General features: G+C 37.6%; 1 protein-coding gene across 6 annotated transcripts; it reads left to right on the forward strand.

The window, feature by feature from the left end:
• The first annotated feature begins 21,059 nt into the window (after window positions 1-21,059).
• LOC106883273 (protein KRI1 homolog) lies at window positions 21,060-120,862 on the forward strand. 6 transcript variants are annotated; one of them, XM_089366648.1, is made up of 18 exons: window positions 21,060-21,180; window positions 68,242-68,315; window positions 74,195-74,300; window positions 79,079-79,163; window positions 79,727-79,822; window positions 85,145-85,220; window positions 85,362-85,442; window positions 87,648-87,745; window positions 89,176-89,299; window positions 91,366-91,461; window positions 93,322-93,492; window positions 97,496-97,586; window positions 99,345-99,427; window positions 107,517-107,613; window positions 113,992-114,122; window positions 116,384-116,448; window positions 119,988-120,086; window positions 120,325-120,862. In XM_089366648.1, exons 3-18 carry the CDS (start codon window positions 74,225-74,227, stop codon window positions 120,842-120,844), a joined length of 1,989 nt encoding a protein of 662 aa, XP_089222774.1. In that variant the 5' UTR covers window positions 21,060-21,180; window positions 68,242-68,315; window positions 74,195-74,224; the 3' UTR covers window positions 120,845-120,862. The 6 variants fall into 6 exon arrangements, with proteins under 6 accessions (XP_089222774.1, XP_014789708.1, XP_014789709.1 ...); XM_014934222.3 differs by lacking the exon at window positions 21,060-21,180 and adding an exon at window positions 63,284-63,322; XM_014934223.3 differs by lacking the exon at window positions 21,060-21,180 and adding an exon at window positions 63,940-63,985.
• Window positions 120,863-144,179: the final 23,317 nt, after the last annotated feature.

Below are 144,179 nucleotides of genomic sequence, written 5' to 3' on the forward strand. Positions count from 1 at the left end.
GGGTCCGTGCAGGCAATCCTAACGTTTTAATTGAACATGTAGCGGACTTCCATCACTTCCCAAAGATGAAAATATAGCTCAAATATTGCCGTTGTAACACCGTTGTCGAGATCCAGAGTGAATCGCAGAAGGTTCTCGATCCGCTTACGGAAAACGACTTTCAGACTGGATTCCAAAAGTGGGAGGAAAGTTGGGACCGGTGTATTGTTGCGCAAGTAACTATTTCGAAGGAGAGGATGTTAAAACTTAAGTAAATTATTAAACATATCTAATCCGGGAACTTTTTGATACTACTTCGTATGTAAGTGTTGTTGATGTTGCTACTGTTATTGTACAAGTGTCAACTAGAATAAAAACGCCGGAAAAATATTGCAGAAAAGCCGGTAAATGCTGTAAAAAATTTAGCCTAGAAATTAGCATAAATTACAACAGGGGCTTTATAGCATTTAGCTACGTTTGGGTGCTAACGTTTCTGCCAGTTCGCCGCCTTTCTCAGTACTCGCTATTCTTTTCTTCTCTAGGCACAAGGCCCGAAATTTTGGGGGAGAGGGTCAGTCGATTAGATCGACCCAGTACGCAACTGATACTTAATTTATCGACCCCGAAAGGATGAAAGGCAAAGTTGACCTCGGTGGAGTTTGAACTCAGAACATAAAGACAGACGAAATACCGCTAAGCATTACGCCCGGCGTGCTAACGTTTTTGCCAGCTCAAACAATGAACCTCCTCTAACTTCCAGTTTTTTTTTATTATTATCAAAAAAAGTAAATCTGTTCAAAGTATTGTAGGTCGAAACTATATACAACAATAAAAGTTTATATTTTTAAAGTTATTTCGTGTTAAAGTTGTCGTATTTCGGTAATTTCAACCAATCAATGACGTGTATTCAGCTGAATAAAATTACTGCCGTTGTTTGTCGACAACAACTATCGGCGGTGTATATTTCGTTTGTTACTGTTATTTATGACATCGTTCGCGCGTTTGTACTGGTTTTAGCTTTAGGGTTCAGGTTTTAGAGTTAGGGTTAGGGTTTTAGGATTAGGGTTAGGGTTAAGGTTTTAGGGTTGGGGTTTTAGGGTTGGGATATTAGGGTTAGAGTTACGGGAAAATGTGAAAAATGAAGAAATTGGAGGGGGAGGGGGTCAAAAATGTCTTTCCGAAAATAGTAGCTGAAAAACAGGGAAAAAAACTAAAAGCAGTAGAAATGCACGAACAATTGTGGTGGTGCCATGAAGTAAATACGCTTCAGATACACACGTTTATTCATACGAACCTAACTGAGATGAAATATGTCATAAATAACTGAGAAACGAAATATACACCGCCGGAAGTTGTTGTTGACAAACAACAGCAGTAATTGTTTTCACCTCAATAGACGTCATTGATTGGTTGAAATTACCGAAATACGACAACTTTAACACAAAATAACTTCGAAAATACACAATTTTCTCAAAAACGCCAAGAGTAAATGATGTTGTAGTGACGTCATTTGGCGCCAAGGTACAGTCGCCATTACTGCGTTTTTATCCACGTATGCGTGGAATTCAAAATCTAAACGTTCCCGCTCTTTTTATTCTCTTTTCTCGCCGGCCGGCGAAGAGGACAGACGGCCAACAGCGAAGTTCTCTCACATGGCTGCCTGTTTCCTCGGTAAATAAATATTGTTGTGTTGATAGTTCAGAGTCAGCGTTTCATTGTTATTTAGAATTTAATATAGGAAAGCAGGTGTACACCTAATGGTGTATAACCACTTTCCTAAAAGTGGTGACCCTCCGACGTTGATTCAAACACGCAGCCCAACGTGAAATGTTCACATTACTTTCCTAAAAGTGGTGACCCCGAATGAAGAACATCCGCAGCCACGGATTCTGATCTACCGACCGATAATACTACACTGCCGCAGCTGACATAAGTAAATACGGCATTTCGAACAGCTACCCGACTCAAGAACAAACGCAGCCCAGAGATTTCCTATAACTGGTGACACGACTAAAAGAACAACCGCAGCCACGAAAATCTGAACTGCGACCGATAATACTACAATTGGTACCTCGAGCTAAAAGATCTACGGACCTCATTTCAACAGCCATTGAATTCGTATGTTTCGAAACGTTCAACATCAGGATTGCCTCTACATTCTCATCAAACACAAGTGAAAAGCTAAGAAAATTTTTTCTACCTTAAAGTTTTTCCTTTTGTCAATGACTTCCAGAGCCTATAACCGAAAACTTCTTTGCGGCTGAGACCTTTGTGGTTTTTCACACAAAAAACTTCACGGTTATTTCATCCTAACAACTTTTTGAGCAATTTCCTACATGTTTCACGCGACGTCAATTCATTCTTATACAGCGTCCTCTACTTGCTGAAAATAGCAGTAAAAATGCACAGTTACATTTCAGTGAATACATAACATTTATTGATGCTTACTTGTTCCCAGTTCAGCATATTTCACACCTCTCCGTTTCTCTCGGCCGGAGAATGGAAGAGTTACTGGCTTATCTTCATTTGCACGGGATTTTGTTTGGTCATTTTACTCGCAGCTCCGAATTCATGACGGCATTTTCCAGCAATGCCACTCAACGGTACCTCTCAAATAGACGCCCTGTCCAATTTCTCTCTCCTGATACGCACCAACAGCTACCATCCCGCTTCTAATGGAATGGTTGAGCGTTTTTCATAGGCAATTTAAGGCTGCCTTACACGCCTCGCCCAACCCGCAGTCTTGGGTTGAATTTCTTCAAGGTCGACGCTAATGGTCGTACAGAGATTGTATCTGTCGACCGTCTGAAAAAGCGTGCCTTTTCAAACACCACTGTCAACATCATTACCACTACACATACAGAACACAGCCAGTTTACAGCGACTCCATCAACAGCTTCGTCCAGCCAAGATTACCACCGCCGTCGCCATCAGCAACACGAGTCTACGACTACTACCAAGCATCGTCTTCGCCACCAGCGTCAACATGACTTTCTATGTACACCAATCCAAACCACCGCGGCACATCTCTCTCTCTCTCTCTTTGATTCTGTTAGGCGTTTCATATTCACCACGATTAATAATAGACAAGAGAATTCAGCCAGCGACGAACATCTGTATAACAAGAACCCGGCCCGGCATCGAAGCCACCACATCACAACTAGTGATCGCTCTGCCACACATACGCCTCAACTTCTTTCACATACAGACTCTTCCAATTGTGTACTCAACGAACTGGTATAAATGCTCATCACGTGTTACTGACTCTTTTTTTTATCTGCTGTATATAACGCATACACATACATGTATCACTCACACACACTCTTTTCTTTATACGACGGCCTGTCTTTTATTATGTTTTTTATATGTCGCATTCACACTCACGATCAACAGACCAGTTAAAATGTTCAGCACCAGGTAACAGGTCCCAACTAGCATCCGACGCTCAACTACAGCTCTGCTCACTGACCACAACTTCCTGAGTACAGACATTCAACTTGTGTAACTCTTATACAAACTGGTATTTCTCTATCTCTATGTGTTCCGACACTTATCGTCAATATACAGACACTCTTTCAATGCTCTGTATTCCTCATTGACACATACACTCATATATTTTCTTTCCTTTCAGATTGCATGCATGTATCTCACAAGTGTACATTAATTTCTTTAATTTTCTTTGTGTGTGTTTGTGCCACATCTTGTGGGTGGTTTCAGTGGCCATCTTGCCTCAGACGTCCCTCCAAAATTTCTATTTTCGTGCTTCCACACTCGAGGGGGAGCCATTGTAGTGACGTCATTTGGCGCCAAGGTACAGTCGCCATTACTGCGTTTTTATCCACGCATGCGTGGAATTCAACATCTAAACGTTCCCGCTCTTTTCATTCTCTTTTCTCGCCGGCCGACGAAGAGGACAGACGTCCAACAGCGGAGCTCTCTCACATGGCTGCCTGTTTCCTCGGTAAATAAATATTGTTGTGTTGATAGTTCAGAGTCAGCGTTTCGTTGTTATTTAGAATTTAATATAGGAAAGCAGGTGTACACCTTAATGGTGTATAACCACTTTCCTAAAATGTTTTATGTGACACATTCTACCAGTATACGAATTTTGAAAGTGTTTAGTTACAAAAAATTATTTTTTAAATGTGCCGGCCAAAAGGAAAAGATCTAAAAGTGTTTTCCTTCGTATTTTTCTGGGCAGATAGTTAAAGTTTTACTTATTTTTTAATAAGTCGAGTGATTACATTTAGACATGATTTCGGACAGTTTTTCCTCGTTTTTTTTTTTTTCTTTTTTTTAAAAACAAGGAGTCCACATTTTCATCATTTTGTTTTATATATATTGTTCATATTACATTTAATATTTTTTCCCTGAAATTTTCAAACTTTGCATGTTCCACCACGGGTGGCATTGCATTATACAACACCGGCCCGTCAATCATAGTCACCAATTCACCGTAAGAATCCATGAACGCCTCGTATCTTTCGTCGTTCAATAGAACACATCTTTCATACTCCTCGAAATTCTCCCTGGGCAGCTCCACCCCCATTAAACCCCTCCACTTCCACACTCTTCACATAGTGAACCATGAATCCCTTATGCTTGCATTCTTCCTCTCTTAGTTCCGTCTCCATTGCATGCGTACGCCAAGTCTAGGCGGCTCCCCACCTCCCTTGGGCATCCTCTCCGCTTCTGCCGACAGTTCCCGCGAGTGCCCCCTTGACCGCGACCTCCTGCTTTTGGGGGACACAAACCCGTCACTCCCCTTCCCTACCTCCTCTGTTCCGTCTTCCCTCGTTCCTTTGCCTCCTCCGTCCCTCTCCACTTCGATCCCTTCCTCCATCTCCACTTCCGGCTCCCCTTCCACAGCCCTCCCACTCTGAGGATACTCGCGCTTGGGGCACAGCGTCCACATGCGACATCTCACTCCACATTGGTAACAATTGGGTCGACGACCCTCCACAACTACTTTAAGAGAACTCCCCCCCTCCACCGCAATCTCCACCTGGTAGGGGACTCCTTCCATGTCCTCGAATGCGGCAAAAAGCCACATCTCGATGCCACACCCCCACCACTTCAACACGTTCACTCCTCCCACTGGTCCCAACTCTGGATCGTCCCCGGTGGAAGCCAAAATAGCTGCCACCAACCACTCTGTCTCTATTTCTGGTGGCACCCCTCCCACTCGAACACGGCGCCCTCCCCCACACATGGGCAGCAGCGTTACCTTGTCCGAACGCAGAATAGTGGTGGAATGTGAGGCCGCCTCCTCCCTGGTGGAAAACCTCTATCGCGCCGCACCATCCGCTCACAAATGTTGCCTCCTTTACTAGGACTCCCAGACACTCCTCGACATCATCCTCTGACAGGACCTTCACCTTGTTGGTGGCGACCGCCTGCGTGCGACACACCACCCATCACTCCTGTCGCTGACTGTTTTCTCTGGAGGGACCAGCCCTACAGTGTCTCCCTCCCCCTGCACAAACTGCTCGCCTCATACTACCTCTTCCATGTCCACTTTTAACTGCTTTGCCTCCAGTGGCACAGCCTCTCCCACCGCAGCGACTCCTGCGCAGCTCTCCATAATAAAAGCCAACCCCTTCACCCCCACAATGGGGAGAAAAGCAGCAAAAAAAAACCACGCGCAAATCGCTTCAACAATTCTTAGCAATAACAAAAACAATATATTCAACGGACAGTCTAAAAAAGACAACCCTCCTCAATTAAACTGTGGTCTCAAATGACTAACTGAAACAACATGTTGAAACACTAACGTCATTATTGAGCACATGGCTTTTGTACAGAGGGGACACACAAAACAATACAATGGGTACACAAAAACACATATCGTATGAAATTATGGATACAATGAAAAATGAGGATAGAATAACTTACCTGCCCCCCACCCATGAGCAGGCAGTTTCATTTTACTGTTTTTATATAACGTTTTACTAACAGTTCAATATTCTGTCTTGTATCTGTTGGTTTTCCCTTTTTGTTTTTTCCTTTTCAAAAAAAAATTGCACAAAGTCACTAATTATTCAGTTCTTAAATTTCTTCCCTCGTTTACACCAAATACTCCTTTAAATTTTCGAATGCCACCACCGGCGGCAATTCATCAAAACGATACTGTACCGGTGTCACTTCTAACTTTTCACCAAACAATTCCTTTAACCTTTCTCCTCTCTCTCTTTCCAACAGAACAGCTTTCAAATATACATTGGTCTCGTTGGGTGACAATTTAATTCTAATTACATTCTTCATTTTCGCAATCTTTTTTTCTATCTCTACACTTTTTGTGTATTGTATCATATTTCTTAATTGTTTTCCTTTCGGTGTCTCTCTCTGTTTTTCTTCACCAATCTCTTCTACTGTTGCTGGTATTTCTATCTCTGTATGTCTCTCATTCTTTATTGTTATCATTTCTCTTTCATCTTCCTTTTTCTTCTGTACTTTCTCTTCCGTGCTGGTTGTTGGTAACGGTCTATGTTTTTGCTCTTCGACTTTGTCACTCACTTTTGTTGGCCCTTCAATTTTTCTCTGCTCGTTCGCTTTTCCTTGTTTCACGCTCTGCGTCTCTTCTCCATTTCCTTTTCTTTTCTTCCTAGGACTTTTTGGTGGTGAGTCCGCGTTACACTTCTTCCTCTCCACCACTGTGTACTGTTCTTCCATAGTTTGCTTTTCTGCTGTTGAAACCTCTTCTTGTTCTTTCTCTATCCCCTTCTCTTCGTCTTTCTGGAGACACTTAGCTTTCATGTGTCCCCGTACTCCATATTGATAGCATACGGGAGGTCTTCCTTCCACCACGACTCTTGACTTCGTTTCATCGGGTAAAACTAGTTATTCTGTGATTTTATGAAGGTCTGGCAAACTGATGTGAACCGTCACCTCAAGGCCGTTTCCCCATCAATTTACCTCCGTAGTCCTTGTGATTTTAAGTATTTTAGTTTCCTCTTCTGTATTATAGAGGATGGCTACCACCAGCTACGCCTCGTTAATTTCTGGGGGCACTCTACCAATCCTAACTCTGGCCGCATGTTTGCCACAGTTGGTTGGTAGCAGTACCCACTCAGTTGATCTCAAAGGCACAGTGGAGTGTTTTATCGCTTCTTGTTCACTCGCGAAGCGTACCTCCTCTGTGCCATATTTCTTTCCTCTGGTTTAGTACGTAGTTAGGCTTTTGATTTCTTTCAAGCATTCTTCGACTGCCTCTACTGCAGCTATTTCAACTCTTTTTGTATCGATAGACAGTGTTTTGTATATTTCTGTCCTTTTTTCTGTGTTTTCCATAATTTCCTTGGGCGGCGTCAGCCTCGAGCTGTCTCCTTCCTTTCGTAACAATTCATTATATTTCTTAAAATTCGTGTCGTTCAGTCGAATTTCTCTTTCAGGATATCTGCTGTTAGACTATTCCCAGTTAATGCAACATAACTGCCTGATGGAACTGGTTGACTTTCCATAATGTTGTTATTCACAACTTCACCCATAAATGGGGAAGAAAATAAAAGTTCACAGTGCAGGACTGGCTGTGTGGTAAAGTAGCTTGCTTACCAACCACATGGTTCCGGGTTCAGTCCCACTGCATGGCACCTTGGGCAAGTGTCTTCTACTATAGCCTCGGGCCGACCAAAGCCTTGTGAGTGGATTTGGTAGACGGAAACTGAAAGAAGTCCGTCGTATATATGTATGTATATATATATATATATATAATTGCTGACCAAACACCATTCAATTTTTTTTCTCCGTGTTTTCTCCGTATTCTTTCTGTTGAAGAGCGTAGCTCGAAACGTTAAAGACTTTTTGTATTCCCGAGCGTCAAACTAATACATCCTTTTGTTGTTTACACCACCTGTCCTCGTCTGTTGTTTTTTTTTTCGTACATTCTCCCATATATATATATATATATATATATATATATATATATATATATGTGTGTGTGTGTGTGTCTGTGTTTGTCCCCCCCCCCAACATCGCTTGACAACCGATGCTGGTGTGTTTACGTCCCCGTAACTTAGCGGTTCGGCAAAAGAGACCGATAGAATAAGTACTAGGCTTACAAAGAATAAGTCCTGGGGTCGATTTGCTCGACTAAAGGCTGTGCTCCAGCATGGCCGCAGTCAAATGACTGAAACAAGTAAAAGAGTAACAATAAATTTAACAATTCAGTAATACAACAATGAGGTGTGGTAGACCTTCAACAATTTAAAAAACAACAAGACTCACGTGAAGTGAACACACATCAAATGCAACAGGGAGTCAAATGACTCGACTATAACACCAACATCCTGATTTCTTTTATTAAGCACAAGGCCTCTTATAAAGATGTGACAATACAAAGACAGACAAAACAATACAGAGGGGTACACAAAACATATAACGGATGAAATTATGCATAAATGATAAATGAGATGAAATGGCTTACCTGCCCCCCCCCCCCCCCCAGCAGGCAGTTCCGTTTTACTGTTTATGCATCACACAGTTCATTATTCTTTTTTTCCCATCATTTTTTAAAAAGTCCTTATTTTGAAATTTTAAAAATTTCACTTACTTTCCATTTATATTAAATATTCCATTATGTCCTCGAATGCCACCACCGGTGACAACTTATTAAATCGAAACTGCAACAGTAATATCTCTATCATTTCCTCGAAATGTTCCTTCAACCTTTCACACCTCTCTTTTACAAGCAAGACTGCATTAACTCCTTCATTGCACTCCCTGGGCTCCAACTTCACCCTAATTAAATTTTTCATTTTCGTTATCTTTTTTTCAATTTCCACATTTTTTCTGTACTGTATCATTGTTCTTAATTGTTTTCCCTTCAGTGTTACTTTCTGGTTTCCATCACTAATCTCTTCTGCTGTTGTTGGTATTTCCATCTCTTTCTTCTCTGCTTGTCTTTCGCGTGATGTTCTTATCATTTCTCTTCTGTCTTCATTTTCCCCTGTCCTTGCTGGTATTGCTCTCTGTTTTCTCTCTCCGTCTTTCTCGCTTAATTTTGCCGACATCTCGTTTCTTTTCTGCTCGTTCGCTTTTCTTCCTTTTGGTAACCCTTGTCTCTCCTCTACACTTCCTTTTCTTTTCTTCATGGGACTCTTTGGTGGTGAGTCCACGTTTTCTTGTCTTTTCTTCCTCTTCACCACTGTCTATCTTTCTTCCATATTTTCCACTGGCCTCTGCTCCTCTGTGCTCTGCATACCTATCTTTTCTTGCTGTTCCATCTCCGTCACCTTCTCTTCATGTTTCTGGTGACACTTAGCTTTCATGTGTCCCCTTACTCCACATAGAAAACATACAGACGGTCTTCCTTCCACCACAATTTTTAACTCTGTTTCGTCTGGCAGTACCAGTTCTTCCGCAATCTTGTGGAGGTCTGGCAAGCTTATATGGACCGATACCGCTATTCCATACCCCAACCAGCCAGGCCTCATCATTTTCTGGGGGGCATTCTACCTATTCTTACTCTGGCTGCACATTTGCCGCAGTAAGTCGGTAGTAGTGCCAACTCAGCTGATTTCAAAGGCACAGTGGAGTATTTTCTCACTTCTTCTCCACTCACAAAGCGTACCTCCACTGTGCCGTATTTCCTTCTTCTGGTGTAGTATGTCGATACATTCTTAACTTCTCTCAGGCATTCCTCGACCACCTCCACTGCTGCTATTTCCACATTTTTCGTTGCAATATTAAACTTTCTGTATACAATTGTTTTCTTCTCCGTTTTTTTTCTATCACTTCCTTGGGAGGCGTCAACCTCAGGCTATCTCCCTCCTTTCTCAAACAATCATTATATTTCTTGAAGTTTTTCTCCTTCAATTCAACTTCTCTAACTTGCAGCACCTCTGCTGACAGGCTTTTGCCAGTCACCGCAGCATAACTGCCCGCTTGCACTGGTGTACCTTCCATAACAATATTGTTCACAATTTCACCTATAAATGGGGAAGAAAATTAAAAAAAACAGGTAATAACAAGTTCAACAATTTCAAGTAACAACAATCCAACAATTCAGTAAATAACAGTTTAACAATAACAGTACTCACATGGAGCGTGTACACTTCAAACTCAACTGATTCAAATACAACACTAACGATAACACCAACGTTCTCTCAACGATTAGCCAGAGATGATTTTTAAAATGAGAATATCTAAAACAAACTCAACTGCTCTCACAAACTCATAAACGAGAATACTAAAAATGAACCCGACCGCTCTCAAAAATTAAGTAAAAAAAAAAAAACGGAAAAGTAATCCAGAATCCTTGTCCAGTACCAATCAATCCTAAAATCGAATCAGCGCGTGCCAGTTGTAATTTTGTGTTGGTGATTTTTGAATAATTTTTTGTGCTGTGCAGCGGTTTGGGTGTTTACATGTGTTTTGTTTGTGCTTTCTCTTCTCGTCAGAGAACAGACAGCTGGTTAAAGGATGTCTGAAGACAGTTATTCAGACATATCATCGTCCGAGGAGGAGTTGCTGGAGGCTGTTAAAACAATGGACCAGAAACTGAGAACAGAGAAGAGGAATTTTGCTGTGCAGCAAGGTGCAAGGAGACAGAAGTGAATATCGAGGAATTAGGAAGACACGAAGGAGAAATGATCCGAGATGGGTTTGAAGTGAAGCTGTCGCCCCCCGCAAGAGGTTAAAAACGGAATAAGAGAGTAAAACTATAAACTATCGAACCTTTTTGATAAATAAGGGAGAAATAGATGTCGTCATGACAGAACAAGTAGAAAAGGCGTTAAAGCAGATTTGGGATTATATAATATACCTGACTAGAGGTTCAACATTTGCAACAGTAGAAGTGAGGTTTCGTAATGCAGCAGCAGCAAGGAAACATGCAGCGTCGACAATTCGGAGCGAAGAAGTGATGCTGTTACCCACGTATAGAGGCATGAGAGCAACAAGGGTCACGGTTGAAGGAATCCCACCGGAGATTGATGTGACCTGGGTGGCAGATGCAGTCCTCTGTGGTAATGAGGACAACATAGTAGTGCTCCAGGCCAAGAAAAAAGAGTGCGTCAACTGGAGAGGTCAACAACTGGAGATGATAGTTCAAGGTTCAAAAGAAATGATAGAAAAGATTACAGAAACCATAATTATGGAAGAAACAATTATGACTGTCATGGTGGAAGGAAGAGTTCCACGCTGCTTTAAATGTGGCCTGAAGGGACACATAAGAGCAGTGTGTATGTCAAAAACCAAGAAAACCAGAAGAAAAGCGACCAGAGAATATGGAAGAGGAGATAGAAGAGTCCCGCAGAAAGGAAGTAATCGAAAAAGAAAAGGAAGTAGCGGAAATAGAGAAAAATAAATGGGAAAATGTGACAGGAAGAAAAAGAAAAAAGGCAAGTGAACTAAACTGTAAACCCCATTCCCCACCCATCCCACCCACACCCTCTCAGACCCACCCACTCCCTGCAGACACTTGGCCTATCCATTCCCATCCGACACAAAAACAAGAGGCAAACACATACAAAGAAACACAAAACCCCTCCCCCAAGTCAAAAAAAGAGAAGGAAAAAGTGTAGGATTTACATGTTGCCTAGCGATGAACTGTTAAGGGATTCGGTGGAATGGAACATAAAGTGTATTGGAACTGCGGGGTATGATAAGGTGGAGGGGCATCACAGGTGTGTAATACCAGATAAGTAGCAAGAGGAAAAAATACAAGAGTATATGGTTGGATTTTGTTTTGGGGAGGTGGACTGCATTCCCAGGCTTTACAACATATGATAGGTGGTTGGAGGAAACAGATATCGATGTGTTAGAGGGTTCAGGATTTAAAAGGTAGAAAATGGGGCCACTCGTGGGTGGGGTGAGTGGTTCCATTTCCATTTTATCATATTCATGTCTTCATACATTCATTTCTGTTTTTTTTATATATGTTTTATGTCCCACGTTTTGTTTTGTCACTTCTATGTTAGCCCGCATGGGCATCAAATGCAACAACCATATCAACATAGATGTCCTAAACCCATTTTCTGCGTGTACTTAATAACACTACAATGCCAAATTTTGTCTATTTTCAAGAGAAGTCACTACTAGTCACTTTTGAAGTCTTCTTTGAACAGCCAGGTGTCAGTTTACCGGGAAAGAAACAATCCAGTTATTAATAAAAAGGGTTGGAATTAATGCATGCAAGATTTCACAGCTCTAGTATCACTCCTTCATAATTAGCCTATGAACTTTTCAGCCCACCCTCATGTAACACAGCATGGCTATTACATGAGTACAACCAGCATTGTCATCGGACACAAACAGGACTAAACAAATCTTTGATTATAATTTTACAACTTAAATGTAGTTGTAAAGGATTTATGTTCATTTTAAAGAGAAGTGGAGATTCACGTACTACCTAGTGAACTACTGAGATGCAGATATTTAAAAATATCTCTTGTTACAGGGACTTATAAAGTCTGTATTTAGAACTAGATTCAGTAGTTTTAATCTGAAAATATATTGATCCCTCTTTGGATTGGGACTATTTTCAGTTGACTCAGAAAGCTGGTAGCTATTTCCAGTAGAATTTAATCTTTATTGGAAGACACAATGAAACCCTCTGAACCGAGAGAACGTCCATTTTTTTTTTTTTTCATTTTAACTAATGATATATGTTTCTAATCATATTTAACGCTTCCAACAGCAATCAATTTGTGGTGAATGTTTAAAATTATACATTTTCCACAAAAGCAATAAATCTAAAAGTAGCTTCATTCAGGTATTGTTATAGGTTTGATTAAATCCACAAAGATCTGCAGTGTATACACACACACACACACACACACACACACACATACATATATGTATCCACACACACACATATATACATATCAATATATACATATATATAGACATAAATATGTATGTGTGTGTATATATATATATCTATATATATATATATATATATATTATAATTTATATTAGGGCATTACTATATAATAATGCCTCACGCTTAGAGGGACTAAATAAGTCAAAAACTACTTATTTTTGGTAGTTTTTGACTTATTTAGTCCCTCTAAGCGTGAGGCATTATTATATAGTAATGCCCTTATATAAATTATTATATATATTTACGGAAAAAAACGATGGCTTTTTTTTCCTTTTTCCTTATGGGTTTTTTCACGCTGACTACTTGATAAATTCTTAGAAAGATTTTATCCTATATTATATTATATTATATATATATATATATATATATATATATATATATATATATATATATATATGTATTCATGTATGTATGTATGTATATGTGTATGTATGTATACATGCATCTTTTATCTTCTATCTTTTACTTGTAACAGTCATTAGACAGTGGCCATGCTGGGACACTGCTTTGAAGAATTTTTAGTCGAATGAATCAATTCCAGTACTTTTTTTTAAGCCAAGTAATTTTCCTGCTAGGTTACAGGAATGTAAACACACGGACACCAGTTGACATGTGGTAGTGGGGGACAAACATAGACTCAAAGACACTCACACAGATATATATATGATGGGCTTCTTTCAGTTTCCATCTACCAAATCCACTCACAAGGTTTTTGGTCAGCCTGAGGCTAAAGCAGAAACCAATAAATCAAGGCATGTACATTAAAATAGATATTCTATATATCCTTGGAACCATGTTTATAAAATCATGTGGACACTTCTCTTCATCATCAGCAAGTGATAAACATCAACAATATGGCTGAGGGAAGAAAATATTTCAATGAAGTAGCTGCATACTAAATACAAATTACACTCCCACTACTGTATTTTCTATATTTTCCTAAACTTCCAATTGTTTTATTGGAATCATCATATATGTGTGTGTATACACAATTAAGGATAAAATCATTATAAAAATAACGATCTTATCAGTGACCAGTATGTAATAAAAACATACAGGTAAGAATTAATATAGATATATAATTATATAGATATAATTATAATTAAGGGTACCGAGAAACAGCACCTATATACTAGAAATAGACATCAAATGACTCTAAAACCACTTCATTTTTTTACACTCCATTAGTGTAGGTGCCAAATTTTTTTTATTCATTTATCTCACTTTCAACCTGTGCTAATGGAGTGTAAAAAAAAATGATGTGGATTTAGAGCCATTTCACATCTATTTCTAGCGTGTATGTGCTATTTTCTCAGTACCCTTAATTATAATTATATCTATATAATTATATATCTATATATATATTTACATATATATATAACATAGGCGCAGGAGTGGCTGTGTGGTAAGTAGCTTGCTTACCAACCACATGGTTCCAGGTTCAGTCCCACTGCGTGGCACCTTGGGTAAGTGTCTTCTACTATAGCCTCGGGCCGACCAAAGCCTTGTGAGTGGATTTGGTAGACGGAAACTGAAAGAAGCCTGTCGTATATATGTATATATATGTATGTTTGTGTGTCTGTGTTTGTCCCCCCCAACATCACTTGACAACCAATGGTGGTGTGTTTAGGTCCTCGTAACTTAGCGGATCGGCAAAAGAGACCGATAGAATAAGTACTAGGCACCCAAAGAATAAGTCCTAGGGTCGATTTGCTCGACTAAAGGCGGTGCTCCAGCATGGCTGCAGTCAAATGACTGAAACATATAAAAGAGTAAAAGAGTATAACTTTTAGTCTTACCGACTGACAAGAATATACTTCTGAAATGTGGTTTTTAAAAAGAGTGAAATTGCCTATTGTTTAATGACAAGATTTACTCCCACTGCAGCATTTTTATTATTTTCCAAAAATTTCAATGGTAATATTATTTGGAGTTATCTCCTAAACTTCTTGTTTTTTTTTTATACTAACTGTATGGATAATCTTAGTTAAGTGAGGTTTTTCGTTTCACTGGACTATATATGACACCCTACTATATACGATTAGTGTGAACAGTATGAAAGCGCTACTGGTTTGCATGTTTGCACACTAGCATTGCTTCAATTTTCAAAAACTTGCAGAACATAGCAAAACGGCCCAAAAATGTTACCATCCCATGAGGTTTCCTTCCAATTCCGTTCTGTTTTATAAATAAATGCTGCTACATTTCTTGCCCTTCACTGCTCACCATAATCAAGATTCCATTACATTAATACCCTGGATCATGTGCAGACACACCTCTTACTCCAATTTCATCCAATCAGGAATGGATAAAATTTGATGACCTTTTGACAAGACCTTCCCAAAAGATTAAGAGGATTTTGTTAGCCTTTTTGGCACAGATTGAAATATTTAATTTTATTGGTCACATGAAACCTATTACATATATATAACATAAAACTTGTCAGAAAATGTATCTGTTTTATTTTTTGTCAAAATTGCTAGTTTTGGCACATATGTTTGTTTCAGAAAGCTTACATTGAGCTAACTTCCTTCTATAAAATGAATGATTTTTAACTAGTTCAATAGAATCAGATTAGATGCAGAAGAAACATATTTAGCATGATTTTCAAAAGCTCAATGCACAGACATATTTATATTGATATACACATTATGAGAAGATTCTCACACAAACATATATTATAATAGAAGACTACTATTGCACATTGTTATATTAACATACATGTAATATAAAAAGAATGCTCTTACACAAACATATTCATATTGACATACATGTATTTATTACGACAAGACAAATCATTCTAAGTTCAAATTCTACCAAGGTTAACATTGCCTTTCATCCTTTCGGGGTAGATAAATTAAGTACCAGTCAAGTACTGGGGTTGATGTAATCGACTTAACTACTCCCCACAAATTTCAGGCTTTATGCCTAGAGTAGAAAGGATTATGACAAAACAAATCATTTTATACTCTTATTTGAAATATGTGAATTTCTTCATAAACAGTTTAGTGACATTATGAATGCTACCATATTTTTTGATAACACAGAGGAACATTTCAAAAAGAATTTTTGTCTTGCTTTTTACAATTAGTCCTACCTAATTTGTTGGTGTTGGGTTCAGAAATACCCCAGAAATTTTCTATCATGTCAAGGTTTTTGTTAAACAGGAATTCATTTTTTTTACCAAAAAATGTCAATTTTGCCATTAAATGCAATACTGAAATGAGACACTAACACAAACCAAATAGTACTTTTTATTGTTTAACAGATATATTACACAAAATGTTTAATTACACATCTTAGAATAGATATTTTTGTCAAACTGGAGTCTGAGCTACTCAAGGAATGAACTTTCTCTTTGTTGCTTTATGTGAATAAATTGTATCATGACAGTCTCTTTGCAGTGATCAGCAGTAGACAGCACCATGTTTATGTTCCACCTACCTTGATACCTTGTCTCCATGTTCTCGATGTCTTAGTGCAATCTTTTCCCTTGCTCATCACTATTGCCTTAGGATTTTCAAGGAAATAGTCCAGATGACTGTGCAGGAAATGCACATTTACACTCATGTTGCATCCCAGTGCTCGAAAACTGGTTAACAGGGTCTGCACAAGTTCTTCATAATTTGATGGCTTCCCATTTCTCAGGAAATCAGATACAACTGCAACAAAAGCATTCCGTCCTTCTTTTTCAATGCCAGACATGGTTTCCAAAAATAGCTCGTCCAGCAGTAGCCACCTAATATGTGGCCCATCAAACACTCCAACCTTATTTTTCTCACAAGACAAAGTTGGAAACTTTCTGCTTAAGTACTTGAAGCAGTCACTATCTCACTGTTTCAACACATGTTTTGCACACTATATGGATACCTGAGCTTTGTCTTGTCACCCAGTTTGATGCTAAAGTAAGTAAGGAAGTAAAGTAACCTTTCTTCGTAAAATCTGTGATTTTGTTTCCCTGCCTAATCCAGAAATAAGCACAAGACATCAGGACTGCTTTTACATTCTCTTCTCTCACAACTGGCCATATTTCTGAAATAAAAAAACATGTTCAAGCCAGTTGTCAGCTGAGAAAGCATTTTCAGAATAGTCAACAGTTATAAAGTAAGCAAATGCAGATTTGTGATGGCAAAGTTCCATAAAAGCATACATACCATGAAGTTCTTTGATCATACTTAACAAAAAGTGACCTAGACCCATGTGACCTCACAATCAAAACAGTAAGGGCACATTCAAAATACCAATTTTCATAAGAGATAGTTAAAAGTTCAACAAAACATGTCTCATCTAGTTTGCAATGATAGTCACACTAAATTAAGCAAAGTGTGGGCATATCTGCAGATAAATTCTGTGAATATGAGATGTATGGTGTCAAGGACCACAAAAATATGTTGTTTCTTAATATCCAATTTCTGTCATCATCATAACATTTGAAACTGGTTTGGTTGAAAATACTGAAAGTTGCTCAAGTTTGATACTTTTTATTTACTAAAGATACTTAAATCATAACTATTGTTTTCATTTTTGTAGTTATGTTTACTTTAAATGACATAGAAAAACTATGTTTCCAAAGTTATGTCAAGCACCATACATGGGTTTGTATTTGATGAAGTCAAATCTATCCTTAGAAATGGTGACAATACCAGAAATGTTGAAAAATGGTCATCTCAGTTTGTAAAAAATCTCGACGTGATAGAGTAAAATGGATTTCATTTTTGAAATCAGCACTCCTGAATTAGTAGGAAACATGTCTCCAACATCAGACAACAAAAACCCTGTTCCCCAGTGTAATAGGAATTCTTCCATATAACTGGAATATTATTTTGTTGATATGTACTTATCTAACTTTTGGTTAATTTTACCATGCATCATCAACTGATACATTTTTATGTCTGATTTGTGCTTTCAGATGTACTCTGATTTTATATTGCACTATGTTGCATACTATAATTTTTAGCTTATCTCTTATATATTCTCTTTTGATTAGAATTCTGGTAGGATGAATATAATGTCCTCATATTCATGTCAGTATATTTCAGTATTTTTACCTCAATTATAATAATACACTATGCTTCTTGCTGTTATTTTATCCTGTACTGTATTTTAGTTTGGACTATTGAGATCAACCTAATTGTTCTTAACAAATTAAATGAATTTTGAAATACAATCATTCCACCTATTTGTAATATTTTCCAATTATTAAGTTGCTTTAATTCATTTATTTTTCATTAAAAAACGAATTGCTGTGACATTTCCAAACCTTTCCATTTTACTTTAGTTTATCAATATTGACATACTACTACAACCGCTCCTGATACTTTTGTTTGATAAATGTTGACAAATGTTACCGTCACTTCAACATAACTCTTTGACTTCCTCAAAATTTCTTTCTATTTCATTTTAGTCTCCTACATAATTCTTCAAACTTATTACATTAAACATTCATAGATTATTTGTAAAAAAGTTTAATTTGACTAGTAGCACCTATGAAAATTCCACTGTTATTTCTAAAATTGTACAGTGGAATTGTATATGTTTCTGAAGCATTTGGTACTTGAGATGGTGTAAAAGTTCACCTCAGTAGTATTGTAGATGCAATCTTAAAAAAACAACTTAACTGAAAGCTATATTCTATTGCCTTCTACTTTCTGAGTTGTTATTTATAATTTTTCACTTTATGTCAAGAAGTAAATGATCTTAACTAAGGAACAAAATCAAAGACACTATCTATAATATATAATATATAATGTTGTTATTGTATGCTGGTAAAGTTTTAAGAAATGTGGTTACTTGAAAAAAAAGAAAACTATAAAACTGCTGTACCCTAAACCCTCTCATTCTTTCTCTTGTTAGCAAACATTGTTTATTGTTGTCCATATTCTATAAACAAATATAAGCATCATTTGAGACGACAGTAATTAATTACATTAAAATGCATATATTAAATAATGAGTGATATAAAATTTAAAGAAAAAAAACCATAAAAGAACTACACTTTCTATGATCCAGCTACCAATATCCCCACTGACACCACCATAACTTACCAGTAACAGGGCTCAGTTCAAGTTATTTGCCAATCAAACTTCTTTTCATTTCAGTTCAGTTCAACAATCTACCTATCTATCTATCTGTCTGTCTGTCTGTCCATCCATCCGGCCATCTGTCTGTCAATCAATTAATCAATCAATAATATCTACTCTTCTGTTACTTCAACTAACTATTAAACCATGTAACATAATAACCACCACTTTCTCCTAGCTCTCGCTCCTAACATTCTTCCCTTTCTCTCTCTCTTTTCACCTAACCACATGATAGCATCACACATTTGGTTTTAGTGTATTAATATATAAATGACGCTGGGAAACAATTTTGAACATAATTTCTGTTGAGTTCATTTTTTTCACTTGACTTAGACTAAAATTAGCAATCTGATTTCAAAATTATAGTCAGTTTTCTTCTATCTTGTCAATTTTCTTTTTTCCTACAGCTTTCTCTCTGAATAAGCACAATTGTATTGTTTGTCCATAAGTAATAAGACTGGTCAGCTGATTGCTTTTATTATTTTATTGAAGAGGAGCAGGAATTTTTCAAAACTGGTGACTTCAGGTTGAGTTTTGAAATGCATGGCAGTTTATAGTCAGTTTCAAATCTTCCTCCAAAGAATGTCACAATCATTGAACAATCAGATTCCTCAGCTGGTCTTCAGCACTTAAGACTCAACTTTCTGTCCCAAGATAGAGGCTGAAAGCTAACTTGGTGCTAAGATGCATGAAATTACATGAATGTGGCCAACATATGGAAGTGACAAACACAACAGTACAAAGGATTTGAAGTTAGGAGGCCAGGAAACAGATTTGTGCAGTGGAGAATATATGGCAAGGCTTTGAAGAGAGTGAACTGGTGGTTTGAAGTGTGAAGGAATTCTATTGTGGAGTCCGATACTTATGTCATTATGTCTCCATATTTGTGAGGAATACACAGACATAGAGTCATTGAATTGTTGCAATATCATAAACACAATTGGATCATCTGTGATGACCTTAAAATGATATGCCTCCTTCCTGATCAGCAATGTGAATACACCGAGATCTCTGCTTTCTGTGCATGTAGGACAACAGAGCTTAAGAAAATCATTGGGTGCAAAAAAGCATTGGCCTCCAAGACCTGACCTCAAACCTGATGATCCCCACATTCTACATGAGCCACTTGTTGACATAAAGAAAATTATATTCTCATCTCTGCACATGGGTCTCGTGAAACAATTCGTTAAAGCATTGCCAGCTGAATGCAACTATCTCAAGTACCTCATTTTGGCATTTCCTGGCCTGTCAACTGAATCAAGGCCAGTGTGATTGATGGTCTACAGATCCAGCAGCTCATTAAAGATGAACATTTCACTGAGAGAATCTCAGAATTTGAAAAGAATGGTTGGTTATCATTCAAAGACCTTGACATTAACTTTCCTGGAAATACATGAGTAAAGAATTACACCAAAATTGTCCAAAAACTATTGGAAAGTTACAAACTGCTTAACTGCTGCATGAGTATTAAGTTGCATTTTCTGCAAAGCCATCTTGCTAACTTCCTGGAAAACTTGGTGACATCAACAGTGTGTAAGATCTGGAGGTCGTGGAGGAAAAATATCAGGGTAGATGGGTTGTAAATATGATGACTAACTATTTTGGAGCATAAAGTGAAATTGTCCACAGACTGAACACTCCACGCAAAGCTATAAGTATAAATTTTTACCTTCACTATTTGCACACAATTTGACTCACAGTAACAATATCCTTTGTGTGAACAAAATAAATCTGTATAAGCATTACAGTCAAGCAATGTTTTATTATTTTCCATTGTATGTAAATTTTTAAAACTGCCAATAAAATAAGCACAAATTTGTTAGATGCAGTATTTTTATAGTTTTTGAGACAAAGTGAGAGTACCCTATAGCTCAAAAAGTTGCTTGATACAGAGAAACTTGGGTCATTTTTAGATTTAGAGGCTGAAACTTAATCAAAAACAAATGTCAGATTTAATTCAATGAAAATTGTGTTCCCCAATGTAATACAAAGACTTCAAAAGAGAGTTCACTTATAATAAGTTTCTGACAGCCCCATCTGTTTATTCTCTTAGGGAATTCTCTATTAACAGATGTGCCCCAAGACTTTGAATCTCTCACTCTCTCTCTCTCTCTCTCTCTCTCTCTCTCTCTCTCTCTCTCTCTCTCTCACTCTCTCTCTCTCTCTCTCTTTCTCAGTGACCACCAGTATGGCTTATGCAGAGCTAGATCTACTACAGACCTACTTACTTGACCTACTTGACCACTAGAGACTTACTACATCACTTGCCAGTTGGTTTTCACTTTAGAGAAGTTTCATGTAAGTAATGTGTTACTATCAGTGAAGCTTTTGTCTGTGTCTGGTATAATATCAGGGTATATGTTCATAGAGGTCATTCTGACCCACTCTCTATCAACTTTGGTATTCCCCAGGGTTATATTTTGTTTCTCACTCTTTTCTTTCAGAAGAATAATGGGCAGCTAGTTGCCACATCCAACAGAGCCAATTCTTTTGCAGATGACAAAACTCTTCATACCTCTCTAGCTTTTTTTAACCATGTATCTTCCGCAACCTAGATATCACATGTCAAACCAGCTTTGATTCCATGAACAGAAACCTTGAAAGTATTCTTCAGTGGAGCCATACCAAATATCTCACCTTAAAATTAAACACTACTCATATCAAGAAAACAACCATTGCACGACTGCACTACATCCCCTCCTAATCACGAGAGGCACTCAGCTAGAGCCCTTCAGATTACTCTAAATGCTGGGCCTCATACCAAATGCAGTATCTCTACTGGTGAAAGTATATCCTTAGCATATTCAAGACAGCATTCCAAAAAGTGACCCTTCTCTTCACAATGCACTTCTGCTTCCACATCTAGAACTATATATATATATATATATATATATCTTGTTTCAATCATTAGACTGTAGCCAATGATATATATATATTCATGGGATGAAGTGGTGAAGTATGATCTTCGAACTTTGAGTCACACAGAGGCAATGACTAGTGACCGAAACCTTTGGCAACATGTTGTACTTGAGAAGATATGTCAAGCTAAGTGAAACTGTAGTCATGTCTGATGCTGGTGTCACATAACTGGTACCCATGCTAGTAGTACGTAAAGAGCACCGTTGGCGCATTGAGCCTCACAGAGGCAAAAGTGGCTGAGTTCCTTTCGAGTATTGGTCCTCATGGAGGCAAAGTGGCTGAGTTCCTTCTGAGCAGGGTTTCACAGAGGCAATGACCGAAACCTTTGGCATTATGTCATGCTTGAGAAGAAGATCCATCAAGCCGAGCAAAATCGCAGTCATGCCAGATACCAGTGTTGTGCTGGTGGCACCCATGCTGGCAGCACATAAAAGCACCCATTACACTCTCGGAATGGTAGGCGTTAGGAGGGGCATCCAGCTGTAGAAAAGCCTTCCAGCTTACAAGCCTTAGTCAAACCGTCCAGCCCATACCAGCATGGACAACAGACATTAAATGATGATGATGATGATGATATATCATTGTTTCAAGAAATTCCATCAGACCATGCTTGAAAAAATGAACATTAGAATGATGATGATATATTTACATGGTGGGGCTATGTGTATACACCAATCTAAAAACCAGTTTTATCTTGTGGCCCTTTATGTCCTGTTTCTTAACAGTTAGACAAATAGAAATATTTGAAATATGTGCTGGAGTCAATATGATCAAATCAAAACCCTTCAAAGCAGTGCCCCAGCATAGCAGCAGTCCACTGACTGAAATCAGTAAAAGCTAAATCAGTAAATCAGTAAAAGCTAAAAAAATATTAATGTCAGTTTTGTTACTTCATGCTATCATGTCATTACACATCCCTTGGTTAACAAACTACATTTTCTGTTTAAGAATAATAATAACAGTTATTATGTCAAGTGTTGAAGAGGCATCTCTCTTCACATTTCTTAGATAGCTCCTTTCACTATTTAGTTCATTAGTTTTCATCACACTTTGCTTGTGAACTGGGTATATTCAACCTTCAGTTATTTAAACTGTCTGACTGCCATTAAGTCATATCTTTGTAATGTACTTAAAATTGTTTGTTCACCAGTTTAGCTGGAGTCACTTCAGCGACAATAAATTCAGATACAGTCTGTGAGATAATTATATGATGAACTCACAGTGGAATGGATCATGTCAAAAATACTCTGCTATTACCTATCATTAACTGCAGATAAATGAAAAATGAGAAGGCAGTTTGCCAGGGGCTTTAAATAAGTTAGTAGAAAAATACATTGGGTATATATGTGGGAATAAATAACTGAATGTCTGCTTGGCAAAGGGGGAATTTATAAAATGTAATATAAGAGATCAAGAATGGTCACCAACCTATCAGTCGAGGGGTTGGCAGCTCATATCCTATCATTGCTCTGCTTCTGGTAAAAATATTATTTCTCAGTGACTTAATTAACCTAACAGTAAACTTGATGAGGCACAGTTCATTGATGTAAGCAGAGGTCTTACTGTTTAATTGATATAATTTCTTTAACTTCCAATAAAAATCCTGGAGACATCTAGAAACTACTCTGAGCCTCATCTTTCAAATCATTGATAATGTAATCTTTCATGGTGCTTCAGTGACTGAACATCCCTTAAAATGTTTTCACTATTAAAGTGGATGTAAAGATTACTAAGTTTTGTGGGAATCAAATATACAATTAGGTTTGGTACAAGAGAGACAACTGTGCTGGTATGGTCATGTGACGAGTTGTATAAAGAAGTGCCAATCTCTAACTGTGGAGGGAACCTGTGGCAGAGGTAGACCCAGGAAGACATGGGACGAGGTTGTGAAGCACCCATGCTGGTGGCACATAAAAAAAGTCAACCTTTGAATGTTGGGCCTCATGGAGGCAAAATGGCTGAGTACCTTTCAAGTGTTGGGCCTCACGGAGGCATAGTGACTGAGTTCCTTTTGAGCATTGGACCTCATAGAGACATAGTGGCTGAGTACCTTTCAAGTGTTGGGCCTCACGGAGGCAAGGTGGCTGAATTTCTTTTGAATGGGCCTCACAGAGGTGAGGTAGCTGAGTTCCTTTCGAGCATTGGACCTCATTGAGGCAAAGTGGCCAAGCTCCTTTCGAGTGTTGGGCCTCATGGAGGCAATGACCAAGACCTTTGGCATTATGTTGTGCTTAAGAAGAAGACTCATCAAGCTGAGCAAAACCACAGTCATGACAGATACCAGTGTCATACAAATGGCACCTGTCCCAGTGGCATGTAATAGCCCCCATTACACTCTCAGGGTGGTTGGTGTTAGGAAGGGCATCCAACCATAGAAAACCATGCCAAATCAGACTGGTGCTTAGTACAACCTTCCAGCGTGCCAGCCCAGCCAAACCATCCAACCCATGCCAGCATGGACAACGGACAGTAAATGACGATAATGATTTTGTCTCTCAGTTTGATCTGCTTCACTAATAGCATAAGCCTTTTGGGAAAAACATTTATGTCACTATTTCTCATTCCACCTCCTCTGTATAAGGTTTCAAACCCATGCAAGAAACTGTGGTTCTATGTGTGTGTGTTTGCATATATGTGTGAACATCAAAAAACACTGATTAGTAAATGGCCAGAGGTTAGTAAAGAATACAATAAGTGTTTCTGCCTTCTCACAACATGATGAATATTCACATTTGTAAAGATTTAAGTTTGGAATATTGTTGTAAACTGATGTTATCAATTTGATCTGGGTTCAACTTAAGGAGTAAAATAACAAAATAATGAAGACAAAAAATTTCTAACAATGCAAAAAGGGAAAGGTACAAAGGCCCATCATAAAAAGTGAGTGGTTTAGAAAAGTAAGATTTTGTTGATACTGCCATTTTGATTGCCAACAGGGAGGGCCTGAAATATATAAAAGTTATTCAACTTATCCTTTTTGCATTCTTAGAAACTCTCCATCTTCATTACTTTTTATTTTACTTCTGTATCATAATGCTTCAAGCAAATTACAATACTCTTCTTAAAATAAGAAATTTGTTGGACATAGATCCGAAATCATATTTAGCCTTTAAATTTCAGGTAAACATATAAAATCAGTAACAGGTAACAAATTTATGGAGTAGAATCTGAAAAAGTGTCTTTGCATTAATCCTAGAAATTGAGTATACATATTAAATAATTTTGATACATGTAAATTTCACAGATTTGTTTCAGTCTCCATTAATCTCATTGATTCTCACATAACATGAATGTTATTTATCTCAACCACAGACAAAAGTACAAAAATCCTTTGTTCAATTCTCTTCATCCTGTCAGCCCTGAGCATAAGGAGAATAAACAGTGTTTATACCTAATCTCTACACCTAGAGTGCATGAAAATACATGCATATCAAATTAAAAGATATTAACTGAAAACTATTCCATAGAAGTACCTAGAAATTGATGATATCATGTGGAATTGGCAATCTGGGAATCTAATACTAATATTGCACCATCACTATATTAGCTAACACAGTATCCCCTAGTTTGAGACACCTCACCATCCATGAGAACAGAAATGACTCCTCAAACCCATGCCAGCATGGAAAGTAGACTTAAAACAGTGGTAATGCTGATGATGACAATGATGATGGTGGTGGTGGTCATCATCATTGCCATGGTCATAGTAATGATGATCATATGATGATAAGGATTATATATGCATGTATGCATATTTTTATGTATGTATGTATCTCTCTCTCTCTCTCTAAACACAAATTATTAAACAAAAGAGAAAGAGGTTTTTGTCGTGTGCATAGGGTTAAGTATACATTTAATAAATTCAAATAAATTGAAATGAAAAGAATTAAATAGAAACTGTGTGAATAATACAATTACACATAAGAGTAATTCTTTAAGTTAAATATACTTTTGTTGAATTTAAATAGTTTTATTTAAAAATTAAACACCATGTGTATGCTACCTAAGAATCATGCTTCTACACTATTAATTTAATTGACGAATAATGTAGGAACCCAAACTATCAACTAATATATATAAATAAACTATACTAATAATAAGAGGACAAAGGGACTTTTTGTCTGCTCATAAAGTTTTAAGAATATATATTTAATGAATTTAAATAAATTTGATTTAAATAAATACTGTATGAATAATACAACAATATCTAAGTTCCTAAATCTAAATATACTTTCTTTGTATTAAAATAATTTTAGGTAAAAATAAACACTGTGTATATGCTAAATAAGAATCATACTTCTATACCATTAATTAAAGAGACAAGTATAAGTTAGAACCCAAACTATCAACTAATATATCTAAATAAATAATTTATATTAATGGCAACTAATATACAATACGAATAAACACGGAAATAAATAAGTAAGAGGTAGCAAATAAGTATGTACCTACATTTATATTTTTTTACCAATAAATAAAAACATGTAAATAAGATTGTGAACACGATAGATAGTAGAAATGGTAAAGGACAGGTCTATAAACCTGTATAATTAATGATGAATATGCTTACAGACATACTGAATAGAGATAAGGATAAATGACCAGCTTGTAAAAAGCTGGTTTGCACCACTAAAAGGTGGTGTACTATGCCTATCCCTTGTCCAGTGAGGTCAAAATCAACCTCTTGCTATTTTTAGAACAGAATCCAAGACACATAGGCTGCAATTCATTTGGAATGAACTCTCCATCTATTAGGATGTATGAAAAAATAACAGTCAATTTTTACCTTGATAACAATCAATTTTTGCCCTGATGAAGGTAAGCATAAGGTACCTTCAGAGAAGAACCAACAATAAGCACTAGTATATATGCACATATGAAATTTCCAGTATCATTAATTGATATGGAGCTAAACCAGTGTCTGCTTGGATAAATATCCCTAGGAAAGAACAACCTCTTTCCACTCAGTATATATATATATATATATATATATATATTTATCTTTTATCTTTTACTTGTTTCAGTTATTAGACTGTGGTCATGCTAGGACAATACTTGAAGAATTTAAATTGAATGAATCGCCCCCAGAACTTTTCTTAAACCTGGTACTTATTATATCAGTCTGTTTTGCCGAACTACTTGGTTACAGGGATATAAATACACCAACACCAGTTGTGAAATGGTGGTGGGGACAAACACAGACCCAATCACACACACACACACACACACTGATATAGATATCATCATCATCATCGCTTAACGTCTGCTTTCCATGCTAGCATGGGTAAGATGATTTGACTGAGGACTGGCGAACCAGATGGCTCCGCTTGGCTCCAATCTGATTTGGCAAAGTTTCTACAGCTGGATGCCCTTCCTAACGCCAACCACTCCAAAAGTGTAGTGGATGCTTTTACGTGCCACCGGCACAAAGACCAGTCAGGCGGTACTGGCAGATATACATATATATATATATATATATATATATATATATATATAATAGGCTTCTTTCAGTTTCCATCTATCAAATCCACTCATAAGGCCTGAGGCTATAGTAGAAAATATTTGCACAAGGTTCCATGCAGTGGAACTAAACTGGGACCATGTGGTTGAGAAACAAACTTCTCACTACATAGCCAAGCATATATATATATATATATATATATATATATATATATATATAAAGAGAGAGAGAGAGAGAGACAGGCGGAGAGTTGTATCTTACTTAATGAAGACAATGTACGAAAGCCACAATGATGTGGTATTCATCTTGAGAAAGCATCTCATATGGATGTAGAGTGCTAAAAGCCCATCATTTTGCAATGTAAGTGACTTGCTAGTCTTTCTTTTTTTTATGCAAATATGCAGAGATCCTGGATCTAGCAATTTCTCTACTTGATGCTTTTCATCTGCTACTAAGAATTCTGTTAACTGGGAATACAACTTAAGCAAGTTAAATAGTATTCCAGCCAAATAAAATTAAATTGGTTCCATTTACATTAAAATTTTCAATACAACTTCCATTTCCAGAACTTCATCAACCAAAGTTCAAAATCAAATATATTTTATTCTAGTTATCTACTGCTCCCTTGAAAAAAAAACAGAACTTTCTGGTTCTAACTTTCATTACAACCCTGTAAACATTTATTCCAATTCTATTATACTATCAGCAACTCCATTGGTAGATTACTTTTACAGATGACCTTCACACAATTAACCAGCAAAAGAGCTTTCCTTTGTTGTTACCTATTCCTTCTCCCATTATGTCCATATATTTTTTCTAAACCCACAAACTTCTGTTTCATTCCCCCCACCCTCCTTGTGATTTTTTACTTCCTTCTCAGTTGCACTGCTATTGTCTTTACATTTCCACTACTTCCATTTCCTTCCTGTTTTTCTACTTTCTCATTTTTTTTTTCTCTCATGCTATTTACTCTTATTCATTTAAAAAAATTTTTCTTGAATTTTTTCATTTTTAAAATGTCTCTGTCTTCTTTTTCTCTTTCTTTCTTCTTTCCTTTCCTAGTATTACAATAGTTTTAAATTGCTTTAATGAAATATCTTTCAATTTTGTTTTTAACCTCTGTATGTCTAACAGGAAAATTACTTTTTTTATGTTAGAAGAAATAAAACATATTTAACATTGTTGATTTACATCTAAATACTTGGAAATTGATACAAATATTGTACTGAGAAGTCATTTAGTGCTTGACAGTATAATGATTTTGTCAAAACTTTTAACTAGATGTCAGCTTTGAGAATGCTCTTGCAAAAACCTAGCTTGATTTTAGAACAAATTTCAATTCTGCAATTGAAGATTTGATCAAGTTTTAGTCATATTTTAAGAAGAAAAACATGTATTATATTCTTTTGTTCATTTATTGGTTTCAGCCATTGGACAGCAGCCATGCTGACACGTTGTTATTGGCATTTTGTCTGTCTTAATATTCTGAGTTCAAATTCTGCCAACATTGACTTTGCCGTTCATCCTTTTGGAATTGATTAAATTAGTACCAATTGAGCACTGGGATCGATCTAATCAACTTAACCTTCTCCCAAAATTGCTGGCCTTATACCAAAACTTGAAACCATTATTATTACTATTATTATTTTTTGATTTGGCTCAGGTTTGGTCTTATTCCTGGCAGGATTTATGTGGGTAGTGGGTTACTACCTGTAACCTTAGGTGTCCACGAGTTTTCAGCAGTCTTTCAAGTGTTTAGAACCCTCCTGATAATCTTTCCTATCCCTAAGAGACAAACTTTCTGTAGGAGCTCTACCAGGCATTCTATTTCAATCTCCTTCAGCCATTTATCTATATTTTTGTTTAGTGTTCCTAACGCACCAATTATTATAGGCACAACCTTTACTTGTTCACATGCTCTAAATTCTTCCTATTTCAAAATTCAAGGGATTTTATTTTCTTTGTTTTTCTTCCACTTTCTTTATAATCCTGGAATCAAATAGGCATGATGGGTCAATAAGTAAGCAATTATTATTTTCTAACTTCTTGTTTGAATAGGAAAGCCCTACAGAAATCTTACATTTCTCTGACTCCAATACTCTTTCGACTCAATGATTGTACCATGTGTTTCCTGCTTAAAATCCCCATTTCTAGCAGAGTTTCCAGGGTAAAATTTTTATAACCTAGTTGTGCCTCCATTTCTTATATTCTTCCTGTGCCAACTTCAGGCATTCTGTCACATGTGCCATTGTCTCATTCCAAGTTCCACAGGCTCTACATTTTTCTGACACATTCTCTCCATATATATTTTTTCTCAAGTTGTTTCTTTCTATTGCTTGATCTTGGGCTGCTACAATTAGGCCATTGAGGTTATAGTGCAGGGTCTACCTTTTACTAATCTAGTGCGTGTGTTTATCTGGCAAAAAAAAAAAAATGACCATCCTGAAATACAACAATATTATTATCCTTGTTGTTATTATTGTTGTTATTATTGCTTTACTTCTCAGAACTTTCAGTCTTGTTTGTTCAGGTAGATTCTGTGAGAGCAGACAGCAGGCTGCTGTCATTATAAGCTTGGTTGTTAATTATCATGGGAGACATCCAAGTACCAATCTCAAAATCCTAGCTGTCCCCAGCAGAGCAGTTTTGGGGCTTGCTCTGCTCTCATGTCAATTCAGATTTCTTTGACATATTTCTTGAACTTAGTTGTTAGTGCTCCAAGTACCCCTACAACTACTGGACATTCTCCTCATAGTCCACATTCTTGCAATTTCATCTTTTAGTAGTCTGTACTTTTCAATCTTTTCTGGTTCTTTGTCGCTTATGCATGCATCTCCAGGTATTGCTATATCTTTGATCTTGATTTCCTTTTTTTCCTTTATCTACCACAATATCTGGTCTCTGAGTATTGATTAGGGAGTCACATTGGATTGTAAAATCTCACACTATTTTATATTCATTGTTCTCAGTGACTCCTTCTGGTTCATATACGTACCATTTCTGTGCTCTGTTCAGTCTGTACTTTTCACATAACCTCCAGTGGATGAACTTAGCCACGTTATTGTGTCTCCTTTTGTAGTGCTTTTGGGCCAGCTTGCTACAATCACTCACAATATGTGAGATTGTTTTGTTTCTGCTGCCACACATCCTACAAAGGGGCAATTCGCTATTCTTATCTATCTGGAACTTGGTGTAATTAGTTCTCAGAGCATGTTCCTGGGCACTACGTATCAATGCCTCAGGGCATCCTTTCAGATCACTTTTTCTTAGCCATCTCCAAGTGTTGATCTTGTCTTTTCCTTCAATGTCTTCGAGGTATTGGCCATGCAGTGGTTTCATTTTCCAATATTGCTCTTGCAGTGGCAATTTTCCATTTGATAAATGAAGTACCAGTGAAACACTAGAGTCGATGTAATCCACTAGTCCCCTCACCCCAAATTTTAGGCCTTGTGGCTTTACTAGAAAGGATTATTATTATTGTTGTTGTTGTTGTTGTTGTTATCATTATCATTATCATCATCATTATTATTACTATCATTATTAAGAAGGCAGTGAGCTGGCAGAATCATTAGTATGTTGAGCAAAATGCTCAGTGGTATTTTTCTATGCTCTGAGTTCATATTCTGTTGTGGTTGATTTTGCCCTTCATCCTTTCGTCCTTTCATAAAAGAATTACCAGTTGATTACTTGGGTTGATTTAATCAAAATTCTGGAAGCTATTCTCACCACCTGCAGTTTGTCCCTACTGTGTTCCCTCCTACATTTAGTCATACAAGTAAATACAGGGTGTCCCAGAATTAATCATGATTTGAGTGAAACTGAATGCATGTTTTTTAAAACTCACTTTCATTTATGTTTATCATGTTTAATATGTGTTAAAAGTGTATAAATTTAGAATTTTGTTTATAATTTTATTTTCGTTCCTGTTGGACTGCTCTTATTTGTCCATGACAGCTTTTTTTCATTTCGGCAGCAATCATTTTCTTTACCATCCCCAAGATGGGGCAATCGTTTAGCTGAGCTTAAAGAATACATTCAGTTAGCAGTGCAGAAGCTAACTCCTGAAATGCTTCAAAATGTATTTCACAACACTAAGGAGAGATTTGAAGTATGCAGGGATACAGACACTTTTTATTTTTTATATCCAGTTTCAGCACACAAGCTGTGGCCATGCTGGGGTACCGCTGTTGTTGAAAATTTCCAATAAAAGTTTAATGAAAGATTTATAAATCTATTTGTTTTGGTAATAAACATAAAATACTGTCAGTTTTTTAAAAATTTGCTCAATTTCATTGAAACAGATAGTTAATTCTGGAACAACTTGTATGGTGTAGCATTGTTAGTTGTTGCGTTGCTCAAGTATATATTAAAATCAAAGGTCTTCTTGCTGTAAACATCTCATCTTCTTGTTAAGCATATTGTATCAAGGAGTATATTATCCAAAATGTATCTCTCCTTTATAGGCGTGGCTGTGTAGTTGAGAAGCTTTCTTTCCAGCCATGTTGCCTTAGGTTCAATCCTACTGTGCGGTATATTGAGCAATTCTCTTTCATTACAGCTCCATGCTGATCAAAGCCTTGTGTATTTTATAATTGCCATTACTGTATTGATATATAAAATAACACATACAACTCACTTATTATTGTCATATAATAAACAAACAGAAGTTCGTGTATGAAATTGATCTTTTTTCTACTTCAATTATTACATGCCTTTCCCTTATAAGATACACACATACAGGAGATGTAAATCTATATATATAATAACACCTTCAATGTGGCTCCCAAGAAAGAGTAAAAGTAATTACCCAATCAACGACGGATATTTCTGCTAGTATATATATATATATATATGTAATGTATATATATAATGTACACGTTTTTAATATAATACATGTAAATTTATAACTTCATCATACCGTATATATTTACCCATTATATGTTATATCATAATGTATGTTTACACATCGTAATGTTTTAACTTTAATTTGTCATATTTTTATACAACTTAGAAATCATGCATATTTATAAATATTTTTTTAATAAATATTTCGAACATTCATGATATTTCTAAAGTTTTTATTGTTGTATTTGCTTGTCTTTTTACCGTACCCTTTAGACACTTTAGAGACTGAATACTATAAATTCATTTATTGATTCTTGAAGGAATTGAACACACATATTGTACCTTACGTTGGACATATGGTATTGTTCCTGTGATTTTCCACCCTTATGTATCCATTTTTACTGTAAGATGAATTCTAGCTCATGCTGAGCACTTCAACTCTGGCCCGTCTTTATGTATTGTTATATTAACAATACATAATTATACAAAAATTACAGTTTATATATATATATATATATATATATATATATACAGTAGTGGGGTTATCCAGGGTCATCCTATAAACGAGCCTATCCCACTACAGTATTAACTACTCTATATCTTAGAGTGAGCTTCTCCTCCAGATTTATGTATTTCTACAAACGATATATATATCTATATATATAAAAATGAGAATGTCTGTCTGTCTGTCTGTCTGTCTGTCTGTCTGTCGGTCTGTCTGTCTGTCTGTCTGTCTGTCTGTCTGTCTGTCTGTCTGTGTGAATCCCTAAAACTCGAGAACTACGCAACCAATTTCATTCAAATTTTACACATGCCTTACTTAGGGTTCCAGTTGTGTTTTAGTCCAAAAAAAATTATTAACTTCTTGCAGAGTTCGAGCACACGGCAACATAATATCTCCTCCACTATTTAAGTATTACGTGTCAAAAGTGAAACAAAAACACTCATGTCAAATACTTTCACTTTAAAAATGAAACTATTCCACTAACTGAAACAATCACATTTCGATACTGTAGTGACATATACTTTCACAGAGAGAGAAAGAGAGAAAGAGAGAGACAGAAAGAGAGAGAGAGGGAGATGTATATGTATACATATACATGTATATGTACACCATTTCGATACTGTAATGACAGATACTTTCAGAGAGAGAGAGAGAGAAAGAGAGAAAGAGAGAAAGAGAGAGAGATAGAAAGAGAGAGAGAGATAGAGAGAGAGAGATAGAGAGAGATGTATATGTATACATATAGATGTACACGTATATGTATATATATAGATCTATACATACATGTATATGTATACATATGTGTAGATGTATATATATATATAGATGTACATGTAGTATGTACACATATATCCATATATACATGCATACAGATATCTATACATATATACACCCATCACACACACATACACATGCACACAAACACACACATTAGTCATTTGTTTTCTTATCCAAAACTACGTCAAAAGTACTGAATGGATCTTTATGAAATTTGGAAATTATATTCTTTGCATAACGGCCATAACTCCCATGAAAATTCATATATTTTTGATGTTGATGAAATTTTAACCCGAACATAACAGATGAGCATTATTTAGAAAATGATATCACACGTTATCGAGGCTACCATTCTTTCTGGATGTGCAAAAGGGGATGACGTCTTTATTCCAAGAATTCCTCTTACTCCATCAGGAGCAGACATTCCTTTTACATCCAGAAGACTACAATTCCCCCTTCGTGTGACTTTTGCCATGTCCAGAAACAAATATCAGGGTCAAACACTGTCTGTAGCTGGTCTTCTCTTGGAAGAGCCCTGCTTCTCACATGGACAACTGTATGTTGGCTGCTCAAGAGTGGGCAGCAACAAAAAACCTATTTGTATATGCTCCACAAGGGAAAACAAGGAACATAGTTTACAATGAGGTGTTATAATCACAACAGCAAGAAAGTGTGTGTATGATCACCTTCTTTTACGAAACTTCATTGACTTTTATATATTTATATTGATATACATATATATACGTGTGTTTGGGTGCGTGTGTGTATATACATCTCTATATATAAAGATGATGCGTAGTCTAGACGGCGTTTTTAGATTTCATTATTCTCTTTAACCCGGGCAACGCCGGGTATTTCTGCTAGTATATATATATATATATATATATATATAAACGTCAAAGACTTTCTCTATTCCTGAGCGTTAAACTAATACATCCATTTGTTGTTTACACCACCTGTCTTCATCTGTTGTTTTTTTCGTAAATTCTCCCATATACATATATATATATATATATATATATATATAGGTATATATATATATATATGCATACGTATATATATATATATATATATATATATATATATATATATATATACCATTTCGAGCGTGGCCGTTGCCAGTAACCCCTGACTGGCCTTCGTGTCGGTGGTACATAAAAGCACCCACTACTGATTGGTTGGCATTAGGAAGGGCATCTAGCTGTAGAAACTCTGCCAAATCAGATTGGAGCCTGGTGTAGCCATCTGGTTTTCACCAGTCCTCAGTCAAATCGTCCAACCCATGCTAGCATGGAAAGCGGACGTTAAACGATGATGATGTAGGGGAGTAGAAATGAAGGAAATAAACAGGAACAAGAATTAGGCAACGATTATTCTATTAAAAAGTTGGTTGTCACGACATAGATTATTTGAATTAATTCCATTTAATAAACAATTGAGAGCTTATAGCTTATGGAGTGGCCTAAGTGATGTTCTCACAACAAAAGGCTCTATGATTAAACCTCCTACATATCCTGGTATTTGATTGTACAGTGTGCTTTGTAAAATTATTCCAATTATAAATCAAAACCAAACTTCCACTTTATGGAAAGTTCCACAAGTGGCTCAACAACATAACAATATAGTACTTGTGTTAACAACACTTAGGCCTCTTAAAATAACCTTGCTATCCACATTAGTAAATTGTTCCTTTGTGCTGAGATCTAGTGTCATAAATCTCCTGATATATTTCAGCTCCATCTTTTTTACTGTAGCATGCTTGCATAAACATTGAATAATCAATGCTGAAATTACCAGCTTCTTTAGGTTAATCAGCTTTGTATCATGTGGCTATTTAAGCAGAAATGAGACAACCTAGCAATAAACATTATATTTCTCATTATATTTCTAAGATACTTATCACAAACAGGACTTCAACATTGCTTTGGAAATTACATATGGCTCTGTTACTGGGATGTTAACCTGAAGGATCCTGTCATGATCCCTGTACTATATCACAAGAAAATACAGTAGTTACATATGTGTGTATGTATGTGTGTATGTATGCATGAATGTATGTATGTGTGTATGTATGTATTACGTATGTATGCATGTACAAACAAAAGTGAAACCAATAACAGTCTGATGTTCAATTACAGTGAAATAGATATGTTTACCAACTGCTTAATACCATGAAAGAGGGGAGCTTGATTCAGCGCGTCTTATAAACTACATGAAACACCTTTCAGAATCAACAGTTGCTATAATTTCTCAACTCATTTTAAATCAATACATCCATTGCTCTCTCTACCTCTTTGAAACAAAATTGCCAACAATGAACAAATAATGTCTTTGTGACAAATATTACCTATTCAATGCATCAAAGTATTTGGCATCTCATACAAGAATTCCATGACACATATAACTGCCTCCTACAATTAAAAGAACCTTTCAAGGACTGGATTTTATAGAATTTAAGCAGATGAGTAAGGTCTCCCTTTGAATTAGAAGGAAGGATACATTAGAGAGAGAGTGCTTCAAAAAGGATGTCATGGTCTGTATTGCCTTTGATCATAAATCTGTTTGATCAGGGCTAAACAGCAACTTGATCATTTTCTTTTCCAATAGATTGATAATGGGAGGAAGGTTCTTATGATACTTTTGGGGTAACTTCTTCTTCCATTATAATTATTCTGTTGATTCAAGGAGCAGGAAATACGAAGAATGATGTTCTCAGTCGGAGTAAATTCAATAACCGTTTATTCACAAGTGCAAGGGGTTTGCTTTCAGTAACCATCTTCACTGCAGTGCGTAGTTAGCCTTCTCTAACCCATACACATGAGGTTCAATAACCTCTGGAAACAATGTATGCGGTATCACAGTGGGACGAAAGTCCACTGAGAGCTCCTGGCTTCGAAGTCTTGCTCGGCGTTCAGCGTGAGAAGAATGAGAGTGAAAATGTTGTCTTTTCCTTAAATAATGGTTGCAGGCGAGATCTTGTTTTTGTTTAATTGTTTTTTGTTTAATTTAAAAAAAGCTAGAACACTTTGAGAAATTCATATTATTAAGGCTATCCATCATACTTTGTTTTATAATCTGCACAGCTAGTATAGTGGAAAAAGTTACAGAATTGTGGCTAAATGGCAAAGAGAATTGAAACTTTACTAGAATTGATGTTTTTGCATTCAGTCTTAGTGAAAAGATGTGTATAAGAACACCTGAAGAGAATTAGAGAATATAACGATAAAAGTATGATATAGAAAATAGAAATATAAAATGATACAAGATGAAACCTTCACACACATCCATTCTTGATATCAATAGGGATGAAACTTGTCCTGGCTAACAAGAGAACATTCTAGTTAATCAATCAAAAAATTAGGAAATAGACACAGTATTCTCAGTTGTGGGATAGTTATTACATTCAGTATTGATTAACCTGAAGTATTCTGTCATCTACTTCTATACACTGCTTTGGATTTACCAAAACTCGATGAGATTTCCCAACAATAACAACAATTTAGTGACTCTGCTTTTGCATCAGCTTTTCCATATTGGGAGTAGGGGGTGTAGGCATACTCCTTGCAGGAAAATGGGTGGATAAGATCATAGAGGTTGTCAGGGTATGCAATAGAATGCTTAAACTCAGGCTAGTCCTGCAGAATAGTATAGCTACAATTATCTCTCCTACGCCCCACAAGTGGGCCTACCAAATGATCAGAAAGACCACTTTTATGATAATTTTCCTACAGGCTACCTCAAAGATGAGTGGCAATGACCTCATCTTTGCGGCTGGAGATTTTAATGAGCATGTCAGACGGCAATCTGGTATCTTCACTGGTGTATACGGGGGCCATGGAATTGGTTCCCAAAACAAAGAGGCTACTGGAGTTCTGTGATGCATGTAACCTTTTAATCTGCAACACTAACTTCAGGAAGCCAGACAGCCACCTGATAACCTATCAATCAGATGATTCTGCTAGCAAGATTGATTTCATCCTCACCAGACTTGTTCTTAAATACAAAGACCCTACCGGGTGAAGAATGTACCCCCCCCCCCAGCATAGACTAGTCATTAGTGACTTTAGACTTGAGGCCAGAAGGATGCCAAGAAGCAGACCAATCCATAAAAGAAGGATTTGGAGAACCCTTCACATTGTCAGAGATTTAGAGACATCCTCATCAAAAAATTTTATGAGAGGAAGGAGGAGCTACAGACTTCGGACATAGAGGGTAGCTGGAAATTCCTACATGACAGCTTACTGAGTGTCACAGACCAAATCTGTGGATGGTGCAAAGTCCCTTCCAGACCTAGAGTAATGGTAGACAAAGCCATTAGAGCAAAGAAACAGGCCTGGAAAGCCTGAAAGAGTGGGGGTAGCAGGGAACTGTACCAGATAGCCAGAAGGGAGGCTGGGCAACAGGTATGCATAACCAAAGATAAAGCAGAAAAGAAGTTTGCCAATGTTCAGCGACGTGAGGACCAAAGAACTGAAGTATTTCAGATTGCAAGACAGTCTGTGAGAGAAAATTATGATGTCACAGGAGAGAAATGTGTCTGCATGGATGATGGTGCACTTGCTTTTAATGATTCTGAAAAGAAAGACACTTGGAGAAGCCATTATGAAAGGCTGCTGAATGTGGAAAATGAGTGAGAGGAGGAGAGCCTGCCAAATGTTGACCCAGTAGAGGAACCAGCTATCTGAATAGACAGCACCCTGGCAGATAAAGCAGTTAAGGGTATGAAGTCAGGAAAAGCCCCCGGCACATCAGGAATCACTGCTGAGATGCTTAAGATATCTGGTGGTGTGGGTTATGACCTAGTCACCCGCATTGTAAACCTGGTAGTTCACAAAGGAGTCATACCCAATGACTAGTGTAGCAGTACCATAGTCAACTGTTACAAGGGTAAAGGTGATGCTTTAGATACAAATAACTACAGGGGTATCAAACTGCTGGATAATGTGATGAAGGTCATGGAGAGGGTCATACCTCAACTAATTAGGGAGAGAGTCTGCTTAGATGAGATGCAGTTTGGTTTTGTGCCAGGTAGAAGCACCACTGATACTATATTCCTGGTATAGCAACTGCAGGAGAAATACCTAGCCAAAGATAATCCCCTATGTTGGCTTTTGTGGACTTGGAGAAAGCCTTTGACAGAGTCACCCAATCCTTTATGCAGAAATTAGGGACTGACGAATGGTTAATAAGAGCTGTACAGGTCCTATACAGAGATGCCATTAGTAAGGTTAGGGTTGGCAATGAGTATAGTGAAGAATTCCGGGTAGAAGTAGGGGTCCACCAAGGGTCAGCCCTCAGCCTCCTCTAATTCATCATAGTCCTCCAGGCAATAACAGAGGAATTCAAGACAGGTTGCCCCTGGGAGCTCCTCTATGCTGATGACCTGATTCTCATAGCAGAATCACTAACTGAACTAAAGAAGCAATTTCAGGTGTGGAAGCAAGGTTTAGAATCAAAAGGCCTTAGAGTCAATCTAGCAAAGACCAAAGTTCTAGTAAGTAGGAAGGCGAACACATCACAAACCCCTTCAGATAGATGGCCCTGCTTGATCTGTAGAAAAGGTGTAGGTAGAAACTCCATACGATGTACCCAGTGTAAGCTATGGACTCATAAGAAGTGCAGGAACATCAAAGGAAGGTTAACCGGAAATGTAGCTTTCATGTACGGCAGATGCACAGGGGCAATAAACACCACAGATGCTCAGTAAACAGATCCCATCACATGCCACAGGAAGAAACTAGAAGTAGCTGATAGCTTCTGCTACCTAGGCAACCAAGTCTGTAGTGGTGGGGCAAATGCTCAGAGAGCATTACCACTAGAATAAGAATAGCCTGGGCAAAGTTCAGAAATCTCCTACCTCTACTGGGAACAAAGGGCTAACAGTGAAAGGTAGATTGTATGATGCATGTGTGCGAACTGCCATGCTTCACGGCAGTGAAACATGGGCCATGACTGCTGAAAACATGCATAAGCTTGAAAGAAATGAAGCTAGCATGATCTACTGGATGTGTCAGAAGGCTGCGTGTTCGAATCACGTCGGGGTCACCAGTGTAAAAAGTTTGATAGTTGTCATGGAGACTTTAGTCTCTCTCTATCACCTTTCAACAGCATTACAAATGAAGAGACATTAGAACAATTAACAATATAATAAAAAGGTTTTATTTATGATGATGCTTGGTTTCACAATTCCTGTCATTCAGCTTAGCAGCCGCTGATTAAGTTGTAGTTGGTAGTGGAAGGTTAAGGGCTTCCTTGATGCCTGCCAGAGGAGCAAATAGCTATCACCATCAATAGCATCGTGGTGAAAAGTGCTTCGTGGAGGAGCGAGGTGTTGTCACGTCGAAAGTCTCAGGCTCAACTCGCTTAACAAAGTGAAACTCTTTCTTTAAGTACGAGTTTTACTACGCATGCGCAACTCGAGGGGCTTCCGGTAGTGAAGTCCCCTGCGCATGCACAGAATAGTACTTCCTCAATGGCAACTATAATTTCACGCCACTACAGATGTGTAATGTTAGTATGCACACATGACAGAGTGTAAGCACCCTGAGAGAAATGTTGGACCTAAGAAGCATCAGATGTGGCATGCAAGAGAGATGACTGCGCTGGTATGATAATGTACTACGGATGGATGAGGAGAGCTGTGTGAAGAAGTACCACTCCCAAAAGTGGTAGAGGGGGACCCAAAAAGACATGGGATGAGGTGATGAAGCATGACCTTCAAACATTGGGCCTCACAGAGACAATGACGAAAGACTGAGACCTCTGGAGATATGCTGTGACTGAGAAGACCCGGCAAGTAAAATGAGATCACAGCTGTAGTCTACACCAATGTTGCATAACCAGCCCACTTAAAAAAGTACCTTTGGCTCATCGGGTGACATGCCATGCTTGAGGAGACCTATTGAGTCAAGTACATCAAAATCAAAATCAAATCAAACCACAATCAAATGGAAATTGTAGTTGTGAGTAATGCCAGTGCCACCTGACTGGCTGCCATTCTGGTGGCACGCAATAAGCACCATTCATGCATGGGCCATTGCCAGTGCCACCTGACTGGCTCCCATGCTGGTGGCATGCAATAAGCACCATTCATGCGTGGATCATTGCTAGTGTTGCCTGACTATCCCCGTGCCGGTGGAACATAAAAAGTACCATCCAAACGGGGTTGATGCCAGCCCCCTCACCCCAATTGGCTCCTGCGCTGGTGGCACGTAAAAAGCACCCACTACACTCTCGGAGTGGTTGGTATTAGGAAGGGCATCCAGCTGTAGAAACATTGCCAGATAAGATTGGAGCCTGGTGCGGCCTCCTGGCTTGCCAGACCCCAGTCAAACTGTCCAACCCATGCTAGCATGGAAAACGGACGTTAAACAATGATGATGATGATACTTTCATAGACATTGGTTATGTTTTTTACATGGGAAAGGAACTGTAAGTTGGTGACAGACATGCTATTTTCAATTTTTAATGATATTAATTCCTATGACTAGAAATCTATTCTGAGATATAAATATAGCTCACTGCTAGTTCTTTGCATGATAGAACTCTCTCTACATTGTTAATATAACTACCTGGTCAGAAACTCTTACTTTGTCTTCCTGAATCCAATGGTAGAAAATACTTTTAATAATGGTTGCTGCCCACTGACAACAGTTTCCATCAAGTTGAGCACTAAGTGCATGGCTTCTTTTGAAATGCAACAACATTTGTAAATGGGTTTTTTTGTTTTTGTTTTTGAAAGTGTCGAATGTATATCGTATTATGCAGACAGGAGGGTGGTGTTTCGATTGCAGTATAGCCATGGAAACAGCAGGAACTTTTGCCTTTCAAGCATTGGGCCTCACGGAGGCAACGACCGAGACCTTTGGCATTATGACGTGCTTGAGAAGAAGACCCATGAAGCCAAGCAAAATTGCAGTTGTGGCAGATGTTGGTGTCACAGAAATGGCACCCATGCTGGTGACACATAAAAACATCCATTACACTCTCAGAGTGGTTGGCGTTAGGAAGAGCATCCAACCATAGAAAACCATGCCAAGTCAGTCTGGAGTCTGGTGCAGTCTTCCAGCTTACCAGCCCTGGTCAAACTGTCCAACCCATACCAGCATAGACAACGGACGTTAATTGATGATGATGATGATGATGATGATGATGATGATGATTCCTGCTGTTTAGTTATCCATACAAAAGATTGAAAACTGAAATTGCTACCCTTTCTTATATAACAAGTTCACCATAATCTGTTTCTTGCTGTGACAAGAAAGTTTTAAGCTCATTTTTGATTTCACTTTTCTTTTTACTCTAACTCTGTTCACACACACTTACAGTCAGTATCTCAGCTATCAACACTTTAGCAGATAAAGGACTCATTATATAATATTCAAATCCACACTGTTAAATGCACCATGTTTATATTGGATGAAGATTAGGATTTAGATGATCTAACTTAACACCAATACCCTTGAGATATTTTCATTTTACAGAGTTAAAGCAACTAATTAGTTTTTGATTAAAGATTAGTGTGCGAATAACAAAAATTTCATTAATTACCAAAACATTTAATTCTATGAATATATGGGTTTGTCTGCTGCTGTAATAACTTGTGTATGTATATAAGTGTTTGTGTGCTTGTGTGTGCATGTGTGTGTGTGTGTGTGTGTGTGTGTGTGTGTGTGTGTGTGTGTGTGTGTGTGTGTGCATTTCTCCATGCTAGAATTGATGAGGTTTTTAAAAAAGCGTATCTTACTTGATTCATTCATTGGATTGCAGCTATGCTGAGGCACTACCTTGAAGGGCAGTGTACCACCTTACACTTTGACTGGAGTCAAATTGATCCCAAAACTTATTTCTAATTTGATACTTATTTTGTTGGTTTCTTTTTGTTCAAGTTACAGAGACACAAACAACCCAACATTACTTTCCAAATGGTGAGAGAATAAACACAAATACAAAGATACCCTCAACACCCACCTACCCACCCCACACACACTAACAAACACACACACACACACACACACAAGCACACACAAACATACATACATGCACCCATATGTACATATGTATGTAGGTAATACAAATATGCATTCTGGGAATAAACTTGTCCTTTTTTTCAGCAAAGATATTTGTCAATCATTTCAATAATTCATGCAAGAGTAACAAAATTAGTGGTGGCGTTTTAAAAATTGAATCTACTTGTTTTATCGTTTGTATCTTATTTGTTCCTTTTTTTATATATATATTCTCAAATCTGACTTAGAAATTTAAAATCTGGAAGCATCCTATAAAAAATAAAGGCAAAATATGTCAATATTCTATCTTATATCAGTTCTGTCATTCTTATATATATTGTCTGGATGTTGAAGTATTGATCACTTATATCAATACAACCTGAATGAATCACTTGTTAATAGATACTTCTGGTTATGAATGTCAAGTAATTTACTCTATTGTACTAATACATAAATATTTGTCTCAAATATCTAATATACATGTGTTATTACACATTTTTAAATTATGTTGTGGAGACACAAACCAAGCTTACCATATCCAGTTCATAAACTGTATATTTTCGGTGCAGCTTACCTAAATTCTGTAAGGGAAATGCATGTTGTTTTAAATACATCCACAACTTTTACCCATTTTCTTGTCCATTTATAGCAGCCAAATGATTTTATCCCCAGCTGGCTTCACTTACCTGAAATGTTTTCATGGGAGACTCTAAATAGACTTAAAAACTACAGCCTTAGTTTGAAGGTATTATCAAGATACAAGTTCAATATATAGCATTTGTTTTGCGATTCTTTGATCATTCATTCACATAAAGTGTTTGGTCCAGCATAAATAGTGCCTGTATATCCTTGCTTCAATATGAAAGACTGAATCATTCAGAATGTTTAAAACATTTCTGATGTAATCACTTGAAGACATTTGCATGATGTTTGTAAAGAACCCTTGTCCCTTCTGAGGAAAGAAAGGAAGTCAACACACATGCACAATAGGCTGCAATTGTTGTTAACCTCATGATGCCATACTGAGACCAGACATAAATTTATTACCATAAAAATCTATGTAATTTACGCACTTTTTTTCACAAAAATAAAAATGATCTTTAGTGGGTGCGCAAATTACATGAGTAGATTGTTTCCTGAATTTTTTTTGAAATTTGTTTCGTTGAAAAAAGATGTACAAAACATAAACATTCATACCAGAAGTTGACTCATTTAATGTCAGAATAGGTTTTTACAGAAAAAATAATGGCTTTTATTTATGTTGGACAGTATAATGCTTACTTTTTCTGTATAGATTTAGTAAAACCATTAAATGGTTAACTATTTTTAAAGCCAGACATTCATGTTGGTAAACACAGTTCGGGCCATATTTTACATTGCTTGGAGTTTTTACCTATCGCAATGGAGCATCATTGACATACATAATGATATGTACGTTGTTGATAAGAATTACCAACAGAAACAAAGCTGATAAATACGCCTGTGTGTATTTATCAGCTTTGTTTTTGTTGGTAATTCTTATCAACAACTTTTACTGTGATTGTGATTTGAGAAGACATACAGCAATATGCTAAAGATCAGACATACTCTCTTGTGGGCAAAAAATGTAAAATAAAGTTTATTATAAACAATACAAACACTTTGTAATTTAATAGCTCTCAATATGATACCTGTTAATCAGAAATCATTTTTATTTAATGAAAATTTAATGAAATCTAATCATAAGTAAGTGAAATTATGCTAAATACAACTAAATCGCAAACCTTTTTCCTCTGGCTATATCAGCAATTTTGAAAATTTTTGGGTGCGAATTTTACATGAGTAGAAGCTTTTTTTATAAACTTTGTTGCTTTCTGAGAAGCCTCGTCTTGCCATGAAGTAGGAAAATGGTGTAACTACCAGTGGTACTTACAGTAGAAGTCTTAGGCAACTGAAAATTGTAGAGGTAAGGGTAGCTTATTTAACAAGGTAGGGGTAGCATGATGGTAATTTAGTAGGGCTGGGTATCAGCTTCCTCACTATGGCTGATAATCTATGCCATGTCTTTCTATAATGTAGAGGGAAGAATTTAGTTACCAACAGAGTTCACAATGATTGTCTAAGGTGGCTAGGTATCACGGTTGTCATCATCTGTTTGACAGGAAATGAAGGTAACAAATTTAGTTTGGAGCAGTTAAAAATGAGACTGTTTCAGTGACCTAGGAAAAAAATCACTCTTTGCTACCAGGGGAGCTTATTTTGATTAATGGCAGATGGGTCTTAGCTGTCAAGATTGAGGTTAGAAGGATGGGTTTTACTTGCTAGAAAAATTTGATAAGTATTTCAGCCACTATTGGTAACATATACATCTATATAATTTCTAAAAGTTCATAATTTTCTTGTCTACTTATAAGTAACAGACTATTACTTAACATTTCTTCATTTGTTCAGATATATATTCCAATTATCTACAATGCTGTAAATCTAGATATCCTACCTCTAACAGCCAAACTGTTAATGCCAAAATGAGAATTAATTTAACTACAATAATCAGAAGCCCTTGATACCTACTTCAGTGACACTCAATATTTTCTAACATGAATCTGTAGTTCAATGTTATCATTATTTGGTTTCTATTATGATTACATCTTTTAAAAGTTCCTTTCCGGCCTATATTTCACTCCAGTCATGAATTAAGTGTTAACCCTACTAACCTCATTCACTTATCCCAGTCCCTTCATGTGAGAGCATCAAAAGATCACGAGTATTTACTCAGCTTCTTGAACAAACAAATAAGAAAAAACAATGTGAAATTATAATTACAAATTTTTTTCATTTTTATATTTTCTTCTGTTTCCTGCTTCCAGGCCTTACTCTCATTCAACACAGAAGCTACAGGCTGAAAGAGGCCCCATGGCAGGCATGGCACCGGATGGCTGAATGTGCATGATTAAGATCTCCAGGGGGCTCAACATTATCTTGGAGGATGCAGAGGGTCTGGCACAGGATAACCAGCAGTGGCGAGGTCTGGTGGAGACCACTAACTGGGATGACCCCAGCCCCATCAAGCAAGAGCATGAGTGAGTGACTGAGTGATCCAGCTTATCTGCAGGGTCACAATATTTCCACAAGAATGTTATTTTATTCACAAATTTCATGGACCAAGATTTAGAGTGAAATGTTTTCCCAACTGCCAGCCTTCTAATATGGTTCTAAAAGGTGAAATGAATGCTATTAATGCAATAATAGTTGATCCATGCACTCATGATCATTAACTGAACTCATATCCTAGCACATGAATGAGTTAGAGTCAGAATATAATTTAGATAAGGCTGATTAAGTTTAGGGAAAGTTAGTTAATGATAATGATTTAAACATTGCAACTGTTATGGCTGCTAGTGTCATCATCGTCATTTAATGTCCATTGTCCATGCTGGCATGGGTTGGACATGCTGGAAGGCTGCACCAGACTCCAGTCTGATTTGTCATGGTTTTCTACGGCTGGATGCCCTTCCTAATGCCAACCACTCCGAGAGTGTAACGGGTGCTTTTATGTGCCACTGGCATGGGTGCCAATTGCATGACATCGGTATCTTCCACGACTGTTATTTTGCTCAGCTTGATGGGTCTTTTTCTCAAGCATGACATAATGCCAAAGGTCTTGGTCATTGCCTTCATGAGGCCCAACACTCGAAAAGAACTCAGCCACTTTGCCTCCATGAGGCCCAATGCTTGAAAGGAACTCAACCACTTTGCCTTGACGAGGCCCAACACTTGAAATGTGTTCTTTACATGCTACCAGCATGGGTGCACTTGGCTTGATGGGTCCTCTCAAGTACAACACACCACCAAAGGTCTCGGTCACTAGTTATTGCCTCTGTGAGGCTCCAAGTTCGAAGATCATGCTTCACCACCTCATTTTGTGTCTTCCTGGGTCTACCTCTACCACACGCTCCCTCCACAGTTAGATATCAGAACTTCTTTACACAGCTGTCCTCGTCCATACGCATCACATGATCATACCAGCACAGTCATCTCTGGTGCACACCACATCTGATGCCTCTTATGCCTAACTTTTCTTTCAAGATGCTTACACTTTGTTGAACATGCACACTGACATTGCACATCCAGCAAAGCTTCATTTCTTTCAAATCTACGCATGTCCTCGGCTGTCACAGCCCATGTTTCACTGCCATGTAGCACAGCTGTTCACACACAGGCATCAAACAATCTGCCTTTCACTCTGAGAGAGAGGCCTTTTGTTACAAGCAGGGGTAGAAGCTCTCTGAACTTTGCCCAGCCTAATCTTATTCTCCCAGCTACACTCTCGGAACATCCACCTCCACTACTAACTTGGTCACCTAGATAACGGAAGCTATCTACTATCTCTAGCTTGCTTCCCTGGCAATTGATGGAGTCTATTTTCTGTCCAATTTCAGTGTTTATTGTACCTGTGCATCTTCCACATACAAAAGCTTGTTTCCCTCTTAACCTTCCTTTGATATTGCTGCACCTTTTATGTGTCCAAAGCTTACACTGGGTTCATCTTACAGAGATTCTACCTACATCTTGTCTACAGATTGAGCAGGGCCATCTGCCTGAAGGGATTTGTGATTTGTCTGCCTTTCTACTTACTAAGACTTTGGTTTTTGCTAGGTTAACTCTAAGACCCTTTGATTCTAGACCTTGCTTTCATACCTGGAACTTCTCTAGTTCAGGTAGTGATCCAGCTATAAGAGCAAGGTCATCAGCATAGAGAAGCTCCCAGTGACAGCCTATCTTAAATTCTTCTGTTATTGCCTGAAGGATTATGATGAACATGTCATTAAACTGATATGATACCCTAGTATACCAATTACAGAGTGCAACAGCTATGGTATCATAAACAGATACTAGTATAACATACATATGAATGTCACATGAAACTTCTATATTCCTAACATAGACAGATGTGCAAATTTCAAAAAGATTGCCTTCAGTTAGCAATATTGTTGGGGTCTTCCTTTTCTCATAATAACTTGGAACACAAAACAATACCAATGATATATTTCAGAATTTTTGTAATAGTGCATCTCAATACATTTCTTCTTTTACTTATAGTGACATTCTTTAATGAGAAAGAGATGTTCTGCTCCCTCTATCTTGGAGATAATTTTGTGAGCTTTCACTTATTTCTAACTCACATAAATTTATTACATTGTCTGTCAGACCCAGTTTATTCTTTTTTGTGCCACTGACTTGTTTTCTTTAGAAGGACTATTCTATGTATGATGATGAATAGAGTGTCCGGTTTTCTTTATTTCAATTTATTTTTAATAGTACTGATATTACAGTCTATACCAGGCAGAGAAAGAATCTAATCTTTCCTGGAAAATTAAAAGAACACAATAATCTTATTACTTAGAGGAAAGATAGTTCATAGTAGGGGCCATGTCTATCAGTCATTTGCGTGTTAGACAGACAGACAAACTAACAAATACTTGGGATCACAGACTAGCAGAGAAGACAGACTTTGTTGTGGAAGATGCACAAGAATAGTTAATATGAAATATATATATATAAAATAGCCACATTTCAATGCTCAGAAATATTGTTAGTGGTTGATAGCATTTGTTACCTACCTAGCAAGACAAAGATATGGAATGCAAAAGATTTGCAAAGACTACAAAGAAATGAAGCAATCATACACAGATGGAAGTGTGATATTTATGAGCATGAACAAAGAAATACAAATGAGCTGAGAAAAAATCTGGATAGAAGAAGAATCAGAAAATAATATGCCAAGGGAGGTGGCTATACTAATACTAGCATGTGATGCATATGAAGGATGACAGTTGTACAATGAAATGTTGTGCTCCAAGTTGGATGGAACCTATGGAAGAAAGGAAAAACCAAGGAAGACATGGGACTGATCTCATGTAGCTGCACCTCACTATTTCTCCCTCCTCTGCCACCCTGCCACCTTTATCAACACTTTCATTTCTTTCACCTTCTCACTCTTGTTCATTTCTGTCATTGCCCTTAATGAGTGAAAACAACAAGGAATAAAATGAAGGCTCTCTAGCTTTGTTGGTTAGAAAGCAATTTCACTAGTGCTGGTGCCCTGATAAAATGTTTCCAATATTCCCTAGAAAGATCTTGGTGTTGAGAAAGGCACCTGTCTATAGAAACTATTCCAAAAATGACATATACAAGTAGGACATTAGTAGCTTGTCTAATCCACTCCATCATGGAAAGCAGACATAAAATGTTGATGTATATATACAAGTAAATATGTATGTATGCACACATATGTGCCTGTATGTATAAAATATTTATTCAATATCTATGTGTTGGTGTGTGTGTGGATGCTTGGTAATCTAATAACAAATTGTTTGTCATGCACACTTCACGCATTTCCTAATTGTGACCATATTTCTCTGACCCTCTTGACCTATGACAAACCTCCAGAGGTATCAGATTTCAGTCAGCAAAGTAGTCAGGATCTTTTCAAGTAGAATTCATGATAAAATTTCATTTCACTTTTCACTTTAAACTTTTTTATAAGAGGATAAGTATCATCTTTCTATGGAACCATATCTTTCATTTCTGTATACACAATAACTGACCAAATCCTTCTGTTTTAATTCTTTAAACTTTCCATATACACAAGAGAAATATATTCTGTTACTTATCATCTGATCTGATATAACTTGTATACTCAATAATCTTGATATAAGCAATGCATTTTTTTCTAAAGAGTGATATGGCTTTTGAAAGGAATTTTTTAGAAAATTGTATACCTTTGAACATCAATAAATCTTGCATTCTCTGACTGTTTATCTACTCTAGTTATGCTTACTGGGAGACTTTTCATAATGATAGTTATACTGTTATAATTCATCTTCACTTTGATCATTAACAACTGTGATGCTGTATTTTATGTTAGGCTACAATAGGCTAAACCAGATTACATTTTCTTCTCAGTGAATCTGGAAGCTAATAAATACTAAAGTATTTCTGTGACAACTTAGCTTCAGCTCTTTATAATGATAAATATATCACTGGTCCATTGTTCATGTTTTAATGATTTATTTCATAACATTGAAAAGGTGGTGAAATACAATAGTTATATGGAGATAATTATTAAACTTTTAGAAGAATTTGTGACTTTTGATGATGAATTGAGACATCTAAAATAGTGGTAAATTATCAGAATCTTCAGAACATTGGATGAAATAACTTGTAATATTTTTCCAGTATCTTGCATTCTGATTTCAAACCCTGTTGTGGTCAACTTTGCCTTTCATCCTTTAATGGTTAATAAATGAAGTACTAGTCTAGGGTAGTGGGTTGGTAAAAATGTTAGTGTCAGACGTCTTGCAGTATTTGTTTTGGCTCTTTATGTTCTGAGTTCAAATCCTACCATGGCATACTTGAAGAGTAAACTTAATCTATCACCCAGTTTAACACTACCATTGATTGATTTTGGCAGAGTCCACTATGTTGCAAGTGTTCTTCAGTTTGATGATAACCTACCTCCCTCTCTTCCAACAATCTTATAGTCCTTTCATGAGCAGTGACCTTTCCTCCTAACGGAAATTTTTTTAAATTGTTAATTTGACACAAGTCATCACATTCAGGAAGAAATGATCAAATATCTTCCATTAGTTGTTTTGGACAATTAAAAAAAATATTTAAGCATCAGTTAGTTCAGAGGGCAGTAAAACCACAATTCACATACATTGGCTCTGTACACACACACATGTACATAGCTATAAATAGGCAGCATTGTGTATAATTCACTGGACATTGAAAACAAGATTGTTCTTTGATTTTTAACTATTTTACTTTGTTTTGTTTTTTGTTTTTTTACTAAGTTTCAAGTCTTAGAAAACTACAGATCAGCCCTGATTGAGCAAACTTATAAAGAAAGGAGGTCCAACCATGACCATCTATGTGTGGGTGGGGTGGGGGGTATCTTTTCACACCGTGGACTACATTATTCAATGTCCTTCCATTTTATTGTGAAATTTGAAAGATTTGGTTGCTACTTTTAGTAAGTAGAGAATCCTCTCTTGGCTTACAAACTTTGAAGATTTACACAAACAAGTTTCTGTAAACAATGTTTAATATTTTACTTTTTTTTTTCACATTTCAAGTGTACATCATTTATTCTCAAAATTCTATACCATAAAATCTTAAGTGGTATAGTCTTCCTTGTGTTGAAACTGCATTTGGTGCTAGCTATTTCAAATGTGAAATTACTTTTTTTACATCCAATGTTAAATAGTTAACCATAACATCAGCTAAGGTGTCTAATGATATTCTAAGTGATACATGACACTGTTGTTATTATAAAGTCCCCAATTAAAGCAACTTACCTGTAGCTTGCCTGTTGACAGCTGAAGTATTATTAAGTTTAGTTGTACTGCTGTCACTCACTTATCAGCTTAAGCAATAGTGAAAAGACCAAAGCTATAAATCAGTGTACATACTGCTGTAGTTATATTTTCAAGTGTAAAGAAAAAAGTAAAGAGTTTGAGGAAACTAATGTTGGTCTGCATTAGGAAAAACTGTGTTGTGATATTCACAAATTCAAATAAGTTTGTGGGACAAGGAAAAAAGAGGAAGCTGATATTTTAGAAATAACTCTTTATTTCAGGAAAGGAAAAACTTTTTATAATTTTGTCATTTCTTTCTCACTCTTTCCTCATTCTCTTTTCTCTCACTATATGTAGTTGATGAAAAAAAGGCAAAAACAAATGGAAATTCATCACCAATTTCAACGAATACTCTAGTTGTTTGATCAACAGAGTTACCTATTTCTTGAATTGTAATATGAGGAACCAAATATTCCACAGACATGAGTACCTTTAATAGTATTGTCAAACAGATTTGACATGAAATTATGTGACAAGGCAAGTCACTCTAATTACAGGTGTACATCATCCAACAGGCAGTTTCCATCAACCAAATATCACTATGATGACCTGAGATGATGGTAGAAAACACTTGCTCAAGGTCCAAGAAGCTGCTTGTCCAAGTGGAGTCAAATCCAAGACTTTCTGATTCAGAGGTTTGCTTTCACTAAATGAATATCTATATACACACATTAAGTCTCATTATGTTGTCTTTCAACCATATGTGGTCTGATCAATAAGTATCTGAACTGTTGCCATAGTAACGAAGCTAAAGCATACAGAGTGAAGCTGCTTGGCACAGATTTATCTTGTACTCTGCTGTGCATGTGCACTAAGTTTAAACGTCCTAGCTCACTTCCGCTGTTTACAGCAGTGCTTGGAAGGAAGGTGTGTAGCATGTGATCATCACATTGACCATGACAAAGGAAGTTGAGCAGAGAATCTGCATCACATTTTGCCAAAAGTTTGGCAAAACCTGCTCAGAGACCTACACAAAGTTTTCAAAACGTTTTCACCATTCTCCTCACAATCAAGATGTTGTGCAACTGAAACCCGAGTGTCTTTTTGGTCAGCTGAAAGTAGTTTTGACACAAACTTTGCAGACACTCGTCTCATACCCAAATCTTCAGTGATAATGGACTGAACTGAACTGTAACTAATCTGCACATCCTCTGATAACTCATGGATGGTGATTCAACAACTTCCCCTCACAGCTGCATGCATATCTGCAGTGTCTTTCTCAGTTCTGCTGGTTGTGGGTCTCCCAGAATGTTCATCAATATTGTCATTTTTTTGGCTATCTTTGAAACATCTGAACTACTCATACACTTGTGTGTGGTTCTTACACTCTACTCCATACACTTTCTGCTACTTTGCGAAGGACTATGAGCAGGTATTGTCATGACAACTTTCTCTGCCACGGTCATAGCAATGATCATACGCTATGCACCTTCCTTCCAAGCACTGCCGTAAAAAGTGGAAGTGGGCTAGAGCGTTAAAACTTAGTGCTCATGCACAGCAGAGTTCAAAGTCAGTCTTTACCAAGCAGCTTCACTCGGCAAGCTTTAGCTTCATTACTATGTCAACAGTCCGGATACTTATTGATCAGACCTCATATATTACCACAACCTTCCTCCAGTAATCAGTAATACTAGTTACATAGTAACCAGCATTAAACTATATTATATATGCTTTCATTCTCCTGCATTGACACGTGGAAATGATCTGCCTAATCCCCTGCCTAAGCCAAATTATTCTAGATGTAGCAGACATTTGATCATCACCATTAGGATTATCCTTTCCATCACCTTCAACCCCATCATTACTGCTGTCACAGCTCTTATTATCACAGTTACTACCAACACCACCACCATCATCATCACTACTTGCCATTACCATTATTATTACTTTTGCCCTACTGACACTGCTTTCATCATATATATCACCATCACTACTGCAAGCTGTATCAGCATCACCAGTACCAACTTGTTGTATTACTATGAGCACAACTACCACTATAATCATCATTCTTACCACCTAAACATTGTATATAACAAATTTAGGTGTCAAACAGGACAGAACATGTCCAGACTGCCATATCCTTTCACAATTAGCTAATTTATGATAAAGACAGCAACATGGTTGTGAATCACATAGAAATACGACCTCTCTGCTATGTTCTGCCATTGTAACAATTTGATCGGATAAGTTCAAGGGAAAGAGTTTGTTATACAGAACTGAGTGGATCTAATTAACAACTACAAGAATAACAACAACAGCAACAGCATTAACTCATTTTTGCTAACTAATTAAAGAATCTAAAGCTAAAGAATTAAGACATTTAAAATTAGTTGAATTTATCAGATGATTGCGCTATTTATTATATAGCTGCCAATCTTTCTATTCTAACATTGAATATTATTTTCTTCCATTTGATAGCTATTTTACATCCACATTTCTCAGTTGTCATAAAGATAATTTTTTTCTAATAAATTGAGTTATTTGCATAAACTTTTACTAGATTTGTTGTTTCTTCATTTGTTAGTCAAAGGAACTTGCCAATTGCAAGCCTTCCTGATTATGGTATAATGACAGCTTGATAAGTGAGATGCAATAGAGAAATAAGTTGAAACACATAGAAGTGAAGAATAAAGACACAGTAGAGATGGGGAATAGAGAGAGAGTAGGGTGACAAATTGGCAGAGACATTAAAATGTTTGATTTATAAAAAATAATTTTGACTCCTTGAATTCTAAATTCAAATCCTGCCAAGGTCAACTTGGCTTTTGATCCTTTCATAAATAAATTACTAACCCAGGGCAGTGGACTGATAAAATTGTTAGAGCTTTGGACAAAATACTTTATAATAGCCATCCCTGTTGTATATATTCTAGCTTCAAAATCCTGACCAAGCCATTATTATAATGAAATAACTTCTCTCAGGTGGACTAATAAATCCAAATAAAAAGATCTTGAAGACAGAATAGTTTACATATATATTTGCTTTGACAAGAATGAAGTGTAATGTTTTAAGTGGAGCACATATGAGGAAAAACTTGCAGAAGAGAAGAAAATGGAGATCAGATGAGGTGTTTATTAAAGAATTTATTTAAATTTGAACTGGGAAATGGTTGTGAAATTATTTACCATTCCATGATTATTTGTATTGCCTTATATGTTACCTCTTGTCCAATTAGAATCTTCAGGATTCAGTCATTGGAAACCAACGATGTTATTGTAAGATATGAAAATGGAAAAGAACATCACAAGTGCATGGTGAGATATTTGATTCAGCATAAAGAAACATTATCTCTCACAGTAGTATTGGTATAAAGGACAATAGTAGAAGCTGCTGCACAGTGGGACTGAACCCAAAACCACATGGTTGCAAGGTGAACTTCTGAACTACACAGCCTGTGCCTATCTATGCTGGCAGCTGACAAATATAAAATTTCAAATCAGGAAGACTAATGAAAATGACACTAGCTGAAGAATTCTATTTTAGATTTAAAAAAATACTTAGACACATTTATCTTATCATTAATAAAATAGTCCCAGTGATATGCCGCACATACCCCCCCCCCCCCAGAAAAAAAGACACTCTGTTGGTTACAACAAAAAGGGTTCCAATTGATCCAGTCAACAGAACAGCCTGCTCATGAAATTAATGTGCAAGTGGTTGAGCATTTCACAGACACACATGCTCTTACTCTGGTTCTCAGGGAGATTCAGTGTGACACAAAATGTGACAAGGCTGGCCCTTCAAAATACAGGTACTACTCATTTTTCCCAGCTGCGTGGACTGGAGCAACATGAAAGTGTCTTGCTCAAGAGACACAATGCACCACTGGAACTTGAACTCACGATTGTGACCTGAATACCCTAACCACTAGGCCATACACCTTCACTACACCTGGCATATGATGAGTTTGAGTAAGATTACAACTTTTTTTTTTATTCTTAGGTTTTAGTCCTTTTAGAACTTCAACTAGTTTTCTCATAGTTGTATTTTTAAAAATTACTTTATTTTTTTTAATGCTTTTAAGATGGCCTTAAGCATTACTCAGTCTAACAAAGAACACAGAGATAGCTGACAAGATGTTCTGGATCTCTGAGAGAAACCCAGTTTTGTATTTTGATTATGACATGCACATGCACAATATTAGTGTTAGAATCCAACTTCACAAAAACAATTTAATAGTAATACCACATGAATTGAACCCTACCCTATTCACCAGTGGCAGGATATTGTTTATGCATTTCCTGTTATGGTCACAGGATTCAGCTTCTTTCACACTCAAAATAGATCAAAATCCTAAACAGTACATCTAACTCACAATAAATACTTCAAGCTGATCAACTAGTGATCTTCTACTAATATCTAACTTATATTAAATTATTACTCAATTATCTGGGACAGTGCTACTGCTATATTCACACAAACTAACTAAACCATATTTTATAAAATCCATTCAGCCCATTAGCAAAGGTTCCTTCACCAATACATAACAACTACTTGCAATGTATATGCATTTTTAATGTTTAACTCTTCTACCACCATTACAGCAGCTTCAGCTCTCCTGAACTAGCAACCAGCTGAAAGACAGAGACCTTCCTCTTTGACCATAATAAAGTCCTCGGAAGCATTTGAAAATTTCATTTGAAGAGGAAAGTGAGGAGAGGGAAGTGCTGCCTCCCATCAAATTTCTTGAAAGGTGGATGAGAGTGGCAAACTTGACCCAAGTGGATGGGCTTGCTCTAAGCATGCATCTATAAATTGAAGGAGAACAACTAGGAGAAGGTGCTTCCTTAGTGGTCAAGATGACTGTGGTTTTGTGGGGTTTCCATGAGAAGTTCTCAGAGGTTTTATCCCTTTGAATTTTGTCTTATTCTATTTTCCTGTTTATGTGCTTCTTTATGTAATGCTACACTGTATTATCCTTGATGTTATAATTTAATTAATATATAGTTAGCATGTTCTTTTACCTCAGTACTCCTTTATTAAATACCAGTAAATACCAATTGATCAATCTTCACAGATACAATCTAATAAGTTAGTATTTAAGTATATAATATGTATAAATATCAAACTATTTCTAGGTAATTTCTTTTCCTCCCTCTATTGTAGTAAAAAGTTTGGTATATACTCAAAAGTATTCAAAAAACTTTTCATCCTTTTGTTATAATATTCTTCTTAATAATCTTCTGAATAACCCTAAATTTTAACTTTATATAATATGGCAATGTTGTTTAAAATATTTAACTATAGTACCCCATGATAAAATTTCCCCCGTTTCATTATCGATGGTCTACTAGTGGCTTGCCCCTTTAATTGTCAGCTAACATCTTGATTTAAGATTTCCTTTACCAAATCTCATTATATTGCTTCAAATTAATCTTGATAGTTTTTATGACTATACCCACTATGATTTCTGTCGACTCCCTCAGCTCCCTTCCTAACAGACACTGCTCCTTGCTCTTTTGGTCTTAGATATACAAAGATTTGATAAACTAGACTATAAATTAAAACTGACCCCATAAAACAGTGACAAACTAGATCTGTAACAGGTCTTTCTTCCTGATACCTTAGTAGCTTCTAAGCTGAGGTGAAGACAGCATGTTCTTTGTCTATCTCCTTCCCTCCTTGGAGATTTTTGGTAAAATTATACTAATGTGTCCATCTGTTTTTAATTTAATCTAATTCTATGTCTTTATGCAGCTGAGGATTGCTCTGCATTTAAATTGATGTAATGATTGCATTGTTCAATTAAATGGAGTCGCTTGAAACGATCATACTGCATTAGCTCTGGCTATCCTTGTTGCTTATTTTGATTATATTGATAGATAGATGCATATAAACGTAGATGTATGCATATATATGTATATATATGCATACACACATCCATATAAGCATTATATATACATCGATATATATATATACACACATCTATATATGTATTATATATAGACATACATCTATATATATATGTATATATATATATATATATATATATATATATATATATATATATATATATATATATATATATACATCTATGTATATATATCCATCTATATGTTTATATATATATGTGTGTGAGTGTGTATATATGTATATGTATGCATATATATACATACACACATCCATATACGCATTATATATACATACATCTATATATATATTACATATATACATCTATCTATCTATCTATATCTCTCTATATATATATCATCATCATCATCATCATCGTTTAACGTCCGCTTTCCATGCTAGCATGGGTTGGACGATTTGACTGAGGACTGGTGAAACCGGATGGCAACACCAGGCTCCAGTCTAATTTGGCAGAGTTTCTACAGCTGGATGCCCTTCCTAACGCCAACCACTCAGAGAGTGTAGTGGGTGCTTTTACGTGTCACCCGCACGAAAACGGCCACGCTCGAAATGGTGTCTTTTATGTGTCACCCGCACAAGCCAGTCCAGGGGCACTGGCAACGATCTCGCTCGAAAATCCTACAGGAGCCAGTCAGGCGGTACTGGCAACGGCCACGCTCAAAATGGTGCATCTCATGTGCCACCCGCACAAGAACCAGTCCAGGGGCACTGGCAACGATCTTACTTGGCTTGCCGGGTCTTCTCACGCACAGCACATTTCCAAAGGTCTCGGTCAGTAGTCATCGCCTCGGTGAGGCCCAATGTACGAAGGTCTTGCCTCACCACCTCAGCCCAGGTCTTCCTGGGCCTACCTCTTCCACGGGTTCCCTCAACTGTTAGGGTGTGGCACTTTTTCACGCAGCTATCCTCATCCATTCTCACCACATGTCCATACCAGCGCAATCGTCTCTCTTGCACGCCACAACTGATGCTTCTAATGTTCAGCTTTTCTCTCAAGATACTTACACTCTGACGGGTATTCACATTGACATTACACATCCAACGGAGCATACTGGCTTCATTCCTTGCGAGCTTACGTATGTCCTCAGCAGTTACAGCCCATGTTTCACTGCCATGTAGCATGGCTGTTCGTACGCATGCGTCATACAGTCTGCCTTTTACTCTGAGTGAGAGTCCCTTTGTCGCCAGCAGGGGTAAGAGCTCTCTAAACTTTGCCCAGGCTATTCTTATTCTAGCAGCTACACTTTCAGCGCACCCACCCCCACTACTAACTTGGTCGCCCAGATAGCGGAAGCTATCGACTACCTCTAGTTTTTCACCTTGGAATGAGATAGAAGTTGTTTCCTGTTTGTTTACAGTCTTTATTGCACCTGAACATCTGCCACAAACAAAAGCTAACTTGCTAGTTAACCTGCCTTTGATGTTGCTGCACCTCTTATGTGTCCATAGCTTGCACCGGGTACATCTTATAGAGTTACTACCTACTCCTTTTCTACATACTGAGCAGGGCCATCTACCTGAAGGGGTTTGTGTTTTATCTACCTTCCTACTTATTAGGATTTTGGTTTTAGCTAGGTTGACTCTAAGGCCCTTCAATTCTAGACCTTGCTTCCACACCTGAAACTTCTCCTCTAGTTCTGATAGTGACTCCGCAATTAGTTGGGCTATGACCCTCTCTGTAACTTTCATAACCTGATCTAACAGCTTGATGCCTCTGTAATTATTTGTATCTAAAGCGTCACCTTTACCTTTGTAGCAGTTGACTATGATGCTGCTACACCAGTCATTGGGTATGACTCCTTCGTGTATCACCTGGTTCGTAATACGGGTGACTAGGCTATAGCCAACACTGCCAGATATTTTGAGCATCTCTGCAGCGATTCCTGATGGGCCGGGGGCTTTCCCGGTCTTCATACTCTTAATTGCTTTATCTACCCTGGTACTATCAACTCGGATAGCTGGTCCCTCTATTGGGTCGACATACGGCAGGCTCTCTTTCTCCCATTCATTCTCTTTATTAAGCAATCTATCGTAGTGGCATCTCCAGACCTCTTTCTTTGCATCCTCATTTAATGCAAGCGTACCATCATCCATGCGAACACATTTCTCTCCTACAACATCACTATTCTCTCTCCTACAACATCACTATTCTCTCTCCTACACTGTCTTGCAACACGAAATACCTCGAGTCTTTGGTCCTCACGGCGCAGAACATTGGCAAATCTTTCCTTATCTGCTTCCCCTCTGGCTAAATAAACCTGTCGCTTAGCCTCCCTTCTGGCACATTGGTACAATTCCCTGCTACCACCGTTCTTCCAGTCCTTCCAAGCCTGTTTCATTTGTCTAATAGCCCTGTCTACCTCCTTGTTCCACCACCACGTTACTCTGGGTCGGGAGGGGACCTTACACCACCCACAAATCTGGTCGGTGGCTTTCAACAGGTTGTCCCGCAGAAATCTCCAATTGTCTTCCACGTTGTATGATGCTATATCCCCTTCTATTTTGTTAAATGCTTCAAGTAACTTGTCTCTAAGTCTCTGTCCGTTTGCAGGGTCTTTAAGCTTCCACACCCTTCTCCTCCAAGCCTGTCTAATTCTGGGCACCCATTTTGCCTTGATCCCAAAGTCGCTAACTACTAATCTATGTTGTGGGGTACATTCTTCACCAGGGTAGGTTTTGGCATTTATAAGCCGCCCTCTTGCCCTATTTCTGGCGAGGATGTAGTCGATTTGGCGAGAGTGTCTGCCGGAGCGGTAGGTGACTAGGTGACTGGCAGGTTTCCTGAAGTTGGTATTGCAGACCATAAGATCGGTTGCATCACAGAACTCCAGCAGTCTGGTTCCCTCCTCGTTGTGGGAACCGAAGCCATAGCCTCCATGTATGCCATGGAAGCCTCCAGCACGACGTCCGACATGACCGTTGAAGTCTCCAGCCACAAAGAGAAGGTCCCTGTCACTCGTCGACGAGGTAGTTTGCAAGAGGGTGTCATAGAATTGGTCTTTCAGACCATCTGGTAGCCCCGGTTGAGGTGCATAGGCTGAGATGACAGTAGCTAATCTATGATGAAGCACTAGTCTGATCTTAAGTACTCTGTCACTTACTCTAACGACCTCGATTACCTTATCCACCCATTTCTCCGCTAGAAGTATTCCTACGCCCCCGACCCCGTCAGTGTTCCCTGCCCAGAAAATCTTGTACCTGTGTTCTTTGCCTGTGAGGAACCTCGCAGAACCTCCTCTCCATCTTACTTCCTGGATGCAGCACATATCTACGCGTCTCCGTTCAAGCATCTCAACAATTTCACCAGATCTACCTTTCAGCGTGCCGACGTTGAGAGTGCCAATCCTAACAGTATGGGTGTTGGGGGTGTGGGCCTGTAGCCTGGGAAGGGGAAAAGCAGTGTCGTGTACCTGAAAAGAAAACTTGCAATTGGAAGAATTCATAAGCAAAACAGTACCTACAACCTGCAAACATTACTCAAACTTAATGCGCTACCCAAAGGTAGGGGAGAGGATGGCCAAGGCCACTAGATGGGTTCCGGGAGACAGCTGAGGATGACAGGATGACAGAGGAATGCACTTCCGGTGGAGGGGGTGGGAGGGCGGGTGTACCATCAGCGAGGAGATAGGGCTCTTAATCGTAGATTTTAAATATTTGAGAGACAACAATGCATAAATCGTAATTTTTAAAAGAGCAATGAAATCTAGGTGAATAGAATATATACGTAGCATGAATTTAGGAAGCTTAGAAAATGAATAAGTATGAATTTAAGACAAAAACTGAATTCAAATGAATTTCATGGAGAGAAACAAGATAAATAATAGAGGGCAGACTAAAGCGCGAAGGTATGAGATATTTGAGGCCGTAAATAAATAAAAAGCTCTATCTTATCTGCATCTTGGAGACTTCGTCGTAGTATGTCAGTGGAGAAGAGATTGAGATAATTTAGAATGGATTTCTCATTTATATATAGCCAGAACCTGAAGACCTTAAGGAAAAACTACGAGAGAGAGAGAGAGAGAGAGAGAGAAGAGAGAGAGAGGGACTGATTTAGAGAGGATGGAGGGGTAGACAGAGGCATAGCGGGAGAAAAGATCATCATCATATATATATATATATATATATATATAAAGAGAGAGAGAGCGGGGGACCAGTCAAGCAGCACATCACGCTGTAATTCTTGGATATATATATATATATACACACACACGTCTATGTATATATACATACATCTATTTATATATCTATGTATATAGCCATCTATATGTTTATATATATATATGTGTGTGAGTGTGTATATATGTATATGTTCAGCTATGTATGTATATATACATATATACACCTATGTATCCTCATTGTTTAACGCCTGCTAGCATGGGTTGGACAATTTGACTGAGGACTGGCAAACCAGATGGCTGCACCAGGCTCCAATCTGATCTGGCAGAGTTTCTACAGCTGGATGCCCTTCCTAACGCCAACCACTCCGAGAGTATAGTGGGTGCTTTTACGTCGAGGTCGACTTTGCCTTTCATCCTTTCAGGGTCGATAAATTAAGTACCAGTTATGCACTGGGGTCGATGTAATCGACTTAATCCCTTTGTCTGTCCTTGTTTGTCCCCTCTATGTTTAGCCCCTTGTGGGCAATAAAGAAATGAGAAACGTTATCGCGCCGGGCAAAATGCTTAATGGTATTTCGTCTCTCTTTACATTTTTGAGTTCAAATTTCGCCGAGGTCAACTTTGACGTACAGATTATTTAATTAATTTTTTTTAACTAAACACTTTCAAGCTTCCAATACTGGTAGAATGTGTCACATAGAACAGGATTTACTCTTAACATTTTGGACAAAATTTTGTATTTTAGAAGTTATTTCATCAGATGTTACAGAGTGACAATGGACAAATTCGTGTTTGATAAGTGCCAATACATGAAACTCTCAGCTTTTGACTTATTCTCTAACTTCTGCCAATGATATATATACATATTACATATATATGTGAAAAAATCTCATCACACAATCAAACCAATGAAAGAGCCTCTACCTGGTTGCTCAACACGCTAAAAATAGCAGCCAAAGTATTTCCCTTCTTAAATCACATGCCCATTGTATTTAATGTCCTAGATTATCCCTAAAAAGACGGTTTGCTGAAGGCTGGAATGTTTTTGATTATACGTTTGCAGTATCAGGGTTGATTTGAGGCTAAATAACAATGACTTTATGGTAAATTTCTATATTAACACCCGCACAATTTTCACTAAGAAAAAAAAAATTGATTTTTTGCGTGGAATCAAGTACCCTGACCTGGAAATCTTTTTTTCCGTTGAATGAATTCCTGTGACCTCCTAATATTGCAAAATTAGGTTACTTAAGGTGAGCCTGGTAACTGATGGTTTTGGGGTCTTGTTTGTAATTTTTGGTGAGCCATGGTGCAACCAACAAGAGGGTAAAAATCCCTGCCATTAATTTGGTGTGGATGGGTAATATAAAATAATTCAATCACAACATATATTTAAGTTAAACACAAAAAAAATTGAAATATTATCATCACTTACATGGAAAAATTGAAATATTACCTTTCAGTATTTTATAAGGTAAAATCTTAAATTATCAATTATTTCATAAAAGCAATGCCTGGAAAAATCATGGATTACATGGAAAAATGCGAGCATGAAAAGTCATATTCTTAAGATTATAAACCTGGAAAAGTACAGGACAATTTATTACACCTGTAAAAGTATAGGACAAGCTATTACTTCTAATAAAATAAAGAATAAGAAATTTTTTACTTAAAATATTGCAACTAAAATTAAAATTTGAATATTAAAACTTATTTTATTATAGTTTACAAATAACACTATACTTATTTAAATAGAATTTGGCTAATTTCAGTTATCTTTTTCTCTCTCTCTCTCTCTCTCTCACACACACACACCAGCACCATTGCTCTCTCTATCTCTTCACACACACTAACAAAACAACTTCACATACACACCACACTTTCTGTCTCCCACACCCCATCAAACACACACACGCATCAATTCTTTCCCTTCACGCCGACTTCAAAAGATCCCCTCCCCACACATATGTAAAAACAAAAATTTATTTTACGGAAAGCGACGATCTTGTTCAGAAACATAAACAAATGCACATGGTTTAAGAAGTGATATAAACTGTTCTCAAATCGAAAGATCGCCAAATTCTAAATAATCTAATACAATCACATATTAAACAGTAATATAAAATAATTCAAGATCATAACAATAATTCAACAATATAACAATAATCAACGATAACCCAAAAATGAGCAAAATTGAACTATCACAGCACAAAAAATGCACAGAACTATACCAAAATGGACAGCAACACGAACACAAAAATGGACAACTAAAACAATAAATTGCACCAAAAATATCTCCAGTTACAAATGAGTTGGCTGCAAGTAACACGCAAAAAAATTTCCATGACCTCCACACAAACTAAAACTAGCAAAAGTTTGATATAAAGTGGTACGCTAAACTCAAAGATCCTTCTCTTGCTTTACTGCTTAATAACTTGCATTTCAGAGAATTACAAAGGAAGGGAGGTAATCAATAGACCCAATGTAAATCTGTAAACAAAGATGGCAACTGATTGCGATAACATAGTTGATGGTAAGTAGGGACTTTAATCACATTATCATTGCTAATACCCAGGTAGATAGACACTTATATATGGGTTTAAAACTATGCAGAATTTTTAACCTCTAATCGGAATCCAGTTATTTTCTTTATGTATATATATATTTGCTGTTTTTACTCTATACTTCATTTGTTAACCTAAGTGACACGTGGTTAACTTTGATATTTTGTATGATTTAGTGATTGTAGTCGCTAATATCTCAGTTAATTTGAGTTCGTGCTGGCTGATATTTCAATAATTCATCGTTCATGTTAATATGCCTATTAATCTAATTACTATCTTACATTCATCACGTCAAATTTAAAATATAGGTTGTTACTAATATCAACACAGCGCTAGGCGAACAATAATTAAAACTTCAGTACTAAACGTTAATTATCGTCTTAAAATCCTTCAAGTATATAACCTTAAATGAAACGTCCTGGTTTCCTCTTGATTTAGGAAACCATATCCGAGAAGACTGTCTCCTATATGTCTCCACCGTTCGCGATCGCGCATTTTATTCTTCATATTCGTTCCCAGCAAGTTGTTTTACACCTGTTAGACTAGTTTTTTAAAACTTTTGTCACCGGGTCAAACGTTTACGCTTGGCTGATACAAGCGCATGAATGGAACACCCAAAACGGACTTCAGTCGTAACTATATATTGGTGTTCTTCTCCCACTCCATTTTTTGTTTCCACTTAATTTTCTGAAAAATGGATATAAATATTTGGTTAATGGGTAATCCTTCGTTTTAACTCGACACAACCAAAACAAAAAGTCATCAGCCCCTCTGGACTTTGTTTCCTCATAACTCTCTTTAAAGTGCATATTTTCGAGAATGTATATTACATAATGCTGATGTTTGAAACATTTAAGGCGAAGGTAAAGAATAATACGCAACACGCGGTGTTTAGGGTTAGGGTCTTTGTTACACCGAAAACGGGTGGTGTGCGTATTCTTTAACAACGCCACATTTAAATTTGAAATTTTAAAAAAAAAGGCAACCAATCGTTTTTGGTCTTAGAACTGTCAATTTCATTCGTTAATTTCCGTGAATTTTTATTTATTTACTTTTGGTTTCATGATGTGTCGAAGGCGACATTTTCTTTGAAGTTGGAAAGTGAAAGAGGAAAAAGAAGGGGATGTATGTACGTGTCTATGAAAGATAATGGGTGTCCGTTTGTGTGTATTTATGTATGTCTGTGTAATATGAAAAATAATGGGTGTGGTGTGTGTATTTATGTATGTACGTGTGTATGAAAGCTAATGAGTGTACGTGTGTGTGTAGCTTTATGTATTTGTATTCACACAGATACGTATACTCATTATCTTTCATAGACATGTACATACACGTGCGCGCAGGCGCTCCCTCTCACTTTCCAACTTCAAAGCAAATGTTGCCTTCGACACATCATGAAACCAAAAGTAAATAAATAAATAAAATTTCACGGAAACTAACGAACAGCTGCGAAGATTTGACAATTCTGAGTAATTACCTAAAAAAGAAGTGAAACTGGTGATAACTGTCGATTAGAGATGCGGAGAACTATCTGGAATGCTTCAAAAAATGTCTTTGAATTTTATCGATATAACTGTGATATACACCCTTAAAAACGTATTTAAGCAAAATTTCATTGAAAAATATGCATTTTTCTGAAAGTTAAGAAGAAACCAAGTCGGAGTGGGGAGCCACCTATGTGTAGTTATACTTGATTTCATACAAAGTAATAACTATCACAATATTCCTTTTTCTAATTCATAGGATCCACGTGTTCTTTGAAAAGTTCAATACAGAAAAGAAACAAATTTAGAACTAGTAGCTCAGTGAGTGTATACTACCCTCAAGAGTAACAGTTGAAGTCAATCACTATAACTAAGTAACGACTTCACCACTTGCCTCTATGGTGGGTTTATCTGTTATTGTGCCCAGGATCTATGAATAATCTTAGGATGAAAACTTTTAGAAGATTCCATGCCAAGACAACTATCAATTCCCATACACAACCATCTTAAAAAAAGAGCATTGTATTATGAGGTATGCCTTAAAAAATGCATGATGGTCGTGCCAGGTCCTCTTTTGATCATAGGTTTCCTTCACCAGAACTGACTTGGAGTTCAACAATAACGACTACATTTGTCTGAACACAGGACGATTCCACTTTGTTTTTACCTCCGGCCAGTAAAGGAGCGTCTTTGCATTTTCTTAATCTATAAGAAATAGCAACCAAATCTCCCTCAAATCCCCTACACTGCCATCTTAAATAAGGACACACTAGACACACTATATCTAAATCTAAAAAGGATGGGATGGTCATCATCATCATCATCGTTTAACGTCCGCTGTCCATGCTAGCATGGGTTGGACAATTTGACTGAGGACTGGTGAACCAGATGGCTACACCAGGCTCCAATCTGATTTGGCAGAGTTTCTACAGCTGGATGCTCTTCCTAACACCAACCACTCCGAGAGTGTAGTGGGTGCCTTTATGTGCCACCGGCACGAGGGCCAGTCAGGAGGTACTGGCAACAGCCACGCTCGAAATGGTGTATTTTACCTGCCACCTGCACAGGAGCCAGTCCAGTGGTACTGGCAACAAACTCGCTTGAATGTCTTTTCATGTGCCAATCAACTCAACCAGGGCTAAACAACAACTATTGAAAGCATTAATGCTTGAGTCAAGAACATAAGAATTGGGGAAGTTTCAGGCTTCAAACTCAAATAGGCAGTAGAGATATCAACATACAATTTAGTTGTGAGTCGTCCAACCTCTCTTCAGGCCCTTCCTCATTTCATTATCACATACACCCTCATACCCACATATAACTTCAGTGATATCTCCCACACTCTTCAATAGTTTTGTACCTCACCCTCTCTAGTCATAGATAATACTCAACTAAAACCATTAAAGTTACCATGAATACTGTATCACAATGAGTAAGATTCCTCTTTAGGATCTAGTAATACTTCTGCTCTCATATTTGGGACAGTGTTGTTATTGCTATACAAATACCTGTTATAGCCAGCTAAAAAAAAAGCCATCCAACTGATTAGTAAAGATTTATTCATCAAGGCTTCGCTAGCTGAGAGACACTTTCTGGTTTCTATTTTTTCTTTGTTCTAAACTGACTTTTTCTTTGAACCAACTAGCTTCATACCTTATCCATCCAGATTCACATTCTCTCTCTCTCTCTATCTCTCTCTCTCATTAGATTTCACACTTAACTCCTTGCCCTGTCCATTCTTCTCAGAATTTTAGTCCTCCAGAATCACCACCTCTATTTTTCTGCATGCATCAATTACACAAAACGCAAACCAATGAACTGCATCTGTCTGGCCAACCTGAGAAAGCCTGCAAAAGTAATATGGAATAGCTGACCGTCTGCTTGCCCCAGCTTTTCTGACTGATAAGAACAGTTTCCGATACTACTTTATCACAGAGTTGTTAGCAATAAGAAAAACTAGCATCTGTTAAAACAGTTGCTCTAACAACAAAACAAAAAGCTTTTTCACTCATGCAGAATGGATATAACAGAGAAACGTTTTAAATTGAGCCCAGTCTAAATATAACAGGTTCATATTTTATTAATCCTGTTAGGATGAAAGATGAAATCACCTTTGGATTCATGACCGTGTAACTATATATGCCATAAGTCACCTGCTTCGAATCACTACCATTATTGCCATTTGTCAATAGCTGTCACCATTCATGTAGATTATCAAATATTAATTAGTGAAATTACAAATTAAGTGCTCTTCTACAATACGACCTCACCACCACCACCATAGGTTTTTGAAGCAAGCACATTCTTTTCATGTGTAAAGTATGTATTTCAATACTTCATCATTGACAATGTTTTCATGATGATATTGATTTCAAATTTTGGCACAAGGCCAGCAATTTAGTGGGAGGGGGTAAGTCAATTACAGCAACCCCAGTGTGCAACTGGTACTTATTGAACCCGAAAGGATGAAAGGCAAAGTCGACCTTGGCAGAATTTGAACTCAGAACATAAGGGCAGATGAAATTCCGCTAAGTATTTTGCCCAGTGTGCTAATGATTCTGCCAGCTCACCTTGTTTCCATGGTAATATTGTTCACCATTAAAGCAGAATTGTTAGTATGCCACACAAAATGCTTAGTGGCATTTCTTTTGACTCTTTATATTCTGAGTTCAAATGCCACTGAAGTTATCTGGGCTTGTCATCCTTTCAGGGTCAATAAAATAATCACCAGTAGAGCACTGGGGATCAATATAATTGACTTACCCAACTCCCTTTAAAATTGCTAGCATTATGCCAACATTTTAATATCATTCACCATTGGTTTGACTGATCTACCATTTCTCGAGTTGCTATTACTATTAATTTCTTCAGCCAATTCTAACTCTACTTTATTAGACTATATGATTTTTTCTAGATTTTAGACTTCTTTAACTGTTGCTGTTATCTGCCACCTGACAACATTTCTTCACCTTATTTCCAGTGTTCATTCTTAATTCTTGCTCTCACAAGTGCCCTAAACCAATTTCTGAACTTACCATCTTAAATAGCACACATAGAAAAAAAATTTTTAATATAACTAGTCATGTTATGCTGGATATCATCAGGGAACTGTTGAATTCCCTATAGTTACTTATTACATGTGGATCTCAGGCAATTATTTACCTCAAATAAATCACGTTTACTATCAATAACATACTGAAAAATACTAATATTCATTCCATCAGTTATCAGGGTCACCTTCATAATTTACCCTCTTTGTTTATTGAGTTGTGCAGAAAGTTAGATATCTTCCTTTTGTAATATTTCTCACCTTTATTGTAATATGAGTATAATTTTAATAGCAACCTTCGATGTTCTGTCCTTTTAGGAACTTTATTTTAATATTCCTTTTATTTTTCTTTCAGTGAAAGAACAGGATATACAATCTGATAAGGATTTCTCCTCGGAGGCTTCTTCATCTGAGGATGAAGATGGGGAAGTAAGTAATTTCAATTATGGTACTGTTTAGTTATAAGAAGATAAAGCGCTTAGTTAAGAAATTAGATAGTTTTGTGAATTGTCAATTCTTTCATATTTTTCAACAATTAGAGTAATTAAGTGATGACATTCAAGTAGAAGAAGAGGCTCTATGACAGGGAAAGCTATCATAAACCACTGTATTGGCTGTGACGTCCAGATGGAGAATTACTGACTACATAATTCAAAGTACACAAGTCTTTTCTGAGTATTCCACTCCTATTTCACAGTTAAGAGGTTAGCAATAGGAAAAGTGATGGTGGTCAATCTTCCAGTCAAACCAAGGAAACTATGTTTCCATCTGTGTTTTGTAATATTGATATTTGTTAGTTGCAATTCTTGATATTACTATTCTTTTGGTGACAGAGTAAGATTAAAACCTAGAACTCACAGATTTAGAACAGAACAGATACGACAAGGTATACTGTCCAATGTCCAAACAATTCTGCCAATCCACTGCTCCAGGCACATGGCTTAGTTGTTAGGGTGTTGGACTCATAATCTATAGTAAGACATCTGTGCTTGACCCTTTTGGGAGTGGAAATTTTCTTCCTTTTCCTTTTTCCCTGTCCTTTTTCTGCTTTGCTAGTTACTCAGCACCTTCACTAGTACCAGTAGCATCCAGTCATAGAAACCATGCCAAAGATGACACTGCAGCTTGGTGGATCCTCTCAACCTGTCAGACCCATACCAGCATGGAAAATGGACATTAAATGATGGTGATGATGTCATACAAGCAGTATCGTTCATTTCCAATATTCTGCAAGAACATCTCTGGTCATGGGGAAATATTACCTTACTTGGAAACAAGTGAGGGTTGGTGACAGGAAGGGCATTCAACAATAGAAAATCTGTCACAATAAACTCAAACTGACCCTTGCAAGCATGGAAAAGCAGACATTAAAACAATGATATTAATAATAATAATAATAATAATAAATGCAGATACATTTATATAATACAGGAACTCCTAGCATTACAAAAGTAATGCATTCTTGAAAATGTTGCAGTTGATGGAAAATATGGAGATATGTATTGGGAAATGAGGAAACTTGGGATAGAAGAATGGTTAGTGAGAGCTGTGCGAGCCATGTACAGAGATGCTGCCAGTAAGGTGAGGGTTGGAAATGAGTACAGCAATGAATTCCGGGTAGAGGTAGGGGTCCACCAAGGTTCCGTCCTCAGCCCCCTTATTATTTATCATAGTCCTCCAGGCAATCACAGAGGAGTTCAAGACAGGTTGCCCCTGGGAGCTCCTCTATGCTGATGACCTTGCCCTAATTGCGGAGTCACTATCAGAACTAGAGGAGAAGTTTCAGGTGTGGAAGCAAGGTCTAGAATTGAAGGGCCTTAGAGTCAACCTAGCTAAAACCAAAATCCTAATAAGTAGGAAGGTAGATAAAACACAAACCCCTTCAGGTAGATGGCCCTGCTCAGTATGTAGAAAAGGAGTAGGTAGTAACTCTATAAGATGTACCCGGTGCAAGCTATGGACACATAAGAGGTGCAGCAACATCAAAGGCAGGTTAACTGGCAAGTTAGTTTTTGTTTGTGGCAGATGTTCAGGTGCAATAAAGACTGTAAACAAACAGGAAACAACGCTATCTGGGCGACCAAGTTAGTAGTGGGGGTGGGTGCGCTGAATGTGTAGCTGCTAGAATAAGAATAGCCTGGGCAAAGTTTAGAGAGCTCTTACCCCTGCTGGCGACAAAGGGACTCTCACTCAGTAAAAGGCAGACTGTATGACGCATGCGTACGAACAACCATGGTACATGGCAGTGAAACATGGGCTGTAACTGCTGAGGACATACGTAAGCTCGCAAGGAATGAAGCCAGTATGCTCCGTTGGATGTGTAATGTCAATGTGAATACCCGTCAGAGTGTAAGTATCTTGAGAGAAAAGCTGAACATTAGAAGCATCAGTTGTGGCATGCAAGAGAGACGATTGCACTGGTATGGACATGTGGTGAGAATGGATGAGGATAGCTGCGTGAAAAAGTGCCACACCCTAACAGTTGAGGGAACCCGTGGAAGAGGTAGGCCCAGGAAGACCTGGGCTGAGGTGGTGAGGCAAGACCTTCGTACATTGGGCCTCACCGAGGCGATGACTACTGACCGAGACCTTTGGAAATGTGCTGTGCGTGAGAAGACCCGGCAAGCCAAGTAAGATTGTTGCCAGTGCCCCTGGACTGGTTCTTGTGCGGGTGGCACATGAGATGCACCATTTTGAGCGTGGCCGTTGCCAGTACCGCCTGACTGGCTCCCGTAGGATTTTCGAGTGAGATCGTTGCCAGTGACCCTGGACTGGCTTGTGCAGGTGGCACATAAAAGACACCATTTCGAGCGTGGCCGTTTTCGTGCGGGTGACACGTAAAAGCACCCACTACACTCTCTGAGTGGTTGGCGTTAGGAAGGGCATCCAGCTGTAGAAACTCTGCCAAATCAGACTGGAGCCTGGTGTTGCCATCCGGTTTCACCAGTCCTCAGTCAAATCGTCCAACCCATGCTAGCATGGAAAGCGGACGTTAAACGATGATGATGAAGACATTGAAGAGGCTCAGGAAGGATAGATCAGAAGGTTGGGAAATCATATGAATGTGAAGGAGTGGTGAGGAAGGAGATGTAGGGTACATGAGGATGGCAGAGAAAGATAGATATGTAAGATGTTAAAATGGAGTATGGCAGAGGTGTGTGATGACTGATCCTGTAGATCTTTTTAAAAACAACAAAAAGCAACATAACCACTTTCATGCATAAAACTAACAATTTGTAAATATGCGTAATACAATATGTCTACAGAAAAGCATTTAAAGAGAAATACATAAGGAAAAAAATAAGAAGTGTAATATTGGTTTCAAATTTTAGCACAAAACCAGCAATTTTGGAGGAGGGGTGAGTCAATTACATTGACTGGTACTTTTTTATTGATCTCAAAAGGATGAAAGGCAAAGTAGACCTTGGCAGAATTGAACTCAAAACATAAAGACGGATGAAATGCCACTAAGCATTATGTCTGGCATGCTAACGATTCTGCTAGCCTGCCACCTTAAAGAAATGTACTGTTGTAAAAGTTTATATTCTTGTCACAAAAGATGCTGATCACAGTGTGAGAGATGAGGTTCATGAAATGAGTTACCGAGATGATGAAGAACACTGTCTTCTGTCATCATCAATATCTCCATGGTGGGTAAAGAACTTATCCAAAGATGTTTGATATTTACACCACACTACCTCTTTACACTGTTCAGTGTAGGAGCTGGGCTCATTGTAAACTCCTCTTGTTATTTTTTATGTTACATTCACAGTCAGAATTGCTACCAGCAAAGACTTGCAGTCCTTCATCAATAAGTGCCAATCCTTTAGCAGTATTGCTTGCAGCCAATTTCAATGAAGTTGGTAGAATTTCTGTATTCTCATCAGGCTCCTGTTCTAGCAGCACAAGTTCATCACTATCATCATCATCATCATTTAATGTTCATTTTCCATGTTGGCATGGAAAATGATGGTTTGACTGGAGCTGGTAAACTGGAGAGCTGCACAAGGCTCTACTCGTTTGTTTTGGTACGGTTTCTGCAGCTGGATGCTCTTCCTAATGCCAACCACAAGTGTACAGAGTGTTTTTTTACCTGTCATCAGCACTGGCCACAACCGCAATTTCACTTAGCTTGACATGTCTTCTCTAACACAGCAAATCACCAGAAGTCTTGGGCACTTGTCATTGTCTCCACGAGACTTGACAACCAAAGATCATATTTCATCACTTCATCCCACCTCCTCCATAGATTCCCTCCACTTGTTAGATATACTTTCTCTGTGGAATACTACCAACTCAACCACATCATCCTCTGTGATTTCTTCAAACCCTTCATTATTTGCAAGTATCACAATATTTTTCCAAACTTAATGTATAAAGTCATGGATACTGCCTGGTTGTATACTTTTCCAAGCACCAAATTAGAGAGTTTCACTTCATTCCATGATCCTTTTATCCACAAGCATCCATTATACTGAATTTCTTCCAGAAGTGCAAAACCCTGTTACCTGACGTAGTTGTCACACAAGGGATGCCTCTGTGTGTGTGTGTGTGAGAGAGAGAGAGAGAAAGTGTAAATGAGAGATGATCATTTTAATGTCCACTTTCTGTACTTGCATGGGTTAGATGGAATTTGTTGAGGCAGATTTTCTATGCCTGGATGCTCTTCTTATTGCCAACCTTCACCTGTTTCTGAGCCACATTATATTTCCCCATGCCCTGACGTTTTTTACAGATGCCTATCAATGTCCCAGAGATATACATCCTTAGAAGTATGTATCTTCCAAGTTCTTAATTGTTACTGCTGAACAACTTGGTTGTTCCATTCTCATGTTGCATACTCTTTGGAATTATCGTTGTCTCTGTTTTTTTGCTGTTAAGAACTTGGACCCTCTTTTCACTATTATTGCTAGTTGTAGTTGTTTGCATGTATTTCTCTTTTGTGGCTGTGACTGTCATCTGCATAGTGGTTAACAGTAGGAAAAACAGTGGTGGTTGTAGAACATATATAGCTTTCAAATTTTGGCAGAAGCCCAGCAGTTTCTGGGGAGGGAGTTAGTCGATTACATTGATCCCAGTGCTCGGCTGGTACTTATTTTATCAACCCCAGAATTTGAACTCAGTAATTCTGTCAGCTCACTTCCTTGTGGTTATGGAACATATATTGGCAACAAACAAAAGCAATAAGAATTAGAAATTCAGTAGGACAATATGAGAAGATTAAGAGAGGTGAATGATAGGTGTGTGTTGTCACCAAACCTGTATTCACCCTACACTGAAATAATTATGTAATCAATTGAACATCTATCAGGTATCCAGATAGGAGGACAAAACCTCAACAATATCTATTATGCAGATGACACAACCCACATTGCAATAACCGAAAGATCTACACATATTAGTATTTGCAATGATGGGAGTGAAAAGATGAACCTAGGTCTTAACAGCAAAAGACAGTGACAAAACAATCTCAAATGAAAATACATCAATTTTGTCAAATATTCGAGAACCATCATTACATTAGATGGAAAAACATCAAAGAAATTAAGCCATGACATGCTATTTTCAAACAGCTGTTCAGATAAACAGCTATCAATAAAATTGAGGAAAAGAGTCTTAAAGACATTCATAGAACCCATTCTTGCATATGGTAAATGCAAAAGTTTATCAATGCTCCAGAGATATGGTTCCTTTGCAGAATACTGAAGGCGTCCTATACAAATAGTGACAAACATTGACGGCCTTAAAACAGTAAAGACTATCAAAAGGCTTCTCGATGACATAGAGAGACAATAGGCTCAGTTCACTGGGTATCATATGAGAAGAAAAAGCCTTGAGCATTTGATAACAACCAGGAAACTGTAAAGAAGACAGAGGAAGAAGATACTCAATGACTTTACCAACTGGCTTTCAGGAAGACCAGCTCAATGAAGTTATGTGTGGGACAGGGAGCACGGTGATCACCAACGCCTGTAGGCATAGCACATGAAATAAATTAGAAAAAGGAAAACACTTTATAATTTTAAAAATTGCTTCACTTTGCTTGTTCTTATTATCTAATGGAAAATATTACCAGAGCTGTTTCTATTATTAAATAATTTACTTCATAAGAAGGAAATGTTGTCAGGAAATATATGTTCTGAAAGAGATATTTATTTAAAATGAAATACTGCAACATGAATAAATGATAGAATATAGATAGTTGTAAACTAGGTTTGCAATATAAATTTATTTGCACTAGGTTATTTTAGTTTTAATAGAAAACAGTTATTTTGTTTTAATAATTGCTGGTTTATTGATATTTGCAGGAAATAACAGAAGAGTTTGAAAAAGATTGGATGTGTACTTTAGCTGCATTAAAAACTAAAGATCCTAAAATATATGATAAGAATGTTAAATTCTTTCAAGAAACTGGTGAGGAAGTTATCTGTTTTTCGTTTCTATAATTTTTTTGTATATGTTTCTAGAGTGAATTCTTAAGGTTTCTGAACCCAAAAACTGACGTGGTATTGTTTGGCAAAATCATTAGAACATCAGACAAAATACTTTGTGGTAAAATATTGGCAATTCAAATCACCCCCAAAGTTAGGGTTGATAAAGTACCAGTTAAATACTGGGGTCAGCATTATCTACAAAACTACTGGCCATACAAACAAGAAATCATCATAATCATTATTTCTATTGCCACTCAGTTTGCATGGTTTCAGGTTTTTTTGTTTGTTTGTTTGTTTGTTTTTTTTTTTATATTACATGCTGGTGCCACATAAAAAGTACCCAGCACATTCAGTAAAGTAGTTGGTGTTAGGAAGAGTATCCAGCCATAGAAACCAAGCCAAATGAGACTAGAACCTGGTGCAGCTCTCTGGCTTGCCACCTCTGGTCAGACCATCCAACCCATGCTAGCATGGAAAACGGATGTTAAAGGATGATGATTACATATACAGAATTGCTAATTTGCTATTACTGTTTCATTTTTTTTTTTCTTCAATTTCCTTTCATTTTATTTTTGCCTCATTTTACTAGTAAAAGACAACACTAAAAGATTTCCGGCTTAGACAGTGACTTGCAGAACCAAGCATCTGTGTAACAAAAGAGCCACTGTATTATCATTGTTGTTTACACTGTCATCGTCATTGCCTCTGCTTTAGCTGCTGTTGTTGTTCTTGTTGTAAGGTGGTGGGCTGGCAGAATCACTATCACACCAGACAAAATGCTTAGTGATATTTCATCCATCTGTATGTTCTGAGTTGTTGTTGAGGTGGGAGTGGAGACTGAGCTGGCAAAATCATTAACACACTGGACAATGCTTAGTGGCATATTGTCCATCTTTACATTCTGAGCTCAAATTCCAATAAGATATAGTTAGCCTTTTAATGTTTTTGAGATTGATAAAATAATTACCAGTTCGATGTAATGAACTTTCCTCCTCCAAAATTTCAGGCCTTATGTCTATGGTAGAAAATATTGTCGCTAGTTGGCAGAAACATTAGCATGCCGGACAAAATGTTTAGTGCCACTAAACATTTTGTCCGTCTTTACATTCTGAATTAAAATTCCACTTAGGTTGGCTTTACCTTTCGTCCTTTCAGGGTTGATAAAATATGTATGTTAAGCAGTTGCTGTAATCAACTTTGCCCCTTCCCCGCAAAAATTCAGGCCTTGTGCCTGTATTTTGTTTTAGTCGTAAGACTGCGGCCATGCTGGGGCACCACCTTGAAGAATTTTTAGTTGAATAAATCAACCTCAGTACCTTATTTTTTTCAAACCTTGTACTTATTCTATTGGTCTCTTTTGCCAAACTGTTAAGTTACGGGGACTTAAGCATGCCAACACCAGTTGTCAGGGAGTGGTGGGGGACAAACTAAGGACACACACACACACCATATATATGATGGGCTTCTTTTACTTTCCGTCTACCAAATCCACTCACTAGGCTCTGGTCAGCCTGAGGCTATAGTGGAAGACACTTGCCCAAGGTGCCACCCAGTGGACTGAACCCAGAACCATATGATTGGGAAGTGATCTTCTTGCCATACACCCATGTCTGTGCCTATGGTAGAAAGAATTATTATTATTTATTTCATCCATCTTCATGTTCTGAGTTCAGATTCGTCCGAGGTTGATATAATCAACTAGTCCCTCACACAAAATTTCAAGGCCTTGTCCCTTCAGGAAAGAATTATTATTATTATCATTATTATTATTACTATTATTATTATTATTAAGACTGTGAACTGGCAGAATTGTTAGCATGTCAGACTAAATGCTTGGTGGCATTTTGTCTATCTTCACGTTCTAAATTCAAATTCCACTACAGTTGACTTTGCATTTCATCCTTTCGGGGTTGATAGAATAAGTACCAGTTGAGTACTCGGGTCGATGTAATTGACTATTCCCCTTCCCCAAATTTCGGGCCTTGTACCTATAGTAGAAAGGATTATTTTTATTATTATTGTCATTGTTGTCATCATCATAACTATCCCTATTATTGTTGCTCTGTTCTGTTGTTTCATGGGACTGGTGCTGTTCCCAGTTTAATTATGCTTTTTATTGAACCACAGCTCATTCTCTAGAATGAGGAGCATTTTGTACTTTGTTTACATAAAAGATTTTTCAGCTCTCATATCTATTCTTATTGAGGATTCTGTAGATCATTCTTACTGAACTTGGTAAATATATATTTCTGGACTTCACTGTCTCCCAAATTAAGATTATTTTTCAAAATTTACTCTCAAGTCATTTGTCACTGTTTCTAAGGGCATTCTAGTAATCAGCAGTGTCATGACCTTGTTAACTTCTTTGTTCCAGTACTTGAAAACTTCATACTTCAAGTCAGTAAAATACTTGAGTTTCTTTTCCTGTTTTTTTTTTTTTTTTTCATTGTAACTGATGTGCATACTACATCAGTTGCCCAGCATGCTAACAATTCTGCCAGCTCACTGCCTTAATAATAATAATAATAATAATAATAATAATAATAATAATAATAATAATAATAATCATCGTTTAATGTCCGCTTTCCATGCTAGCATGGGTTGGACGATTTGATTGAGGACTGGTGAACCAGATGGCAACACCAGGCTCCAATCTGATTTAGCAGAGTTTCTACAGCTGGATGCCCTTCCTAACGCCAACCACTCCGAGAGTAGTGGGTGCTTTTACGTGCCACCGGCACGAAGGCCAATCAGGCGCTACTGGCAACGGCCACGCTCAAAATGGTGTCTTTTACATGCCACCTGCACAGGAGCCAGTCTAGCAGCACTGGCAACTATAATAAATTTCTGATTTGTTGGTGGATTGGCAAAATCATTAAAGCTTCAGAGAAAACGTTTTGTAGTATTTCTTAGTTCAAATCCTGCTGATATTAACTTTGTCTTTCATCCCTTGGGGGTCAGTAAAATAAAGTACCTTCAAAACTTGCTGGTCTTGTGCTCAAATTAATTGGTTGTGAACTGGCAGAATAGTTAGAGCATCAAACATAATGCTTAATGGCATTTCTCCTAGCTTTGCATCCTGAATTAAAATTCTACCAAGGTTGACTTTGTCTTTCATCCTTTCGAGGTTCATGATATAAGTACCAGGTGAGCTCTGGGGTCATGGTAATCGACTGTCTCCTCCTCCCCCAAAATTCCAGGCCTTGAGTTCACAGTAGAAAGTATTATGTCAGCAAGTTGGCAGAATTGTTAGCATGCAGGACCATTTCTCCTAGCTTTACGTTCTCAGTTCAAATTCGCTGGGGTTGATAAAATAAGTATAGGTGGAGGAGTGGCTGTGTGGTAAGTACTTTGCTTACCAACCACATGGTCTCGGGTTCAGTCCCACTGTGTGTCACCTTGTAAGTGGATTTGGTAGACGGAAACTGAAGAAGCCCTTCGTATATATATATGTGTGTGTGTGTGTCCAACATCGCTTGACAACCGATGCTGGTTCGGTAAAAGAGACCGATAGAATAAGTACTAGGCTTACAAAGAATAAGCTCTGGGGTCGATTTGCTCGACTATAAAGGTCGTGCTCCAGCATGGCCGCAGTCAAATGACTGAAACAAGTGAAAGAGTATAGTTGAGCACTGGGGGTCGATGTGGAGGCACATGGCTTAGTGGTTAGGGGTGTTGGACTTGTGATTGTAAGATTGTGGTTTTAATCCATGGACCAGGCAACGTGTTGTGTTCTTGAGCAAAACACTCTATTTCATATTGCTCCAGTCCACTCAGCTGGCAAAAATGAATAATCCTGTGACAGACTGGTGTCCCTTCCAGGTGGAGAATATATACGTCATGAAACTGGGAAACCAGCCCTTATGAGTTGGTATAACCTTTACCTTCTCTGAAATGCTGGCCTTATGCCAAAATTCAAAACCATTATTAAGCATACACTTTTCTTCAATTATATTTGATGTATTAAGCATGCTGAGGTATGTATCATCTCATATTCACTTTTAGTTTACTCAGATATTATAATGAGGTTTCAAAGCTGTGATTTTCTTTTCAACAAAATCTGTTTAAAAGTTGAGTAAAAGAAAGATAACTCATATTTTAATTTTAAAAATTTGTTTTTGATCTACTATGGAATTACTTTTTAAATATTTATTGATCAAGAACCCTTAGTTACATGGTCTAGTACTGAATGTAATCAAACAAACTGACCTGCTGTATTCATTTTACTAACAATTTCATTAAATCTATTTCTTGATGCTTACAGAATACATAACTCTTCAGCATTTAAACTGGCCACATCCAGTCAAAATAGTCTACCAGTTTTATGTTCAAAATGGCCAGATCCAATCTCTCACACCTAGCTTACAATGTCATTCTAAAAATAAACAATCAGATCATTGAAATCTTGAAGCTGTGAGATATTAAATGATTAATTCAAAACAATGTGAATAAATTAACATTACATTTAACAGAATAATCTGAATACTAAAGGGTTAAGCTGCAAATTAGTAGAGTATTCAGCTGTTCTATCTTATTTCATGTAATCTGCACTATTTATAATCATACTATATCAGTTTTATATAGTATATTATAAAGCTCTCTTTTCAGTAGACTCTATCATATATTATAGTTTTTTAGGGAAGTTATATTCTTAGAGTAAAAAACTTTTATTCAAAGTAAAATATATGCTTTTTTACGCAATTATTGAATTGTGATTTTGTATTTTAGTTATATTTAGAAACCTTTTGACTGTTTCAGGTAAAGGCTTGGCAGAGAAGAAATCGAAAAAGAAAACTCTCTCTTTACAAGATGTGCAAAGGAAGACACTAATTACAACTGATGGGTAAGTTTTATCCTGAAAATTTCCATGGTTCAGTTGTTAATGAGTGGAATAAGACTCAGCAGTAAAAACAGTTTTTACTATTGTATGAAAAAATAGATCTAAAGCAGGAAGAAAGTTATGTTGGTAATTTTGTTGCTAGGTAGACTTAGGCCTAATCCGGCATTCTTGTAGTACAGAAGGAGCTGATTTTGAATAGAAGCATGTAGGAGGAGTAGAAGGGAGTGACAGTGGCAGCAACAATAGCAGCAGTGCCAATGTGTTATGCTCATAATTAAAGCAACTGTCCCTGTTTTCTGAAGTTTGCCTGTTAGAAAACAAATTCTGCTTCTCCCAATAAGAAGGCCATCCAGCTGAAAAAGCATTTGCTTTAACAAAAAGCAGCCCTTCTTTGCATGCAAAAATTAGTGCAAAATGGTAAAAATAAGAAATTGTTTAGAAGAACTAATAATATATTTCAAATAAAACATAGATAGAAATTGTTGGATGTGACACTTAACTCATGATTTAAATGTTTTCCCTAAAGTGATGGAAAGTGTACGTAAATTAAATGGTTTTCATTTTAGTGCTCCACCAGGGGATGAAAAAATCAGATATGAAGAAGATATTGATGAGCCAGTAGTACCAAGTTATTATGAAGAGCAGGAACAATTAAAAAAACAGTAAGTATCAGATCTTGGTTCCTTAACCATGGACAATGCACAACTAAAACTATTATACTCTACAAATGGTAAACTTTAAAATCTGTGACAAACTTTTAGTGTGATCCTGTAAACTTTTTTAACACCAACTTATTTTAGAGTATTCATTGGCATCAGCATCTTAAGGTCCACTTTTCCATGCTTACTTGATTCAGGCATAATTTGTTGAGGCATATTTTCTATAGCTGGATGCCCTTACTTTTATCTTTTACTTGTTTCAGTCATTAGGCGTTGGCCATGCTGGGGCACCACCTTGAATTTTTAGTCAAATGAATCAACCCCAGTACTTAAATTTCTTATTAACACACACACACACACACACTTGCATACATTTGCAATAGACTTGTTTCGTTCTCCATCTATCAAATCCGTTTTGGTTGACCCATAGACTGAACTCAAAACCTTGTAGTTAGGAAGCAAACTTCTTTGCCACACAGCAAAAAAATAAAACTGCGTAACTTAATTTTTATGTATGAACCTTTTGCTGAGTTATTTTAAACAACAGCTTAATATATTAATAAATGGAAAAAATTAGTTTTAATGAATCTCTTTAGGTTCTCAGTTATTTCCAGCATTAATTGAAAAGTGTATTTCATTAGAACTATGTTGATAAAAAAATTAAGTAGCTTAGACTATTTCTTTTTTATGGCCAACGTAATTTTTTTTATCTTGGATATGTGTTAACTCTACATATGACAAAGTCTACAATATATCAGAGCACACACACACATCATGTCATTCTATAACAAATAACTGGCACTTTGTTGGTTATGATGGAAAGTGTTTCAGTTGATCCAATCAATGGAACAGTCTGCTCATGAAATCAACATGCAAGCAACTGAGAACTCTACGGACATGCATTCACTTAAAAGTAGTTCTCAGGGAGGTACATCACATTTTTGCCAGCTGAGTGGACTGAAGCAATGTGAAATAAAGTGTCTTGCTCAAGGACACAATGCACTGCCAGGAATCAAACTCATTCTCTTACAATTGTGTACTGAATACTTAAACCACTAAACCACATGCCTTCACGAATAGCAGGTGTAAAAATTGATAAAGTACAAAACATATGACGCAAACATATGTTTATGTATGCGCCATATACATATTCTTTTACATATTTCTATCATTTGACTGCAGCCATGCTGGAGCACCACCTTAAAGGGCTTTAGTCAAACAAGTTGACTCTAGGGTTTATTTCTTGTAAGCCTAGTGCTTATTCTATCAGTCTCTTTTGCCGAACTGCTAAGTTACAGGGATGTAAACACACTAACATTGGTTGTCAAGCAATGGTGGAATGGTGGGGGACAAACACAGACACAAAGATACTCACATAATATATATATATATATATATATATATATATATATATATATATATATATATATATATATATATATATATATGCTTCTTTCAGTTTCTGTCTACCAAATCTACTCAAGGCCTGGGGCTATAGTAGAAGACATTTGTCCAAGGTGCCGTGCAGTGGGACTGAATCCGGAACCATGTGGTTGGGAAGCAAGCTTCTTACCACTCAGCTATGCCTTTCCCTTGTAAGGCCACAGATTGAATCTAGTAAAAACACAAAAAAAAGAGGTCAAGTTACACACACACGCACACACAGATATGCAAAAGTGTCCACTCAAGTTACGTAGATATGCAGGTGTGTGCACTCAAACATGCAAATAGTTGTGTGTCAGTATCATTTTTCAACAAGTGAAGGAGAGCGTGTATATTTTCTCAAATGCTGCTGCCACAGGCACCAAGAGTGACAGCTATGATGTTACCCAAAGCACTCTGAACATAGCAATTTATGAAAATATGTGAAGAGACTGAAATAATGATAAGTATGTTGGTGTGAGGAGTAAGCTATACTTATTTGTGTGTATGTGTGTGTGCATATATGTTTTATATACATACATATACATATGGATGTGTGTGTGTGTATATACGTATTTAAGTGTTTGCATTTGATCTCTGTGAAAGTCACGAGCTATGAGTGGTATTATTTGTTGTCAACAGATTATCTGCTCACTTCATTCATTTAGGAATGTGTAAAATAAAGATCTATTACTTCAAAAACAGATATGAGTTGGTAACAGGAAGGTCTTCCCATTGTAAATGTCTTGATATACATTTGTCTAACCCATACCAGCATAGAAAAATAGATGTAAAAACAAAGAAATGTGTATGTCCTTTCTCTCTCTCTCTCTCTCTATCTCTCTCTCTCTCTCTCTCTCTCTCTCTCTCTCTCTCTCTCTCTCTCTCTCTCTCTCTCTCTCTGCTACAAGTGTGACTCTGTGGTAAGAAGCTTGTAAGTACCTTGAGCAAGTGTCTTCTATTATATCCCTGGGCTGATCAAAGCTTTGTGAGTGGATTTGGGTGGTAGAAACTGAAAGAAGCCCATCATATGTATTTGTGTGTGTGCATATCTTCCCTTCCCCTTACTCATTCCACCCATAATTGCCTTATAATGTAGGACATCCCTTTCATGCCCTCCCCTCATATACAACCACTTACTAGTTTGTCTTCACTCTTTCTTATTAACCTCAACTTTAATTCTTTCTCTTTCTCCTCTCCCTTCTATACTCCCTCCCCCACACTCTGTTACACTCTCTTCCACCACCACATAACAAGTATAATTCTGTTCGTTTCATCATACTTTTACCCTCTCACATCACCTCTGAAATTGGAATTCTTCTTCAGTTATAGGACTTCCTTTAGCCCCTTTAATCTTGCAAGTTGTGAGGCAACCTTGTTATTGACAGTGGTGTGCCAAAAGTACCCAGTCATCATCATCATCATCATTTAAGGTCCATTTTCCATACTGGCATGGGTTAGATGATTTGGCTGGGGCTGGTAAACCGGAGAGCTATTTCAGGCTCCAGTCGTCTGTTTTGGTTTGGTTTCTACAGCTGGATACCCTTCTTAACATCAATTACTTGACAGAGTGTACTGGATGCATTTTGTGTCTCTGGCACAGGTACTTTTTACATGTCCCCAGCACTGGCCATGATTTCACTAAGCTTGACGTGTCTTCTCAACAGCAAATTTCCAGAAGTCTCAGTCACTTCTCATCACCTCCATGAAGCTCAACAACTGAAGATCATATTTCACCACCTCATCCCACATCTTCCTGGGTCTACCCCTTCCACAGGTTCCCTCCACAATTACCGATTGGCTCTTCTTTATACAGTTGTCCTCATCTATATGCACCACATAACCACACCAGCACAGTCTTCTCTCTTGCACACTACATTTGATGCCTCTTACACCCAATTTTTCTCTTATAACACACTGTCATACATGCACACTGACATTGCACTTCCAGTGGAACATGCTGGCTTCATTTCTTTGAAGCCTTTGCAAGTCCTCTGCAGTCACAGCTCATGTTCCACTGCCATGTAGCATGGCTGTTTGTACACAGGTATCATACAATCTGCCTTTCACTCTGCTACCTGTTTTCATTCTAGCAGCTACACTCTCAGAGCATCCTCTTCCACTACTAACTTGGTCACCTAGGTAACAGAAGCTATTTACTACTTCTAAGTCCCCCCCCCCTCCCGGGGCATTTGAGGAAGTCTATTTTCTGTACATTCCTAGTCTGTGTATCAACACATCTGATACACACAATGAATTTCTCTGTTAACCTTCTGTTACTGCTATGTCTCTTATGTATCTATAGCTCGCACTGCATATGCTGTACAGAGTTTCTACCAACATCTTTCCCACATATTGAGCAGGGCCATCTTCCTGAAGGGAATTGTCATTTGTCTATTTTCCTACTCACTAGGACTTTGATCTTTTCTAAATTAACTCTAAAGCCCTTTGATTCCCAACCTTGCTTCTACACCTGAAATTTCTTCTCTAGTTCTGGTAGTGATTTGGTTATAAGAATAAGGTCATCAGCGTAGAGGAGCCCCCCAGGGGGCAGCCAGTTTTAAATTGCTGTGATGAACAAGAGGGAGTTGAGAACTGATCCTTGATGAACTCCTGCCTGTACACTAAATTCATTGCTGTATACCCGTTGCCAACTTTCACCTTACTGACAGCATCCCTGTACATGGCTTGTACAGCTCTTACCAACCACACATCTATCCCTAGCATCCACATTGACCACCAGATAAGGGTGCAGGAGACCCTGTCAAAAGCTTTCTCCATGTCAACAAAAACCAAGTACAGAGGTTTATTTTTGGCTAAATACTTCTCTTGAAGTTGCCTTGCCAGGAATATAGCACCAGTAATGAATCTGCTTGGCATAAAACCAATTTGCATCTCATCTAGACTAACTCTCTTCCTAATTATTTGAGCTATGACCCTCTCTGTAACTTTCATCACTTGGTCCAGCAATTTGATACCAGTATACTTTATAAAGTTATTAGAGTTGGGAAGGACATCCAGCTGTAGAAAGAATGTCAAAACAGAGATTGGAGCATGACATGAAACCTGTCAAACTGTCCAATCCATGCCAGCATGGAGAACAGATATTTTATGATAATGGCTTTATATATATATATTATACTTTGATAAACTGTAACATTTAGTCTGCTGAAATGAATTGATAGGTCCACATATAACATCCAAAGGTATGTCGTTTTTTTCTCTGATGAAATTATACTCCTGTCACATAAATGTAAATTTAATGTACAAATTTGTAATTATATTATGGAGTATTAATTGAAACAGCTGTAAGAAGCAAAGATAACCAATTTGTTAATAATAAACAATTATTAATTTACTTATCTCCATTTTCTTTTCTTCTTTTAAATGGATATAAACTATATGCTTAATATATACCTATTGTTTTAAGGGAATTTCATTCCCCCAAAATACTAGGTATTGAACCAGTATTTCCTTGGCTGCAACCATCCCTTCACAAGGTTAACATATCCTCTAACTAAATTATACACACACACACATTTCTTTTCTTCCATCTAAACTGTATTTATTGTTTACAGAAATTTTATATCATGTTGTTCAGTGGTAGAAATAACAAAGACATCCACCAGTTCAACTACTTATAGTGATTAATAGTGATTAAAATGTACAGTCTCTTTGGATCCACGTTCTTGAAGTATTTTCAATAAAAATTTCCTTATTCTCACAAGTCCATATTAAATATAGAGAATGTATGTAATTTCTTTTAAAATGGCATAATATTTAACAGCACAGGTTTACTCATAGTTATAATTAGTTTTAAAAACCTTCAGCTTCATTTTGTTATACAATACATTATAAAGGTAAAATAGTTGTTTACATTCTTTAATTCCTTGTTGTTCATAGATTCCACGAAGCAGCTTCCTCCATACCAGATGAAGAAGATATTCTTCTAAAGAAATCAGGTGAAAATACAGAATCTGTGAGTTAACTTCAAAATTTTCATGTGCATTTATATATTCTTTGTAATGCTAGCAGGAGTTAGAAAGTTCTACAACAGTGATATACAGTGTGTATGTGGTATGGTCATACTTAACATTCTAATGATCTTTATTTGCTACAGGAAAAGGAAGAAGACTATCGATCATTTTTGAAAGGAAAAACAAGTAAGCTAAAGAAAAGTAAGAAGATTAGTCATGAACTGGTAAGTAATCTGCATAGATTATGTTGACTGAGATAAGTGGGAGTTCGGGGAAGAGTTTTATTTCTTCATTTTGTGCACAAAATTTATAACACTAGAATTATAGACTCTTCCTCCTTGGAATGGCTTTCAATTGAAATTTTGAAGTGGTATTACTGTTTGTTGACTTCTCAAAAGCTTTTGACTCTATCCACCATGGTAAAATGGAAAAAAATACTGTTAGCTTATGGTATCCTTGAGAAAACAGCAGCAGCAATTATGATGCTATGTGACAACACCAAATCAGTGGTAAGATCCACAGATGAAGATATAAATTTCTTTGATATCAGAGCCAGAGTATTCCAATGAAGCACATTGGCACCTTTTCTCTTTGTAGTCACTCTCGATTTTGTCCTCAGAACATCACTCGACAATCTAAACAGCCTCAGTTCCACATCCAGGTTGAAATAACTGGTGTAGACTATGCTGATGATTAAGCATTTGCTCTCTGACACATTACAAACTCCACCGAATTTCTTCATAGTATAGAATTAGTTGCACATGATGTTGGACTGCTTGTTAATCATAGTAAAACTAAATTCATTGCTCACAATAAACAAGGATCCATCACCAACATCAGCGGAGATCCTATCAATCAAGTTGATGATTTCACATACCTCGGTTCTAAGATAGCCTCAACTGAAAAGGATGGGAAAACTTGGACAACCAAAGTATGGTTGGTCCTTAACAAACTGGATGTTGTCTAGAAATCAATTCTGTCAGACAACCTTTTAAGAGGTATTTTTTCTGTACAACAGCAAAGTTGGTCCTTTTATATGAAGCAACAGCCCGGATGTTTACTAAAAAAAACTGGAATCCAAGCCAGATGGAACATACACCCAAATGTTTAGAGCAGTCTTAAATATATCTTGGAGAACTCATCCTAGCAAGAAACAGCTGTATGGAGATTTCCTGCCTGTTTCCAACATTATAGGAAGGATCTTTCTGATTTGGCGGGCGCCACTTTTTATTTATGTTTTATTTAGTGTGTTTTCTACTGAAACACTTTCAAACTTCATATACTTGTATATTTTGTGTTATAGAACAGATAAAAAATGTTGTATTCGAAGTTATTTCATGTAAAAAAATTGTCATATTTCGGTAATTTCAACCAATCACTGACGTCTATTGAGGTGAAAACAATTACTGCTATGGATTGTCAACAAAACGTTGTACGGTGTAATGGGATCTTTTCCCTTGAATAAAATTAGTGCCGTTGTTTGTCAACAACAACTATCGGCAGTACTATTATTTATGACATCGTTCGTGCGTTTGTACTGGTTTTAGCTTTAGAGTTTTAGGGTTAGGGTTTGGGTTATGGCAAAAATACTCATAACCCTAACTCTAACCCTAAAACCAGTACAAACGCACGAACGATGTCATAAATAACAGTACCATCAATAGTTGTTGTTGACAAACAACAGCACTAATTTTATTCAAGGGAAAAGATCCCATTACACTGCACAACGTTTTGTTGACAATCCATAGCAGTAATTGTTTTCACCGAAATATGACAATTTTTAACACGAAATAACTTTAAAAAGATAAAATTTTCTCAATAACACTAAGAGTAAAAGATGTTTTATATGACACATTCTACTAGTGTCCCAAGTTTGAAAGTGTTTCGTTAAGAAAACAAGTGGCACCCGCCAAATCAGAAAGATCCTATAGGAGAAAGGTGCTTACACTTTGCGGGACATTACTGTTGAACTAAATGAGGTGCCGTGCAGTGGAACTGAGTCTGAAATTGTATAGTTGGGGAGCAAACTTCTTTACCATAATGACTTGCACTTCCTCATCCCCCACCAACTCTCCCCTACAGTAAATGTCACTCCCCCCACCCCCACTCTTCTATACCACCCTTAGCCTGAACAGCCACCTCAGGCACCAGTACCCTTCACTCATCAGAATGAAGAGGCTCGATCACAGGCTACAGATTTATTACTCTGATACAAGCTCACACCATTGCTAAGAACTGTCTGGCCTTAACAATTTTTTAAAAATATGGTTGAGCAGAATAATCCACTCTTTTCTAACATAGAACATCCCAACATTTGAACAATGATAGTCTTTATCATATTCTTGATGAAAATAAGAATGAGATTTTGGGATGACTTGCAGCTTGAAGGCATTGAAAATGAGTCTATCATGTTTTGTTTCATTTTTCAGTCTGTCCTGAAAGACTTTTGGTCAAAATCTGATCTTGATGAAGGAGAAGTCTTTCTTCGCGATTACATCCTTAACAAAGGTTACAAAGCAAATAATTCGTGAGTATACCAACTCATTTTTTTATTCTTTTATTTGTTTCAGTCATTTGACTGCGGCCATGCTGAAGCACCGCCTTTAGTTGAACAAATCAGCTGCAGGACTTATTCTTTGTAAGCCTAGTACTTATTCTATTGGTGTCTTTTGTCGAATTGCTAAGTTATGGGGGCATAAGCACACCAGCATTTTTTTGTTTTTATAAACTAAAATGCTCAATCAATCAAATAAGTTTTATGTGTGTGTGTGTGTGTACAAGAATCAAAATTGTCTACAGAAAAGATGGACCATTCAATTTTGTTCATGTTAAATTCAAAACCAGGACATCTATAAATACTTCACTGATAACCATTTGACCATTTTCGACCATATATACAGAAGACTTGGACTAACCATTAACTCCAGGAAGGCTTAGATCATCTACCAAACTGACCAGAGTTATTAATTCAGCTTGACAAAACAATCTTGGGAAACATGAACTATTTTCTGTATCTTTGATATTACATCTCCTCCAGTATTGTTCTTGATGAGATCCAGTCTTGTCTTAAATTGAGTATGGCTGGTATTGAGCATGATAGCTGGGTCCTGTCTGTTTTACTACTTAGTAATACTTCATACATGCATGCATGTGTGCATGTACACTCGCCTACATACACACATCATCATCATCATCGTTTAACGTCTGCTTTCCATGCTAGCATGGGCTGGATGATTTGACTGAGGATTGGTGAACCAGATGGCTACACCAGGCTCCAATCTGATTTGGCAGAGTTTCTACAGCTGGATGCCCTTCCTAACGCCAACCACTCTGAGAGTGTAGTGGGTGCTTTTACGTGTCACCGGCACGAAGGCCAGTCAGGCGGTACTGGCGCTCAAAATGGTGTATTTTATGTGCCACCTGCACAAGGGCCAGTCCAGGGGCACTGGCAACAATCTCACTCGAAAGTCCTTACACATGCCGCAGGCACAAGTGCCAGAAAGGCGACACTGGGCACAGGTGCCATGACGATTTCGCTTTCGCTTGCCCCAACAGGTCTTCGCAAACTGAAAGTTCTTGTTTCTACTTCTTGCATGAGCTTGTCTGAACAAGAAACAATATCACCATGTTTACATTCCTAAAGACAACATTGTCTTTAGGAATTGCAGGTCTGCTCTCTCAAAGTAGTGGAATAAAAGTTCTCTTACTTGTAAAACAGGAAAAGATTGTCATCAGGAAGAGCATCCAGTTTTTCTCTCAGTTCATTTAAAAGAAATTCAAAAAGGTCTACACACGTGAGTTAGTCAATTAGTAAGGTATTATTGCTAAGATATTGTCTTAAGGTATTAGAACAAATAATGAGCAAGATGTGAGCTTTGCATGTGTACTGTATGAAGCTTGAAAGAAAAGCAGCCAATGGCATGTTGATTTATGTAGGGATTTCTCTTTATTTTATAGAATCCCTTCATATAAAGATATTATCAAAGATGAGGAGTTTTCAGAAGATGAAGAAGTAATCACCAAACAAGATAATTTTGAAAGAGAATATAATTTTCGGTTTGAAGAGCCAGACAGAAAGTTTGTAAGTTACTATAGGTCTTTTTTACTATTGATATATTTAAACACAACTTCTTAATTTTCTTTCGCTGTTTCTTTATTTTATACATATTTTTTCTAATAAAAGTCAATATTTCTTTGTTGATTTATAGAATGCAATCTTTCCTATCACACTTGTGTAATGTCTTTACATTTCAGCTCCCTGTGTAGCATATATGAAATCACATGGCTGTGTGGTAAGAAGCTTGCTTCCCAACCACATGGTTCCAATTTCAGTCCTACTGCAAATGTCTTCTACTATAGCCTTGGGAAGTACCAGGCTTTAAAAAATTAGTCCTGGAGTTGATTTGTTTGATTAAAACATGCTCCAGCATGGCCACAGTCAAATGACTGAAACAAATAGAATATCCAAGGCCCCTTGTACATTGCAAATCTTTCTAAGAGCTCCCAGTTTTTTTCCATCTTTATTTCTACCTCCAGTTCTCATTTCCATATAGTTCTTGACTTTCCTACCATTCTCTTACTCTGAGGTTTTACATAGTGTGTACATTTCAGGTGCCTATTCTTGAGGTAGGAAAACACTTCAGTCCTTTAGCTTTCCTCAAGGAATTTTGACTAGAGGATATCATCAGTTACTGAGGCAGAGGGGCTCTTGGTTTAGAAAGGCATGTTTTTTGTTGTTTTGCCAACGTTTCTGCAGCAAGGTGCTAATCTTTCCTCCAGCAGCCAACATGGAGGAATTGTCTTTTCTTAGCAGCATTTTACTGTGCCATACCCACAAACAAGCCTTGTACCAGTTTTTATATTTCTTGGAGAGATCTCCATTCTTACACAGGGACCACAACTGTAACAAATAGTAAATGACATTAATATTCCTTGCAATTATTCTGCTACTGTTGTGTAACCCAATAAACTCTGATCACAGAGTCAGTAGTATGAAAATTAACATTCAAATGCATGAATGATTGCTGATATATAACAGCTTTCATTTCTGATAAATTGAGACCTTATTGCTCAAATAGTTTTTCTAACTGGCTGTCCATAAGAACTTCAAAATGCTGATGATCTAGTCCTCAAAGCTGAATCTATAGGGGAATTAGGGAAGAAATTCCCATATGAGCACACCTTAAATTGGGTCACTGTAATGTCCAGATAGGTCATTAGAAGTAGTTGTTGACTTTTGTTACCTAGGAGATGAAATTAGTAAGGGTGGTGGTTGCTCTGAAAGTATAGTTGCTAGAGTAAGAACTGGTTGAAGGAACTTCAAGGAGCTACTACTACTGTTGACAGCCAAGATTTTTTTCCCTGAGAGTTAAGGGCAGATTGTATGATGCCTGTGTTTGAACTGCAGTGTTGTGTGGTCGCAAGATATGGGCCTTGAATGCAGAGGACTTGCAAAGACTGGAAGGAAATGAAGTGAACATGCTGTTGGATGTGCAATGAGAGTGTGCATGGAAAAGTTAGTACAAAGGCGTTGAGTGAAAAACTGAGTACAGATGTTATGTTCAAGAAAGAAGAGTGTGCTGGTGTGGACAGGTGATGCACATGGATGAGGACAGCTGTATAAAAAAAAGTGTCATTCACTTAATGTGACTGGAAGTTACAGAAGAGGAAAACATGCAATGAAGTAGTGAAAACTGACCTCAGGATCCTGAGGTGTTTTCTATGTAGTTTACAGGCAAAACAAAAACAGCAAATGTGGCTTTATTTGTAGGAGTGCTATTTACAGTCACACAGGTTAAAGAAAGGTTGGTAGAAAAAGTCTTCAAAGATGATAGAAAGCCTCTAACAGTATTACATGGCTCCATACCAAACATTCCTTGTGGAATTGGAAGAACTTCTTTTAAACTGTAGAGAAAACAAGTTAAGTCTTCAATCTTTAGACATCATGGTCCTAATTCCTGCTTTCCATAATGAAATAAAGAAGTTCATTGCTGTAAGATAAACACTGGCTCACTTCTAAATAACTTAACATCAATATTTATCATTTTCTCATCAGTGATTTACTTAGTCCATTTAGCAGATGTCTAGTATTAACATTAGTAATGTCATCTTGAGATATAATGCTGTTTTTTTCTGTCTCACTATCAGATAAAATGTCATCCAAGAAAGATACTTGATTCTGTGCGAATAGGAAACAATGCAAGAGCTGAGAAACGAAAAGCAACCTTGGAGAGAAAGAAAAAGGTATTCTGTTGTTATTATCATCAACTGCTTCTATCATTAATTATTGTCATTGTTCCTACACTCTCGGAGTGGTTGGCGTTAGGAAGGGCATCCAGCTGTAGAAACTCTGCCAAATCAGATTGGAGCCTGGTGTAGCCATCTGGTTTCACCAGTCCTCAGTCAAATTGTCCAACCCATGCTAGCATGGAAAGCGGACGTTAAACGACAATGATGATGATGATTCTCATAGCAACTATCATTATCGTTAATATTAATGTAACTGTCATTGTTGTCATGTTGCAGAAACTGAGTAATTAAGATACTGTCTTTATGATGCAGCAAAGATAAATTGAAATTTCATTGTAAATATTTCAATTTGTCTGAAAACGCATTTTGTTGTAATCATTTCTTCTATCAAGGTGTAAAATATATTCACATAACCAAACATAGACCAACAATGAATTTCCAGCTATAAATATTGTGGCTAAATTGGCTAACATATGACAGATATATTTGTAGATATGATTACATGATAGTCAGTCACAAATAACCATAAAAATATTACCTGATATGTTAATATGTAAATCTTGCATCTAATTACCAAAATTGGAGAAAATATCATTGAGCTGAGATTTTTTTTTTTAAATATTGAAAAAATTAAGTGCCTTTATGAGTTTTCTTTTTCCTATCAATGAAATATAATTTTCTCTTTACTGTCAAACTTCTACTCATTTTTCATATTTGAATTTTGTGTTAAACAGCACCAAAAAATTTGCTTCAGTGTTAGAATATACAGACTATCCAGTACATGGCTGTCCTCATATCAGCACTGAGTCATGGCAATCCTGCAGATAAAGCACATCTTACTGTTGCTATCTCCAACACCAAAGCAAAACCCTAACCCTAACTATGCCCTTCTCATTGATGGTTACTGATTGGGAATGATCGTATTATCCTCCCACAATACCTGTTTACAACTTCAGGGACTGAGCCTTTGTTTATTATTGTGAAGAAATGATTGTACTCTCCTTTGCTACCTATTTTCAACTTCATGTACTGCCCCATTCTACCTTCCGTGATATATATCTACACTACCAATTCAGAATTAATTCAGAATGAACTTTCTGAGCCAGAGACACAGTACAGAAGCTACAACGGCAAAGATATGAACCAATGACCCACCATTTAGTAGACCAATTCCTTGATAACTTGTCTGGTTACAATTGGAGAAAAGATCACAAAGAGATAGACTTTATTTTGATTATTAATAGTTGTTGCAGAACTGGGGACATAAGCTTTCCTAGTTACAGTAATAGTGTTGTTGTTGTTGTCACAGCAGCAGCACCAGTAGAGTGCAACAATAGCAGTTACAAGCTGGCAGAAATGTTAGCATGTCAGGCAAAATGCTTAGCAGTATTTCGTCTGTCTTTACGTTCTGAGTTGAAATTCCGCCAGGGTCGACTTTGCCTTTCATCCTTTCAGGGTTGATAAATTAAGTACCAGTTGTGTACTGGGGTCGATCTAATCGACTGGCCCCCTCTCCAAAAATTTCAGGCCTTGTGCCTAGAGTAGAAAGAATTGTTAGCTTTCAGATGCAGTGCTTAGTGGTATTTCTTCCAACTTTACATTCAGAGTTCAAATGCCTTTCACTCTTTCAAGGTCAATAAAATAAAGCATCAGTCAGATAGGAGATTCAGTGTAATCAACTAACCCCTCCCCTTGAAAATTGCTGGCCTTGTGCCAAAATTTGTAATTGTTGTTGTTGTCAAAATGTTATTATTTATCTAGAAAATGCTTCAATTAATATTATTAACTTTGAACTTATCTTGAAGTCCTTCTATGTGTATGTTTGTGTTTTATTTTCTTAAATTTTTATTTTAGGAGAAGGAAATAAAGCAAGAAAAGCTGAAGAGGTTGAAGAAACAAAAAAGGAAAGAAATTCTTGAAAAAATTGCCAAACTGAAAGAAGTGTCTGGTAATGATAGTTTAGGAGCTAAAGGCTTAGATTGGGATGAAGATTTTGATCCGGAGCAGCACGACCAACTAATGAAGGTAATTTAATGATGAAATTGAATAACGTTTGATACACTATTGAACTTAGGAAAGCTTTGAGAGAATTGTGAAGAATGCTGCCTCATTTGGTTTATTCAGTTATTGAAAAAACAAATTCTTTTGTGAATCTCATGGGTCCATATTAGAGCCAGTACTTGGCTCTGACAAAAATTAATCAGTACTATTAATACCATCCATATATGATGATAGTGTCTCTACTGCCAGTTCGGACAATTGAGTTATAAACTATAAAATTTCCCCAGCAGAAATGCAAAAAAACTCCTCAAAAAAGCTGTTCTGAATCACAAGGATCTTAAAACCAGTATTTATCATGGCATTAAGCGGATAAGATACATTTTCCTTTTGATTGGACATGGTGCTCTGCAAATCAAAGAAACACTTATAAACTCTATAGTATTGCTGCTTACACTAGTAAATTAATATACCACCTATAGTACCTGCTTAGATTGAAGTCATGATCACAGTGCATTGGCAAGGTTTGAATCATTCTTGACTGCCCACATCCCAAAAAATAGTAACAAAAACAGAATAATTCTGTTTTTTTATATGTATTAGGTCATCTCATAAATAATGCAGTTATTTCAATTGTATGAGCTAAAAGTCAGAAGGGGACAGGATAAACTACCTGCATCAACTTGCTATAAAAGCAGGTAGTAATTTACCTTGTCCTTATTCTTAGTGCAAGTTTTGAAGAGTGCAGTTCGATTTTAACAGTTATTTTTTTCAAAGCTATAATGGAAGTGACAAAGGATCATATTCAGCATATTTTGCTTTATGAGTTCAATAAAGACAACAACGCAACACAAAGTGTGAGAAATATTAATGCAGTATATGGGAATCGGACAATAAGCATAAGCCAGTGTCAACAGTGGTTCCAGAAACTTGGAGCCGGAAGCTACAGCCTAGATGATAAGCCTTGTCCTGGAAGATCTGTAGAGCTTGACGGGGACATCCTGCAGCACTTCTTTAGAAGCGCACCTCTCCAAGAAAATGATCCTAATTTCTAAAAAAAATTACGAAAATGGGAAATATATCCAAAATAAATGAAGTATGCAAAAAATTAGGAAGATTCATCTATTTTTAAATATTTTATACTAAAAAATAAAACATGGAAAACGGGCACTCACGAATATAAACAAATATGTCAGGTGATACCAGGGGCAGTAAATGATACGAGGGGCCTGTCAATAATGTTTGCAAATTCTTGGTTAGTTTTAGTTTTAGGGTTAGGTGGTGTGCACTTGCTTTACCTTCACCCATTTTCTGACATGATATACAACAGAAATAATTATAAAACAATAGAGTAAATATTTGTAAGATGTATGCAAGTTAAGGCTCTCCTCAACAAATTTCTTGTCTTGATAGTAATCCAAATTTTCTACACCAGTCAATGGCCTTTTCCGTTGTTCCCAAATCTCTTCCGAGACGAAATAAGGTCAAAGCATTAAAAATTTCCCATTCAGACACAAAATATTTGACATAATAGTGTATATTAGTTATAATGATTGACCGTTGACTGAACACTATTCAATTTTTTTTCTCCGTGTTTTTCTCCTTGTCTCCGTATTCTTTCTGTTGAAGAGCGTAGCTCAAAACGTCAAAGACTTTCCGTATTCCCGAGCATCATACTAATATATCCTTTTGTTATTTACACCACCTGTCCTCGTCTGTTGTTATTATTTGTATATTCTCCCATATATTAGTTATAAACTGACTTTTAAGAAAAAGATTGTGAAACAGCCTTCTTACAATTCGCAAATGATATTGTCGGGCTCCTTGTATCATTAATAATATCTGACTGGTAAAAGTAAGTTACCGCCTCTTGTATTGTCCGACATGTTTATATTCGCGAGTGCCCGTTTTCCATTTGTTTTATTTTTTAATATAAAATATTTTAAAATAGATGAATCTTCCTAATTTTTTGCATACTTCATTTATTTTAGATATATTTCTCATTTTCATAATTTTTTTAGAAATTAGGCATCATTTTCTTGGAGAGGGATGCTTCTAAAGAAGCACCCATCCTGCAAACCCTGGTGGAACAAAATCCCATCATAACTGTTGAAGAACTAGAAGAGAAGCTTCTATTTGGTCATTCAACCATTCATCAACACCTGCGCCAGAAGAAAAATAATCATCTTTGGTTTCAAGACAAAAGCGAGGATGACATTCCAAAGGCTGGAACAGTTTGAATGGGAAACGATGACCCACCCACCATATTCGCCAGACATTGCTCCATCTGATTATCATTTATTCCGCAGTCTTCAAAATCATTTGGACGGAAAAAATATGAATTCTGTAGATGAAGTCAGAACGGTACTGGAGGAGTATTTTTTGTCATGGACAAGTGAATTTTGGAAGAGGGGCCTTGCAAGTCTACCAGATAGGTGGATGAGCATTGTAGAAAATGAAGGAGAGTATTACAGTTATCAATTTGGCAAAAAAAAAAAAATGACCATCCCCAAAGGAGAGTATATTTTAGATTAAAAAAGAACTTTGTTTATCTTAATTTTGAAAAATAAAAGAAGTATAAAAAAAACGCATTATTCATGGGATGACCCAATAGTTTATGACTATTTATATAGCATATAATTTTGTTTTGTAGCCTCCTGAACGACATTGAAATGTTTTTAGAAGTAAATGGGAGTAGTAACATTTATGCCATTATATTTTAAAAGCTTAGAAAATCTAGTTTGGAATATATTTTCTATTCTCCACAAAAATATTTGTAGTTATTTAATGTGTAGGAATCTGTTTAATTCAAGTGGCACAAAGTTACCATAGACAATAAACTTCCGGTTCAGTGCTAAAATATGTGGATTGTTATATTGTTGCTGTGTAGGCTGCAAACTGCAAAGCATCCATAAATAGCATGTGGTATACATAATGAAACTGACATTTTATACTACAGGGATGTCTGATAATGACCGTAAAGAAACTGTATTGCAATTTATTAAAGGTATATGTGTTTTGATAGTTGTGGGAAATAACAGATACACATGCCTAACTCAAATAAATCAAGATAGATAACTGGTGAGAAGACCAATAAAGTGAGCACTGATGATTTGGTTTAGAATATGTATGTATTTCAGGATATATACCCATCTATGTATTTGAAGATCAGCAAAACCAGGTTCTTCTCTATAAGAATGCCAGGGAGTATTCAATATTTTATGTTTGCTTTTCTCTACTGGCATGGATTGGACAGTTTTTGTAGGCAATGTTTTATGGGTAGATGATCTTTTGGTTATTTCTTAGGACATGCAAGGGCTTGGTGTACCTGTTTTGAAACCAGGATGCATGTTAGTAAAATAGTCAATTGTCTAGTTAAAGAAGATACATCTTAACATAAGATAGTCACTACAGAGGCATTAGTGTCAAGAGAACTGAAACAGGATGACACATTTGGCTTGCCTAGAACTAATTGCCATCATAGAGAAGGTAAAAAAAAAAGTGATTGAATGGGAAGCTTGAAGTGGAAACTTCATTGTGTTGAGTTTTTCTTTGTTTTCTTTTTTTACTTTATATATATATATATATATAAACCTTAAAACCTGTAGAACTTAGAGAGATGGGTTTGTATTAAGACTTTTCTTATGTTATTAATGATAGATATGTATATCTAGAGTTGTTAATAATATGCTTCAATACTTTTTGTGTCTAATTCACATTTTCTTTACTTTAAAAATACCATTAACATTTGCTTAAAAATGAATAGTTCAAGTTGATTTTACGTTTATAAATTTAAAATGTTTGACACATCCAGTTTCAATATGTATCATACACTACAGGCTAGAAACAAAGTCTGATGCATAATCAGGATACTAACAGATAAACTGTTTTGTTTTAGAATAAGAGGAATTAATTATCTGGCAGAGATAAATAACGACAAAATGAAGTTAAAATGATACTGAATTTAGATCTAAAATTTTTCTAGCTTTATCATTCAAGTACATCTGATTTTCTGCATTCAATTTGACAGGGTGCATTTGGTGAAAACTACTATTCAAAAGGTGTTGAAGATACTGAAAAACCTGTGTTTTCTGATGATGACTGGGAAGATGAATATAGTGGTGTGTTGAAAATTTTTCATATAATCTAATAGTCCTTCTTTAAAATTGTATAAAGTGAAGCAGTGTAAAATATATTCTGGCCTGAAATTTAACAAAATATCAGTAACTAATTTGAACTGACAATCTGCAAGTTAATAGTCCAATTCGTGTATTCACTCAGTCATTTCATTTCTACTGATAGCAGAAAGTTGAGTTGGGTAGAGGGGGGGACCTTCATTTAGTTTTCATGATGATCAGTATTATCTCCAGTTCAACATTCATTTGCTCCATTGATCAGTGGTTAACTACTGCATCTTAATCAACATGTAATGTGAATTCTTTGTTCAAACAACATTCCTGTACTATGGCTTATGCTGTGCCCCCCCCCCCCAAGAATCTAGAACAATCTGTTAAAGACAAACCAATGAGGGCACCTACATGTGGTCACTTGACCTGCTAAAAAGAAGGAATAGTAGCCAAATCTCTCCCACAAATCACACCCTATGGTCTTTAACCCTTTAGTGTTTAAACCGGCCATATCCGCCCCAATATATTCTACATGTTTTAAATTCAAACTGGTGATATCTAGCCTCTCACACCTAACCTCCATTGACATTCTAAACATAAACAGTCACATCATTGAAACCTCGAAGCTATAACATAATGCATGATTAATTCAAAACAATTTGAGTGAAAAAGTATTACATTTAACAGAGTAATCTGAACACTAAAGAGTTAAAAAGAGAACATGAGCTAATGAAGTGCTATGTATCCCTAACATGTTTGGTGTAGGAAGGGCATCCAGCTGTAAAAACCATGCCAAAACTGACATTGGGGCTTAGTGCAGTCCCCTGGCTTGAAAGCTCCTGTTGGTCAGCATTGACCTGGGGCTAAACAACAACAACAACAGGCATACAGAAATAGATGGACAGTGGAGACAATACAACTATTTTAGATTGTTGCACTATATATTCATCACTGCCTATTGTAATGTATTACTCAGCTAGGTAGTGAAGGCATCATATATCTGAAACAGTAGATCTGTAGGATCATTTGGCTAACTACCTATATGCTGTAAGCAACTCAGAGCTGGCCAAGGGCTACACAGCAGTAACTAATTCTGCTGCTACTATCAATGGCCATTAAGCAATAAAGCTTAACTCCTAAAAAATAGAATGAAGGAATCTTTCTGAAATGTTATAATCCTATTAAAGCTACCTTATTGTATATATAGCACCCTCATTATAGACTAGACACAAATATTCTGAAACAGTGTGACTAGTGTTGCTGGGTCACAAAGTTGAGCAGGCTGATAAGAGTCCTGGCACATGTGTGGTTGTGTGGTAAGAAGCTTGCTTCTCAACTACATGGTTCCAGGTTCAGTCATATTGTGTGACACCTTTGGTAAGTGTCTTCTATTATAGCCTCAGGCTGACCAAAGTCTTGTGAGTGGATTTGGTACACAGCAACTGAAAGAAGCCTGTCATATCTGTGTGTGTGCACGCATGTCATTGTGTCTGTGTTTGGTCCCTTACCACCACTTGACAACTGGTGTTGGTGTGTTTACATTCCCATGACATTCAGCAGAAGTGACTGATAAAAGAGTACTAGGTTTAAAAAGACAAGTCTTAGTGCCAATTTGTTCAATTAAAATCCTTCAAGGTGGTGCCCCCAGCATGGTTGTGGTCAAATGACTGAAACAACTAAAAGAGAAAAGATAACTTAGAGCTTTGTTACTGATTCATTCTAAAACTTGATGATTTTAATATTATTTTTCAGTTGACAACAATGGTGACATAAATGAAGAACCAGGATGTAGCTACCAGACGGACAATTTACATTTTGAAGACCCTGATTTTAATGTATGCTTATTTTAATTTTCTTTCTTTATAATTTTCCTAACAGTTAATATTTGATGACCTTGTTTGAATTACAACTATTTGCCACTTGGTTTATTTACTGTGAGTAACTTTAATAGACTATACAAAATCACTTCTACAGTCAATTAGATCAAACCCAGCATCCCAGTATGCAACTGGTGCTTAATTTATCAACCTCGAAAGGATGAAAGGCAAAGTCGACCTTGGTGGAATTTGAACTCAGAACATAAAGGCAGATGAAATACCGCTAAGCATTTTGCCCAGCATGCTAACATTTCTGCCAGTTTGCTGCCTTGCCTTATGGCAACTGATGTGTGTGTTATGTTGGTTAAAAAAACATTCACTTCTTGGTGTGTAATTAATGTTAGTGTGCAAGAGAAAAGAATGAACTGGTACAGACTGCAAAAAGTGGCAAACCATAACATGTGAGCAAAGAAAAACCAAATGTAAAATAATGATAATGATGGCAATTATGACAACAACAAGGATGAACTAAGCAGTTAATTGTAGTTTATCTTTGCTGTTTCAGAGTTCATTATGACATAGTTAGGTGTGTTATGAAGCGTTCAGTTTTGGTATATTTGTTAATTAACCTGGAGAGAAGTCTTATCTTGAATTAAGTTTAATGTAATTAATCAATTTGAATCCTTCTTTCTTTGTTAGTAGCTTTTGGGCATGGATGAAATTTAAGCAGAAAGCAAAACATATTGATCACTTCTTTGCTTTTTAGCTCTATACATCTATATGAGATGTTTTCTCAAGACATTGTAGGTTTCTACTGTATATCTATGTTAAGTTAGATATGCAGTTTTGGTGAAGGATTAAGCAAAATATTTTGTTTGAGATCAAGATTAGGACAGAAGAAGGAGAGGCAGTAGCATCAAATTGATCGGGGTGGCATGCGGTTAGCAAGTTCATGGATCAAATCCTATTGTTATTGTAGTAGAGAAAATAGAGGGAGGGTATATCACAGCAGTGAACCAAATTGATGTGAAACCTTACTTCTTAAGAGGGTACACATATCTGAAGATTAGTTTTAAATGTTCAAGGGAACTTTATTTTAAACTTTTGACTTTTTAAGCTGGTTCTTGCAATCGTAATAAAGTGTGTGTTGTATTTTGTTGACAGACTTGCTCTTAAAATTCCTGTTTTTAATCAAAACGTTTTAGTTACTAAGGTGACAACATATTTATCTCCTCCCACCTTCTTCCCTCTCTCTACACAGATGTTGTCACGGACAGACAAATGGAGGTCAGCTTCATCATCATCATCATTGTTTAACGTCCGCTTTCCATGCTAGCATGGGTTGGACGATTTGACTGAGGACTGGTGAAACCGGATGGCAACACCAGGCTCCAGTCTGATTTGGCAGAGTTTCTACAGCTGGATGCCCTTCCTAACGCCAACCACTCAGAGAGTGTAGTGGGTGCTTTTACGTGTCACCCGCACGAAAACGGCCACGCTCGAAATGGTGTCTTTTATGTGCCACCCGCACAAGCCAGTCCAGGGGCACTGGCAACGATCTCGCTCGAAAATCCTACAGGAGCCAGTCAGGCGGTACTGGCAACGGCCACGCTCAAAATGGTGCATCTCATGTGCCACCCGCACAAGAACCAGTCCAGGGGCACTGGCAACGATCTTACTTGGCTTGCCGGGTCTTCTCACGCACAGCACATTTCCAAAGGTCTCGGTCAGTAGTCATCGCCTCGGTGAGGCCCAATGTACGAAGGTCTTGCCTCACCACCTCAGCCCAGGTCTTCCTGGGCCTACCTCTTCCACGGGTTCCCTCAACTGTTAGGGTGTGGCACTTTTTCACGCAGCTATCCTCATCCATTCTCACCACATGTCCATACCAGCGCAATCGTCTCTCTTGCACGCCACAACTGATGCTTCTAATGTTCAGCTTTTCTCTCAAGATACTTACACTCTGACGGGTATTCACATTGACATTACACATCCAACGGAGCATACTGGCTTCATTACTTGCGAGCTTACGTATGTCCTCAGCAGTTACAGCCCATGTTTCACTGCCATGTAGCATGGTTGTTCGTACGCATGCGTCATACAGTCTGCCTTTTACTCTGAGTGAGAGTCCCTTTGTCGCCAGCAGGGGTAAGAGCTCTCTAAACTTTGCCCAGGCTATTCTTATTCTAGCAGCTACACTTTCAGCGCACCCACCCCCACTACTAACTTGGTCGCCCAGATAGCGGAAGCTATCGACTACCTCTAGTTTTTCACCCTGGAATGAGATAGAAGTTGTTTCCTGTTTGTTTGCAGTCTTTATTGCACCTGAACATCTGCCACAAACAAAAACTAACTTGCTAGTTAACCTGCCTTTGATGTTGCTGCACCTCTTATGTGTCCATAGCTTGCACCGGGTACATCTTATAGAGTTACTACCTACTCCTTTTCTACATACTGAGCAGGGCCATCTACCTGAAGGGGTTTGTGTTTTATCTACCTTCCTACTTATTAGGATTTTGGTTTTAGCTAGGTTGACTCTAAGGCCCTTCAATTCTAGACCTTGCTTCCACACCTGAAACTTCTCCTCTAGTTCTGATAGTGACTCCGCAATTAGGGCAAGGTCATCAGCATAGAGGAGCTCCCAGGGGCAACCTGTTTTGAACTCCTGTGTGATTGCCTGGAGGACTATGGTAAATAAGAGGGGGCTGAGGACGGAACCTTGGTGGACCCCTACCTCTACCCGGAATTCATTGCTGTACTCATTTCCAACCCTCACCTTACTGGCAGCATCTCTGTACATGGCTCGCACAGCTCTCACTAACCATTCTTCTATCCCAAGTTTCCTCATTGACCACCAGATAAGGGATCGGGGGACCCTGTCAAAGGCTTTCTCCATGTCAACGAAAGCCAGGTACAGAGGTTTATCCTTAGCTAGGTATTTCTCCTGCAACTGTCTCACTAGAAATAAGGCATCAGTAGTGCTTTTACCTGGCACGAACCCAAACTGCATCTCATCTAAATTGATTCGCTCCCTAATTAGTTGGGCTATGACCCTCTCTGTAACTTTCATAACCTGATCTAACAGCTTGATGCCTCTGTAATTATTTGTATCTAAAGCGTCACCTTTACCTTTGTAGCAGTTGACTATGATGCTGCTACACCAGTCATTGGGTATGACTCCTTCGTGTATCACCTGGTTCGTAATACGGGTGACTAGGCTATAGCCAACACTGCCAGATATTTTGAGCATCTCTGCAGTGATTCCTGATGGGCCGGGGGCTTTCCCGGTCTTCATACTCTTAATTGCTTTATCTACCCTGGTACTATCAACTCGGATAGCTGGTCCCTCTATTGGGTCGACATACGGCAGGCTCTCTTTCTCCCATTCATTCTCTTTATTAAGCAATCTATCGTAGTGGCATCTCCAGACCTCTTTCTTTGCATCCTCATTTAATGCAAGCGTACCATCATCCATGCGAACACATTTCTCTCCTACAACATCACAATTCTCTCTCCTACACTGTCTTGCAACAGTCTTTGGTCCTCACGGCGCAGAACATTGGCAAATCTTTCCTTATCTGCTTCCCCTCTGGCTAAATAAACCTGTCGCCTAGCCTCCCTTCTGGCACATTGGTACAATTCCCTGCTACCACCGTTCTTCCAGTCCTTCCAAGCCTGTTTCTTTTGTCTAATAGCCCTGTCTACCTCCTTGTTCCACCACCACGTTACTCTGGGTCGGGAGGGGACCTTACACCACCCACAAATCTGGTCGGTGGCTTTCAACAGGTTGTCCCGCAGAAATCTCCAATTGTCTTCCACGTTGTATGATGCTATATCCCCTTCTATTTTGTTAAATGCTTCAAGTAACTTGTCTCTAAGTCTCTGTCCGTTTGCAGGGTCTTTAAGCTTCCACACCCTTCTCCTCCAAGCCTGTCTAATTCTGGGCACCCATTTTGCCTTGATCCCAAAGTCGCTAACTACTAATCTATGTTGTGGGGTACATTCTTCGCCAGGGTAGGTTTTGGCATTTATAAGCCGCCCTCTTTCCCTATTTCTGGCGAGGATGTAGTCGATTTGGCTAGAGTGTCTGCCGGAGCGGTAGGTGACTAGGTGACTGGCAGGTTTCCTGAAGTTGGTATTGCAGACCATAAGATCGGTTGCATCACAGAACTCCAGCAGTCTGGTTCCCTCCTCGTTGCGGGAACCGAAGCCATAGCCTCCATGTATGCCATGGAAGCCTCCAGCACGACGTCCGACATGACCGTTGAAGTCTCCAGCCACAAAGAGAAGGTCCCTGTCACTCGTCGACGAGGTAGTTTGCAAGAGGGTGTCATAGAATTGGTCTTTCAGACCATCTGGTAGCCCCAGTTGAGGTGCATAGGCTGAGATGACAGTAGCTAATCTATGATGAAGCACTAGTCTGATCTTAAGTACTCTGTCACTTACTCTAACGACCTCGATTACCTTATCCACCCATTTCTCCGCTAGAAGTATTCCTCCGCCCCCGACCCCGTCAGTGTTCCCTGCCCAGAAAATCTTGTACCTGTGTTCTTTGCCTGTGAGGAACCTCGCAGAACCTCCTCTCCATCTTACTTCTCACTAGAAAAAGGGATTCATGATTACTCTTAAATGCAAAGTCCTTTCCTGGTAAAGAATGTACCCAACATAGATTACTCATTAGTGACTTCAAGCTACTGGCACAAAGGAACCCAAGAAGCAAGCCAGTTTAGAAAAGAAGGATATGGAAGCTTAAGGATCCTTTAAATAGAGATTTAGAGACATCCTAACTGATGAGAAGGAGGACGAGTTACAGAATTGCAATACAGAGGATAACTGGAAGTTCCTACAAGATAACTTGCTAGGAGCCACAGACCAAATTTGAGGTTGGTGCAAAAGCCCTAACCAGACCTAGGGTGACGTAGTGGTGGAATGGTGCAGTTGACAGGGCCAGGCCATTAGAGCAAAGAAACAGATTTGGAATGACTGGAAGGGTGGTGGTAGCAAGGAGATATATCAGGTAGCTAGAAGGCAGGTAATAATTAGCCAGGGGTGAAGCAGAGTGGAAGAAGTTTGCCAATGTTATGCAGCATGAGGACCAATGACTTGAAGTATTTTGGCTTGCAAGACAGTGTGCTAGGGAAAATTGTTATATTGTTGGAGAGAAGTGTTTTTGCATGGATGATGGTTCTCTTGAGGTTAGAGACTCTGCAGAGAAAGAAGCTTAGAAGTGCCACTATGAAAGGCTACTAAACATAGAGAACACGTGAGAGGAGAACTTGCCTACTGTGGATCCAACAGAGAGGCCAGCAATCCAAATAGACAATAGTGTGGTAGATAAAGCCATGAAGGATATGAATACCAGGAAAGCCTCTGGCTCATCAGGAACTACTGCTGAGATGCTTAAAATATCAGGTGGTGTGGGTTATGGCCTAATCATCCATACAGTTAACCAGGTTGTACATGAGGGAGTCATACCCAATGTCTGGTGTAGCAGCATCATAGTCAGCTTCTACAAAGGTAAAGCTGATACATTAGAAATAATTACAGAGGCATCAAATTGTTGGATCAAGTGATGAAAGCTACAGAGAGGATCTTAGCCCAACTAATTAGTAAGAGAGTTAGTCTAGATGAGATGCAGTTTGGTTTTGTGCCAGGGAGAAGCACCACTGATGCTATATTTCTAGTTACAGAATTGCAATACAGAGAAGTACCTAGCCAAAAATAAACCTCTGTACTTGGCTTTTGTTGACTTGGAGAAAGCTTTTGACAGGGTCCCTGCTCCCTTGTCTGGTGGTCAATGCAGAAACTAGGTATAGAGGAGTAGTTGGTGAGAGCTGTACAAGCCATGCACAGGGATGCTGTCAGTAAGGCTAGGGTTAGCAATTAGTGATGAATTCAGGGTAGAAGTAGGGATTCATCAAGGTTCAGTCCTTAGACCCCTCTTGTTCATCATAAACCTCTAGGAAATAACAGGAATTTAAGACGGGCTACCCTTGGAAGCTCCTCTATGCTACTGACCTTGTTCATATAGCTGAATCACTTCTAGAACTAAAGAAATTTCAGGTTTGGAAGCAAGGTCTAGAATCAAAGGGCCTTGGAGTTAATCTAGCAAAAACCAAGGTCTTAGTAAATAAGAAAGCAAACAAATCACAAATCCTTTCAGGTAGATCACCCTGCTCAATCTGTAAAAGTGTAGATAGAAACTTCATAAGATGTACTCAGTGCAGGCTATGGACACATAAGAGATGCAGCAATATCAGAGGAAGGTTAACAGTTCAGAGAGCTTCTGAAGCTTAACAGTTGAAGTCTCCAGCCACAAAGAGAAGGTCCCTGTCACTCGTCGACGAGGTAGTTTGCAAGAGGGTGTCATAGAATTGGTCTTTCAGACCATCTGGTAGCCCCAGTTGAGGTGCATAGGCTGAGATGACAGTAGCTAATCTATGATGAAGCACTAGTCTGATCTTAAGTACTCTGTCACTTACTCTAACGACCTCGATTACCTTATCCACCCATTTCTCCGCTAGAAGTATTCCTCCGCCCCCGACCCCGTCAGTGTTCCCTGCCCAGAAAATCTTGTACCTGTGTTCTTTGCCTGTGAGGAACCTCGCAGAACCTCCTCTCCATCTTACTTCCTGGATGCAGCACATATCTACGCATCTCCGCTCAAGCATCTCAACAATTTCACCAGATCTACCTTTCAGCGTGCCGACGTTGAGAGTGCCAATCCTAACAGTATGGGTGTTGGGGGTGTGGGCCTGTAGCCTGGGAAGGGGAAAAGCAGTGTCGTGTACCTGAAAAGAAAACTTGCAATTGGAAGAATTCATAAGCAAAACAGTACCTACAACCTGCAAACATTTCTCAAACTTAATGCGCTACCCAAAGGTAGGGGAGAGGATGGCCAAGGCCACTAGATGGGTTCCGGGAGACAGCCGAGGTTGACAGGATGACAGAGGAATGAACTTCCGGTGGAGGGGGTGGGAGGGCGGGTTACCGTCAGCGAGTAGATAGGGCTCTTAATTGTAGATTTTAAATATTTGAGAGACAACAATGCATAAATCGTAATTTTTAAAAGAGCAATGAATTTAGGAAGCTTAGAAAATGAATAAGTATGAATTTAAGACAACAACTGAATTCAATTGAATTTCATGGAGAGAAACAAGATAAATAATAGAGGGCAAACTAAAGCGCGAAGGTATGAGATGTTTGAGGCCGTAAATAAATAAAAATCTCTATCTTATCTGCATCTTGGAGATTTCGTCGTAGTATGTCAGCGAGATAATTTAGAATGGATTTCTCATTTATATATAGCCAGAACCTGAAGACCTTAAGGAAAAACTACGAGAGAGAGAGAGAGAGAGAGAGAGAGGATGGAGGGGTAGACAGAGGCATGGCGGGAGAAAAGATCATCATCATCATATATATATATATATATATATATATATATATATATATATATATATATATATATATATATAAAGAGAGAGAGAGAGAGGGGGGACCAGTCAAGCAGCACATCACGCTGTAATTCTTGGGCTGAGAAATCAACACTTAAAAGCCATAATTTTAAGGAGCGATAAGAATTTTTGAATAAAGGAAAATGGGTAGGGGTGGGTAGGTACCGCCAGCGAGTAGATAGGGCTCTTAATTGTAGATTTTAAATATTTGAGAGACAACAATGCATAAATCGTAATTTTTAAAAGAGCAATGAATTTAGGAAGCTTAGAAAATGAATAAGTATGAATTTAAGACAACAACTGAATTCAATTGAATTTCATGGAGAGAAACAAGATAAATAATAGAGGGCAAACTAAAGCACGAAGGTATGAGATGTTTGAGGCCGTAAATAAATAAAAATCTCTATCTTATCTGCATCTTGGAGATTTCGTCGTAGTATGTCAGCGAGATAAGACTGATGTTTAAAGCTACAAATTTGCACACTAGCAACTCTGAGAATCTGAGTGTCAGTCTGGATAAAGACTAATCACAAATTCAGTATTATGTAATCAATGTAACAATAATTGTGTAGGAGGAGCAGTGATCTTAGATCATCAATATCTGCCAGATAATTAAAGTCAGTGTGTGTAAGAATCTATTGCCTACTTTTCAGATGGATGCAGATTATGATCCTACACAACACAAATCTAAAAAGAGAAAGAGAGAGAAGAAAAAGAAACAGAAGCAAGAGAAACCTAAATTTAATCCAGGTAAGTTTAAATTTGTTTTATGTATATCTCTTCATTAAAGTTGTAGATTATTAAGAGAACTTGGCTGTTAGTGAGGTCTAAATATGCAGGTTGAAATTGGTGTGACTGGGTATTTGCAAGAATTTTGTGTTAGGTACTTACATTGGTTTATATCATGTTTGGTATAAATATGATTTCTTGAAGGATTTACTCAAATATTCTTATACCTATTCATTTTGCTGCCTCTTTGCTTTAATCCTTAAAATATACATTCATGTAAATAATAAATAAATTAGTAAAATAAGTACCTAATCAAATCTTAAGTTATGAAGAGAGTCAGTAACAACCCTTCGTTAAAGAGAAAATTTAATCTCCAACATATTCACATGGCTAGATTCAACTCTTGAATTTTATGAAATCTTAAAAGTAACCTTCAAACATTTAAAGCAACTTTTTGATTGTTTATAGAAAATCTAAGTAAAACATTCAGAAACATCATCACCATCATTATTTTTAATGTCCATGTTCCCATGCTGTCATCGGCCAAACCATTAACTGAGGTAGATTTTCTATGTCCTTCTTGTTACAAAATCATTACCTGTTTCCAAGCAAGGCAGTATTTCTCCTACAAAGATATATTTGCACAGAATAATGGAAGCAAATGATACTGTTTGTATGACAGTGACACTCATTTACAACTATCATACGCTGTCAAGACAGGGATACTCAACACGTATGACAGGTTTTACATCTTGGGTAAGCGTCTTCTATGAAGACGCTTACCCAAGATGTAATGCAGTAGGACTGAACACAAAAACGTGGTTGGGAAGCAAACTTATTAAGTATACAGCCATGCCTGTTGTGGAGCTTAAATTCAATAGTGTTTTCCTCAATTTCATCTTGCTATATAAAATCTGTTAATTACTAATTAAACATCAGTCTTATCATCTTTTATAAGCTTGGTATTTACTCTATTGGTCTCATTTGCTGAAGTACTAAGTTACAGGGACATAAACACACCAACACTGATTGTCACGCAGTAGCAGGGGACAAACACAAACACACATATATATAACAAGCTTCTTTCTGTTTCTGTCTACCAAATCCACAAACAAGTCTTTGGTTGGCCCAAGGCTGTTGTAAAAGACACTTGCTCAAGGTGTCACACAGTGGGACTGAACCCAGAACCATGTAGTTAGGAAGCAAGCTATATATGAACCATGTAGTTAGGAAGTACCTATATATTAACAATTATTAACTTCCTAATCTCCATTTCTTTTTCTTCTATGGATATAAACTATATGTTTTTATATACACCAATTATTTTAAGGAAATACATTCCCATAAAATACTAGGTATTGAACCAGTATTTCCTTGGATGAAACCATCTCTTCATGATGTTAACATATCCTCTAATTAAATATATAATAAGGTGGCACATAATAAGCACGATTCAAGCGTGGGTCGATGCCAGTGCCAGTTGCATGTAGCATCATCCGAATGTGGTCGATGCCAGTCCCCACCCCCCAACTGGCTCCTGTGCTGGTGGCATGTAAAAAGCATCCACTACACTCTCAGAGTGGTTGGCGTTAGGAAGGGCATCCAGCTGTAGAAACGTTGCCAAATCAAGGTTTCTACAAGGCGAGTGAGCTGGCAGAAACGTTAGCACGCCAGGCGAAATGCTTAGTGGTATTTTGTCTGTTGTTATGTTCTGAGTTCAAAATCAGCCATGGTCGACTTTGCCTTTCATCCTTTCAGAGTTGATAAATTAAGTACCAGTTACGCACTGGGGTCGATGTAATCAACTTAATCCCTTTGTCTGTCCTTGTTTGTCCCCTCTATGTTTAGCCCCCTGTGGGGCAATAAAGAAATAAGAAACCTTGCCAAATCAGATTGTAGCCTGGTGCAGCCTACTGGCTTGCCAGTCCCCAGTCAAACTGTCCAACCCATGCCAGCATGGAAAACGGACGTTAAACAATGATGATGATATATATATATACATATATATATATATATATATATATATATATATATATATATATACACCATATATTTGAAATTAATGCACTGTTTGTATCACTGTACAGTTTACCTTGTTTATTGATTGCCATCATTATTTCATGTTTGTATTTTCTCCTTAACCTCATCTATAAGTATTTTCTTAGCTCTCATCATTCTACTTTAGGTGTACTGTGTGTTAATTTTATGATTAATGTAACTGATATTTAATATCATCAGTCCTTAACAATCACCCACTCTCCTTATTCCCATAGTGATCGTTATCTCATCCTCCAAGTTAATCAAAATTAGTTCTGTCCCAAATAATTTCTTCCAATCCTAGATATGACTTTGCATCTGACACAAGCAATCTTGCATGACAAGTGTAGTCTTTTGTCAAATTAGGCTATTCTATACCTTGTTATGGTGAACTCTGAACCAAATTGTTTTATTTATGAAAGGCCAGGTCTTAGCTGTTGATTCTACTATAAATACAAGTTTACATATATTGATACTTTGGTAAATGTTACTTGACAAAGTGCATGCATGGCTTTGTGGTAAGAGGCTTCCTTCCCAACCACATGACTTTGCATTCAGTGCCACAGTGTGGTATCTCAGCATTTGTCTTCAATTATACACCCAATATGTGTCATCATTATCACCATTTAACATCCATTTTCCATGATGGCATGGGTTGAACAGTTTGACATCAAGCTGATCAGATTCTGATTATCTGTTATTGCATGGTTTCTGTGGTTGGATCCCCTTCCTAACACCAACCACTTTACAGAGTGTGCTGGGTGCTTTTTACGTGCCACTGGCATCTGAAAGGATAAGCCTGGAAGGCAGTGATTTTACTTAGCTTGATGGATCTCCTCAAGTACAGCAAATTGCCACTTCTCCCAGTTGCTTGTCATTTTTTCAGTGAGACCCAGCATCCAAAGATCCTTTCTCACCATTTCATTGTATGTAGTTTCAGGCTTTAATGAGTATAAATAAATGTGATAAGATATGAAAATTATACACCATTATAAAAGCTTAGTGTGTCTCCTTTTTGTTTCAGACTAAATAAATTCAGATTTATAAATTAGATAATGGCTATAAACTGAAATACAATCATAACCCTCCACAAAGGAGGCAAAAATAATACAGCTATAGAAAAAAGGCTTTTAAAATTTACCAAACAAGTCTGGAAAATTCTCAAGAAATTTCAAGAGACTGGTTCCACTGCTGATCAGCCTGGACGTGGCCAAAAAAGAAGTGCATGGATCCCCAGCTTATCAATCGTACCAGAGAAAAGATACAGTGAAATCCTCATCATTCCATCAGTAAACTGGCTGCCACAGCAAAAATAAGCCAAACATCTATGTATTGAGTGCTGAAGGAAGATCTCCGGACCCACCCCTACAAGATGATCTGCCATCACGAGCTCACGCAAGTTTATAAGGCCATAAGACTGGAGAGAAGTCATTTTGTCCTGCGTCAGGTTGCTGAAAATATGCTGCCCAACCTGAGGTTCACTATTGAAAAGAAATTTGACATCAAACAGACACTAAACCACCAGACTGACTGACTTTGGAGTGTATGTGGTTTTATCAAGGGTAGACTCATAAATCAACATTAAAATCCAGTCAGTTATGGTTTGGGTGGCTGTGACAGCCACTAGAAGGTCTCTCCTTATTTTTGTTCTCTGGGGTGTTAAAATTAACACCCAGTATTAGCAACATTCTGGAAGCTGAACTGCTTCCATGGGTGAATGAGCACTTTCACGGTGCACCTTGGAGCCTCCAACAAAACTTGGCACCATCCCACAGCTCCAAACAGATACAACACTGGATTCAGAAAAACATCCCATCGTTCATAGGCAAGGATATATGGCCCTCAAGAAACCCTGATCTCAACCCGTTGGATTTTTCTTTTTGGTTCATCTCAAGCATTCCTCAGGCTCAACACTTTGAAAGCAAAACAGCGCCAGGAATGGGCTTCAAACCTACAAGAACAGCAGTGTGCCACGTGAAGCATTCGCACCTAGACTTAAGGCTATGATTCAAAACAGAGGTGGTTATATTGAATAAATTTGGTAGTGTCATAATTGTGTTTCCTTTACCATTCTGTTGCAATGCTTGGACCTGAAATATAGCAATATTTTACTTAGGCGAAATTGAAAAAAGTTGGTTGCCATAATTTTGGGACACCCTGTGTATATATGCATATGTATATGAGGGGTGCTGAAAAGTTCCTGGCTTTAAGGGTATCATGAACAGCCTGGTTGAAAACTGAACCTTCCAAGTTCTTTCACAAGGCTTAGAAAAACTGAAGGACCTCTGCAATAAGTTTGTGAATCTGAGAATGGAATATGTTGAATAAAGTCATAATTAACTGATCCTCCTGTATTTTCTTTTACCTAAAGACTTCACATTAATTGTGAATTGGGTCCAATTTCTGGATTAAAGCCATAAAAACAGGCTTTTTTTCCTTCAACACAATACACGAGGAATATAAATACAAATAATTATACATACCTGCACAAAGCAGATTTGCACGTATAGATCAAAGATAAGTCAGATTTATATCTTTTCATGACAAACATGGATATATTATCAAAATAGCTTCACAGGAAATGTAGTTCCGATCAGGAGTAACATTTGGCCGACAACAATCCATATATATTTTGGAGATTTTCAGTAGTATCTGAGTGCCTCTGCATTTTCAAGCATGTTGGAGTTAGGTCATTTTATGCCCTTGCCCCCTTAATATAATTATGTACATATATATATAATTATTAATTTAATGCATAAATTACTTATAAATTTTTTATTGCATACTGACTAGCTGATAAAAAGCACTAATGTGATTTTATCTTTATATTCTACTATATACATACATATATATATATATATATATATATACATACAGGGTGCAATCGGTAAATTGTCAACATTTTATATTCTTAATTTCACGCATGCGCATTGTTTTGTTTTTTTATTTTGTCAACTACACTGTAAAGTAGGGTCAGTTGGGCACTGTCTGTGATAAAAACAGCACCATGGCGCAATTCACTCGGCCAGAAATTTTGAAACATGTTGTACTGCTTGGCATTCATGCCAGAAGTTCCAATATGAACATTTCAGAGTGTCTGGGTGTCAATCTGAGGACATGTACCAAGAGTGATAAAAATCAAACATCCAGTCAACATCATGGTGTTTGGAGTGATCACTAGTGATGACAATGTTATGCCTCCATTTATCTTCCCACATGGCTTCAGACTCAACACGGAGGCCTACATCAAGTGCCTGGAGGGGGTAGTGCTGCCCTAAGTCAAGAGGGTGACTGCTAGAAGACCCTATGTCTGGCAACAGGACTCTGCACCGTGGCTGTCAGACAATTTCTGCAACCACATAACCCCTAACATCTGGCCACCTAACTCCCCAGACTGCAACTCCCTTGATTATCATGTGTGGGATGCAGTTGAGCTAGAGACCAACAAAACTCCTTGTAACACCAAAGATGAACTGAAGGCAAGGATTATGGCTGCATTCACCAACTTAAACAAGGAGACCGTCCAGAAGAGTTGCAGAAGATTCCAAAGTCTTCTGGTGGTTGAAACCAATGGGGATCTTATTGAATAAATTTACTCTTTAGTATTTCAAGATATTTTTATGTAATTTTGGTAAATATATCTATTAAAATGAGATATCAGTGTTATTTTCATTTTGCTTAATTTAGACGACAGTTTATTCACCATACCCTGTATATATATTTATATATACACACACACGTGCATGTATCATAATCATCTTTTCCTCTGAGGCTTCTATCACATCTATTGGTACCTGAAGACTATATCATATCTGTTAGTACATATAATGAACTAGTGTTCATGTATATGATGTTGATGATGATGATATATATATTTTTTGTTGTATCTGGGGAGAATCATTCTGTTTTAATGCCTTATTAATTAACACACTCACTGGTTCGATTTCCACTCATTAACTTCTTTTTTTTTTTCCCCTCTCTGAAATTTTCATTGCTTCTTGCAACCTCTTCGATAATTGTTGACAACTATTAAAGAGGTTGCAAGAAGCAACGAAAATTTTAGGAAAAAATAAATAAGTAAATGAGTGGAAATCAAACCAGTGAGTGTGTTAATTAATAAGGCATTAAAACAGAATGATTCTCCCCAGACACAAAATAAAATTATGCTTCAACACAAACCAAATAAAAAACGAAGTGTGTGTGTGTGTATATATATATATATATATATCATCATCATTTAATGTCCATTGTCCATGCTGGCGTGGGTTGGACTAGTGCACTGTATGTCCATAAGCAATGCTTCACATTTGCTATTACTATTAGAGAAATTAATCAATTCCTCCCACTTTAATTTTGTTTCAGATGAAATGACATTTGAAGAATATTTTGATGAGTATTATAAACTGGATTATGAAGATCTGATAGATGACTTGCCCTGCCGCTTCCAGTACCGTTCTGTTGCAACTAATGATTTTGGACTTGATACAAATGAGGTTTTACATTTGTTCTTTTAATTAATTGTATTATTCTTTTATGATTTGTTGAAACATATGTTTAAAGCTAGAGTCATTTCCTTACACTACTACACAAAATGGATATGAGGAAACTTATTTTCACTTGAGATAAAAAGAAGTAACTACATAATTAAAAAATAATTATGCAGATTACAGAAACACCATAATTTTACCAAGTGATAATGTAAAATAAAAGTTAATAACTAACTCTTAGATTATCTTCTATCTTATATTTGATAAAGGGAAATTTTCTGAAATGTAATAGAAGCATTGAACAACATATGTAAAGTAATACAAGATTTAGTCTTTGTTTTATTTATTAACATCACCTTACATATTTTGCCTAGCATTGCTTTTATTGTATTTACACATTGCAATGCTTCAAGCAAATTACAGTGCTTGTTTGCCTCTGGGATCTCCTCTATGCTGATGACCTTGCTCTAATTGCTGAGTCACTATCAGAACTAGAGGAGAAGTTTCAGGTGTGGAAGCAAGGACTAGAATTGAAGGGTCTTAGAGTCGATCTAGCTAAAACCAAAGTCCTGATAAGTAGAAAGGTAGACAAACCACAAACACCTTCAGGTAGATGGCCCTGCTCAATCTGTAGAAAAGGCGTAGGTAGAAACTCTATAAGATGTACCCGGTGTAAGCTATGGACACATAAGAGGTGCAGCAATATCAAAGGAAGGCTAAATAACAAGATAGTTTTTTCTATGTAGCAGATGCTCAGGAACAATAAACACTGAAAATGTGCAGAGAACAACTTCTGCCACATTCCAGGGAGAAAAACTAGAAGTAGTTGATAGCTTCCGTTACCTAGGTGACCAAGTCAGTAGCGGGGGGGGGGGGGGGGGGGGGCTCTGAAAATGTAGCTGCTAGAATAAGAATAGCCCAGGCAAAGTTCAGAGATCTCCTACGTCTGCTGGTCACAAAAGGCCTCTCACTCAAAGTAAAAGGTAGACTGTATGGTACATGTGTATGAACAGCCATGTTACATGGCAGTGAAACATGGGCCGTGACTGCTGAGGACATGTGTAAGCTTGCAAGGAACAAAGCCAGTATGCTCCAATGGATGTGTAATGTCAGTGTGCATACTCAACAGACTGTAAGTGCCTTGAGAGAAAAGTTGGGCCTAAGAAGCATCAGATGTGGTGTGCAAGAGAGACGGCTGCGCTGGTATGATCATGTGGTGAGAATAGATAAGGATAGCTGTGTGTAAAAATGTCACACCCTAGCGGTTGAGGCTACCTGTGGAAGAGGTAGACCCAGGAAGACCTGGGATGAGGTGGTGAAGCACGACCTTCGAACATTAGGCCTCACCGAGGCAATGACTAGTGTCCGAAACCTTTGGAAATATGCTGTGCATGAGAAGGCCCAGCAAGCCAAGTGAGACCATAACCCGTGGCCTATGCCAGGGGTGTAACCAGCCCACTTATGCGTACCTTTCCTTCATTGGACACTAAACTGTGCTTGCGAAGACCTGTTGAGGCAAGTGAAATCAAATTCAATGACAGCACCACATGACTTGCATCTGTGCTAGTGGAGCGCTAAGAGCACCATCCATGTGTGATTGTTGCCAGGGCTGCTGACTGTGTGCTGTGCCGGTGGCATGTAAAAAACGCCCTTCGAGCGTCATCATTACCAGCATCACCTTACTGGCACGTGAAAAACAACATTCGAGCGAGGTTGTTGCCAGTGCAGGTGGCACGTAAAAAACACCATTTGAGTGTGGTCATTGCCAGTACTACCTGACTGGTCTTCATGCTGGTGGCACGTAAAAGCACCCACTACACTCTCGGAGTGGTTGGCATTAGGAAGGGCATCCAGCTGTAGAAACTCTGCCAGATCAGATTGTAGCCATCCAGCTCGCCAGTCCTCAGTCAAACTGTCCATCCCATGCCAGCATGGAAAGCGGATGTTAAACGATGATAATGATGCTCGAAATTAAATATTACCTAATTTCTTTTGTTTAAAACAAAACTGGTAATGTTTTTGTTAGCCGTAGGTAAGTTTGTGTGAGAACTTCCATTTAAAATAAACATTGTTTTCAGATCTCTCTCTCTCTCTCTCATGACAAATATTTGCTGTTACATTTTTATCAAAATCCCTGATACTCCAGCAACTGATTATAATTCTTTTACTTTCCCTCTACTAAACCTGACTGCAAACAAAAAAATACATTGTGTTTTATTATATGTGTTTGTATGAACACATAAATATTTACCTTTCTCTCTTTACAGATCTTGCATTCAACGGATAAAGAACTTAATTCCTGGTGCCCCCTCAGCAAAGTGGTGCAATATAGGTAAATAATTAAGCCAGTTTTTGTTTATTGAACTACAACAGCTTTTTTTTAATCTTCTGCTGAGATGTTCTGTAAATCTCAGCCAGTAACTTTAGCTTCTTTACAAGTGATATTTGCTGTACTTATACTTTCAAATGCTTCTTGTCATTCTGTCTCATCTTTCCATTCTTTTATAATGTCCTGTCCTTATGGCACCATTCTCCGGTAGTATTTCTTATAAAGATACTGATACTAGAAATGAACAACCCTGTTGATAATGTACCAAAATTGCCTTCATCATCAATTAACAGCTGATAAGAGAAGAATGATATCTTTTTCCTTCATCAACTGTTTTATCTAAGGAGATTTGTGGTGGTCTACATCAGCAAGACTTGTATTGTTTGGAAAAGGTAACAGAAAGAGTAAAGTAATATAGGGAGCAAAGTGTCTGGTATTTCAGTCAAGGCCCTTCTTCAGGATTAAGATGATAAGGGATGGCGGTGGGGGAAGGAGAAGAGTTTTGCATCTTCTGTTTTGTGTGATTTGTAGTAACTAACAGGAAACATAAAACAAGTGTAGACAAGCTGTAGGAGAAGAGAGGAGGAAAGAAAGAGAAATAAATAGAGGAAGAAAAACCAGTGAAGGGGAAAATTAAATTGGAAGGATAGCTAAAAGATTACTGTATTAGGAGTGGTGATAGGATTGAAGGAAAAACTTGTTTAAACCCATTGGTGCCCTGGTTTCAAATGTATATATGAGGCATTGTTCCTTCCACTTCCTTACAGATATATGGTGTGCAGAGAAGCCAGACAATAATGAGTGGGTAATAGAGTGGTCTTGTTATGTTGAAGTGGATAGCAATGGGTTGGCCTGGCTGTGGAACACATTGCAGATGACTACAAATGTGCTCACAAAAGTGAATGACAAGGTGACAATTTGTGTCATCAATGTAAAAGGCACCACATAGTTTGCAGTCTATTCAATTGGTAGATGTGCAGCAGAAGTTTTGTGCAATGTGATACTGTGACTTTGGATAGTGTTGATGTTGATGACCATTATTTCATCTCCTGCGAGTAAATTAAAAAGTGCCTAGTTGTATATGGCTGGCTTCTAAGAGATTGCCAAGGTTCTTCTCTTTCTTGAATGCAAAGAGAACTGGTGTGAGTAAGATTGGAGTTGTTGTGGAGTCAGAAAGTAGGATTTGGAAGTTGCAGGTTGTGTGTTTCAGTAGTAGATAGAAGGGTGGGTTCCACTTCTACCATATGTAATGCTGTAGTTAGCTTTCTTAACATTTCTATTACTATCAATAATGTCCATCTTCAGCCACTACAAATCTAATGACCCCCACTCTTTTCTCCACTATCATACTAAGCATACTAAATTTGCAATACCATTTTCCCAATTCACCAATCCTCGTTGCTTTTGCATCATCGATTTGGATTTCATCTCTCAACATGAAAGAATGCAGTATTTCCTCAAGTATTTGTGAACCCTGCACGATGCCATTCCCAGGGCATTGACTGTGTCACTGCTCTCCTATCTTTTTTAAAGGACCTACAGACAGTATTCCACTCTCCCTCAAATTTCACTCATTCATTTTCATTGAAATGTATTCTTATTTGCAACTTCAAAATCCTACTTTCTGACCCCAATTCTTCTCCAATCTTTCCTACACCACTTCTTGCCTTCAAGAAAGACAGGAACCTTAGGCAATCTCTTAGAAGTACCCAACCATAGACAGCCAGTCACTTTTTAATGCAGCACCTATCCTTACATCAACAACCATCATCAGCCTTAAATCACAGTACCACATTACACAAAGACTTCTGCTGCATGTCTACCAACCTCATATATTGCATTATTTGCAAATTTTGTAGTGCCATTACATTGATAAATCAGTCTAACCCAACCCATCATCACCTGCTTCTGTCCAATGGGCCCATTCCATTACTCTTATTCATGTCTGGTGTCTCTGCATGCTTAAAGAAACAAAAGGAACAATGTTTCATATTCAAATTTGAATATGGCACCTATGAATTTAAATGAACATTTCTCCTTCTATTCCTTCACCTCCTCCTAATTTAATGATCCTAGTTTCGTCCTTTAACTCTCTTCTTACTTTTCCCTCCACTTCACCTTTCCCCAGCTTATCTTCCTCTTCTCTCTCCTACTATTTTTTGTCTATGCATGCACTTTCACTTTGTTTTACATTCCTAATGTTTACTCTCAGTTGCTTAAACATTGAGGATGTTAAACTCCTCAGTGTTTCTGTTTTTCCCCCATATCTCAACCCTGAAGGACTCCAAACTAAATATTGAAAACTCCACTTCATACAGCAGTATTTATAGTGCTGTCTGATGTTAATTTTGTACAAAGTAGTATACAATAGTTACAAATAAGCAATTGTAAACAAAACCATTATATATGATCAAAAAGCAGTCATACTAATAGTTTTCATTGACTACACGTAAAACATTTGTACAAATCAAACTGGAATTTTCCAGTCATTCTGGATTTTATTCTGAGCCAAGTGCAAAACTCTTTATTCTACTGGAAAGTTGTACAAACAGTGATAACATCATATATATAATATTGATAAAACTGCACTCCAAAGGCTAGGCTCCTCCAGAACCAGAAAATATTTCTGCACTGATCTATTACTGACCTACTATGAAGCTCTGGTACAACCCACAGACACCTGGGCAGTGCTACTCACACAGGTATCCAAGACCATTTTCCAAAAGAAGGCCAATTGTCTAAGTTATATTCGCCAACACTATCCTTGAGCTTGTTTCTTCTTCCTGACTTTTCTACTGCTTTTGTGACAAGTTTCTACACTCCAGAACAAAAATGTTGCATACAACGCCGCTAGGCTGAACACTTCATTTGTCATTCATATTGTGACTCATCCTACCAAACACTGTACTAAATATTTTTCACAGCCCTCTTCAGAACTACAACTCTCTGGGAAGTCCTTTCTTGTCCTCATTTTTACTTCAGAAGTTTAAACTGAATATTAACTGCACTGATCTCACAAGTCTGGGAGATCCAGCAAATACCATGAGTGCTGCTCCTCTTACTTCAATGATAATGTCTAATATCTCACATTACCACAAGATACCATAGGTCTCTATTGCTGTTGAGAGAGCATCAAATGTTCTTCATATTTACAAAGATTATGTGTCACTTAATGGAGCAGTAATGACGATGCAGTGCTGTTGGTAAAGCAAAGCTGAATATTTAATTCTTTCTAGTTTACTAAATTAAATTTCAAATTAAAATTTTGCCAGAACCAAATTTGTTCTCATCATTGTAAGATTACTAAACTAAATATCATCATTACTGGTATTTAATTTGACTGAATGTGCATAAATTGTATTATGCTACCTTTGTAGATAAAAGCCAAGTAATAACAGGTATGTTCCCAGCAAATCAAGTTCACATTGCAGTTTCAATTCCTTGTTCATTTCTAATGCTTTTTAGAAAAAAATTCAAAAGGTCTTAATTCTTCTTTCTCATAGAAAATCAATATCAATAGCTTCATATTTCTACTTTTGTAGGACTGAGGAGGAAGAGTTTGTCAGCAGAAAAATGTATTCAAAACGGAGTAGACAAAACAATCGCAAGAAGAATATCTTAACGACTTTTTACACTCACAGGTAATTCCTCAAAAGAGAATTTTATAATGTTAGCTAAAAATGTGTGTGTGTATGTATAAATAAAACAATTGTTCTAAAATATTTCGATTCATCTAGCTTTACCTCTTGTTTTTTTCACTTTTTTAAACCAGTTCTTAGAATTTTTGTCAGTTCATAACAGAAAAGTAACTAGATTTTTATGATTTAGTCAAATCTAATTTGAGATTAATTACTTAACTACTGCAATATCTAATTACAGTGAGTCTTCCTCGAGTAAAACATCAAATAATAAAGAAGAAAATGAAGAGAAAGTAGAAAAAAAGCCATGCAACATAAAATCTGACCACAAATCTAATGATGAGATTCCTTCAGTAAACAGTAAGCAACAGAAAAACTCTAAGAAGCGAAAGATGTCAGTTGATGATGCCTCACCAGAACAAAACATGGCAAGTGCTGAAAACGAAGAAAATGCAGTAAATAAATCCAAAAAGAAGTTTCAGTCCAAAGATAACAGTTCGTCAATAGCAGGGGCTTTAACCAAAACCAAAAGTTCAAAAGGTTCTAAAAATAAAACTGAAAAAGAAGGAAATACTGCAAAGGTTTCTGAATTGTCAAATACCAAACTGAAGAGGAAGAAACGTGCTGAATGCTGGAAGCAAAAGCAAAAAGGAAACAAACACAATGAACAATTAAATGTAACATTGTCTAATACCCGTCTCAAAGCATATGGCATCAACCCAAAGAAGTTTAAATACATCCAACTTACAAAACAGAAATAAAAAAAATTGATAATTCGTTGTAATGGTTTATTGTTTCGTTTTGTTTTCTATATTTTAGTACTTTCTCCTTTACTGTTTTTATTGACATCATTACAATCTGTTATATACATAAATAATTACACAGTTATACATACACATACTTCCACAAACTTACATGTATAATATAATTTCCCTTCCTAACATTTCACCCAATTCACCATTAAGAGCTACATCAAAATATAAACCCATGCTTGCAACATTCTTTAATTAGTAACAGATCTTCATATTTTCATAAAATTCATATAACAATCACTATGACACTTCCCAACTCTCAGAAATGCCTAAACACATTTACCTTCATCATCATCGTTTAACGTCTGTTTTCCATGGGTTGGACAGTTTGACTGAGGTCTAGAAAGCTAGCAGCTGCACCAGGCTCCAATCTGATCTGGCAATGTTTCTATAGCTGGATGCCCTTCCTAACGCCAACCACTCCGAGAGTGTAGTGGGTGCTTTTTACATGCCACCGGCACAGGAACTAATCAGGCAGGCCTGGCATCGATCACGTTTGGATAATGCTTTTTACGTGCCACCAGCACGGGAGCCAGTTAGTGGGTACTGGCATCAGCCACGTTCAGATGGTGCTTTTTACATGCCACCGACATAGGAGCCAGCCAGGGGGCACTGGTCACAGCTACGATATTGGTTTTACTTGACTCAGCAGGTCTTCTCAAGCATATCATATCATACAGCGCATCAGCGGTACTCTTAACTGGGCCAGACATGCGTGGCTGCGATCTCACTTTAGTTGCCGGGTCTTCTCAATCACAGCATACCTCCAAAGGTCTCGGTCTCCTGTCATTGCCTCTGGGAGACCCAATGTTCAAAGCTGATGCTGCACCACCTCATCTCATGTCTTCCTGGGTCTACCTCTTCCACAGGTTCCTTCCACAGTTAGGGAGTGGCACTTCCTCATTCATACGTAACACATGACCATACCAGTACAGTCGTCTCTCTTACACACCACATTTGATGTTTCTTATGCCCAACTTTTCTCTCAAGGCGTATGCATACTGACATTACACATCCAGCGGATCATACCAGCTTCATTTCTTTCAAGCTTACACAGCAGTCATGGCCGATGTTTTACTGCCGTATAGCATGGCAGTCTGCACACGTACATTGTACACACTACCTTTCATCCTGAACAAGAGGTCCTTAGTTGCCAACATAGGTAGGAGCTACAAAAATGTATGGTCTTTGCCTGATTGAAAGAAAGTTTCCTGTACAGTAGGCCAAGTAATTTTGTTTCCATGTTATCTGAATGTGGAAGGAAGAGTCGCTGGAGTTGTGAACAAAGGCAGTGGAGACAGAAAGTTATATGACACACACACACTCTCCCTCTCTCACATGCACTAAACAGTGAACTGAAATTGACAGCCATTATGTATGCAAGATACATTGAGAGTCAGTTGAAGGAGAATAGAGCAGTGGAAGAGAAAGAAGGAAGATATTATAAAGAGAAGTGATTTAAATAGATAGGGAATTATTAATTAGAGTGGGAGAGAAAGAGAGAATTAATCAGCATTCTTGCTAGTGGACCAGGTAGGCAGGTGAGAAAACAGGAAGGATGGATAAAAAGAGTGGGAAAGGAAGAGGTGGTTTAAATAATGAAGTAAAAGAGGGAGAGAGAAAACGATAAGAAATCTACCATAGAGAGGGAATTGGGTAACACGATAAAAGGAGCAAATAAAGAGAAATTTGTGCATAATATTGAGAAGTGTGGAGGAAAAAACATTGGGAAATGAAGAAGGGAGGTGGAGAATGATTTGAAAAGTAGAAACTAAGCTTGAATTGTAAAGAAAAAGTAAGCACGAAAAAAAATGGAGACAAGGTTTGAAGCAGAAAGATTGAGAATTACTGAAAGGAAGCAGAGTTAGACCCTGTCATTTTTTTATAGTATAAAAAAGTAATATCATAAACCTGCCTTCCTCTCTACTGTAGTGCCACTGAATAGAAGGGAATTTTAGTTTTGTGAGTTACATTGCAACCTCACTAATGCTGGTGCCTCAAAAAAAGGACCCAGTACACTCTGTAAAGCGGTTGGCATTAGGAAGAGTATTTGGCTACAAAAACTATGCCACAGTAGACATTGAAGCTCAATGCAGTCCTCAGACCTGTCAAACCCTCCCAACTCATATCAACAAAGAAGGTGGACTTTGAAAGGTGTTTTTTTTTTTCTTTTTTGCAAAGAGATTTCCATCATCATTGTTGTTTAACATCCATCTTCCTTGCATGCATGGGTAGGATGGATGACAGGCAGAAAAACTCTCCTAGGCTACTGTGTCTGTTTTGGCAGGGTTTTTATGGCTGGATGCCCCTCTTAACGCCAACCACTCCACAGAGTGAACTCAGTGCTTTTTTATGTGGCACTAGCACAGGCGACGTTAGTTTTGGCATGATTTTTACAGCTGGATGCCCTTCCAGATACCAACCACATTACAATGTGAACTGGATGCTTTTAACATGGCACCAGCAATGTCAGGGTAACTAAGTAACTTACAAGACAAGGAAATACGAGAGGGGCAAGGCCTTTGAGGAAGGAGACTTGTATCAGTGGATGAAAGGTTATAGTGTGACAAAGATACAGAAGCAGGTGTCTTGCCACAACAGAGTGGACATTAGAGGAGGTGATCCAGTATCAGATGATAAAAGGTTAGAGTATAACAGAGAAATAGAGAGGCAGAAATAGGTGTCTGTCTGTCCTTGTTTGTCCCCTCTATGTTTAGCCCCTTGTGGGCAATAAAGAAATAAGAAATAGGTGTCTTGCTATAGAGGAGGTACAAGAAAGAGGCCAGAAACAAATGTGCTGATGTAAAGGAGATACTTGGTTACCTAGTCGGAGGAAAAACAAGAGAATGTGACTAAGAAACAGCAAAGGTTTAGTGCTAGGGTATACTTACAAGTAACAAGAATATGAGCATAGAAGCTGGGTTGAAAAATTGTGTGTGGGGAGCAGTGATACAGTGAGCAGGGCAGTGAGGGCAAGAAAGGGGACTGGAAAACAATCATAATTTATGAAGAGGAAATGTGAGGAAGAAAAAGATGCAGTTAGAAGAGGAGCTGTAGTTCGATTTCTTAGGGTAGAGTGGGTGAAAAGCATGTTGTTACATGTGGGTGGGCTACAACTCTTCTAACACTCAATTTTGTGGACGAGTCTTCTCTAGAACCTCATATCGCCAAACATCTTGGTCCACTGTCATTTCCTCCATGAGCCCCAACATCCTAAGATCTGTCCTTACCACTTCATCCCATGTCTTCCTAGGTTTCCCTCTTCCACAGGTACCATCCACTTCCAGAGACCAGCACTTACTCATATGCATCCCATGTACAAACCAATACATTCTTTCCTGCATACCACATTTAATCCCTCTTATACCCAACTTTTCTCTCAACACTGTTGTGCTTTATTGGTCATGCACTCTGGTGTTGCGAATCCAATGAAGCATACTACTTTCGTACCTTTCCAGCATACGCATGTCCTCTGGTCTCCTAAATAGCAGAAACTATCTACTACCTCAAGAGAGCCTCCTGGGTATTTGAGAGAGTTTCAGTCCCTCATGCTCTTAGTACTTACTGTTCCTGTGCACCTGCAACACACGAAAGTGACCTTATTTGATAACCTTCCCATAATTCCACTGCACCTCTTATGCGTCCATAGCTTACACTTGGTGCAGCAAATGGAATTACATCCCACTCCTTTCCTACATACTGAACAGGGCTATTTGCCAGCTGGAAGGAGAGTCTTATCTCCTTTCTTGCTAACAACAAGGGGATAAGAGTTAAAGCCCAATTAATTAGAAACAGAATGAGACCAGATGAAATGCCATTCAGCTTTGTCCCCATAGTCAGGCAACTTCAAGAGAAGTATTTAGCTAAGAACAAGCTGCTGTACTTGGCATTTGTTGATCTAGAGAAAGCCTTCGGCAGAGTACCTCACTCTGTGATATGGTGGTCTCTGAGGAAGTTAGGGATAGAGGAATGGCTTGTGAAAATAATACAGGCTATGTCCAGGGGTGCTGTTAGTAAGGTAAGAGTTGGCCATGGGTACAGTGATGAATTTAGTGTACAGATAGGTGCACACTAAGGTACCCTCAGTACCCTCTTACCATTGTCCTCCAAATCATAACAGGAATTTAAGACTGGAAGCCCATGGGAACTACTACATGCTGATTATATAGAAAAATCTATATCATAATTAAGAAATTCCAGGAATGGAAACAGAACTTGGAATCAAAGGCTCTTAAAGTAAACTTAGCAAAAACCAGGGTCCTAGTAGGGAAGAAATTGGTCAGGACCCTTCACCCTTCTGATAAATGGCTCTGCTTGATATATAGGAAGGGTGTAGACAGAAATTCCATTTGGTGTACCCAGTGCAAGCTGTGGACGCACAAAAGGTGCAGTGAAATAGTAAGAAGGTTAACAGATAAAGTAGTGTTTGTATGGGACCATAAAGATGCATAGAAAACTGATTTCCTTAAAATGTTCCAGTGGCTCTCTGGAAATCATAGATAATTTTTGCTCCTTAGCTGACCTAATTAGCAGTGGAGGAAGTTGTAGAGAAAATGTAATTGCTAGAATAAGAATAGGATGAAGAAGGTTTAGAGAGCTATTACTTCTGTTGGCAACCAAAAGTCTCTCTTTCTCCAAGAGAGGATTGTATGATGCATGTGTACAAATTGCAATACTGTATGGCCTTGAATACAGAAGATGTGAAGACTGGAGAGGAACAAAGCTGGTATGCTCCACTGGATGTGCATGTACAACAGTGCATTGATATTGAGAAAGAAGTTAGGGACAAGAGGAATTAGACACAGTGTGCAAGAGAGGAGACTGCTGATTTGGTCATGTGATGTGGATAGATGAGGACAGTTGCATGAAGTGCTGATCACTTAAAGTGGAGGGAGGTTGTGGAAGAGGGAGACCCAGGAAGACATGGGATGAAGTATTGAGGGCTGGTCTCAAAACGTTGAACCTTACAAAGATGACAGAAGACCAAGATATGTAGTGCATTGTTTTACTTGAGAAGACCCACCCACCACAACAGAATTGAGGTACAGAAAATGAAGTGCCATGTAAAAAACATTGGTGTGTCTGCTGGTGTCACATAAAAAACACTAGTGCTGATGCCACTTAAAAGCACTGGTGATAGTACTACATAAAAAGCACCCAGTTCACTCTGTGAAGTGGTTGGCATTAGGAAGGGCATCCAGTCATAGAAACCAGGCCAAAACAGGCTATGGAACTTAGTGCAACCCCTGACTTTGCCAGCCTGGAAAATGGACGTTAAATGTTGATGATAATGATGATGGTGATATATATACCATACTAACTCCTTTGATAAAGGCATCGCTATTACTATCCATCGATTTATATGCAGACATTCAAATTAAGCTGATGAAAAATAAACTTTTCCTGCTGCAGGTAAGTAATAGTCTCATTAGCTTAAATTTGAGTAATGTATAATGAAGTAAACACTTCATCAGATTTCAATTCATGACATGAACGTATAGTATCCTATCCTCTAGATCATTTTGCTTCCATGCAGTTAAAATGTATTTTAAATTGGTAAACAGTTGAAATGCAGCTTTCTTCTTGTTTGTCACTGTCTGTGACAGGCTGTGTAATCATTATAATTGGGTCATTATTAACTTATTGAATAATCTCTGCCTACTTGAACAGCAGAAAGGCACTGTCTTTAATGTTGTAGGAGCATATGATGTCCTGTTTTTAGATTTAAAACATGTGATACCCACTTTAAAGATAAGAAGTAGGTAGATTATAAAAGGAAATTTGGTAGTTACATGACACCCCTTTTGTCATAAATTTTCACACTAAGATAAGTTGAATAAATCTCATTTGTTAGAGGATATTTTTGTGGCCAGTTTGATGTATTGGCTAGTCATTGTAGTGACCATCACCAGAAAGGTTCTGGTCACCAAAAATTCTGTGGCTTTTATATACTAGTGGCTTTTATACTAGTAGGTCTTAACCTGGGGACGGCATCAGTAATTTTCAAGGGGGTGCATGAGCCCTTGAGAAAAAGCAGGAATTTCATTAATTATGTTTGTTGTTCTCTTAATGAGAGAATAGCCAAATAATGAGAAGTTTAAGAAACAATGCAAAAGTATCACCTTTAGTTTTCTTATTCTACTATCTTAGCACCGTTTACCATTTTCTGTACTTATTGACCCACCACCACTTCATATCCCTAAAAACCTGCACTAATTCTAAATTGTAACTTTAACATTTGCTTTTATTTTGTAATTTTTTTTTTGTCACAAGACTGGTATAAAGCTTAGATATTATTATCGTGTAAAGACAAACACCTTTTGCAGTTAATAGATTATAAACAAGTTTGATCCACTGTTTTCATATATATGAAATAATGTGATTCTTAAAAATCAAGAGACATACTGAAGCATTATCAAATCATTATAGTAACATACTAAGAATAGGTTCTACTATCACTCAATTTGATAAAATCTCAAACAAATTAAAACATAGATTGGAAAAATAAAAAATTTTAACAATAAAACCAAATTTTTTTATATTAAATCTTTATGTTAAAAACACAGTAAATTTTTTGTAAGAAAAAAATTATAATATAAAGTACTTTATAATATAAAGATTTTGCATAGCTTTTAGTTTTACCAAGTACTTTCTGTAATATTTAAATCTGAAATTTAGTTTAACATTTGTTAAACTAAATTTCAGATTTAAATATTACAGAAAGTACTTGGTAAAACTAAAAGCTATGCAAAATCTTTTCCTTTTTAAAGAAATCTTTTTTATATTTTCGTACAAATAAATACAATATTTTATTGTACAAATTTTTCATATAACTTTTCTTTTAATTTAACTTAATTTTAATTTAACTAATTCCAAATTTTTTTTCAGAACTCTTTACTCCAAGCATTCTAACTTGGGCCTTGACATTATCTTACATGTGCCTTATCTTCTGTTCACATATTTGTGTTGTCCACTGCACATCAAATAATTCGCAAGGAGTGCAAAGAAATGGAAGTATCTTGACAAATATATTCATTCTCTCCAAAAGGATGACACAGAAGTCCCCCAGTGTATGATATGTTACAAAACTTTGAGCGATGATGGAATGCGACCCTCACACTTGGAATACCATTTAAGGACAACATATCCTGCTTTTGCAGACAAGCCCAAGGCATTCTTTGAAACAAAAAGACATTCCTTGAAGCAAGCTAAATTGGATGGTTGTGGGGCATTTCAGCAACAAACTTCAATGGTTGTTGAGACTTCCTATGAAATCACCATGTTCATTGCAAAGAGCAAGAAGAGCCATAACATCGGAGAGTCTCTCATAAAACCAAGTCTACTCCATGCAGCAGAACTCATTCTGGGGAAAGATAGTGCAAACAAGCTTTCTCAGATTTCACTATCAAACAATACAGTCAAGGAAAAGATCGACGACTTGTCTCAAGACATCAAAGATCAAATTCTCAACCACATAAGAGATTCTCCTGTTTTTGGATACCTTTGAAGTGTTGAATGCTCTCGACCTTAAACTACAAGGGCAAAACATCAATATTCTCATGCGTCACGACCCCATTCAAACCTTTATGGCCAAACTCAACCTCTGGAAATGTCTAATTGAGCAGGGAAATACAGCCAGTTTTAGTTACTTGGATTCTGCTCTCACTCAGGGTAACCTTGGTTCTGAGTTAAAGAAACAAATAATCACTCATCTGACTGACTTGAAAACAGAATTCATCAGATACTTCCCAGATACAGATGAAAAGCATGAAGTCTGGAGATTCATCAGGAACCCATTTCTGTGTGAAGTGACTGATATTTTGGATGAAGTGTAAGAGGAGTTTCTTGAGCTGAAGTTCAACTGGATCTTGAAATGTTCTGGATCAAGTACCTTCCTGTTTACCCTCTGATCTCACATCAGGCTCTTCAGATTTTAGCTATTTTTGGATCCATGTATCTTTGTGAAACTGCACCTTGCACACTTGTTGCTGTCAAGAATAAGTACAGAAACAGGATGAACGTTGAAAATACTCCAACATTAAGAAAATACTGCAACACATGGCATCACTAATTCTCGGAATTTTCTTGAAAACAAGAAAATACATCAGCTTTATTCTCTCTTTCTACAATAGTAACTGCTCCCATGAATACTCTAACTATACACCTCAAGCATACACTATTTGATACCATTCTGTTTTCATCTCTGCTGTATTTCAATCCTCCTCAGCCACATGTTTCCCACAAAGCAACCTACAAAAGGTCTAGATCAGGGGTGGGGAAATCCCCGCCCACAAAACCATTTTATTTTGCCCACAGGCTGATATACTCGCATGTACAAAATATAGTAAATTTTTCAATTATAAAATTTATACAATATTTGTATGCCTGTTTCCAACATAGGTTGCATTTCCACTACGACTTAAAAGGGTTAGACTCAAACAGAAACTCATTGGGTAATTGCCATTTGAATGGAAATTTTGTTTTCACTATCACTATAAAACACACATTGCTAGGTTTGTACCACCCCCTTGAGACCCAACTACACGCTAGCTGAAAAATATAGAAACCTCATAAGTAATATAAATGTCCTAAATTCAGTGGCTGTGTTAATAAAGATGATACATATTAATTTAATCTGTTAAACTTATTTTTATTAATGTATATCAAATTATACATAGATATGTACAAGATCTACACAGATATAAGAATTAGAACTTGTGATCCGCCCTTGGACCTTTTTTTTTCTCTCGTATAGAAAGTTTCCCCACCCCTGGTCAAGATAAATACCATGTGTATCAACTTCGTACATTTCTGTAAACCAAACTTCAAGCTCTGAGGATCTCAATTACTTTAATGGCATATTATGTACATGATTACTTTGTGCAGTATATTCATCCATTTTCAAGATATCGTCAGTTAAAATTTGGAAGAAGATTTAGTAATTAATTTTTGTAGGTTGAGCGACCATGTAGAGCAGCACTGCCCCCTTGGGGGCGGTGGATAGATCCAGGAGGGCATTGAAGTAAAGTGGGATGATAATGGGGTGATGGATGTAAAAAAAAAATATTAATAGGTTAATTAGGTTTAAGTTTTATTTGTGAAATACAGTTGTTTTGAATTTTCTGCAGAAAATAAGTCTATATATTTACGGGTGAGGGCACTAGGAATGTGGCCTGAGTGCCAAGGTGGCAGCAGCCTGAAAAAGTTTGGAATTACTTTTGTAGAGGTTCTGGTAATTTTTCAGATTAACACATGCACGATTTTCACTAGGGTGTTAGGGTTAGGGTTAGGGTTTTAGGGTTAAGGTTTTAGGGTTAGGGTTAGGGTAAGGGTTTAGGGTTAGGGTTAGGGTTAGGGTAAGGGTTTAGGGTTAGGGTTAGGGTTTTAGGGTTAGGTAATCGTGCAGGTGTTAATCTGAAAAATTACCAAGGTTCTTTCATTTGCTCACAGTTTTAAATCCATTCGTATATAGGGGGAGGCAAGGTTATTTGGAACACAGTTCGCAAAAGTATTTATTTTTGCAACATGCTTATCTCGATAAATTTAATATATTTTTATAGCTATATATGTAAACAGTAAATTTATAACTATGTTCCACAAGGACCTAGAGATATTCGCAAAAAAATGTAATTTTTGTGACCCAGGACATTCATATTTGCATATTTCAGCATGAACTGGTATTGTCCATTTGGGGTATACAAAATCTTTCAACAACAAACAAAAACCGCACAACAGCACACTTTGAATCATTACAGTTGCACACAGCCCCCTTAAGACATTATAATACTAAAACTAAAAAACCATCTGGGTATGTGAAAAGTTCAATTTGTGGCTGCAGCAACTCCAGTCCTTAGTTTCTACAACTACATGGAAAAACAACTTCCAAAACATCAGACACATTTACAAAACCACATATACTTCCACTCAAGTCAAGACAAAAGCTTACACATAGAAATAGCTGCAACATCCATAACCCCCAAACATAATGTGATGTAAAGTAAAACAAAAATAAAATCTTTCTGGAAAACGTTTTGCTTTACTCCATCTCCATTTCAAATAATAATCTTAATTCTTTGGACCTATACAACAGCTACTACAAAGACAATAAATGAGAAATGATCCGTGTAGTTACAATTCATTTACTATCCAACAAAAATATTCCATCACTTATTTCTCATGTGCTCAATTTTTGCTCTTAAATCGGAGAAAGACTCCTTAAAGTCAGGTTTTTTCTTCAGATTAACTCGAGACACTTGTTTTCTGCTTTCTCTTTCGCGCTCACTTTGAAGAAGGTAGGTAAAGTTGTTTAACAAGTGTTTGCCATTCCTATTTCGCAGAAAACTTTCTTTTACATCAGCTTCAACAGGTTTCCATTCCAAAATGTTTTCAGTGTTGTTCTGTACCAACGGGCGCTTCAATAAAGTAGTTACTTCACTGAATTTCGTTGCAGTGATCTTTTGTAGCTCAGACCGTTTGTTTGGTTTATCCTCGATTATAAAAGGACCCTTGAGAAACTGAACTGCTTTCTTTTCAAAGTCGTTTATTGCTTCATTAATTCTTTGTGCAGAGCCATAAAACGACATTACTTTATGATCTGTGAGTCGTCTTTGTAAGCGCTGTGGAAGTGGGAAATGACGCGAATGACTCAGTGTTAGACGGTCGTCTGAACAAGTGATTGAAGGAATATCAAATACTTTGCTTCTCAATATGATGTGGTCTTCTTCAAAGAAAATATTAAAAAAGATGTCCTGTTCACCAATATCCACCGAATTTATCCCCTTCGAATTTCCCAACAATCTAAACGTTTGACTATTGCTGTTTAGCATTGATCCAAGTTTCAAAAGAGTATCGATCTTGTGACTACTTTGAGAAAGATTTCCCTTAGCTTCATACAAAGTATTTGTGATACTGAAACACGTCCAGCGTAAAAGCATAGATTCGCTGTCGTTAAGATCATGCTTTCGGGCTACACTTCTACACAATAACATTACTTGACTGTAAATGAAATCCATAAATACTGTCGCAAATATATTTGCCAATAGTTTCGGTTGTCCTTTTGAATTTACCGAAATCTGTCGCTGACCTGCTAATATTATTTGATTCTTTAAATTTAAAATATCACAGTCTAACGAGGCAGCCGAAATATCGAAGAGGGAAATAGTTTTGGTTTCAACTTTCATAGAATTTTTGCAAATTAATCTTTTCCGTTGTACTTGCCTTCTTTTCTTCCATACATGTTTTATTAACACTAAAGTTGCTGTGGTTATTAACATTGCAATCAAGACAATAACTTTATCAATAATCGTAGGAATGTAATCAATAATATCGTTGTACAGTTGCCCACCAATAACTGTTTTTGTCCATTTGCCGAATAACAAAAAGGAACGAGATAGAAAATTGACAAACTTTAGAAAAGATTTAAAACTATATCTATAATAAAATATCTGTAAGCAGAAGCCAGTCGTTGATGTCTTTAACCAGAGGTTTAATAAGTTTACTCGCTTTTCTAATTTACAAACCTTGCTCAGACAGCAATATAGAGAACACATAAGAACAAAAATTGTTGCCCAAATAATCGTTTGCTTTAAGCAAGTCTGAATATCTTTTAAAAGATTATCCACATATTCAATATTTTTGCACATCTCTCGGCACGGAAATAAAGGAAATTGTGCGAGGCGTGCATTTTCCGAGTCTGGAATTAACGGAACATTGGATTTACGGCATCCGAAAAGAGACAAGAATTCCCAATCGCGTAATGTACTCAGTCCGATGAACGGAATTAAGAACTGAACCGATAAAGTTACATCTTGAAGAAAAGAAATCTGAGATTGAAGCTTATTCCGATCCATTGTACTAAAACCCTTAATATTATAAATATTAAAGGTGAATAGTTAGAAAACTTCAAGGATTCGGATAAGAATATAATTAGCTTTTTGTTAGCGATTATCCTTTTGACTACTGTGAAAAATTTTGAAAAACGATAGCTCTATTTTAAAATCATTTTAGCGTTCAGTGTCGATCAACTCCTTTTCATGCATTCAGGTTCTTCGGGAGAGTTCATTTTCCATGTATTTTATTAACACTTTTCTTTTTCGGAATTTTTTTTTTTTTTATGCCGGCTTGTAATGTCTTTCCCAAGATTTTGGTAAATTTTCAGATTAACACCCGCACGATTTTCACTAGGGTGTTAGGGTTAGGGTTAGGGTTAGGGTTAGGGTTAGGGACGGAATTCCCTAACCCTAACCGTAACCCTAAACCCTAACCCTAAAACACTAACCCTAACACCCCAGTGAAAGTCGTGCGGGTGTTAATCTGAAAATTTACCAAGATTTTTCCCCGACTGAATTTCAATATTGCTTTGTTTAGTTCAGAATTAGTTTGACTTTTTTCAATGAGATAACAAGATCGAAATAAATCATTTATTTATTTATGTAACATATTCTTTTATTTGTTTCAGTAATTTGACTGCGGCCATGCTAGAGCACCGCCTTTAGTCGAACAAATCGACCCCAGGACTTATTCTTCGTAAGCCTAGTACTTATTTTATCGGCCTCTTTTGCCGAACCGCTAAGTTACGAGGACGTAAATACACCACTATCGGCTGTCAAGCGATGGTGGGGGACAAACACAGACACGGGCTTCTTTCAGTTTCCGTTTACCAAATGACTTTGGTCGGCCCAAGGCTATAGTAGAAGACACTGGCCCAAGGTGCCGCGCAGTGGGACTGAACCCGGAACCATGTGGTTGGTAAGTAGCCATTCCTGCATCTACATGAAAAAATTTTTTGTGGAGTATAAATTAATACATACAACTTCAATGGCTGCGGGTTAAAATAACATAAAAGTAAAATGGTTGGTACTTTTTGGTTATCTCACCCCCATTAAAAATTGAGTTATCTCCCCCCGTTTTACGAGAAATATCAGTACTTTTGGTTATCTTCTTCAACTAAAAAAATTGTTTAACCCTCAATAAAACAAAAAAATTAAAAAATTAATAAACATAAAAAGTGAAAAGATGAAACATCATTTTCAATTTGATAATATTTTTAGGATCTATTCCATTTCATCAAGCTGTTAAAAAAATTAATTAAAAACTCTGTGATTGAGATGGGAGTGAGATAACCAAAAGTACCAAATGGTTGTAGGTGAGGTAAGATAAATTATTTAATTTTTTGTTTTCAAGGTCAGAATTTAAATATGAAAAATTATTTTATTTCTTCTAAAGACCTGAAGCTAAACAGCAGAAAATTAAGTTATTCGTGGCTAAATCTTTCAAGTAACTGGATATATCTCAGCAATAGGTTCGCAGGTTTTCAAATCTTCCTTTGCAGTTCATCTCAACCAGTATTCTGTGAAATGGTCCTCGAGCAAATTACTGTTTCTTTTCTCGGCAACAAAATCTGCTTAGTGGGTGCAAACCTAGTTTTTGAAGAGGATGTTCAAAGTGTTTTCATAGCCTACTCAGAATTTTAGGAATGAGGGGCGCTTGCATAACCTGTTCCGAAACCAATGCTGACCACCCTTGTCCTCCATCTCTTCTACTCTTACTCCAATGATAGGAACAAGAAAATGCTGACTGTAGTTGACAGTAGATTATTACCTTCTCTAAGACAAAAAAAAAAAAAATAACAAAGTGCAATATTAGAATTGGACAATCTCAAAAATTGTCAGTCTACATTTTTGTGAGAATCATATTCTTAGATTCCACATATTGTAATGCCAAGTATCCATAAACCAACATTTTGTGGACCTGGAGTAGAGAGAGCATGTCTTTGATGAGGTTGCAAATGGCAATGAAAGGACTAACAAACCTGATTGATTGATTGACTGACTGAACACTTAATGAAACAATCAAATAGTTAATTGGTGAAATGGTGAACCAGTGTGTGTAGGCACATTGAAAGGTAGATCTTGTGAGATTGTTGAGATGCTTGAAAGGAGACATGTTGATGTGTGCAGCATCCAAGAAGTTTGGTGGAAGGGAGTTTCAGCCAGGTTCATCAATGGCAAAAGGCATAGGTATAAATTCTGGAAACTTCTGGTTACGGCGTCTCGGTGATGAGCCATTAAACGTACAGCTCTGGGTACTGAATTAAATAATCTACTTCTGACAAAAAAACAAGCTCAAGGGGACAAAAATTCCAGCAAAGGTAAAGAATATACACATCAGGTGTTTAGGGTTAGGGTTACGCTGAAAATGGATGGTGTGTGTATCCTTTACCGCTGCCAAAATTCCGATCCAAACCAGTGGTACCCAGTGTAAAATCCTACCTAAATGGACCTAATAGCGTAATGGGCACAGATTCGTCGAAAGGCACAATGAGTGATTTGAAGTCAGCAGATGCCATGTTGATCTCAAATGATATCAAAGAATTCATTAAATCACAAACGGTGGAAATTCTCAACTCATTTGCCTCTGTAAAAGCCGAGTTGGAACAACTGAACGAACATTCAACCAAAATGGAACGAACCATTGATTTTAATTCTGGAAAAATTGCGGAAATGAGATGGGAAATCAACAACATGGCGGAAACACAAAGTAAGTTTGATGATAAATTCATAGAGTTTGAACTTTACTCTTGCAGATCAAACATCCTCTTCGATGGAATGAAACATATCGACAATAATGCATCTTTGAGCCAACTCGAACATTTTGCCAAGGAACTGTTTATTTCTGTTCTTACAATTGAGGAGAACAAAGTGAAAGCGATATTGCTTGCAAATGTGCATCATCTTCCTCAAAGAAAAACAGAGCTGGGTAAGCCATAGTCAAGTTTGTCAGTGTAACTGATCAAAATTTAGTCTTTTTTACTGCTCATAAATCCTTCAAAGTTCCATCAGAGAGGAAAATTAGAATTCACAGTGACCTCCCACAAGTTCTGAAACAGTTTAGAGCCAAACTGGTACATCAAGGCTGATACCTCAGAAATACCAGCAACTTACAGGGAAAATTCAGCAAATCTGTGAATATTGATACACACCTTTCGTTGGAAAGAATGACTAACAACACTTGATACAAAACTAAGCTTTGAGCTCATAAGTTGACTTTTCTTATATTTTGTTGCTCTTTTGAATAAGGTCAGACTTTCATTTTAATTTGTTGATTATGACTGATATGATTTTATTAGTATTCTGTAATAATTGTATAACTAAACTCAGTTGCTATGTTTCATGAAGGGGTTGGGTAAAATGTTTGCTAAGAGTGGGTGTATGAATGGAAGGTACGAATGTCAGTTCCTGTGTGTGTTTGAATATATATCTTTTACTGGAAGGCTTGAGGATTCATTCCAATACTTTTTTCACCATTCATTATGTTTCTTATTACAAATCTGTTATGTATATTCTAAACGGATGAGCTAAAATATACCTAAATGTTCAGTCAACTGTAGGGACCTTAATGAAGAAAGGATGTTTTGAATTTTTTGAGGGCCAAAAAATATAAAATCTATTTATTCCAAGATAACCTCTTTTTGAAAGAAAAAGAACCTTTTATTAGAAGTGAATGGGGCTCTGAGGTACTATTTAATAGTAATAATGGACAGTCAAGAGGAGTTGCCATTCTGTTTTCTAATAATATTGATTATAAGGTACCTGACAGTTTCAGGGATGGCAAGGGCAATCTTCTGATGTTGAATATCACTATTTGTGAGAAAAAAAATATCTTTGGTCAACTTATGTGGCTCAAATGCAGATGAACTGGAGTTTTATGCTGTGGTGATGGATAAAACCAAAGCCTTTGGAAACTTGCTTTGTATTATAGCTGGGGATTTTAACCTTTGTCTACAGCAGTCTTTGGATACTTTCATTTATCAACATATAAGCAACCCTAATGCTAGAAAGCAAGTGATTGATATGATAGGGGACCTCGACCTTGTAGATGTTTGGAGAGATCATAACCCAGAAGTACAGGGATATACATGGAGATGTCCAAATCCTATTAGACAAGCAAAGCTAGATTTCTTTCTGGTGTCACAGAATTTATATTCATTTATTTGCCAGTCATCTATAAATCTTGGGTACAGATCAGACTATTCTCTTGTTGACATCAAAATAAAACTTCCTAAGAAAGATGACCATAAAAGTACATATTGGAAATTTAATAACTCCCTTTTAAGAAATCCAAAATATGTTTCCTGTTAGGAAAACCATTAGCAGTGTTGTCAAGCAATATGCCCCCTCTTTGGAACATGATAGAGATATTAGCACAGTTAATTTGTCTGAGATTGAATTTGTTGTAAATGATTAATTATTTTTGGAAACTCTTCTAATGGAAATTAGAGGAAAATCTATTTCATATTCTTCATTTAAAAAAAAAAATCTAGATTAAAAAATGAACAGGATCTATTGGATGATATTAAGCAATTGGAAACCAATTTTTTTTTGTAATCAAGAAATTGGAGGGAAAAAGAATTAGAGGAGATTCGTAAAGTAAAAATGGAGGGTATTATTATTTGCTCAAGGGCCATGTGGATAGATGAAGGAGAGAAAGTTAGCCGTTGCTTTTGCAATCTAGAAAATATGAATTTTGTGAGTAAAGGCATGTCCCAATTAGAGCTAGATGATGTGTCTACTGTAGAAAGTACAAATGATATTGTTCTTGAAGCAACATCCTTTTATGAAGGAATGTATTCTTCCAAGGAGCATGTGTTGAAAGATTGTGACCTTGATGAACTTTTTTCTGAAGGGGATTTGTATAGGCTTAGTAAGGGAGATTCTGATTCATTGGAAGGCCCAGTAACTCATGATGAACTTTTGAAATGTTTGAAAAAGGCAAAGAACAATAAAAGTCCAGGTCCAGATGGGTTTACTTATGAGTTCTATAAATTCTTTTGGAAAGATTTATCTCCGTTCCTGTTGAGATCATTCAATTATACCTTTGCTAATGATTATTTGTCAGTGACACAGAGGCAAGGTATCATTATTTGCATTCCAAAAAAAGATAAGCCCAAACAACTGGAGACCTATAAACTTCTATAGAACTGGAGACCTATAAACTTCTTTCATCTGTTATTGCTGAGAGGTTCAAAAGTATTCTCCCAAAGCTGGTTAGTACTGATCAAACAGGATTCATATCTAACAGATACATTGGCGATAACATAAGACTAGTATATGATTTGATGAATTACACAGAATCCAATGATATACCAAGAATGTTGTTTTTAATAGATTTTGAGAAGGCATTTGATTTTGCCTCATAGTCATTTATAAACAATGCATTATTATTTTTTGGCTTTGGTGAGGACATCTGAAGTGGTTCAATATTCTTTACCACTTACAGATGCTAGATCTTGTTTGAGTATTAATGGTACATTGTCTCCTTAGTTTCCTGTTGAGCAGAGCTGTAGACAGGGTGATCCTCTCTCTCCCTATATTTTCATCCTCTGCGTCGAGGTCCTGGCTGGTCTTATAAGAAAGAACAGTGATGTTAAAGGAATTACAGTTGATGGCAAATTTCTTCGGAATTAAACAAAATGGTATTTAAATTACTCTGGAGTGGAAAATCTGATAAGATCAAGAGAGTTGTTGCTTGTATGCCTGTTAAAGAGGGTAGACTTGGTATGGTAAAAGCTTCTGCTTATGTCAGTTCTTTACAGTTATCTTGGATGAGAAAGTTATTGGATACTAATTATGAATCCAAATGGAAACATTTGTGCTATGCCTCCTCCCCAAAATGGCTAAGTTTAGCTGTATTTGGTAATGTTTTTCTGAATAAACTCTCCAAGAGTATGATTTTTGGCATGATTGTTTTTCTGCTTTTGATAAGTTTACAAATAAGACAGAGCCTAGTTCATTTGATGAATTCATAACAGAACCAATCTATTATAATAAGCACTTAAAAGTTGATAAAGAGGTAATCTTTTGTTCTGCGTGCTTTGAGAGAGGTGTTAGATTCATGATTTCATCAACGTAGATGGATCCCTTGAAGAATTCCAGAGTACTATTGAACTTGATATCAATTTTCTTCATTATAATGGTCTTATCATGACTATTAAAAGCTACCAAGCAAGGTTAAAGACAAGCAAACCTACTTCTTTTCAACAATTAGATGATCTAAATTGCAATGGTTTCAGTTCAGAATTATACATAGTATTTTAACAACCAATTTTCTTCTATTTAAGATCAAATTAGCTGAAAGCAACTTGTGCACTTTTTGTCAATGTGAAGTTGAGACAATAGCACACCTCTTTTGGTATTGTAAACATGTACAAGCTTTTTGGCAACACTTTCTTAAACTGCTGTATGGAAAATGCTTGCATGTTCACAACATGAACTTTGTCCTACAGCTTATTGTGTTTGGGTTGAGAAAGAATATATATACTGATGGTGTTTTTGATTTACTATTATTGTTAGCTAAATTTTTTATATATAAACGTAAAGTATTAAAAACTACTCTTAGCTTTAAACATTTTAGACATTTTGTACATGATAGGTATCTTATTGAGAAGAACATATCCTTTAGTAAAAGCGAGCAAGATAAATTTTATAAAAAGTGGATGCTCTACCATGATTTTGCAAATGTTAACTACTCCTTTTCAGGTTGCTATTTTTTACCTCTTCATAATCATATTACTAGTTTTAACTATGTGGAACCCCAAGAACTTATAGTAATTTTCTGAAAATTTTAGGAGCAATTGGTGAGTGAATGTGTTGTAGTGTGTAGTCCTGTCTTTTTCTTTTTTTTCCAAAAAAAAAAAGGCCTGTTTTCCACCTCTTCATCCACATCTTACAACTTTGTACAAGACTTCACAGTCCCCTGGCTGTGCTGTCTTCAATTGTAACAGGGAGAACAGGAAATTTTTAAAAAATCTTCTGAGAGGGAAACAGGGACAGGATAGGATGTGTTGGCATACTTTTAGCTGAGAAATGGGTGAATAAGGTGATTGAAGTTGTCAGAATACGTGATAGGGTACTTAAGCTTAGACTAGTTTTGCAGAATAACACAACAACAATCATCTCCACCTATACCCACCCAATTGGGTCTACCAAATGAACAAAAGGACTGCTTTTATGACACACTTTTGCAGGCCACTTTGAAGATAAATGATAGTGACTTTATCTTTGTGACTGGTGATTTCAAAGAACATGTTGGTCAGCACCCAAGTGTCTTTCATGGGTGCATGGGGGCCATGGAATTGGTTCCTGAAAGGAGGAGGGAACAAGGTTGCTGGAGTTCTATGATGCAAATGACCTAATGATCTACAACACCAACTTCAGAAAGCCAGCCAGTCACCTTGTAATCTATAAATTCGGTGACCACACGAGCCAGATTGACTACATTCATCATCATCATCATCATCGTTTAACGTCCGCTTTCCATGCTAGCATGGGTTGGACGATTTGACTGAGGACTGGTGAAACCGGATGGCAACACCAGGCTCCAGTCTAATTTGGCAGAGTTTCTACAGCTGGATGCCCTTCCTAACACCAACCACTCAGAGAGTGTAGTGGGTGCTTTTACGTGTCACCCGCACGAAAACGGCCACGCTCGAAATGGTGTCTTTTATGTGCCACCCGCACAAGCCAGTCCAGGGGCACTGGCAACGATCTCGCTCGAAAATCCTACGGGAGCCAGTCAGGTGGTACTGGCAACGGCCACACTCAAAATGGTGCATCTCATGTGCCACCCGCACAAGAACCAGTCCAGGGGCACTGGCAACGATCTTACTTGGCTTGCCGGGTCTTCTCACACACAGCACATTTCCAAAGGTCTCGGTCAGTAGTCATCGCCTTGGTGAGGCCCAATGTACGAAGGTCTTGCCTCACCACCTCAGCCCAGGTCTTCCTGGGCCTACCTCTTCCACGGGTTCCCTCAACTGTTAGGGTGTGGCACTTTTTCACGCAGCTATCCTCATCCATTCTCACCACATGTCCATACCAGCGCAATCGTCTCTCTTGCACACCACAACTGATGCTTCCAATGTTCAGCTTTTCTCTCAAGATACTTACACTCTGACGGGTATTCACATTGACATTACACATCCAACGGAGCATACTGGCTTCATTCCTTGCGAGCTTACGTATGTCCTCAGCAGTTACAGCCCATGTTTCACTGCCATGTAGCATGGCTGTTCATACGCATGCGTCATACAGTCTGCCTTTTACTCTGAGTGAGAGTCCCTTTGTCGCCAGCAGGGGTAAGAGCTCTCTAAACTTTGCCCAGGCTATTCTTATTCTAGCAGCTACACTTTCAGCGCACCCACCCCCACTACTAACTTGGTCGCCCAGATAGCGGAAGCTATCGACTACCTCTAGTTTTTCACCCTGGAATGAGATAGAAGTTGTTTCCTGTTTGTTTGCAGTCTTTATTGCACCTGAACAGCTGCCACAAACAAAAACTAACTTCCTAGTTAACCTGCCTTTGATGTTGCTGCACCTCTTATGTGTCCATAGCTTGCACCGGGTACATCTTATAGAGTTACTACCTACTCCTTTTCTACATACTGAGCAGGGCCATCTACCTGAAGGGGTTTGTGTTTTAGCTACCTTCCTACTTATTAGGATTTTGGTTTTAGCTAGGTTGACTCTAAGGCCCTTCAATTCTGGACCTTGCTTCCACACCTGAAACTTCTCCTCTAGTTCTGATAGTGACTCCGCAATTAGGGCAAGGTCATCAGCATAGAGGAACTCCCAGGGGCAACCTGTCTTGAACTCCTCTGTGATTGCCTGGAGGACTATGATAAATAAGAGGGGGCTGAGGACGGAACCTTGGTGGACCCCTACCTCTACCCGGAATTCATTGCTGTACTCATTTCCAACCCTCACCTTACTGGCAGCATCTCTGTACATGGCTCGCACAGCTCTCACTAACCATTCTTCTATCCCAAGTTTCCTCATTGACCACCAGATAAGGGATCGGGGGACCCTGTCAAAGGCTTTCTCCATGTCAACGAAAGCCAGGTACAGAGGTTTATCCTTAGCTAGGTATTTCTCCTGCAACTGTCTCACTAGAAATAAGGCATCAGTAGTGCTTTTACCTGGCACGAACCCAAACTGCATCTCATCTAAATTGATTCGCTCCCTAATTAGTTGGGCTATGACCCTCTCTGTAACTTTCATAACCTGATCTAACAGCTTGATGCCTCTGTAATTATTTGTATCTAAAGCGTCACCTTTACCTTTGTAGCAGTTGACTATGATGCTGCTACACCAGTCATTGGGTATGACTCCTTCGTGTATCACCTGGTTTGTAATATGGGTGACTAGGCTATAGCCAACACTGCCAGATATTTTGAGCATCTCTGCAGTGATTCCTGATGGGCCGGGGGCTTTCCCGGTCTTCATACTCTTAATTGCTTTATCTACCCTGGTACTATCTACACTGGTACTATCGGATAGCTGGTCCCTCTATTGGGTCGACATATGGCAGGCTCTCTTTCTCCCATTCATTCTCTTTATTAAGCAATCTATCGTAGTGGCATCTCCAGACCTCTTTCTTTGCATCCTCATTTAGTGCAAGCGTACCATCATCCATGCGAACACATTTCTCTCCTACAACATCACTATTCTCTCTCCTACACTGTCTTGCAACACAAAATACCTCGAGTCTTTGGTCCTCACGGCGCAGAACATTGGCAAATCTTTCCTTATCTGCTTCCCCTCTGGCTAAATAAACCTGTCGCCTAGCCTCCCTTCTGGCACATTGGTACAATTCCCTGCTACCACCGTTCTTCCAGTCCTTCCAAGCCTGTTTCTTTTGTCTAATAGCCCTGTCTACCTCCTTGTTCCACCACCACGTTACTCTGGGTCGGGAGGTGACCTTACACCACCCACAAATCTGGTCGGTGGCTTTCAACAGGTTGTCCCGCAGAAATCTCCAATTGTCTTCCACGTTGTATGATGCTATATCCCCTTCTATTTCGTTAAATGCTTCAAGTAACTTGTCTCTAAGTCTCTGTCCGTTTGCAGGGTCTTTAAGCTTCCACACCCTTCTCCTCCAAGCCTGTCTAATTCTGGGCACCCATTTTGCCTTGATCCCAAAGTCGCTAACTACTAATCTATGTTGTGGGGTACATTCTTCGCCAGGGTAGGTTTTGGCATTTATAAGCCGCCCTCTTTCCCTATTTCTGGCGAGAATGTAGTCGATTTGGCTAGAGTGTCTGCCGGAACGGTAGGTGACTAGGTGACTGGCAGGTTTCCTGAAGTTGGTATTGCAGACCATAAGATCGGTTGCATCACAGAACTCCAGCAGTCTGGTTCCCTCCTCGTTGCGGGAACCGAAGCCATAGCCTCCATGTATGCCATGGAAGCCTCCAGCACGACGTCCGACATGACCGTTGAAGTCTCCAGCCACAAAGAGAAGGTCCATGTCACTCGTCGACGAGGTAGTTTGCAAGAGGGTGTCATAGAATTGGTCTTTCAGACCATCTGGTAGCCCCGGTTGAGGTGCATAGGCTGAGATGACAGTAGCTAAACTATGATGAAGCACTAGTCTGATCTTAAGTACTCTGTCACTTACTCTAACGACCTCGATTACCTTATCCACCCATTTCTCCGCTAGAAGTATTCCTACGCCCCCGACCCCGTCAGTGTTCCCTGCCCAGAAAATCTTGTACCTGTGTTCTTTGCCTGTGAGGAACCTCGCAGAACCTCCTCTCCATCTTACTTCTCACTAGAAAAAGGGATTCATGATTACTCTTAAATGCAAAGTCCTTTCCTGGTAAAGAATGTACCCAACATAGATTACTCATTAGTGACTTCAAGCTACTGGCACAAAGGAACCCAAGAAGCAAGCCAGTTTAGAAAAGAAGGATATGGAAGCTTAAGGATCCTTTAAATAGAGATTTAGAGACATCCTAACTGATGAGAAGGAGGACGAGTTACAGAATTGCAATACAGAGGATAACTGGAAGTTCCTACAAGATAACTTGCTAGGAGCCACAGACCAAATTTGAGGTTGGTGCAAAAGCCCTAACCAGACCTAGGGTGACGTAGTGGTGGAATGGTGCAGTTGACAGGGCCAGGCCATTAGAGCAAAGAAACAGATTTGGAATGACTGGAAGGGTGGTGGTAGCAAGGAGATATATCAGGTAGCTAGAAGGCAGGTAATAATTAGCCAGGGGTGAAGCAGAGTGGAAGAAGTTTGCCAATGTTATGCAGCATGAGGACCAATGACTTGAAGTATTTTGGCTTGCAAGACAGTGTGCTAGGGAAAATTGTTATATTGTTGGAGAGAAGTGTTTTTGCATGGATGATGGTTCTCTTGAGGTTAGAGACTCTGCAGAGAAAGAAGCTTAGAAGTGCCACTATGAAAGGCTACTAAACATAGAGAACACGTGAGAGGAGAA

This window comes from Octopus bimaculoides, chromosome 19 (assembly GCF_046866305.1).
Source record: "Octopus bimaculoides isolate indiv1 chromosome 19, ASM4686630v1, whole genome shotgun sequence".
NCBI classification, from domain to species: domain Eukaryota; kingdom Metazoa; phylum Mollusca; class Cephalopoda; order Octopoda; family Octopodidae; genus Octopus; species Octopus bimaculoides.

Bases quoted from the DNA above. Each gene is read 5' to 3' on its own strand.
- LOC106883273 (XM_014934222.3), top strand. From the start codon at position 63,292: ATGGCAACTGATTGCGATAACATAGTTGATG. The intron at 97,587-99,344 runs GTGTGTTGAAAA...ATTATTTTTCAG, and splicing joins CTGGGAAGATGAATATAGTG to TTGACAACAATGGTGACATA. The intron at 107,614-113,991 runs GTAAGTTTAAAT...ATTTTGTTTCAG, and splicing joins GAAACCTAAATTTAATCCAG to ATGAAATGACATTTGAAGAA.